General features: G+C 43.6%; 1 protein-coding gene across 3 annotated transcripts; it reads left to right on the top strand.

Annotated features, from left to right (window-relative positions):
- The first annotated feature begins 13,248 nt into the window (after positions 1-13,248).
- On the top strand, positions 13,249-108,442 carry KRAS (KRAS proto-oncogene, GTPase). 3 transcript variants are annotated; one of them, XM_054036934.1, is made up of 6 exons: positions 13,249-13,364; positions 70,887-71,008; positions 80,953-81,131; positions 88,591-88,750; positions 97,689-97,774; positions 104,822-104,940. In XM_054036934.1, the coding sequence occupies exons 1-6, from the start codon at positions 13,355-13,357 to the stop codon at positions 104,847-104,849; spliced, it is 585 nt and encodes a 194-aa protein (XP_053892909.1). In that variant the 5' UTR covers positions 13,249-13,354; the 3' UTR covers positions 104,850-104,940. The 3 variants fall into 3 exon arrangements, with proteins under 3 accessions (XP_053892909.1, XP_053892900.1, XP_053892917.1); XM_054036942.1 differs by lacking the exon at positions 13,249-13,364 and adding an exon at positions 63,268-63,368 and having other exon boundaries at positions 97,689-97,812; positions 104,822-104,911; XM_054036925.1 differs by lacking the exon at positions 97,689-97,774 and having other exon boundaries at positions 13,258-13,364; positions 104,822-108,442.
- Positions 108,443-108,879: the final 437 nt, after the last annotated feature.

Below are 108,879 nucleotides of genomic sequence, written 5' to 3'. Positions count from 1 at the left end.
ATAATTGCCAAGGTAGCCCAAGAGGGGTGGGAGGAGGAGGAAAGGAAAAGGACACACTGCAGTTTAAAACTTTAAAACTGTAACACTTATTGAAGGCCAACCTTCTGATGCTCGGGCAATCATCTGGGGCGGAGTGACTGGGTGGCCGGAGGCCCCCCCACCGTGTTCTTGGGCATCTGGGTGAGGAGGCAATGGGACTTGGGGAGGAGGGCTGTTGGTTACACAGGGGCTGTAGTGGCAGTCTCTGCTCCTGCTGCCTTTCCTGCAGCTCAACTATACGCTGGGGCATATCAGTTTGATGCTCCAGGAGCCGGAGCATCGACTCTTGCCTTCTGTCTGCAAGCTGACGCCCACCTATCATCTTCAGCCCGCCACTTGCTCTGTTCATCCCGCGATTCAGCCCGCCACCTCTCCTCTCATTCATATTGTGCTTTTCTGTAGTCTCACATTGACTGCCTCCACGCATTTTGCTGTGCTCTTTCAGTATGGGAGGACATCTGGAGTTCCGTGAACATATCATCCCGAGTCCACCGTTTTCTCCTTCTAATCTTTGCTAGCCTCTGTGAAGGAGAAACATTTGCAGCTGGTGGAGGACAAGGGAGAGGAGGTTAAAAAAGACACATTTTAGAGAACAATGGGTACACTCTTTCACATTAAATTTTGCTGTTCACATTACACAGCACATGTGCTTTTGTTACAAGGTCGCATTTTTCCTCTTATATTGAGGGCCTGCCAGTTTGTTGTGAGAGATCACTCACGCGGTGCCAGGCAACAGAATTCGGCTTGCAGGCAGCCATGGTAAGCCACAGTCTTTTGGCTTTTTTAACCTTCATAACGTGTGGGAATGGTTTCAAACAGCAACGCCCTCATTTCCCATACCAAGGATCCATTGGGTTGGCCATTTAAAATGGGTTTGCAATGTAAAAGGAGGGGCTGGGGTTTCCGGGTTAACATGCAGCACAAACCCAACTACCCCCCCCCCACACACACACACCCAGTTCTGTGGGATGATCACTTCAACCCCTCCCCCCCACACCGTGTGGCTAACAGCAGGGAACATTTCTGTTCAGCCGAGCAGGAATGGGCACCTCTGAATGTCCCCTTAATAAAATCACCCCATTTCAATCAGGTGACCGTGAATGATATCACTCTCCTGAGGATAACAAAGAGAGATAAGGAATGGATGTTGTCTGCATGCCAGCAAACACCGGGACCATACGCTGCCATGCTTTGTTATGCAATGATTCCAGACTACGTGCTACTGGCCTGGCGTGGTAAAGTGTCCTACCATGGCGGACGGGATAAGGCAGCCCTCCCCAGAAACCTTTTGCAAAGGCTTTGAGAGTACATGAAGTAGAGCTTTCTAGAGATGTCCCTGGAGGATTTCCGCTCCATCCCCATACACGTTAACAGACTTTTCCAGTAGCTGTACTGGCCGCGATTGCCAGGGCAAATTAATCATTAATCATTAAACACACTTGCTTTTAAACCATGTGTAATATTTACAAGGTACACTCACCAGAGGTCCCTTGTGTGCCCTCAGAGTCTGGGAGCACGCCTTGGGTGAGTTCGGGGGTTACTGGTTCCAGGTCCAGGGTGATAAACATATCCTGGCTGTTGGGGAAACCGGTTTCTCCGCTTCCTTGCTGTGAGCTATCTTCACTGTCTTCATCATCATCATCTTCCATGTACCCCGAACCCGCTTCCCTGTTGCGTGTTTCTCCATTGACGGAGTCAAAGCACACGGTTGGGGTAGTGGTGGCTGCACCCCCTAGAATGGCATGCAGCTCCGCGTAGAAGCGGCATGTTTGCGGCTCTGCCCCAGACCTTCCGTTTGCCTCTCTGGCTTTGTGGTAGGCTTGCCTTAGCTCCTTAATTTTCATGCGGCACTGCTGTGCGTCCCTGTTATGGCCTCTGTCCTTCATGGCCTTTGAGACTTTTTCTAATATTTTGCCATTTCGTTTACTGCTACGGAGTTCAGCTAGCACTGATTCGTCTCCCCATATGGCGAGCAGATCCCGTACCTCCCGTTCTGTCCATGCTGGAGCTCTTTTGCGATCCTGGGACTCCATCCTGGTTACCTGTGCTGATGAGCTCTGCGTGGTCACCTGTGCTCTCCATGCTGGGCAAACAGGAAATGAAATTCAAACGTTCGCGGGGCTTTTCTTGTCTACCTGGTCAGTGCATCTGAGTTGAGAGTGCTGTCCAGAGCGGTCACAATGAAACACTGTGGGATAGCTCCCGGAGGCCAATAACGTCGAATTCCATCCACCCTACCCCAAATCCGACCCGCAAAGGCCGATTTTAGCACTAATCCCCTCGTCGGAGGTGGAGTAAAGAAACCGGTTTAAAGGGCCCTTTAAGTCAAAAAAAAGGGCTTCGTCGTGTGGACATGTCCAGGCTTAATTCGATTTAACGCTGCTAAAGTCGATCTAAACTCGTAGTGTAGACCAGGCCTAAGTGGCTGAAAGTCTATGGCCTGTGTCAGACAACAGGTCAGACTAGATCATCTAATGGTCCCTTCTGGCCTCAAAAATCTATGAAAAATTCCCCCAAGTGCAGGAGTATTATGGGAAAATTCCAAGTAGGTCCATTATCCTTTGATTACTTAAACTCCCCCTACGGCTATAAGCAGATGTAATATTCCTCACTTTCTGTCCTAAATTCATGTGCAGAGTTTCTTGAATAGCTGCATTTTATTTTCTTGGGGCCTTTCTAAAAAAGAGATCCTCTAGCTATTGGGCTTGATGCAGGAAGCACTAAGAGAAATGCTCTATTCTGCGTTATGTCATGGTCCCTTCCAGCCTTTAAATCTGTGAATCTATGATTCCAGTGGTCTTCTCAATGTGTGCGCAATGTGCCTCAGGTAGCACGTGACCAGGATTCATCACCAAATTTGGTCCAGTGGCTGGATCATTAGCTTGCTCAGGCCAGGTACTGACGGGGAGCGCAACATCAATGCAAAGCCATGCCCCCGATTCCAGTGGTGAGCAAGATAATCCCATGGCCCAGATTCTGCCACTCTTATGCATGTTGGATAATCTCTTACTCGGTGAATCACATGGGCCTATTGAAATCAATGGGGCTATTTGCAGAGCAAGGTCTTACTTAATGTAAGCAGGGGTACCAGAATTTGGCCCTATCTATTTTTTATTTCCCACTAGTAACAAAATCTATAGTTCCAGTTGGGTTACACTGCCAATTTTAACCTCACATTTTTGGGGGTTCTAACTTTCTGACTCATGTTCTGTTTTGGATTGAGATTTGCCTGCTTGGGCTCAGCACAAAAGTTCATTTCGGGTAGAAGGAAATTTAAGAAAATTCAGTTCAGGTGGTTTGGGTTTTTTTTTCTTGAACCCTTGTGGTGAAGCAGAGAAATCATCCACCAGCACTGAAGGGGTTAAAGAGAGCCTTTGGGCCCAGCTAGCCCCACCCTGTAATACTTGCAGTCAGTGCCAGGACTGGAGGGGAGAGAAAAGATCTGGCTAGATGAGCATGGAAGCTGTGGCGGAAGCCCTCTTTAGCCGGTCAAAGGTGGATTGAGTCTCAGGAGACCAGACAAATCAGACTCCCAGAGAAGCACCATCATAGGGGCTACCAGGTGGGAAAACCCCTTGATAAAATGCTAGTAAAAGTTGGCAAAATCAAGTAATCATTCTACTCATCACACATCCCTCAGGAGTGCCCACTTGGCGATGGCAGGTAACTTATGTGGCGCCACTGTCAGCCCTTCAGGGAAAATGATGTACCTCAGGAACTCAGTTGTGCTCTGGTCAAATTTACACTTCTCCAATGTAGCATAAAGGTGGTTCTAGGAGCCTCTCCAAGACACGGCACACATGCTGGTTGTGGAGGACCTGGTCCTCAGAGAAGATGAGGATATTGTCGAGGTAGATCAGGATGAACTGATCCAACATGTCTCTAAAAGTATCACTGATGAAATGTTGCAACATCACAGTGGCATTATACAATCTGAAGAGCATTATCAAATACTCAGAGTGCCCTATCAGGTATGGATAGCAGTCTTCCACTCATCACATTCCTGAATATGGACTACATTATAAGCACCATGGAGGCCCAGCTTGATAAAGATCTTATCAGCATGAAGTCTCTCAAAGAGCTCAGTGATGAGTGGCAGAGGGTATTGATTCGAGATGTTTACCTTATTCGAGGCTCGATAGTCTATGCAGGGGTGCAGGAAACTGTCTTTTTTTTTTGGTCACAAAGAAAATTGGAGCTCCTGCCAGAGACATGGATGGGCAGATGAACATTTCCAGATTCTCTTGGAGGTATTCTTGAACTGCCTGCAGCTCAAGCTCTGGTAGGGATTAGATATGTCCGAAACAAACCTTGGCTCCTGGCTGGCGGTCAATGGGGTATTGTAGCAGTGATGTGGCAGCAATATATCATCCTTCTTATTGACCACCTCTGCCAGATCCCTTTACTTCATTGGTACAGCCTGAGCTACTGGGGGAACTGCGGATGCTGACAGAGGTTCGCCTGATCTGATCCCCGCTGTTCCAGAATTCCCCGGGTGCTGGGGTTCCTCGGGTTTAAACTACTGATGGCCTCTGGCATGGAACTGGGTTTGGGGAGACAAGACTGACAACAAAATGATGAGCAAAACCAGGCTTTGCCCTCCCCCAGTGAACATGCAGATCATGTGTAGCAAGCCAGGAGATGCCAAGAATGACCAGAAAAGGTGGGGAGCGAACCAGGCCTAACTGCAGGGTTTCGCAATGGCTCTGACAGTTGTGACTTCCAAGGGTGCTGTCTCTCATGTCACTGGGCCCGATGAGAGGAGGGACCCGTCAATGGAGTCCACAAAATCAGGAATGGCGCTGTGTCGGAATCCCATGTGCCCGGGTAAACTTCAAGTCCATAAAGTTACTAGAGGTGCCAGAATTGATCAGCACTTCTAGACTGACCTTCTGCATGCAGGCTGTGCAGATAAAGCAGAACATGGAGAGGGGCCAGTGGTTGGACTCCACAAGAGGTCCTGTGGAGAGGTGCAGGCTCTGCATGCCAAAATGAAGGGAGGAAAATCTACCCATCCCAGACCTTTCTCTCATGGCTGGAGCATTGCCCAATTGAGGTGTAGGTCGGGCCTTCCACAGCAGGGCTGCCTAGAGGATTCAGGGGGCCTGGGGCAGAGCAATTTTGGGGGCCCCTTCCATAAAAAGAAGTAGCAATACTATAGAATACTATATTCTCGTGGAGGCCCCTGCACGGCCCGGGGCCTGGGGCAAATTGCCCCACTTGCCCCCCCTCTGGGCAGCCCTGTTCCACAGGCAGGACAAAGCAAAATGCTCAGGTTGTCCATAATACAGACAGAGACCCCTGCCTGGCGTCGAGCCTTCTCTCCTTTGGCATTCCAGCTCATGTCAACCTGCATGGGTTTGAGCTGCGGTGTGGGGGCAGGACATTTATTGGTTGGGGCTGTCAAAACTAGCATGGTTTGGCGTGTCACCCTCCTTTCTTGGCAGCATTCAGATAGGTGGCTGTCAAGTTTAATGTACAGATTGATAAAAGTATCCAGGCTAGCCGGGGGCTTTTCCTGAGCCAGCTAATCCTTAATGTGATCATTAAGTCTGTGCCGAAAATGATGGCACAGAGCGACTTCATTCCAGTCTGAGTCCACTACGAGGTGCTGGAAGACAGCATCCTTCCCTCAGGGTATGTCTACACGACAATTGAAAACCTGTGGCTGGCCTGGGCCAGCTGACTTGGACTCATGGGGCTTGGGCTGAGGCTGTTTAATTGTGGTATAGACGTACAGGCTTGGGCTGGAGCCCAGGTCCTAGGACTTTGTAAGATAGGAGGGTCCCAGTGTTCAGGCTGCAGCCTGAGCTGGAATGTCTATGTCACAATTACACAGCCCCACAGGCCAAGCCCCACAAGCCTGAGTCAGCTGGCACAGGCCAGCCACAGGTGTCTATTTGCAGTGTAGACATACACTTAGGGTCTGGAGCACAGCATGTACAGTCTGAGTCACCAATGTAGCTTGGACAAATTATTGAAAACAGATCAAGAGGGGGCTGGACTTTTCAAGAACATAAAAATGGCCATATTGGGTCAGACCAATGGTCCATCTAGCCAAGTGTCCTATCTTTGACAGTGGCCAGTGCCAGGTGCTTCAGAGGGACTGAACAGAACAGGGCAATTATCAAGTGATCTATCCTCTGTCATCCAGCCCAGCTTTTGGCAGTTGGCGGTTTAGGGACATCCAGGGCATGAGGTTGTGTCCCTGACCATTTTGGCTAATAGCTATTGATGGACCTAACCTCCATGAACTTATCTAATTCTTTTCTGAACCCAGTTATATTTTTGGCCTTCACAACATTCCCTGGCAACAAGTTCCACGGGTTGACTGTGTGTTGTGTCAAGAAGTACTTACTTATGTTTGTTTTAAACCTGCTGCCTATTAATTTCATTGGGTGACCCCCTAGTTCTTGTGATATGTGAAGAGATAAATAACACTGCCTTATTCACTTTCTCCTCACCAGTCATGATTTTATAGACATCTATCATACACCCTGTTACTCTTCTCTTTTCTAAGCTGTACAGTCCCTGTCTTTTTAATTTCTCCTCATATGGAAGCTGTTCCACACCTATACTCATTTTTGTTGCCCTTCTCTGTACCTTTTCCACTTCTAATATGCCTTTTTTGAGCTGGGGCAATCAGAACTGCATGCAGTATACAAGGTGTGGGTGTACTATGGGTTTATATGGTGACATTATATGTTTTATTAGCTATCCCTTTCCTAATGGTTCCTAACATTCTGTTAGCTTTTTTGACTCCCACTGCACATTGAGCAGATGTTTTCAGAGAATTATCCATGATAATGATGCTAAGATCTCTTTCAGGAATGGGAACAGCTAATTTAGAGCCTGTCATTTTGTATGCATAGTTGGACTTCATAGACGAGCAAAATGTTATCAGTTCAGCTGATGGTGTTAACAAAAATACAGAGAGACACAGAGGCACGTAATAGCTTGTAATTATTATCTGAGGGCTGGGTGGAGTGCTTATTGTAGAAGGAGCAGCTGAGAGCACGCATATGTGGATTGGAAAAGCTGACACTATAGAATGCCTTTCTATATTAGAGAAAATGACTTTAGTTTACTCTGATTCACCTTAATTTCCCAGCAGGTGCACAGCTGTACAACCTGCAAACTTCCAGGATTAGCAATCCTAGGTTTGCAATCAAGGACCACAGGGCAACAACAAGAGTAGAGAGAGAGGCAAATGCATTTTAAAGGTACATTTATTGAATTATTAATGTTTATATATTTCCATATTGTTTATCACTACACTAGCTGCAACAAGCACTCCGCCTACAAATATTTTAAACCCACAAATTACATTTGCCACACACATAAATGGTGTAAAATTTGAAAATATTGGTACTATAATTGTTGCCAAGAAACATTAATAGGCCACCTGTTAGGTGAGACACAAAGCAACTATAAAAAAGCAACAAATTAACTGAATGCTGGAGAAAAGAAACAAGCCTGGAACCTATCCCTCAGGCTCGGTCTGTATGGTACATACATACACACCAAAACATGCTCAACTGTAGAATTGACAGTCCAAACACTACACCTTTGATTCACCAAGATACCTTAAGAGGCCAACATGAGAGCAATCTATGGAAGACGCTTGTTGATGCTCAATTTGTGGTATGCAAGCAGCACCTGGCTCTTCACAGCCTTGCTGTGATGGGGCATGCTTGCCCCACACTGATTCTGCAGGGGTTAACTCCACCCTATAGGCCGAAGAGGCCATGCCCCCTCAGCCCTGCTGGGCATGCTCCGGCTGGAAACCAGGTATAAAAGGGAGCAGCTCAGCTCAGTCAGCGCTGACTGCGGAGGAGGGAGGATTCATGTCACAGGCTCCAGCTAGGGAGCTGCTGAAGCCCCAGACCGTGAAAGCCAGAGGCGCCACGTCCCAGGCAGATGCTGAAGGAGGGTTGGAACTGCTGGGAGCTGCACAGGCTGAGGAGCCCAGAGACACCCAGACCACCGCATCAGGGAACAGGATAGGAAGTAGCCCAAGGGGACTAGTCATTGTGCTGGGTGGCATCAGTGTGTTTTGGTTGGATCCCCATTGACTCAGTGTTGAGCATGCTTGCTGCTGCTAGGACCATAGGCTGGGACCCCCTATCCCAGCTCCCACCCATCCCTAGGTGGCAGCTCATTTCCCTGAATATGGCCATTGGGGGGCCCCCCAGCCCTGCTAAGGAGGGCAGCCATATTTGACTCTGGCCGTTGGGCCACGTGGCCTTCAGGGAGAGGGCAGCCATATTTGACTCTGGCCGTTGGGCCACGTGGCCCTCAGGGAGAGGGCAGCCATATTTGACTTTGTCCTCTAGGCTGCACTATCCCAAGACAAAGGGTGATCATGCAGACTTAGCTGTGGGGCTATAACAACCCTTACCCCACCCAAAAAGGGGATGGGGCGCACTTGCCCCATGACACTTGCACATAGCTCCTTCTCGGGTTTGAGAGAGGCCTGGCGCACCATCCTAAGTACAGTGCATTGGTGGCCCTTGGGGAAAATGCCAATACAGAATGTAACCAAAGACATGCAGGCTCCATGGGAGGCAGCGATGTTGACAGAAGCAGCCTTCTCAAAATGTGACAGATGTCAAATGTCTGGTGTTTTACTGAGCCCTAAATAATACTGCTTGGATTGTAGCCTTTACCAAGCTGCTTTGATGGTTGTATTTCCTAATAAATGGTATTTGTATCCTTGTATTCCACAAGTGTGATCCTGGTGTGGCTGATTGGAGCTACTACCTTCAACTGACCACTTAGCTCTTGTAACTCATCATGAAGGGCCTGGATTGACAGACAATAAGCAGTCACTTTCTCATCCTCTACTTCCAGATCATCTACAGTAGCAAAATGTTCATACTGGGAGAAATTCCCATCAGTGCAGGAGGCCCACGCAAGACCTGTTCTCAGCTTAAATTCCACTTTAAGCTTATTTTGAGGCTTAAATGGTGCATATACTTTGTGCAGGGTACAGGAATTAATTGTACTCTTCCTGTATAGGCAACAGAGGCTAGTAAGGGGTAGACATTTTTGGTTAGTCAAAGGCAGCACACCTCTAGAGAGAGACTTGAAACTGGGATGTACAAAGGGTTTGTTGGGTATGGTACCTGTTGCCAAGCTAGTGTTTGGACAATAAGCTGTTTGGCAGAGGTATCCCATAGCCAGTATTGGGTCTGTCAGATAGGAATTCGCAATTAAAAAGTTTCTAAAAACTTTTTCTGAAGATGACATTTGTGTTTTCTAGGTGGCTTTGTGAATATACCATTGGGATGATGCAAAAATTTCCTGAGTATACTAAGCAACCACAAGCATTTCAAAGCTTTTTGCAGACCTGTATTAGTATTTCAGGCAGGTGAAATTGCAGATGGTTTACCTACTGCAGCCTCTCAGCGCTTGTCTTCACTACCGCACTAAATCCGAGCTGCTGCGATTGATGCATCAGCGCCAATTTAGCAGGTTTGGTGAAGACTCGATAAATCAATGGGAGAGCACTCTCCCCTTGACTTCATTAATGCATCTCAAGAGAGGCAGAAGCTATGTTGACGGGAGAGAGTCTCCCGCTGCCGTAGCGCGGTGTTACGTCGATGTAAGTTACGTCACCCAGGGGAGTGGTGTTTTACATCCCTGAGCAACATAACTTATGTCGATTTAAGCGGTAATGTAGACAAGGCCTCAGTTTCCAGCACATGCTCTGCCTCTATCATCTGGAAATTTGCAGCATTGGAACTTGCCTCCAGAAGTTACTTCATCCACAGTTTTGTTGTCCCCTGCTTCTCCCAAAAAAGGGTTTTGTTGCTTTGGAAGAATGCACTGATGCTAAATGGACGTGTAAGCACCAGGTTTTTGCCAATGTGGAGGTCAAGGTTGCTGCTTTAAAAGAAAACCTCTGAACTGTGAGTGACGCAGGCTGGAGATGACTCGGAAGTGAGAATGACAATGTCAAACTATCTGCTGCTCCAGTTAAATACAAGACTACCTTGAACAGAAAAATAGAGGATGGGGGTTGAAACTATTAAGAACAGTATGACTACCAGGAGGTGTAGCTTAAACAGTACGCTACTGTTTCACCATCCAGGTTAAAGCGCATACGTATTAATGTATCCAGGCACTACAAGGTTTTTCTTTTGAACCTTTCAAATGAAGGCAAGTGTACAATTACAAGGTGGTCCGAAGTGGTGGTGTTTGTATTCATGCTAGTGCACCAGGATGGTTATTGCGGTATTATGTCAGTTTAACTTGTACTGGGGGAGTAGGGGGTTTGATACTGTATCCTATTTTTATCCTTTGCTCCCAGCAGTTAGACAAAGTTTGAGGCCTTGCAGGATTGTTTCCATTTGGATGAGAAGTCAGTCAGTTATATTCTTGGTGCAACCTTATCTATTTGCAAAAAATTAACACAAAGGCCTGTTTCCCTGAACACAGCATAACCAAGTGACAGCATGCAGTTTCTTTGCTTAGAAATGCCCAAGTGTGCTCCTGCAGCAAGCTTTGTGTGCAAGACACTCCATCTCTGCTAATGCTCAAAACTCCTCCTCCTCCTCCTCCTGGCTTTCTGCTGCCTCCCACCCACACAGCCTACAGCCAATCTCCTAGCCCTCTATCTGCAACCAAGGAACCCCGCCTCAGCCCCCAGGGCTTAGCTCTCACCTGTCATGCAGCCTATTGCCTTGGCAGGCCCCACATTGTCTGCAGTTGTTTTTGCTACATAAGGGGGCTTGATTTCTCCTTCTATGCAGCCTGAAAGAGTACTTGGAACATCCATTGGGTTTTCTGAGGTCTGTGATTGTCTTTAGATCCAAGACTCAGCTGATGCAACCGTTCGCACCTTCCAGCATTGCAATATATTTAAATCAATGTGTTTGTCTTTAGGGTCATTTATTCTTTATTATCTATTTTAATTATGATAAAGCTTAGGATAGACACTGGATGAAACTGATTAGTTAATAAATAAATGCATTCAGTGACTGAGGTAGCAGTATGGATGCATGAATTAGGCCTTGTCTCCATTTGGAAATAGCTCCAATTCAGCAGTTGTTGGATGGTAATTGAAGCATCTGCACCAGTGCTGACTCCTTAGAGTAAATAACCAGACACACAGGAATGTATACTAATTAAGATGACATTTAGTCCTTTTTTTCAAGTGGGGTAATCCCTCATTAGCTCCCCCAGCGCAAAACCCAGCTTGCAATTGTCTACACTTAGCTGCATCTGTGGTGACTCCTAATGTTCAACTTGGCTCTTCCTGTGTGTGAACCAGGTCTAAGATGGTGTAGGAAGCTGAGGCAATTCAGTCATTCTCTCTTCCTATCTACCCTGCTGCAGCCCTACGATGGAGGACAAATTGGGACCCTAAAAATGTAAGACTGACTACTCAGGGTTAATTTTTTAGAGTGCCAGGTTTTGAGTCAGAGTTGTGTCTGGTTAACACCAGTGAGGGTTCCTCAGTGAGAATGTGACATTCTAAAATGTTCAAAACTGTACGTAAATTAATTGGACTACTTTGGCATACCAGAGAGAGTGGAAAATAGTATAGACGCTCCAGAAGCAATGTCGGGTTGGACAGAACTTGGCTAAGAGCATGGTATAAATATTTAAAGATCATAGACCTGATTCTCCATTGCCCTGCACCCTGGGTAGTCATTTATACCTGTGCAAAGTAAGTATAAAATGCCACCAGTCTGATTTTAGTAGCAGTTGACACCCACTTTATGCGAGAGTGAATGACTGCACAATGGAGAATCAGGCTCGTATAACTTTGCCATTCCATAAAGCTAATCGTGATAAAAGGTCTTACCACCTGATTGATTGTATGGCTCACTAAGAGGTTTCAATAATACCTACAGCATTCTTGGAGAAGATGGGAGATCACGTGTAACATCCTTGTATGCAGAGACTAATGAGTTAAACTCAAATCCAGGAATGTTTTAATACAATTGGATTTAGACTAGAATGCATCACGCACATGCAGGAGTGTTTTTTCCATGTAAACCCACACTTGTCCTGATAGAAATGCAAAGCAGACTTATAACTTAAACAAATTCAAGGCTGTAGGACAGAATTTTACAATTCCTGTGGCTGGTGGTTATTCTTGGGTAAAATTGGCTGAAGTGTTTTGAATTTTGATGAAATATTTGGGAAGGAAGGGGTGAGAAAGTTGACATTTACGTAAAATTAGTTTTCCCTTTTTGACCAGCTCTTTATTGGGAATTGAGCAAAATACCTTTGACCTCTAGTTTGCTGGGTCAAGTTAAGCGTATGACAGTAAAGATGAAAATTATTACCATTTAATGACCATTTAGTGGGTGTGTGAATGAGTTTGAGACCCTTGCTCCACTCCTGGGAGACAAGTGTTTGTAAAATAAACTACCAAAAAATTGCACTGATAAGTAACTTTGTTGGCAGCTTCAGCAGAGATGCCAAGAAATGAATGGGCTTGGAGACTGCCTGAGAGACCCTGTAACCCTCTGAGAAAATCCCTCCCAGAAAAGGTTAAAGCACTTCAGGGAGGGGAGTGTGTGGGAAGTTGTCCTGCTGCTGTCCATGCTGTACCGACGGCTTCAGTCTCCAGGGCTGTTAACCCAGTACCTTTCACAAACCCAACGTCCACACACACAACTATAACTTTAAAGCTGTAATAACTTACCACCACCAATCATTAACTTCATGGTATTCCTAGTGTTTGCAACAGGACCTCACTGGCAGGAAGGGAGTGTTTACATTTAGTTAAATGTTCACATCAAAATTAGACACCTCATCCCAAGACATTTTAAAGGAAACAGGCAGCCAGACTTGTATTGTTTTCTAATCGGTCATAATTTTAATGTTTTCAGGGATGAGTAAGAAATCCTCTCACAGGTAGGGGGCACTCTGCCACTAAAATTCAAAGTCCTTTCAAAAGTTGTGAGAGAGCATAATTGTACTAGTTACTAATCAGTCATTTTGAACAATCTGATGCTGATTTTTGGCTTGCACTGTTTTTTGGAGAAGTTATTTAATGCCAAAAATAGGGCAATGTCAGATCTCTAGGCATTTACGAAGTCCAATTTACTGAGATCATTATTTCTGGCTTACCTAGCATATGAGTAGCCTCTGATGAATAGATACTATTTCTTCAGGATATAAAGCCAGAAATAATAATTTGCTGTTGCAGACTGAAAATTTGGGATGTTAAAGTCTGCTCTGGGCTCCTTTTTCCTCACCATTTCCCCATACCAATACTGAAACAAAGATTCAAAAAGAATTCTATGCAAAGGAAGATTTTAACTTTTGGAGTTTATCACAAGAATACAGCCTTATGCTCAATGGTGAGTACAATTTCTTTTTCTGGGCATGCAAATAAAACGGTTCCCCAACACAGAGCCATTAAGCGTCACTTCTGATTAGCATTAAAACCTGTCTGTTTATTTCATTTGCATCTCCCTCACATCCCCTCTGAGAACAACCCATTCGACAGCTTGTCAAGTTGCCGTGGTTGCAGTTAAATTATTGCTTCCAAGCATATAAACTCTAGCAAGATCTCTCCATTATAATCCTAGATAATGTACTGACTTATAGTAATGGCCAACATTTTAATCTCTATATAAGATAACTGGAAAAGAACTATTGAAAATATTCTTCCCCACCCAGGTCTCACGCATTCACTTAGGGGTTTTTCCACTGCTTTTGGCCCGAATGTATAACCATATGTGGGCTTATGATTTGGGTTCACGATTTGTCCTACAGAAAGCTGATCAGCGCAGTTCTGTATGGCCTTATTTTAAAACCCTTTGAAGTTTTGCAAAAATGTATTTAAAACATTCTTGGAAAGAGTTACAATAGGGTCATTGGATGTATTTTCTGTATTTCCTCACTTCAGTCTTTATTGTACGAAAGCAAATGTATTGAGACTTTGGCTCTCACTGCTTATTCATCCCCTGAAGTAGTAATTCCCATAAGGAGCTCACAATCAAATTTTTACAAATCTGTTGTAAGGCTTGACCTTGCATTCCCTGTGTATACCAAACTCTCACTTTTGTTAGCTGAGTTTGGGGTACTCTGTAAAAGCAGAGTCAGGCCCATTCTGTAAACAAATGAAAGGATAATTGCTGAGTGTGTGGCCAGATCCAGCCTGAAACAATACATTGACAGCCACTCCCAGCAACAAAAGTGAAGGAAAACAAAAAAGAAGAGATGGTAGCAGCAGCTCTTTCTAACTGAATCTGCTGTGTGCGCACAGATGTGTATTTATATAAACTGGCCGGCTATCTTCCTCACACTTCAGAACAAAAGCAGGACAGCTAATATTTTTAAAATAAGCTGTTTTCAATTAGAGCAGGCTATACAAGTCAAAAAGTGCAAAAATATAGTTTACAGTAGCTTGCATTTTCAGGCCAGATCCTCTGCTGGCATAAATCAGTGTAGCTCCACTGAAGTCCAGTGGGCGTTGGACCAGGACCTTTCCCCCATTCTATAGCAGAATATACAAATTTTCTAATGGTTGACATTGCTATTCTATTTGACTGTTCTTTGCCATCATGACCCTACACCAGGGGCGGGCAAACTTTTTGGCCTGAGGGCCACATTGGGTTTAAGAAATTGTATGGAGGGCCGGTTAGGGGAGGCTGTGCCTCCCCAAACAGCCAGGCGTGGCCTGGCCCCACCCCCCCCGCTTCTTGTCCTTGATGGCCCCCTCCGGACTCCTGCCCCATCCAACCCCCCTGTTCCCTGTCCCCTGACTGCCTCCCGCCCCCGATTCAACCCCCCTCTCCTTCCTGACTGCCCCCCCGGGACCCCTGCCCCCATTCAACCCCTGTTCCCTGCCCTCTGACCACCCCAACCCACACCCCCACCCCTTGACTACCATCCCGAACTCCCCTGCCCTCTATCCAACCCGCCTGCCCCCTTACCGCACTGCCTGGAGCACCAATGGCTGGCGGTGCTACAGCCACACTGCCCGGCTGGAGCCAGCAACGCCACAGTGCAGCACAGAACACTGGGTCAGGGCCCAGCTCTGCAGCTGCACTGCCCCAGGAGCTCGCAGCCCTATCGCCCAGAGCATTGCGCCGGTGGTGCAATGAGCTGAGGCTGCAGGAAAGGGGGAACAGCAGGGGAGGGCTGGGATCTAGCCTGCCAGGCCAGGCGCTCAGGGTCCGAGCAGGAGGGTCCCGTGAGCCAGATGTGGTCCGCGGGCCGTAGTTTGCCCACCTCTGCCCTACACTAAGGCAGTACTGCCAACCCCCAGAATTCAGAAATTGTGAGTCAGGCCACAAAAAGTCATGAATGGATTAAAATTAATCTTACTTTGCTTTCTGTGTGTATTAAAGTTCATGTCTTCCAGTATTTCTCAACAGCTATGCAAGCTAGGAATTTATTATTTTTTTTAAGTGAAAGCTGAGATTTTCATAATTTCATGATTTTTAGGATTTGGGACTTTATTAAAAACACCAAACAGTGCAAGACTCCTGTGTGTTGGTGACACTCTTGAAGAATTTCATTCCTCGTGTACATCATGTGACGGTTATATGCTTGAGCCTGATTGTCCCCTCAATCCTCCAGTCAGCACTGGGAGTAGATGGAAACTGGACAGATTACAGCTGGATCATCTTTTATGTAGCCTTATCCTCTGGAGGTCCTAGGAGAAACTATGGCCAGCGGGAAAATCCTGGCTAGTACAATTCCAAGGGAATTCTAGGGATGTGGAGGGTCCAGAGACGAGAGCAGCTGTAGAAGCCCTAGGCCTCTGAATGAATAGCCGCATCCTTGGGAATCTGTCAAGTGTGGGGGCAGGCCTAGTGGCTTATTCTGCAGGGATAGGGATCATGCACTCCCTTACAACAGGGAAGGAACTCTGCAAGAGGATTCTCTCAGAGATTTCCCCCTCCAGAGGCACACCTGGGGAGAGATGATCCAGGCTGTTGTAAGGAACCAGGATAACAGTGTTACTACTAGAGCTGGTCAATATTGGAATTTCTGCCCCATGGGAAATTCCAAGATTTTAAAATTCAGTCTCACTTCAGGATGAAACAAAATTGAAATTTCAGAATTTTTCATGAATCAAAATATTTTGAAAATACTTCTAGACCTTATTGAAATGGCTTAATAGGGCTGAAATGTTTTGTTTTGATAAGGTTTTGACTCAGACCTGTCCTTTTAATTTGTATTCCATTATATTACAACAAAAGTCAAAATGATAATGTCCAAAGAAAACATTTTAGTGGGAAATTAGCAAAATCTCTATGTTCACAGGAAATGTTTCAATTTAATCCAATCAGCATTCTGTTGGGAAAGTGTTCAATCAGGTCTAGTAAATGCTCTTACACCAATTTTTGGAGAGATTATTAGACTTGGAAATATTAGATTTTTATCAGTAAATGTCAATTTCATTATTCACACACAACCCAGTGAAAAAAATATTTCCATTGATAAGAATCAAAATTTATAGTTAGGCAAAGTAAGGGAAAATGCTTTCTGAAAACTTCATTAAAGTTTGATTTAAGGCAAAAAATGTTGGCATTTGATGTTGATAGTTTGTATTTCAACAGTCACAAAGCTTTGAATCAAGTCTAGTGTTGTTAAATAAGTATCACCTCCCCCCCACTTCCTGCAGCTGTGAAAATGTAAATCAATTTTTAAAAGGGCTTAAAAATAAACTATTTGCCCTCAATTATAAAAAAGATTAAAATTGAATTCTGCCACGCCTAACTCTAATTAAAGTAGGATGTTTCTTAACCCCTTGCTGTAGTAGCAGGGCTGGTCACAAGGACACTAATTGTTTTAACATTATCTGAAAGGAATATTTACCAAGTGGGGAGTGAGGCGCTCAGAGAATTCACTTTCTTCTCTACTAAACTGTCTGCTTATCATCTGGCATTAAATATGCAGTAGTTTCCAGGTTGGGGATCTATTTCTTGCCTTCAACTATCAAACTCCCCTGTATCTGTCTGTGGTTTGCATTGTCATTTACTGAACATATTACAACACTCTATTGACGTCCACAGTTTGGAAATCTTTGTTTGTCTTTCCCACCCCACCCCTGAGGAATTCCAAAAATACATCACTGAGCATGTGTGAAGTCAAGTCATTCATTACAGCGATGATGGACCTGACTCTCACGAAGTCTGGTGCTGGAGCTGAGCTCTCCAAAAGTTTTCAGATCTTGCAGATTTGGTTCTGGTCTGCTACAGAGACAAGTGCAGAGCTGCTCTAGTTCCCCCCTTAATGGAGAAATGGGCATTTACCCCAGTCGAGGATCTGGCCCTAAGTTTGGCCCCTAACTTCTCCAGAGAAGGGGGTGGGTGGGTAAAAGGGAGTGTTTGCAACTTGGGTTCAGGTTCAGGCTCCCTTTCTCAGTGGTTTGGGTTTTTAACTCGCTGTCTCCCTCTCCTTCATGCCTTTCACCCCGTGTTTGTGTACTCGTGCACTGCTGAGTGCAGCAGGCAAAGGCGCACACGCATTCTTTTGGCTGAGTCCAGGTCCACCCGCACTTGCAAAACTGGCTGTTGCCGGGACCCAACCGGGAAAAAATGGCTCCCTGTAACTACAGGGTTCCACAGTTCAAACGCGGCCCGGCCCCTGCAGCGGAGTCACACGCGCGGCCGCTGCCGCGAACCCGGGCACTGGGCGCTCTACCGGCTGCGGCTGCTACGGCAGCCAGGGCGGCGGCTCCAGCTGTGCGGCTGGGGGAGGGGGAGGAAGAAGGGGGGAAGGTTCTATCGCCGCCCAGTTGTGCGAGGTCTGTATGCAAAGCAGCCGGGAAGTGGCGACCAATCAGGAGCGGGCCTCCGCCGTAGTATTTATAGACCGTATTTAAAGAGCCCTTGGGAGTCTCCGCTTTGCTCAGCTGGGCGGTGGCGGTGGCACAGCCGGAGCGCTCTGACAGGCACACGTGCTGCTGGGCTGGTGCAGCTGGGGGAGGGGTGGTGCGGTTACTGCCTTTGGTCTGAACCCTGGCTCTTCCCACCCACGCCAAAGTGCTGGGAGAAAGAAGCAATTCCAAGGCTGCTCCTGTAACCATTTCCTCGCTGGAAACCACAGCGTGGGCAGTAAAAAAAAAAAAAAAAAAAAAAAACACCCTTTAAATCTTCCAAAAGAAATGCACGTAAAATCTAACCCTAGACTGCTTCCCCTGGGGTTTTTCCAGCCTCTTTGAAACAGGATTCGGGGTGGGGTGGTAGCACCGGCTGCCACTTATTTACTGACACAACTCTTTTGTCAACATGTTACTTAGCGTCTGTCAGACGCTGCCGATGTGCTCAGTGGTGTACAAAACTCCGAGGATGATGGAGATCCTTCCTACGGAGTTTAAAATCTACGGGTTTAAATTCCCTCTGCACCCATAACGCTTCCCAATTGAAGTAGGATCCAATCATGAAAGGCGTTGTATATTCCAGCCCTTTGCCTACAAATAAAGAAGCGATACAAATTTCCCTGAGTGAGCAGAGGAAGATGATTTTAGAGCATTGTGCTTTTTTTGTAATGGCCGTAAACCAGCCCTTCTGATTGAGAAGGGTTATATCTGCAGGCTTGGTACAAGAAGTAGGTATTAAGAATATTTGAATGAGGAGGGGTGACGGTCATCATTAGCACAGGGGAGGGACAAGAGATTCAGGTGAAAGGGGAAATCTTTTGAATGAAACTGCTGGATGATTAGATTAAATCCCATCAGTAGAGTTGGCAACGTCATGATGACACATATTTGTGCAGTGAAACTTTAAAAGCACACATTGGCCAGAGGAGTCAGCACAGTGAATAAACCAGACTTGAAGTTGCTAGTGCTGCTGCCAAGAACTAATGTGTCATGCTTTATTACATAGTTTTAAATAAGAAACTGTTGCACAGTTGTACAATTCCTGATTTGGGGAAGTGCACAAAAAGAAGTCCAGGCTGCAAACTAAGATACATGGGGCCTAACTGTAGGCACCCAGAAGGGAAATATCTTGGCCATAACCCCTCCCCTCCCCCCCGCATGTTATTAATTCTTTACCTTTCTCTCTGGAGAATGTACCTTTCTCACAGGAATTAGAAGAGGTAGTGGCTCTGGCACTCACATATTGCTAGAGAAATCACTAATGCAAAATTGTATGACAACAATTTTAATTCACTGTGAGCCCAATCCCGTGAGTTGCTCTGCCACTGGCTTCGGTGAGAACTGGGAGTGATTTGCACCGGTGCGGACGTGCTCTGCACTTTGCAGGATCAGGCCCCAGCATCCTCCTCCTGACGGGCATGACTACTTGCAGTTGCCTTTGACATCCATGATCAGGCATTAAAGGCTGATTCTCCATTGCCTTCCCCTTGTGTAGTCACTGACACATGTGCAAAATAGCTGGGAAATGCTACCTTTTCACATGCCTGCTCAAATTGTAAGAGAGTGGAGAATCAGGCCCTAAACCTTCATTTTACGGTAAACTGATGTTCAGTTGGAGGAATGTTAATTTCTCCTGTGAACCTGAGTTTCTTCTCATGGAGTATACTTCTTAAAGTAGTGGAAAATAATTCTAATAGTAACAAAGGGTGCATGATTTCTGAATCCAATAGCAGGCCATTAGGACCACTGCATTTCATACAGTATGTTGTGTTTTGTCAGTAAGGATCAGACCCAGCTCCCATTAAAGTCAATAGCAAAATTCTCTTCGACCTCTTTGGATGCAGTATTGTCCCTGAACACTTCGCAATAAATAAAGTAACCTTTATGGATGGTTGAACTACAATGAATAATCACTAGAAATTTGTTATTTTAATAGACGTTGTAGCAGCATGTACAAGTGATTTTAAAATATTTAATGGATGATGCCATAACCAGTGGTGAGCTGGAGCTGGTTCGCACCGGTTCGCAAGAACCGGTTGTTAAATTTAGAAGCTGGTGTAAAACCGGTTGTAAAGGGGCCGGCGGGTGGGCAAACTCCGGTCCATGGGCCACAACCGGCCTGCAGGACCAACCTGTCCGGCCCGCCTGAGCTCCCAGCTGGGGAGGCTCCCCCGCTTCCTCCCCCTCTCACAGAGCCTCAGTGCGCCGCACCCAGGGCCGGCTCCAGGCACCAGCTTGGCAAGCTGGTGCTTGGGGCGGCCACTCCGGACAGGGGCGGTAGGTCCAGCTAATCGGCGGCAATTCGGCGGACGGTCCCTCACTCCTGCTAGGAGCGAAGGACCTACCACCGAATTTCTGCCGCAGATCGTGATCACTTTTTTTTTTTTTTGTGGCTGCTTGGGGCGGCCAAAACCCTGGAGCTGGCCCTGGCCGTTGGGCAGCTCTGCAGCTCCTGCCACTTTGAGCAGCGCATGGTAAGGGGGCCGGGCCAGGGCTGGGAGGAGGGGTTGGATAAGGGGCAGGGAGCAGTTGGAGGGGGTGGAGGTTCTAGGGGGCGGTCAGGGGATGGGGAACAGGGGGGTTGGGTAGGTGTGGGAATTCTGGGGGTCTATCGGGGTCGTGGTGGATGGGGTCGGGGCAGTCAGGGGACAGGGAACAGGGTGAGTTGGGTAGGGGGTGAGGTCCTGGGGAGCAGTTAGGATGGGGGTCTCAGGAGGGGGTAGTCAGGGGACAAGGAGTGGGGGAGGTTGATGGGTTACGGATTCTGAGGGGGCAGTCAGGGCAGGAAGTGGGTTGGGGTCGGATGGATGTGTGGGGGAGAGACAGGCACGTGGGGCTTGTACTCAGTGCGTGGTTCCCTACTGGGTCTTCGGCAGCACTTCGGCGGTGGAGGTCTTCACTCGCTCTGGGTGAAGGACCCGCCGCCAAAATGCAACCGAAAACCCGGAGTCAGTGAAGACCCCACCGCCGAAGTGCCATCGAGGACCCTGTAGGGAACTGGTTATTAGGATTTTGGGAGCTCATCACTGGCCATAACAGCCTGTTGCCATACAAAGCATGGTAAGAACTGTGGTACAGTAGAGTGCAAACCAGGGCTTCTCTCCCTCCCAGGCTTGCGGCGTCAAACAGCTGATTGGAGCTGCAAGCCTGGGAGGCGGGAGAAGTGGAGCAGCAACGGGGTGCTCGGGGAGGAGGCAGAGCAGAGGTGAGCTAGGGTGGGGAGCTGCCGTATGGCTCCCTGGGACGGGGGGGGGGCACCTCAGGGCGGAGGCCGGGGGAGGGGAGCTGCTTGGGCGGGGTGGGGGGTGCCTCAGGGCGGAGGGCGGGTGGGGAGTTGCCACAGGGCTCGGGGAGGGGGCGGAGCAGTGGTGAGCTGGGGTGGGGAGCTGCTGCACGGCTCCCCGGGCGGGGGTGAGGAGGGGAGCTTCTGTGGGGTGGGGCATCTCAGGGCAGAAGGGGGTGGGGACCTGCCACGGGGGGGCGCCTCAGGGCAGAGGGGGGTGGGGAGCTGCCGCGGGGGGGGCACCTCAGGGCGGGGAACTGCTGCAGGGTTCGGGGAGGGGGGAGGGTGCAAGGTGGAAGTTTCGCCTAGGGCTTGAAACATCCTTGCACCGGCCCTGACTAGGAGGGTGGTGAAGCACTGGAATGGGTTACCTAGGGAGGTAGTGGAATCTCCACCCTTAGAGGTTTTTAAGGCCTGGCTTGACAAAGGCCTGGCTGGGATGTTTTAGCTGGGGATTGGTCCTGCTTTGAGCAGGAGGTTGGACTATAGGACCTCCTGAGGTCTCTTCCAACCCTAATCTTCTATGATTCTATGTGTTCCTTCTGGGAAGTCTCCATTGTAAACAATTCCTGAGATAGTCCCTGGGACTGTGGATTCCCTTTAATGGGGCCATTAGCACTGTCTAGCTTCTTCATTGTTGGAGCTGTGGGTGTTTCCAACCAGGGCTGCCCAGAGGGGGGAGCAAGTGGGGCAATTTGCCCCGGGCCCCACAGGGGCCCCCACGAGAAGGTCGGAGGCTCCCCCCGCCTCCGCCTTCGCCTTCCTCCATTCCCCGGCACCTCAGCGCGCCGCGTCCAGGAGTGGCCCTGGACAGCGCTGCAGCAGCGTGGCTCGGGCAGGGCCTGAGGTCCTTCCACTCGGAGCCGTGTGGTAAGGGAGCGGGGCTGCGAGCTCCAGCGGGCTGAGCGGCAGAAGCTCCTGGACGCAGCTCGCTGAGGCTCTGAGGAAGGTGGGGGTAAGCGACATGGTAAGCCCCTCTGAGCCAGGCACCCCCCAATCCCATCTCCCCACAGCCCTGACCCCCACTTCCAAGCCCAACCCCTCTGAGCCGGGCACCTCCTGACCCAGAGCCCAGCTCCCCACCCAGCCCTGGGCAACAGTAGCGCCACCCCAGGCAGCGACAGCCCATTGGCACCAACCATCACCCAGCAACAGCCCATTATGTTATTGCAAATGTATACATACCATTAAAGCATTTAATGTTTTTAAATAATGTATTTTGTGTATTTTCAAATAATTAAAAATTAATTTTTGAATGTATTTCACTAGTTATTTTTTACATTTCCAAATACATGTTACTATAGTATTGCAACTTTTTTTATGGAAGGGGCCCCTGAAATTGCTTTGCCCCAGGCCCCCTGAATCTTCTGGGTGGCCCTGTTTCCAACTTCACAACATATTTCAGTAACCCACACATAGCAAAACTTCATAACTTCACATACAATGACAGCACATACAATCCAACAGGATATTAATGTTCAACAGATCAAGACTTTTACAATGATACCTCACAAGGCACACTTCATACAAAACATATCCTAATTATATGACAGTGGTGAATATGGGGGTGCTTTGGGGCACAGAATGTCACAGCTAGGTCGATGGAAGAATTAGTTGGAGGCATTGTTCTTCATTCTGCCTAGTAATCTGTGCATTGAGAAATCCTTTTTGCCTGCCACTCAATAAGTGAGTGTTGAAGTCACTGTGAAAAATGTCAGGTTTCAGAGTAGCAGCCGTGTTAGTCTGTATCCGCAAAAAGAAGAACAGGAGTACTTGTGGCACCTTAGAGACTAACAAATTTATTAGAGCATAAGCTTTCGTGGACTACAGCCCACTTCTTCGGATGCATATATCATATATGTGAAAAATGTCATACCCTGAATGCAGTAACCAGATAAATCTAATTTTTAAGTGTAGACCAGGCCTCAGGCTAAGTCTACGCTACAGACCTATATCGGTATAACAACGTTGCTTAGGAGTGTAAAAGATCCATATCCCTGAGCGACGTACTGTAGTTATACCGATCTAACTCCTATGTAGATGGTGTTACTGCCTCTTGGGGAGGTGGATTAACTACACTGATGGGAGACGCTCTCCTGTTAATGTAGGAGCATCTTCACTAAAGAGCTACAGCAGTGCAGCAGCTGCATGGGTGCTGCTGTAGCACTGTACGTGAAGACAAGCCCTCAGTCTTTTCAAACCTGTACAGCTGCTTGAACATTGGCTGAAGGACTGATGTCACATTCATCAGCAGAAAGATGATTTTGGCTGCAGAAACATTGTTCATGAAATCAGAGTTCTACTGTAGATAGTTTATTGGTACTTGTAGATCGCGTTTTATCATTCAGTGAAAATGCTCATTTTGAAATGAAAGTGGTGCTGGCTATAATATTACCCCCTATACTGCTTTTTTTTTTTTAAGGGTAAGATCAGCTCCTCATCTTGTATAAATCAGCATAGATCCATTGATTTCATTAGAGCAACACTAATATACACCAGCCGGCACAGTTGGATTTGGCCCATTTGTTTCAACATTTTGAGCTATAATATTTTAAAGTTAAAACATATAGCTTGTTAAAGTCTGCTACAATGGAGATAATTAGTGCTGTATGTAAAATGATCCAGTGATAATATTTTTAATCTGCATAGTATTTTTTAAAAATCTTTGTGTGTGTGTGTGTTTTATATATATATGGCCCTGATCCCACAAAGTGCAGAGCACCTCCTCACTGGTGCAAATCACTGCTCGTTCTCACCGAAGCCAGTGGGAGTTGAAGGACCAACTCACGGGATTGGGCCCACAGTGAATTAAAATGGTTGTAGCACAATTTCACATTAGTGATTTCTTTGGCGACATATGAGAGCCAGAGCCACTACCTCTTCTAATTCCTGTGAAAAAGGTACATTCTCCAGAGAGAAAGGTAAAGAAATATATATATATATATTCAAAATAGCAAAGCCACCTTTGGAACTGCTTGCAAGTCTAGATTATTTTAAACTGCAAATCTAAGAATGAGAAATGTCACGACAAAAGAAGTTTTGTTGGTTTGAGACAATTAGAAGAGTGACAAAAAATTTGACTTACTGTTGCCCTGTACATTGTGACCTCACCTGCTGGTTGCCCTTGGGTTAGTTACTTCCTCACTTTGTGCTTCAATTTCTGCATCTGTAAAATGGGGTAATGATACTATCCCCCTCTGTAACGTGCTTTCAGATCTATTGATGAAAAGTGCTAACGAGCGAGGTATGATTTATACCAGTGGAAAGTGGCTGTAAAATATTACCAGATTAGAATGACAGTCAGGGGCACCAGAATGGGAGAGCCAGGGGGCCATGGCCCCATCACTTTTAAAAGAGGGCTATGCCCTCCCACTTTTTACAGGTCATAAGGGCAAGTGACAGGCACAGAGGGTGGAGAGAAGCAAGCAGGGACAGGGTCTCAGGGTGTGTGTGTGGGTCCTTTGGGAGAGGGACTGTGTGTGTGTGGGCCCTCGGGAAGAAGGGGTGGCACGGGGGGGCGAGGCCACGGTTCGGGCGCCTATGGCCCCCCCACTTTTAGGAAGCTTCCGTCACCCCGATGACAGCATTGTGCAGTCACTTTGCACCACCAGTATAAATGACTACACAAGGTGCAGGGCTGGGTAATAGTGAATTGAGCCCAATCTTCCAAGTCCTTTCCTACATGATTCATCCTGTCTACAATATAGCTACTCATCTGAGTGAGTGCTGACAGAAATGAGCCCAGAAATGAACAGGACTAGATCTAGATCTCTATAGTAACAATGCTTTCTGACAGAATATTTGACACAGATCCTGCAGTCCTATTGAAGTCAATGGGAATTTTCCCTGTCTGAAAAATTGGGCTTTAGATTCACAGGTGCTGGAATCAGATTTTACAGTTTGGTTCAATGGCTCTCAGCACCCCCACTATAAATATTGTTCCAGCACCTATGCTTATATTTCTAAAATGTATATATCCTCTCATTTGTACATTCATTCCATTCTCCTGTGTTTTCTCTCTTCTCCCCACCTCCCCATTGTCAAGCACAAACTGCATAGCTATTGAAAATGTCTTTGCTCTTGTTTTGAATAAAACTACCACATCACTCACTTGGCAAGACAGTTTGATTACACTGCTAATGGAAATACAGGGAAGGGGGGCAGGGGCTGGGGGGGCATAATAGACAGTCTGATGTGCTTCCCTCTGTCTTTCATTAGGACATGCCTTAGATAATTGAAAAATCTATTTTGAGTGCTGTCTGGATGACTTCAAACAACACCAAACATCCTCTGTTAGCTCTTGATAAGTAATTTTCTTAGGCTATGGGGTGGTATTGTCAGCACACAGATTCACTTAACTCCTGTTTTACTGGAGCACTATATTAGTTTTCAGTATGAAATAGAAATGGATCAGAAGGGGGTGGGGAATGTTACAAGCAAACCAGTAAATGAAAGGAGTGCAAATTTCTCAGCCTTATTGTGCGTGCAAGCCCATTGCAATCAATGGAAAGACTGACACTGATTTTAATGAGCTTTAGATCAAGCCTTTAAAGAAGTTGTATGCACAGATATTGTGATGGGTCAGTGCATTTTACATGAGCATGTAAAATGGGGTTGCATCCCTGTTTTCTCATTTGTTAAAGGTATCAGCTATGATCATCCCAAGGCAAGGAGGAATAAATCGGAGCTGTATTCTTCTAGATGTGTTGTTTTATTCAGTCCTATTAGCATCTACTTGAATGGGAATAACAATGGCAATTCAGTTTTAGAACTCTGATTTTTATTATTCTTTGCAGTTTCATCATATATGAGTCTCGTGACATTGCACAGAGACCCGCTGTAACATTTAAGTGGATGAAATTGTGCAGATAGGTAATCACGTAGCTTCTTTATATGCTGATTTCTCTTTAAGAAAAACAACATAGAGTGAAATTTCTCTCAAGTGACCACCATAAGCACCAGCAAATATCATGCACCTAGTACTTGTTGTGGTTTTTAATATAATACAAATCAGACACCCCACCCCCCACCCCGCCAAAATGAACTGCTTTACAAAGTTAAAGTAACAAGAGCCTGGTGATATATGAAAATATCTCTTTTCTTCAAGAGATTAAATGAGATTATTATTACTTGTATTATCGTAGAGACTAGGAGCCCTAGTCATGGTACAGGACCTCATTGTGCTAGGCACTGTACAAACAGAACAAAAAGATGGTCCCTGCCCCAAGGAGCTTACAGGCTATGTCCACACTAGGATCATTTTACCAACACAAAAATACCAGTACTCTGTACTGGCAAAATGCTCCTAGCTTGGATACAGTTATACCAGCAAAGTTGAGCTTTCTACCTGTGTAGTAAAACCACAACCCTGTAGCTGGATCTAGGCTACAGGCTTTTGCCAGCACTGTTATCACGACTCTTTGCATCCCTGACCAACACAGCTGTGATGGCTGAAGTCTGTAGTGTTGTAAATGCGGCCAGAGTCAAGGAAGCAGAGAGACTTAGGCTGGCTGTTCCTGATGCAGCTGTTGATAAGAAGGCTTTTGCAGAGAAGAGAGAAAGACAAGGAGCCAAATTTACAACTAATGCATGAGGTGGTGTAAGTTAGATTTGCATGTTTAGGCAAAAAAACACACCCCTGAGAGATATAAGTTTTGCCTGCGTAAGTGGTAGTGTGCACTTGTTGGGGATGGTTTAATTATGCCGATGGGAGAGCTCTCTCACATCTGCATAGGGCAGCTACACGAGAGAGCTTACAGCAATGCTGCTGCGCTGTAAGCCCTCTAGTGTAGACATAGCCTTAAAGTTTTGCTGCTAACTGTACCGGTGTAGTTAAAGTGGTACATCCCCTCTAGTGTGGATGCAGTTATACTAGTATAAAAGTGCTTATACTGCTTTGGGAACTAGCATAAGCTATACCAGTATAATTACATCCACACGAGGGCTTATACTGGTATAATCTTATCATTAAAAATCATATGCCTAACTAGCTTAGTTATACCATTATAATTTTCTAATGCAAACTAGGCCTTAGGGCATGTCTATATAATGGAGACTATACCCGCATAGCTATGCTGGCACAGCCCTATAATGTAGACACAGCCTATACCGACAGAAGGGGTTTTTCTGATGGTGTAGGAACACCACCTCTCCGAACGACATTAGCTACTTTGATGGAAGTGCTCTTCCATGGACCTAGCTGCATCTGTGCTTGGGGGTTGGGCAACATAACTACCTTGGTCAGGGGTGTGTGGATTTTTCATACCCCTAAGTAACTATGTACTAGGTAACAATATCCCTGATGAGGCCATAGCACACCTGGTGGCTGAGCTTTGTGACTTTGTCCTCACCCACAACCATTTCAGATTTGGGGACAACTTATACCTTCAAGTCAGTGGCACTACTATGGGTACCCACATGGTCCGATGCATCTGAAGAAGTGAAGTTTTTTTACCCACGAAAGCTTATGCCCAAATAAATCTGTAAGTCTTTAAGGTGCTACCGGACTCCTTGTTGGTTTTGTGGATACAGACAAACACGGCTACCCCCTGATACATGGCCCCATAGTATGCCAACATTTTTATGGGTGACTTAGAACAACACTTCCTCAGCTCTTGTTCCCTAAAACCCCTCCTCTACTTGCACTACATTGATGACATCATCATATGGACGCACAGGAAGGAGGCCCTTGAAGAATTCCAGCTGGATTTCAACAATTTCCCCCACCATCAACCTCAGTCTGCACCAGTCCACACAAGAGATCCACTTCCTGGACATTACAGTGCAAATAAGTGATGGTCACATAAACACCACCCTATACAGGAAACCTACCGACCACTATACTTACCTACATGCCTCCAGCTTCCATCCAGGACACATCATATGATCCATTGTCTACAGCCAAGCTCTAAGATACAACCAAATTTGCTCCGATCACTCAGACAGAGACAAACAGCCACAAGATCTTTATCAAGCATTCTTAAAACTACAATACTCACATGGGGAAGTGAGGAAACAGATTAACAGAGCGAGACAGGTACCCAGAAATCACCTACTACAGGACAGGCCCAACAAGGAAAATAACAGAACACCACTGGCCATCATGTACAGCCCCCAGCTAAAACCTCTCCAGCACATCATCAGCGATCTACAACCTATCCTGGAAAATGATCCCTCACTCTCACAGACCTTGGGAGGCAGGCCAGTCCTCGCTTACAGATAGCCCCCCAACTTGAAGCAAATACTCACCAGCAACTATATACCACATCACAGAAATACTAACCCAGGAACTAATCCCTGTAACAAACCTCGTTGCCTACTCTGTCCCCATATCTACTCTAGTGATACCATCAGAGGACCCAACCACACGAGCCACACCATCAGGGACTTATTCACCTGCACATCTACTAATGTGATATATGCCATCATGTGCCAGCAATGCCTCTCTGCCATGTATATTGGCCAAACCGGACAGTCTCTACATAAAAGAATAAATGGACACAAATCAGACATCAGGAATGGTAACATACAAAAGCCAGTAGGAGAACATGTCAATCTCTCTGGACATTCTATAACAGATTTAAAAGTAGCCATACTTCAACAAAAAAACTTCAAAAACAGACTTCAAAGAGAAACATCAGAACTTTTATAATTCATTTGCAAATTTAACACCATTAATTTGGGCTTGAATAGGGACTGGGAGTGTCTGGCTCACTACAAAAGTAACTTCCCCTCTCTTGGTATTGACACCTCCTCATCAATTATTCGGAGTGGACCACATCCACCTTGATTTAATTGGCCCTGTCAACACCAGTTCTCCACTTGTAAGGTAACTCCCTTCTCTTCATGTATTCTAATGTCTGACCTGTAATTTCACTCCATGCATCCGAAGAAGTGAGGTTTTTTACCCACGAAAGCTTATGCCCAAATAAATCTGTTAATCTTTAAGGTGCCACCGGACTCCGCATTGTTTTTATGTAACAGTGTACACTAGGCCTGAGTCTCTACCAGTATTTCATGAATAGGGCTTGTCTAAACCCAAAAGTTGTATCTCTTTTAACTATACCAGTATAGTTAAAGCAATGCTACCTGCTTAATCTGGACACAGTTATATTGGTATAAAGGTGCTTTATTACCAATGTAGCTATTCCTGTATAGGAAAGGGAACAAGCTGTACTGGTCTAAGGCACCTTTGTAAGGCAACTGCATCTACTCTGGGGATTGTACTGGTATAACCATTGTACTGGTAAAACATCAGACCACCTAACCAAAATAGTTATACTGGAATAAAATCTATCTAGAGAAGTCCTTGGAGTAGCCCCGGCCACCAACACTACTTTAACTTACATGTTCTTTAATCTTCTGTTACCTCAGTGTGCAAGTTGCACCAATTTACATTCCTTTACACATCATTAGAGTCAATGTAAGTAGGTGAAAGGGCATCTGAGTGTAAAGAAGCCAGAGTGTAAGGAAGTCTACTTTACATCAGTGAATTTGGTGCACGGCCTGTGTAGAGCAAATTTTGGGCAGGATTCTGACAAGGAGAGAGCCAGTGGAGATTCCTGAGAAAGGATGGGGATGGTTGTGCTTCTCGCTAATGGGTGAACAAATTGTAATAGAATCAGGTATACTTAAAGAGGCAATATAAAAATTAGATTTGCTGTTGGAGATAGTCCTTAGTGTGGTTTTCATGATAGGCTTTCAAAACAATTAAGTTAGTTATGAATCCAGTGTGTTGGGTGCTACATTTTTGTCACTGGGAACCATACTCCTCCCATTTGCGTCAATTGGGAGACTTTTCTTAGTCTTTCACTGTGAATCTGTGGACTATAATTATTCCTTTATGAGAGCTTGAATTCTAGAAATAAATTCAGGCTGTGTAGAGGGAAGGTTTGCAGTCTAAGCATTGCGTGTAAGGATACAAGACCTCACTAAAGACAATTGCTTAGTGATTAGTAAAGTGACCTCAGGTTAATGTGCACTTTGCTATCTTTTCAATATGTGCGGCTGATTAGAAGGGAAAAATAAATCTAGTATTGGAACTAGTATTTTGCTGGAACTGAATCATGATTTCTGTGCATAACTTCTTAACTATTAATTTTGTGAGTGAATGCTCTTTGCTTAGTTGAAGCAATCAAGATGTGATTTTAAATAGAATGTAAATCTGTGTTTCTGCCACATAAGTTAATTCCAAGATATGGTTTATCTATCTCTTTAGTTTAGTTTTCTTAAAAATAATGATCATATTTTGCATGTATATAGGACCCTTCATCCAATGATCTCACAACACTTTATAAATATAGGATCCTATTGTGCAAACACTTACTCATGTGAGTAGTCCAAAAATGGTCCCCCTTGCATAAGTAAGACTACTCATATAAATAGGGGTCTGCAGGATCAAGCCCATACACTAGTTAATCCTGTCATTGCCATTCTGAACTAAATACATAATAATATTGCACTTGTTTTTCAGATATGAAAACTGGGGAAAATATTGGCCAAAAGTGGCTCCCATCATGGGTGTTTAAGTTTTTGGGTAGCTAACTTGGAAAATGGGTGACTCGAAGTTTGTTGCCCAAAAATTGAGGCACTCAAAATTAGATAGCACTTTTGAAAATGGTCCTATATGATTTCCCCAAAGTCTCCCAGCACCTCAATGGCAGAGAGCCAGGCAGTGGCTAGAATTCAGAAGTACTGATTCTTTGTCCTCCTTCTACATTGGTTCTACAACCCTGCCTACACTCCCCCAGTGTGAAATATCGTATTTCAAACACTGGGATGAAATTTGCCAGTAAATTGTGTTCAAGTCCATTATAACAAACTATAAAATCTAGTTTTGCAAATTGTATTTCCCCTCACGTTGTATTTCTTTAAGACTAGGTAGCTCATTCAGTGCGGGATTCTGATAGATACTCAACCTGAGTAAGTAGCTCTGAATAGCCACATTGATTCTACTTGTGGACTAAGATACTACTCAGCAAGGACATGGATGGCAGAATCTGGCCCTCAGTGAACAAATATTAGTATTGGTAGTTAGAAGAGACTTTTCACTGAGAAAATAATAATGAGTTTACCCAAGTAAAAATAAGTTTTCCATCTGCATTTTCAGTGAAAGTAAACAACAAAAGCTCTCCCAAATAAACAAACTGCAGTGCTGTTGTTTAATGTGTTCTTTAATGTTAGGGCTCATTTATTTTACAGTTAAAGAAAACCTATTAGATAGGTTAGGGTGGATGCTACCACACTGTGAACTATAATCACTTGCACTCCTTTGCTAATGGTCTCAGCATTTCCTGGGTTCTTGTTGCTATCAATAAAAGAAAGCAATAGTTCTGGATTTCTCGAGAATAGGGAATCTCATTGGTTAAAGTATCAAAATGTATTTTGAATTCCTGGATATAGGGTGGTTTTCATGCCAGATCCTTAGTTGATCTAGATTAGCTGGAGTGGCGTTATGCTAATTTACACAAGCTGAGAAACTGGCTCTTTGGGTTGTAGACTTCTCAGACCTATGGAAAGAGTAGGAAGCAGCAAATTCCTTCCATTTGTGAGACTGGTTTTTATTCTGACACCTTAAAACAGAATGACAGTTGCCAAATGAAAAGCTGCCTGAACCTGCTTACTTGAATAGTTCCGTTGACAAACCATGTAAGTAAAAGTTGCAAGAACAGGTCCTTGCTTCCTCATATAAGACTTACTAAACCTCTTTTCTCATTGGTTTTCAGTCCTCTACATTCAGGCTAGAACGTATTAGAGGCCTGCGGTGCCTGGATAGTGATAGTCCCAAGACTAAACCACAGAATTGGTTTTGGATATTTAGTGTCAGTGTGTCATACTCGTGATCATTTTCATAGACCATCACTGTTGCTGACAAAAGGTGTTTTTTTGTTTTTGAATTGCTCATTTGTGAAGTAAGTGGAACTGCACCAGGGATGAATTTGGCCCAGGGCTTACAATATACCCTATCAGTGACAGCAAAACAATAATAATCAGAATTACTGTTTAATCTGGAGAGAAGCTGTTAAATCTCAGAGGAAATTAGCTTTTGCAAAGCAGGGAGAACATGTCTATGTGTGGGGTGGAGGAAGGGATGATACACGAAGAAAGAATATCTTGTTTTACTGAAATATTGTTTCTCTAGCACAATGACTGAGCTGTGATTATCAAGGTGTTATTTCTGTTCACTGACTGGATGAAGTGTGTGCAAGCACTTCTAACATGAATACTTGCACATTCAATTCTGAAATTCATTTTCTGCAAATACTTGATGTATACAACTGTGAAATTTGCTCAACATCGCAGATATCTGCAGAAAGCAAACACAAAAAGGGTGTGAAAATGGACAAAGAAAATTCATTTAACAACTTGAATGAATAGATTTAAAAAATGCATTATCCGTTCAACTCTAATGGCCACTAGGTACAATATATGTTCCACTCTATATGCATTCGAAGAAGTGGGCAGTAGCCCACGAAAGCTTATGCTCTAATAAATTTGTTAGTCTCTAAGGTGCCACAAGTACTCCTGTTCTTTTTGTAGGTACCCTGGAGCTCTCATATGCGTGAACAGAACATTCTAAGCCCATCAATCCCTGATTTTTATTCAGAGAAATAAAGTGTGGAAACAAAATCACAGACTACATGATATAAGTAAAGGCAGATACTCACTGGTATATTAGATACTTCATTTTAACACTACAAATTTCAAATTGAATTAAGCTGTTTCTGTAATGTAGTCCTCATTGAACAATGAAGTAGTGAGAAAATAATGCAAAGAGCTAACCATTCCTGTCATTATGACACCTCTCTCCTGAGTCTTATTCCTTAGCCTGTTGCTGATTTACTGTGTTGTCTTGGGCAAATGATTCAAATTTCTGTGCCTCAGTTTCCCCAGCTGCGAAATGGAGACCATTCACCAGACAAGTGTGTTTTTAGCTTTAATTAAGCAATTTTGCAAAATGATTTGAGATCCATCTATGAAAGCTGCAACCTATAAAAGTGCAAATTGTTCTTCTTCTATGGGTTGTTCTCCAGTAGCACTTCTCAGAGTCAGAAGGTAACCCTAATGTCCTAGCCAACGTACACTTCCTCAGAGACATGTACAGCATAGAATGTAAGCTATTGCTGAGAACACATCTGCTGTGATGCTTTCTTGCACAGTCATACCCACTAGCATCTAGCTCAGTGGTTCCCAAAGTTGGGTTCCCAGACTTCTGGGGGTCCTCTGGGTTTTGCTGGGGTCCATCCCTTGAGCTGGGGTGGGAATTAACCAGAACATCATTTCGGCATTTTTGCTGCATGGAGGATTCCATTTTGTTATCAAAATCGCATCCTTTGCACACCATGACATTGCACGTACCATGTGTGAGAGCTCATGCTGGCAGGGGCATTCCCACGCTGGTGGTACTTCCTCATTCAGGAAGACACCCTCCCTGTGAGGGTTTAGAAGAACTTTTTCTGCCACAGATGTCATGAAATTTATGTATAAAAAATTAAAGCGATCTGGGACATTTAGTCAGATTCTAAAGGGTCCTTGGCAGAAAAAAGTTTGGGAACCACTGATCTAGCTCATTATGATACAACACTCTGGGATATCTAGAGTATGAAAGGCACCATGTACTTCCTGTATGTTATAGTGATGAGTTACAAGTGGATATTGGCTCATATGCCTATATGACAGGAACAGTTCAACTTGGTTTGAAAACAGGAGATGAGCCAAAACTACAACCCCAGGACTCGTGAATGTTTGAATTCCAAACCTGGATTTTGCAGATTGCTTTGGCCAATATTATAAAAATACAGACAAACGTATTCATCTCAACATCCCAAAACCTAGGTGTGTTTGAAATTCAGCTTCAATTCGGATGTGAGCACATCACTTGTCACCACCTGCTCATCCTTTATTTTGGAACACTTTTTCAATAACTATATCAGACCTTTATATAGCATCTTTCAGCCCAAAAGGTATCCCAAAGTTTAACTACTTTGGAATTATCCATAGCCTAAGCACACAACCCATACAACTCCTATTGAAGCCAGTGGCACTCTCTGCAGAGCACTTGTAGAATTGGGCCCCATGTCTATTGTATATCAGTGAAAGGGGCTCAGGATTAATTAGTTCTACTTACACAGTAATTATTCCACTGAACATTTTATTGGATTTCTCTTAAAGAAAAGTCGTATTAAGGAAACATTGTTTTTTAATTGACCAAACTATATAAAGTCTGTTGTCTATTGTAGCTTTCGAGAATGGCTATGGTGCTTTATGAGCACTCTTTCATCTCTCATATTATCTTGTGGTTTCGTGGAAGGCAGGATCTACATTTTTAATTATGCCAGATTTTTATCTGACGTTTTTTCATGTGTTAGTTTTAAACAGAGACAGCAGCAGAGTACAGAATGTGGTAAGGGAGAGAACATCTAAAAGTTCTCCCACAGGTATTTCAAAGTCTCCCTTGCACTCTGTGGCATCATCTCCCAGGGATTATTCTGGGGGATGGGAGAATGCCTTTGAAAGCTTTATTAGTAATAGTTTAGATGGCTACAAATGGAACAGAGGTTTGACTCTGGGTTAGAAGCGTTTACTCCATGAGTACTGAAACTACAGACAAAGGGATAGATTCTCTCTCCCCACTCCAGGGTTGGCACCCATCCGGTGTTCACCTGGACAGTCTGGGTGCCATTTGACAAGCCCTGATGTCTGTTTTTTTGGTCTGGGGGGTGGGGGGAGGAAGAGAAGGGGTGGGGCCTGGGGAAGAGATGGAGAAGGGGCGGGGCCTCGAGGGAAAAGCCGGAGCAGGGGCGGGGCCTTGGGGAGCAGGAGCAGGGCCCTGGGGGGAAGAGGCAGAACAAGGGAGCAGGGCCTTGGGCCTGGTTACCAGCCATTGAAAGGTGGCAACAGTACCCCACCCCCCGACTGCCGTGACCACTATGTGGCACTGTAGCAGTGTAAAGGGGACATTGAGAGGGAAGAAGGGCTCTCTGGGGAATTCCCCCAGTGCAAGAAAGCAGTGTAAGGCTTATATAGCCACACTGCCTCCTGCACAGCCCCTGACAGGAGGGGGTAGATGGGTGGCAGAGGGACATAGTGGGTGTGGCTGTGCTACTTTGCGGGATAACCCCTTTGGCAGCTCTAATTTATGCTGGGGGCTGTGCCAGTCCCTAGCGCAACCAGGAATTAGGGAGGCACAAACATGGCCCAAACTTAGGGAGGTGCTGAGAAACTCAGTACAAAATCTGACCAAAAGTTGCATGGCTCCAGTTGTACATCAGGATAACTCCCCTGAAATCATTACAGAACAATTAGTATTTTGTGTCAAGCGCCCGTGTTCTCAACACTGCACAAAACAAAGAGAGAGGCCTTGCTTACACTAGAAAGGCTTTGCAGGTATACACAACACAAAAGAGTTCTTTTGCCAGTGTAACTTACACCAGTTCCCAGAACAACTTAAGCTACACCAGAAACAGCACTTTTTTGCTCACTTAACTGCATCACACTGAGGCTTTTGCTGGCACAGCTATGTCAGATAGAGGTGTGATTTCCCCCCTCCCCTGCACACTCCTAACTGTTATATGCTATGCTGGCAAAACTTTTAAGTGTAGACCAGGCCAGAGACACCGCCCTTTACAATGAGCTTGTATTGTAAATAGACAATGCAGTGGAAATATATGGGAGCTAATTTTCACTCATGCAAAATACAATTGTACACCTAATTTGCACACACAATTGCCCACTCAGATGGCTGCATAGCTGGCCATTTGTGTGTGTGAAATAGCCAAGCTGCATGCCCAGATTAAGGCTCTGTCTACCCTTAAACCACTACAGTGGCACTGCTGCAGCTGCGCCTCTGTAGCCCTTCAATGTAGCCACTCACTGCAGCGATCAGTTAATCCACCTCCCCGAGAGGCAGTGGCTAGGTTAACGGAAGAATTATTCTGTTTATCTAGCACTGTCTGCACTAGGGTTTTGGTCGGCTTAACTAAATTGCCCAAGGGTGTGGATTTTTCACACTCCTGAGTGATATAGCTGGGGTTGACCTAACTTTTTAGTATAGATCTGGTCTAAGAGTACAACTGGGGTAAATGCAGCAGATCCTCTGGCATGAGAACTGGGGCAGTTTCACTGCACAAGTGGGTACAGAATGTCAGAAGGCTGTGCAGTGAGCACACACCTCCTGAATGGTCTAGGGCAGATCTACACTACAGAATTACTTCGGTATAACGACGTCGCTCAGGGGTGTGAATAATCCGCACCCCTGGGTGACGTAGTTATTCTGACCTAAGTGCCAGTGTAGACAGCACTATCTCGGCAGGAGAGCTTCTCCCACCAATATAGCTACAACCTCTCGTGGAGGTGGATTAACTAGGCTGACAGGAGAGCTCTCTCCCGTCGGTGTAGAGCGTCTTCATTAAAGTGCTACAGTGGCGCAGCTGGATTGGTGCAGCTGCACTGACGCAGCATTTTAAGTGTAGACCTGCCCTTAGAGTCTATCTGTGTGAAGGTTTCCCTTGCAGCCAGATACAATGAATTGGCTATTAGGGCCATAGGATCCAACGTTTTGTCTTTTTTCTCCTGTCCCATAAAAGGGACCCATTAGGCTATGGAACAGGGGCGGCCAAACCGTGGCTCCCGAGCTGCATGCAGCTCTTTTACAGTTAAGATGCAGCTCACAGAGCCCAGCACGCTCCTCCCCACCATTCTCCCCCTACCAGATGGGGGGCAGGGAGCTTGGGGCTTCTGCCCTGCGATGGGGTGGTGGGACTTCAGCCCTGTGGGAGGCACCTGCCGGGGCTCAGGGCTTCAGCAGGAGCAGGGCTTCAGCCCCGAGCCCCAGCAGGCTCCTCCTGTGGGACTGAAGCCCCGAGCCCCAGTAGGCATGCCCTGGGGGGCTAAAGTCCTGGCAGGCGCCTCCTGCGGGTCTGAAGCCCCTATCTCCACCACCCTGCCACAGGACAGAAGCCCCAGGTCCCAGCAGGCACGCCCCGTGGGGCTGAAGTCCTGATACCTCCCTCCCCGAAGGGCAGAAGCACTGAGCCCCACTACCACACCGCAGGGCAGAAGGGCAGGCGCGCCTGGTTCTTCAACTTCTGAAGATTATCATAAGTGGCTCGGAGGGTCAGTAAGTTTGGTACCCCTGCTATAGAGGCTACTTCAGCAGCTAATATTAGAGTAGCCTCCACAGATCTGCTCCCTGTTTTTGAGGCAGATTCCTCCCCACTCCTTCTCCGGAGATTCCCAGCACCCAGCCAAGTTACTTGACATGTTTATTGTATATATGACATTGGCTCCATGAGAGAGGAGGAGGATTGTTGCACGACATGCAAGATGGCAGTACGAAAGGAGGAGAGCAGGATTCTGTAGAGCAGGAAGTCCATGTGGTCTTTGGATACATTCAGCAGCATGGAAACAGAAGCAGAGGCAGTGGGTGTTATGTGAGAGCCCGAGATGGGGGAGCCAGTGGGATGCATAGTGCGGTGAGAGTGGGACCAAAAATCTGAAAAATAAAGAAGAGAAAGAAGGAAGGAAATTTTGGTGAGTAGGAATTCTTTAGGATATCATCATCACAGGGCACAGTCAGATCATCCCCTGGTCTGCCAGGAGGGACAATCTTTCGCTCCAGCGCTGCAATTTGTAGCACATGGAGCGACTGCCTGACCACCACCCAGGCCTATTGAAGTCATTGCCAGCTTGCCTGCATGCTATAGATTGCAGGATGAGGGCCATAGCTGGCAAAAATTATTTTTGCATTGCCACCCCTGAAACATAACACCTCAAAGTTTGGCAGGCTCTCTGTTTTACTAAGGCCATGTCTACACTACAGGGACTATAATGGCATAGCTATGGCACCCTAGTTAGTGAAGTTATGCTGCTGTAGCGCTATACATGAAGACATGCCCTTAATCAGAACAGTCACTTAATTAGGTTGTCTCCCAGGGAATAGATTAAGCCTAATAATTATAATAATGAGTCTTGCTTAACTGGAAGAGTATCAGTATAAATTCCATTTAATAGAAATGCATTTGGTGGATGTTGAAGAGTTAAGTGTTGCTTAACCAGGTGTGGATTAGGTATTAAATCTGCAGATCCCTCTTTTAATAAAGAAATTGCTGTATAAAGTTTAAAGAAAAAGACATAAAGAAGGAATGTGAGACTCTATATTGCTTTTGTGCTTGTATTTTTACCAAGTAGAGCATTCTTTTTCAACTTTTAAAATAATGACAAAACACCATTCAAACTGAATAGATTCTATTGCATATTTTTTATGGGAGGGAGTGTTATCTAGAGGTTACAGCAGAGAATGTGGGAACTGAGAGACCTGGGATATATTTGCAGCTCTGCTACTAACTTGGTATGTGAATTTAGGCAACCTATTTAAATCCTGTGCCTCTGTTTCCCCATCTTTAAAATTGGGATGATAATATTCCCTTCATAAAATACACTTCTCAGCCAAAGATCACAAAGCATTATGAAAATGCAAAATATTATGCCTAAACTTGAATGTGTAGCACTGATTCTCTCTTGTGACAACATATCAGTATGGCTGCATAGCTCTTATAACTCTCTCCAGTCAGCTGGTCTAGCGTCAGCCAGGTAGGGTCAAACCTCAGCCCAATATTCCAACCAAGCCTGCAGGATAGGAAAACAGACTGGCAGTGGTTAAAATGCAGGAGAACCTTTGCAGCTGCGGTCCAGCTGCCAGTTATATAAAGGAGGGGAGTAGGGATGTTTCAAGACTGAGAGGGGCAGGCTTGATAGCTCAGTTTGTACTCTAGAAATAAGAAAACTCTATGTTTGCACCCTGAAAAAGCCCATTATGGACAGAATGAGCGTCTGGATGTGAACCTATGTTGCTGGCTGTCATGCCCATCCGCCTCTGATACACCTCAGAAGCTCTGGCTTTGGAAACTCTGAGCCAAATCATGCAGTCTTTACTCAGACTAAATTTTCATTGCCTCTGGTGGGAGTTTTGCTCAGTGAGGATTGTTGGATTTGCTCCATAAAGCTCTATTTTGGGTATTGGTCCTTGTGGGTGTGTAGCGGGGTAGTGACCCTGCTCATGCCCTGAAGGGCTTAAAACAGCCCTGGGAGAGGGCTGGGGCAGTAAAAGCTAGGCTGATTGGGGGGAAAGCAGCCTCAGGTGAGGCCATAGCCCAATCAGGCCACAGCTGGCCCTATAAGAGGGCTGAGGGCCAGCGGCTGTAGAGGACACACTCTCTCTCTCGCCTCTTAGGAGAGAGCAGGACCTGGCTGCCTGGGAAGCTGAGGAGGGTACCTAGGGTGGAGCAGTGCTGGGGAAGGGCAGAGGGAGCTGGGGAGCTCTAGCCTAGAAAAGTCCCAGGCTGCAGGCCTAGTTAAGAGCCCACAAAGGGTACTAGCAGGGTACCTGAAGTGGAGTAGTGCTGGGGAAGGGCAGAGGGAGCTGGGGAGCTCTGGCCTAGCAAAGCCCTAACTGCAGGCCAAGTTAAGGGCCCACAAGGGTACTAGGGCTACAGGAGGGCGGCCCAGGACTAGGCAGAGGCAGCTGGTCCAACCCCCTCTTGCCAATGATGAGTGGTTTACAAACTGCCGTCTGCCACAGGGAGCGGGGGCTAGATGGTGACAGGCAGTAGCCACTGAGGCAAGGTGGGGATAGAGGGTTCCCTGCGGAGGGGAGACCCAGAGACTGTGGGGGTACTGCAGAGGGCAGAACCCTGAGGGAAAGGGCACCAGGGTCTGGGAAGGACACAGGGCCACCGGCAGGCAAGACATCAGCTGGCAGAGGGTGCTCCGGAGCGGAGAAAAGAGCTAATTCCCTGGATAACCAGCAGGAGGCGTCGTGCCAGAGAGTCGTTGCCCTGCCATAGGGTGGTAGAGGGAAGCTTAATTGTTTTTTATACAGGGTAGCAGCAGCATAATTTTAAAAAATTGCTACAGAAATTAAATCAGTACCCATTTTACTGTCAAATTTTGTTCCTTAAGAGACCCACAGGGCTGACAGACTTTCTTTAATGTGACATTTACATTCTTGCATCTCTACCAAAAGATCTGAAGACAGATAGTGTTCACTGTAACTATGAGTCAGCATTAGTGAATAAAGTTTATGACTCTAGCACCTGTTTGATGTCTGGTTTGGTATCAGGTACAGTTGACGGTGGAACATAAAAGAAAGATAAACATGAATCTGTTCCTCCCTCCGAGCTATTTGCTTTTTCTATTAAACTATAATAAATAAAAAAAGCTGTTGTCAAGGGTGCTTACAAAGACAGAGCCAGTGAAGGAATAGCCTTGTGGGGATGTTTCAGGTCTCTTGCTGCTTATGTAGGATGTTTGCTTTGAGAGGTGTGGTCTAGCGGTCTGAGGATAGGACTGGAAACCAGTTATTCTGACATTGACTTTCTGTGGCTGTGAGGCTTTCCTTTTTCATTTCTGTTAAATGGGAATAATTCTACTTACTTATCTACCTTATGGGGGACTTGTGAATATGAATTAATTAGTTAACTAACACTAGTAAAGCACCCTACAGATGAAAAGCACTTTTAAGTCCTAAGTATTTTTGTCATTAAGGTACCAGTGAAAAGATCATCAAAAACTAGACTAATAATCACAGAAGTAAAAAGCAGAGTGAGGAGCTTGCCTTGCATCTGGCATAGGGCAGTTTCCAGACCCAAGGACAGGATAAGTCAAGGCACCACTGGATACCCCAAAATGGGGAGGGTGCCAGGTGTTTAACTATAGATGCATCATATTGTTGCAGATTTACACTGGCAGATTTTAAGTGTACACCTTAGCAAACAATTTATCTTTCTGCCCCCTCTCCCCCCCCCCCTTCTCAGGATATAGAAGCATATCAGAAGTAGTGTGCTTTGCCCTGGAGGGGAATGGAGAAGGTGGAAAGTGCCTCAGGTTGTTAGAGCCCCACCAGTTGAATAACACAGTAACAAGGTCCAGAAGGTGTCCTGGCCACACTTTAGCTGTCTGGGCAAAACCTAGAGAACCCATCCTTTCCAAGAGGATGAGCTACTTCCTGCATAAATGGTGAAGTCTACTTGTAAAATTGCCATAGACGTCACCATTTTTAGAACTAAATGCAAAATTTGTTTCAACTTATTGAGGGAAAGCTAAATTCCTCCACCCCCACACACATAGACAAACAACACTCACCACCCACCAACATGCAAACAAACCTATAAGCTACGCCTAACTATTTCTCCTCCAGGCTGCCAAAGAAGAAAGGGAGATTGTTATTTAACTTCTATTTTTAAATACTTGGGAGGTACTTGCCTACTACAGTTCAGGGGACTATATAAGTACTGAGAGAGAATCTGTGATAACTCCTACAGCAGCACTGACACTAGCTTAAACAGCTCGATTATGAAATCCTCCACCTAAATGGTGATAATTAGCAGAACAGTAGCTTCTGGTCCATGCTGATGCTCACATAAACATCCTTGCACTTAGTCACCTTGTTAATTACAAGCAGGATGAAATGATCATAGCTACCCTCCCCCCTCTTTGTTTTGCATGAAGTCAAACCCATCAATAATAACCTACAAACTTGCACAGTCATCATCCATGTTAGTCTACTATATTTTGGGCTGCGGTTTAGTGTAATGATGAAGTGGTTTCTTTTAATAGAAACTTTTAAAAGTCTGCCACTCTGAGTGGGAGGTGAAAACATCTGACACTCTTTGCAAAAAGATATATTCTCAGCAGTGTTAATCTGCTGAAATCATTTGTAAGGTGTCTCCACCAAAGTCAATTTATTGTTAGAGGAGCAATTTTCTGTACAACTTTATTTTTGCTTGATGAGCCAACATCAATCCCATCCCAAGAGAGGAAAGAACCCAGGGAAATATAATGCCACTTACACTGCCACACTTCATATAACAGAGTTTCACCTCCCCTACCCCCAGGCTAGATGCTGCAAATGCAGGCAGGTGCTATGCAAGCTTCCCCACACAACTCTCAGTTCAGGCTTGCGACATACAGGGTTGTTCATAAACTTCTTGTAGATAGACCTGGCCAGCTGACCTCAAGTGTTTGGTGGGTTTTTTTATGTGGACAAATGGGGAATAGGATGAGCCACCAGTTGCCTTTTCGCTTGTGACCTAAATCAAGATTTGAACCAAGAATGACACAGTTTCAAAGCTGGTGCTGGACAGGTGGCTTAGAAGCCTAATCATCAGGTGTGAAACATCAAAAGTCAAATTCAGAGGTGAGTGTTAGGGGGTCAAAACTGGTATAACATATACCTTCTTCTGGTCCCTCAGCCACCAACTCAGTCAGCCTTTTAGGGCTAAGTCCCCGGGTTCAGCTGAGCTGCACTCAGCAGAGGACGTGAGGCAAGGGGAAGACGATTCTAAGGCTATGTCTACATTACCATGGTAAGTCGACCTAAGTTACACTACTCCTGCTATGTGAATAATGTACCTGGAGTGGACATAACTTAGGTAGACTTACTGCGGTGTCTACACTGAGCTGGGTCGACGGGAGACGTTTTCCCACCAATTTACCTTACTCCTTTTGTTCCCGGTGGAGTACCAGAGTTGACCGGAGAGCGCTCTGCTGTTGATTTAGCAGGTCTTCACTAGACCCACTAAATTGACCCCCTGGTGCATCGATTGCAGCAGCATCATGCGTAGACATGGCCTAAGCTACCTTTCTGCTCCCTTGATCCTTTGACTGACCAGGGGCCTAAAGGCTGCTCTATAATGTACCAGCTAAAATGGTCCCCTCGGGATTGTTTTGTCAGCTAGGGGTTGCTGGAGCACAGTGAGCAATCAATAGCCAGCCTAAGAACACCCCCTATTTCTGTGGGGGAGCAGGTGGCATAAGACTGTGACTATGCCAGTTTTACACCAAATGTATATTCCTTTTATGTCAGAGGACTCCCCTGATGCCCTTTTAGGGCAACTCTTTGTCACCTTTGTGCTGCTGGAACATTAATGATCTGGAGGATGGCGTGGACTGCACTCTCAGCAAGTTTGCAGATGACACTAAACTGGGAGGAGTGGTAGATACGCTGGAGGGTAGGGACAGGATACGGAGGGACCTAGACAAATTAGAGCATTGGGCCAAAAGAAACCTGATGAGGTTCAACAAGGACAAGTGCAGAGTCCTGCACTTAGGACGGAAGAATCCCATGCACTGTTACAGACTAGGGACTGAATGGCTAGGAAGCAGTTCTGCAGAAAAGGACCTAGGGGTTACAGTGGACGAGAAGCTGGATATGAGTCAACAGTGTGCCCTTGTTGCCAAGAAGGCTAACGGCATTTTGGGCTGTATAAGTAGAGGCATTGCCAGCAGATCGAGGGACGTGATTGTTCCCCTCTATTTGACATTGGTGAGGCCTCATCTGGAGTACTGTGTCCAGTTTTGGGCCCGACACTACAAGAAAGATGTGGAAAAATTGGAAAGAGTCCAGCGGAGGGCAACAAAACTGATTAGGAGGCTCCAGCACATGACTTATGAGGGGAGGCTGAGGGAACTGGGATTGTTTAGTCTGCAGAAGAGAAGAATGAGGGGGGATTTGATAGCTGCTTTCAACTACCTGAAAGGGGGTTCCAAAGAAGATGGATCTAGACTGTTCTCAGTGGTACCTGATGACAGAACAAGGAGTAATGGTCTCAAGTTGCAGTTGGGGAGGTTTAGGTTGGATATTAGGAAAAACTTTTTCAGTAGGAGGGTGGTGAAGCACTGGAATGGGTTACCTAGGGAGGTGGTGGAATCTCCTTCCTTAGAGGTTTTTAAGGTCAGGCTTGACAAAGCCCTGACTGGGATGATTTAGTTGGGAATTGGTCCTGCTTTGAGCAGGGGATTGGACTAGATAACCTCCTGAGGTCCCTTCCAACCCTGATATTCTATGATTCTAAAGCAAAGGGGATGAACCTAAGATCCAGGGGATGGCACTTGGACTTGCATCTACTTAAGGTATGTGTATCTTGCATCTTCTTACACATCACTCTTGCATTTGTCACACTGAGTCTAAGGGAGTATAAGATGGTGTAACTGACCTGAGGATGTAACCATAAAAGGGAGGTACCAGGAAAAGATAACAGGAAGATGTAAGTTAAAGTAAGAGGTGGCCTACTTTAATTTACACCTACTTATACCCTCCTGTTTGCTTTTCCTGCTCCGTACATCTTCTGACCTCTCAGAATGTAAATCACACCAGCTGAGATTCAGTTAGATCCACCTCTGAATTTGGCCCCTAGACTCTGTGGAACCACCAATTCAAACCCTAGAAGGATTGACTTGGCCCTTTATATTTCCAAGGTAGGCAAACTGAGTCCATGTACTTTGCATGGAACTGATTTGGATGAAATCTTAACACTAACATTCTGTGAGAGGTGAAAAATTTCATGGCAATTTTGGTTTGTCTCTGAGTTCTAAGCCAAAATGTCCCCTCTCCATGCTATTATATGGCATGCTGTGTGCTGTTTGGTTGATCGCCTCTCAAAACTAGCTGCATTTCATTGGTTCTGTTTGTGTATGATTGTGTTAACAAATGCTTTAGGTTGGAAGGTGCTATATGCACATATTGGCCAGATCTTCAGCTAATACAAACTGATGTAGTTCCTTTGCTTTCAATGGAGCTATGCCAATTGATATGAGCTGAGGATATGGCCATAAAAGATTAGTATTAAAATTCACATTCCCTAGATTTCAATGTTTAAGGATTATTACATAAATCAGTTATTCTTGAATGTGAAAGAGGCCTGTGAACATAGGTGCTGGAACCAGGAGTGCAGGGAGTGCTACTGCACCCCCTGGCTTGAAGTGGTTTCCATTATACACAGGGTTTACAGTTTGGTTCAGTGGCTCATAATGCCCCCACTATAAATATTGTTCCAGCACCCCTGCCTGTGAACAATTTAAAGAGGGAGGGGACCTGCAGATCTCAAATTTCTTTCTCTGTCTGTCAGAATGGAAGCAGATTTCTTTTTTTAAAATATGAATAGAAAAAATTGGCCCAAACCAATCTTTCTCTCTCCTTATTTTCTTTTTAATCCTGAAAACTTAGTTATTAACACTTTTTTTCTCTTTTTAAAAATATTGCTAAAAATATTCTCCTGGTGGTAGGGCTTTGACTGCCAAGTTTCAAGTCTGCAAGCATATTTTACAGCCAAGTTACAAATCCATGAAAAATAGATTTATTGTCTAAGTATAAAATAACTTGGCCCTCTCTGGTGCCAAGATCCACAAGATTCTTCTATGTCTCAGGAGGAAACATATTTTTTCCCCTTAGTGAATGCAGTCTATAAAAACTAGGTATAAATATGCAGATACAAAGGCCTCTTAAGAATGCGTTAGAACTCAGACCATTAAAAGACAAGACACTTTAACAACAACAACATTAAAAGTAACAATTTTAATTGATTTTGTTTCCAAAAATCTTCCATGCCCTAAATCAATGGTGGGCAACCTGTGGCCCACGGGCTGCACGTGGCCCATCAGGGTAATCCGCTTCCCGCAGCTCTCATTGGCTGGGAATGGCAAACTGCAGCCACTGGGAGCTGCAGGCGGCTGTGCAAATGTAAACAAATGGTCTGGCGGCCTGCCAGTGGATTACCCTGATGGGCTGCATGTGGCCCGTGGGCCACAGGTTGCCCACCACTGCCCTAAATGAAATAATGAAGGCTAATTGATGGCATTGCCAAATCACTCAGTGGACTCATAACGAGTAGTTGCAGCAGGCATCTGGCTGTTGCTCAGTTGTGTCCCTGTAGCTACTTTACTGTGGATGAAATCCTGACCCCATTGAAGTCAATGAGAGTTTTGCTGTTAAAAATCAGTGGGGCTAGGATTTCAGCCTATAGGTTTGTCACTCTCACCTGGCAATGATACATAGATGGTGGAGACCCCCTCGGAGCACCAGAAGCTGGTCCTGGCTGGTATCACCAAAATTGGAGACCTTGTGGACTACAGCCAATAGGGTTGGGCGGACCCCATGGCACTTGCCCAGTGCATGGGAAGCCCCAACCTTTGTGTCTCCCACTGTATGCTCCAAGAGGCAAAGGACACTCTTCCCCCTACCTCTCTTGCATACCTGAGCAAATCCTGCAGAAGGGTGCTCCCTACCTGGCTCATCCTCTGGAGCTCAACATCAGGGCCCCCACACATAAGCTCCCCTAGTCATCCCCAGCGCATCGTTTGAGTAGGCTGCTCAATCTCCAGATGATCTATCTCTAGACTGTATTCAGAGACCTTATCTAAGCACTTGTGTGTCATACTGTGCATTTTCTTGCCCTTTTGTCCCACTCTGACACCAAGTGACAGGATGTCCTTCCACATAGCAAGGGTGAGGATTCCCAGTGGGCAGGGCTGGCGCTTCCACTAGGCGACCCTAGGCGGTTGCCTAGGGCGGCAGGATTTGGGGTAGGCATTTTGCCGCCCTCGGCGGAAATTCGGTGGTGGGGGTCCTTCCGCTCCACGTCTTTGGGGCATTTCGGCGGCAGGTCCCGGAGAGAGTGAAGGACCCACCGCCGAATGCTCAGAGGAGGAGCGCTGCCGCCTAGGGCGGCAAAAACCCTGGCGCCGCTCCTGCCAGTCGGTCAGCCTCTAATCCATCTTGGTTCCACATCCCACTGGGGACATATATTGGTGGCTCCTCCATGGGGCTGTGAGCATGGGCATGTGGCTGGTGCAATTCTCAGACACCCTTGACACTTGCCCCTTCAGCAAGAAGGAGATCATTGCTCCAGTGTTCTGGGCAACAGGCCCTGTTCTGGATCCTCCAGAACCTCTAGCACTTTCCCCCACATCTACTCATCTACGCACCCTATCCATGACTCCATAAAATCAAGAGACCTCATTCTCAGTCTCTTCCTAGCATTGACCATAATGGCCACCTACCAATCCAGGAAGAGGAAGCTTACACAGCGGTTCTCTGTAACTGTGAGGAATATTTCTGCATTCAGATTATCTCACATATCCAGGCAGAGTTCTTCTGGGCAGCATCCGCTGACTCCTCAGGCTCTTTTGTGGAGCAGAGGGCATTGTCTGAGGTTTTGTGCTCAATTGCCCATTCGCTGTCCTTGTTTTAAACCCTTGGAATCACATTTCCGTTTCTGGGTTTTGCTTTGTGCTCCATGCCATTCCTTTGTTTTCTGGACTCTTTCCCCTTTCTTGATTGAGGGTGTGGGCTTTTGGCCAAAGTGGGTTTAGGTCCACCCTCCCAGAATTTAAATAGGGTCAGCTAACAAAAAACACAAGGTGTATTAGTTGGTCACCAGCTATTTGGGGGAGGGGGGTTGTAAAACTAGCATGCATTCCCCAACATTTTCCTCTGAAAAGATCCCCCAAATCTTGCATTTTAAAAATAGTTAAAAATAGTTAATAATTTTATATATATATATATCTGCAAGCATAGTGTAGAGCTTTAAAATAAATTATAAGTCATCAAAGAGACAAGATAGGTGAGGTAATGTCTTTTATTGGATCAACTTCTGTTGGTGAGATAGACAAGCTTTCAAGCCACACAGAGCTCTGTGTGGCTCAAAACCTTGTCTCTCTTGCCAACAGAAGTTGGGCCAATAAAAGACATTACCTCACCCACCTTGTCTCAGTAATATCCTGGGACTGACATGGCTCAAACTACAGGGCATAAAAGTCATCAAGTCATTTTGTTGTCATCATTCACACCCAATTTGTAAAAGGACAATAGTGACAAAACAATTCACACTAGTATGAAGACAATAATATGAAAGAACAAATGGCCTTAAATAACGAAGCTAACATATTAATTAATATATTAGTTATATAGCCCGTTTCAAGCCAAAGGATTCCACGGCCACTTATAAACTCTATGTGCTGGGTAATTGCTTCACCCACAACTAAGATATAACCTTTGGAACGGAGTGCATTTATTTAACAGTACACAACACCACTACACAACTGTTTAGGATATGTAGCAATATTTTATCCAGTTGAAAAATGGCAGGGGGACTTTAGGAAGGCAGAATGCAATTATCAGTTGGAGTTTAGCCAGGAGTTTGAGATTAACATCCTTATACATTTGGGGGGATGGAGGGGGAGAGAAGTGTTTTTCTTCAGAAAGGGCAGGAGGATTGCACCCATAGAAAGGGAGTCTACTTTCAACTGTGGGCCCAAAATCCTGTATCTGAGTGCTCAAATCTTCACTTAACCTCTTAATATTGGTACTTGGTCACTCATTGAGGATCCCTCCTATGTGGGATTTGGGCACCTGTTATTATTTATAAATTATCTGTTATTACCATATGGCATAGGAGCCCTAGTCATTAACCACCTATATTTGATGTCCAGATTTGAAAACTGGACATTGTGTACCAGATTTCTAAATGCTGAACTCCATTTTTATGCCCACAATTTGGAGCCAGAGTTTCCCAGATCTCTGGAGTGTTGATTTGGGCCCCTCTTTAATTCCCAAAATAGAGTCTTAATTGATCCAAACGTCCACATTTTCTTCAGATTTTCTCATCACTACAAATTTACCACTGAAAGGAATATGCTTTGAAAAGACAATAGCTGCCTCTCTTAAGGGGAAGAGGAGGGGGGAAATTCCTGATGTGACTCCATAAAATACTAAACAAAATATTTCAAGTATTCATGAGATCTAGTTCTTGAAGCTCTGCTAAAGAAAAGTCACATTCTTACCCAGCTCCCACATAGCTAACACTCTACTTTGCAAAGCAAATCTTTGTAGCTCACACATTCAGTCAAGGGTTTAAGTGCCTCAGCCAAGACCTGGGTCTAAAAGATTGAGCATTTAATATTTAAACTTCCCCTTTTCCTCTTGTAGCAGAGCTTTTGTGAATGAGGAAAAAAAGTATATGCTTGTTGTCCTCTTTAAGTGTCTTATGTCCCTGAACAAATCTATTAGGTTACTACCTTCCTTTTATTTCAGATCTTTCATTAAGACCCACTTCTGCCATGAAATGTAGAAGAAACCAGCAAAAGAATAATGGCTAGACTGAGATGCATTTGAGAAAAGTGGTAGACTGGCAATTAAAGAAAGTCAATATTGGTTTATTTAGGTCATTACCAATGAGTTCCGGGTTCTGCAGTTCAGTGCATCTGGGTGCATTGCTGTGCACATGCATGGTAAATTGCAGGACTGAGGCTTAAACAAATAAAATAGTAAATGTATTGGGCCTGATACAAACCCCATTAAAATCAATGGGAAGACTCACATTGGCTGGGGCCTAAATCTCTCTCTCTCTTTGCTGCGCTTTGTACAGTGCTTATCTTCTTAGATTCTTTGGGGCAGGGACCATATCTTCTGTGTTTGTACAGTAGAGTGGTTCTCAACCTGCGGCACATGGGCTGCTTGCATCCCAGTCACACACAGCTGTGGCCCATGTGCGATCCTCAGGGCCATATAGATAGTATATATATTGTGTGGATGCGGCCTACATAACACACAGAGAGCTGTATATGCAGCCCACTATGGTAAATAGGTTGATAATCACCAGTACAGTGTCTACCACAATTGGCCTATGGGCACTGGAGTAATATGAATATTAAATAATATTTTACTATCTGGTTATCACTTATTATCTGAATCTAATAAAGTGGCTACTAAACCAGCCAGCCTATATCCAGTTTCTCCTTAAAACAAAGAAACTAAAAACAGAATCTGTTCACGTGACTGAAAAGTCCCTTTAAACTGTGTTGGTATCATTAGCTGAATAGGATTTTTTCTGATAATATTTTTAATAGAACTTAATTATACCCCTTGACCATGTTTATACCTTTATTTACAATAAATTATTTTCATTTTCAATTTTCTTAATTACATATATTCTTCAAAATTGAATTTGATGCCACAAGTTAGATTTTTTCCCCCCAATGATCTTTGAGATCTTAATTCAATTGGATTGAAGTTTTAAAGAAGAGAGAGACCGTAGCCACAAAGTTCAGATGCCAATGCGGAGCTGAACTTTCCCAAAGTTCAATTCACCTAATATCACTCCCCAGTGTTCTTCTAAGTCTTCCTTTTAACAGAAAAATGAACCTTAGACAAAACCCCAGATCCAAACATCTCTGACCTTACCCAAAGCTCCCACATATCCCAAAGTTCAGAGGTGTTTGGATCTGGGGTTTTGTCTAAAGCTGAGTCATATCACTGTTAAAACAAAGGCTTTGAAGAACACCTGGAAGTGATATAAGATGATATTGGGTCCTTGAGGTAGGAGAACAAAACAAAACAAAACAAAATCAGGAAAAAAATCTGGAGACAAAAGAAAAAAAAATCTGCCAAAGCAAGACAGCAGTTTTTAAATTTTCTTTAAGACTCTGTGGCAGCAAGAAATTTACATCTCAAGGAAAACTATTAAGAAAAACAGCAAGCTAAGCTCATTCCCTGTTGCCTTCTTGCCATTGACTGTAAACTCTCATAACCTGTGTGAAATCATGAGGTCTTCTAACTACCAGTGAGAATAGTGAAGGTGATATTGAAAGAAAGTAATGGCAGACTTGAACCCTATAAAAGAACAACCCTGGTATTAGTATATTTTTACCAGGAAGCAAATGTTAGGTAAGTGAATTTAATAGCAATGTTTTTATTTCTTTTATAGGAAAGTTGAGAGAAAAGGCAAGAGAGAAGGCAAGAGCAAATTGCTTTGCCCATTTCCCACCCAGAAAGAACTTTTAGTTCTTAATTTCACAACCACAAGGCCTAAATAAACATTAGTAGTCTCTACTAATTATGTATGTGAGGGTGCTCAAAGTACAGCCTGGAGGCTAAATATGTCCCATGGTGTCCTAAACTCTGCATTCCGTGATCATTCTCTCCCTGTAATTGTAGTATGAGGACAGGGGAATCAAGGGCAGGTTTTTATTTTTGAAGAACAACCACCATTTCTATATCCACCCTTTACTATCACCCATTCATGGATCTCAAAGAGCTCTATCAACAGTGATGTGCTGTTAGAATTTCATGAGGGGTTCCCTCACTTCTTTTCCCTTGACAGCAGTACATGTGATATTCCTCAGATAAGGTACTCTTCTTCACCAAAAGCAATCATGTATCCAATATTTTCTTCTTTCCTGTTTCCCCCGCCCATCCATCAATCCAATAGTTTCCCCTCCCACCAAAATCCATCAACTCCATGCTCTTCCCCAACCAAATCTATCACCATCCGCCTTCCATATATTAAAAATCTTTCTGCTTTACATCTGCCCCCTCCCTAGCTGCTTTATGAAGTATCTGTCTAGTTGGCTCCCCACCCCCCAACAGCTGTTCTTCACAGCACCAGTATTGGAAGCAGACACATGTCCTGTGGTCTCTGCTGGTGGCAGTGGCAAACTCATTGAAAAAGTGGCTCTTACAGCACTTGGTCTCTCCTTTAACGTCTTAGACCCTTACACAATCAGGAATGAGACCAAGCCATGTCATAGAGATGGATTTACTAGCATTAAAGGGTGAGCTTCTTTTGGGAATATAATCTCAACCAGAAGCTATGGGCTTGACACTGAAATGACTAATGAGGTTCTTTGGTCTGCGTTATGTAAGAGATCGGACTAAACGATCACAAATCTATTAATGTTGTTTGAGCTCTCTCCAATGTTCAGACTGCTCATGCCTGTCAGTAGCTTTCAGCATTATTGATCACAGAGTGCTGCTAACCCCACATACAAGACCGAATGGGAATGCATGGCATAACACTCAGTGGACCTCCTTTCAAACAGATCCTGAAGAATGGAGGTGAGCAGCAGCTCCTCGTCCTCAAACTCTCTCATGTGTTCCACAAGAGTCAATCCTGTCCATTCTCCTTTCTAGCATATATATGAAAGCCCCGAGAGAGGCTGTGCAATGCCACAGACTAAATTGCAACCCATATTCTGACAATAAACATTTTCACAATCCCTTTTCAGTTGGCATGAGCAATGCCTTCATACACATGACACAATGCTTTCAAACGATAACAACCTGATGCAAAAAACAATTCATCCCAGTAAAGAGGGAAGTGATTCTCACAGGAAGAGCGGAACACTTAAGGACCTAGCCAAGACCCTGACCATATCCTTTTCAAAAGTGCACATCCTACTGGAATCCTCTCTGCTCCATGAAAACCAAATGCCAGAAGCCATAGACATCCTCTTCCAGATGGAGAAAGTGAAGGACAGATAATTTAAAGGACTTGCCTAAAGTCAAATGATAAAGTCTATGGCAGAACTAAAAATAGAACCCAGATTTCCTGACTCTTAGGCTTGCATCTTAATTACAAGGCCATACATCTCATCATCTTTCTATTTACCTATTAAGGACAGATGCACATACAAGTAAATGCTATGGGAATGTGCATCATTTCTGATGCAAAGGATACACGAATTAGAGGGGCCCCTCATGCTATCAACCAATTGTCATTGCAGCCCATGGTTTTCCAGGGTTCAGATGCCTTTGAAGATATAGAAAGTTATGGGAAGATCAACACAAATTATAATAATAATAATAATGATCATCAATCCAATGAACAGATTTGGAGGCCACCAAAGCTATGTAATTGGAGATGGACATTTATGTGGGAAAAAAATGTAAGGACCTATGAAATTAACATTTCTTTGGCTAAAAATGAATTAGCTGGATTTTTATTTTACTAAGGTTTTTGGCTGACCAAATATTTGTTTGTGAACTGATTCCTAATTCTAATTATTCAAGAACTGTACTTGCATCTGTATATCCCAACAAAGTTGTTCATCTCTTGGTAAACTGTTCATCTCTGCATTTACAGCATTTCCTCGAAAATATCTGTCCCTGTAAATAGCAGGTTTTACAGGAGTAGCTGTACAAAATATGATGGGTAAGAAAAGTAACTGCAAAAGAAATTTAATTTTTCCCTCTCATTCAGCTCCGGATGCTATAGACAAGAAGTAATAGAGAATAACTATCAGGGCCAGGATCTGCTCCCATTTAATCTGGTGTCAATCCAGAGTAGCTCCATTGACCTTAAAGCCGTCATTCCAGTTTACATAAATGTAACTGAAAGTAGCCCTCAGACTCTGAAATAACATACTGCATGAAAGTGATAGGAAATCATAGGGATTGCTTAGTATGCTATCTTATATCTATGGAGGTTCTTGACTGCATTGATACAGGTGCACAAATGTCATTAGCAAAATGTAGTTTATTGAGATGTGTAATGTTACTGATCACAATGCCTTTTCAAATATAGTTTTCTGTTTGCATACCTTGTCCCTCCATCATCCCCTGTATCTACAGATGTTGGAAGAGGCACTTCTTTACAGCCTAGTCAAGAGGATAAATATGGTGAGGTCCTCTTACGTGCTAATTATTTCAGTGAATACTATCTAAGAATAAATGTTCTATGTGCCAAGTGAAATTAAAGAAATACAGTGGAAATCTTTGTATGATAGATATTAGAGATGGGAAAAATCTATTAGATTATCTCATTCATTCTCCTTCCCTGATGGCAGGATCGTCCTTTCAATACAGTATCCTGTCTAGTTTCAAATGAGTTATACAATAAGACCTGAGTATCAGATAAAGGAATAAACATATTTAGAGGGATAAGTATGCAGAAATAGACTATCCCTTTTCAACAGCTAAAAGGAGGAATCTGTTAAATTAATACAACGTTGGGGCCAAATCCTTCTTGCTTTGCTCATATGAGCAGTTCCACTGGACTTGATTTCCCCCTTTCATTTCCATTGGTATAAATAAGGAGTAACTCCACTGAAGTCATTGGCATTTCCTGAGTGCAAAATTGGCGTAGATGAGAGAAGACTCAAGGCCAGTGGAACTACATGGGCAGCATTTGGCCCCATGTGTATTCAACTAAAATATATTTGCCCTTTTGCATGTGGTAGCAGACTTTGATGTTGTGTAGGACAGTTTCCTACTGATGCTGAGTCGGATATTTTCTTCATATAATTTGTTTCCTTGAGCAGGAATAGTAACAGACTGCACAGTCAGTCCACAATCTTTTGCTGAAACTTCAGATAAGACACCACTGCCTTATACCAAGAAACAGGTGACTTGGGCTTCTGTCTCTCTCTTCAGGACTTTTACAAACTCAAACAAATCATGCTGTTTAAACACATTTTGTGCCTCTTTCTGTCCCCCAGTACCTGGCATTTTACACATAGGAAATCCCTAGTCCAAGCCTTCTGTCTGACCAAATGGTCTGGAAAAGCAGCCTAGCCAATTAACCCTTCTTTTTGTGCCACGGATCAGTGATACAATGGAAATTCAGAAGCTGTAAGAACCCAGACAGAGAACAGAGCTTTAACCCATACAGTGCCTGTAACAATTTTCTGAGTGTAGTTACTGCATGGCATCTTTAACTCTTTCTATGGAAAATTTCATCCTAAGTGCTTATATATCAATGCCTCATAGGGTACTTAGCCATTAGTTCCTTTCACTATACCTGTATATTTTCTAAAACCCTTTAAAAAGGCTTTAAAAAAATTAAAGTGTTACAAAATATTATCCACTCCTGTTCTGTTGCATATTATGTCAGCAGCTATCTGACAATCCATATTGCATGCCAGTGACTTATATATGTAATTCCTAGAGAGCGATGAAACCCTCATGAAGGGTCTTGGTGCTTCGTACTAAACAATATGTAATGAAATATTTAACAAATGAATAATGCAATCCATAAAAAACATATTGAGGAGGTTGGGGAAAAATGAAGCTACTGAATGTTGAGGAAAAGACAATCTGATTCATCGCTGTATGACCAGTTTTATACTAGTGCAATAAATCAGCAAACAAACAAACAAACAAAAACAACAGTAATGCCATGATGAATGAAAGTATGCAATGTTGTTATAGCCATGCTGGTCCCAGGATATTAGAGAGAGAAGGTGGGTGAGGTAATATCTTTTATTGGACCAACTTCTGTTGGTGAGAGACAAGCTTTTGAGCTTACACAGAGCTCAGCTCAAGAGCTTGTCTCTCTCGTCAACAAAAGTTGGTCCATTAAAAAATATTAGCTCACCCACCTTGTCTTTATGATGAATCAAAGTGAAAGAAGCAGATCCCCATATGGTGTAAATCAGCATAGCTCCATTAGCTTGAATGGATATATAACATGAATTTGTTCCATTGTTTTCAATGGAGGTATGCAATTTTACATCAGCTGAAAATCTGGCTCAGTTTCTAAAATGAGGGCAGTTCTTTGACTTTTCCCTCTTCCCTTTAGAAATAAATCACTGTTGCATGTTTTCAATTTTCCTGTAAGTTTTCTATCCAATGGCATAAACTCTCCAAAATAAGCAAATGTGTTTCCTTGCTTGAAACTGTATATCAGGATCTATTAACTACCACTGCAATTGCAAATGATCCAAAAAATCACTCAGTTGAGAGCAAACAAAAGTTTTTTTATTTTTAAACCCTCGCAGTTGATACTTGTTATAACTAAACTATGCTTTTGCCTTGACTCTTTCACATTCTTGCAAAAATTCTAGGTTAAAATCTCCTTTCAGTTACACTAGTGCAAATACAGAGGGACTCTACTGAAGTCAATGGGACAGAATCTGCTCTCAAGTATACTAATGCAAATCTGGAGTATATGAAGCTATTGCATATTACTATACATGAAGCTATTACATACACATTACTGTATATGAAGCTATTCTCCACAAATTCTGTCCTCAGAATTTCACTCGTATACCTTGATAACTGTGAATTGCATCAGAACAATGTAGGAATTGCAGTCTTGATTACTAGTGACTCTCTCTGCAGCATAAAGTGAAATGCTAGTGTAGGGAAAACAATGTTTTAGTTAAGAAGTGCATTCCAACAAACAATTGTGAATTATGCCTTCTTAATAATTTATTTTTTATTATTTTATTTTTTGTATTGTAGTAGCATCTAAATGCCTCAGCCAACGCTCCCTTCTGCTGATTGCCATAAAAACCTGTATTAAGACATAGGACCAGATACTCAGATGCTGTACATCAGCATAGCTCCCCTGAAGTAAATGGAACTATTTGATTTACATCTGCTAGAGATCTGGCCCACAGTCCTTCCTTTAAGGAACTTTCAATCTAACCAAAGGCAAGATGAAACACTTACACTTGACGGATGTGAGTGTAACAAACACCTCAAATGTTCTGAACAGCATTTTAGTTTACACTATTTTGAATACGGATGGCTCCAATTCTAAACTCTCCAGAATTGGGGGGTGGGGTGGGGTGGGGTGGGTGTTTGGAATCTGGATGCATAACTGCACTTCCCATCTGTGTAAAATGCTGCTATTCTGATTTGGTAGTGTAGTAAACTCACATTGCATTTCCATATAATGGTGTAAATGAATACACAGGGCACAGGGCAACAGAGAATATGGCCCAGTGTACTTTGCAACATTCCAATGGAACAATTTAGCGGGCCAAATTTTGTCCTTTGTTGCAGCTGTGCAAACACATGGAAATCACTGAGGTGTCATGAATGTAACTGAGAGCAGAATTTACATTCGTCTTTAGAGCAGTGACAGCGCAGCACTTTTACTAGAAAAGGCTGTATAAAACAAAACCAGACCAGTCCTTTTTTTCCCGTTTGCCTTGAAAAGCCTGCTTGGGGTTAATGCAGCTTAATGCTGAACAAGCATCATGCACTCTGTAGCTATGTCTGTACAAAGGGCTTGCTCTTGAAAGTAGAGCTGGTCGGAAATGATCTGACAGAACATTTTCCATTGGTAATGCAGATTTGTTGAAACTGAAACATTCTGCGGGAACATGGTTAAAACTTTCGATAAAACTTTCAATGGAAACCGGGCAGGTTGCTGGGGAGTCTCTTCAGCACCTCACCTAGCAGGGAGCTTAGGTGCTGGACCCCTCAAAGCCAAATCAACATGGGTCCTCAGCAGCCTGCCAGATGGGCTGCTGTGGAGTCTGGTCTTCTCAGCTCCATGGCACCTGCCAGGTGGGCTGCCACACTCCCAACCTTCCTGGGATCTCCTGTTAGCTAAGTCCCCAAGCTCCCCAGCTTCTTGGGTGGCTCGTTCCCTGGCCTGGCCCACACCCCAGCTGGCCAGCTTCCAGCCTTCTCAGCGGCTTGCTAGGTGGGTTGCTATGGAGCATGGGCTCCCAGAATTCCAGGCTCCTAGGGAGCATATTTCATTCTGGAAGCACCAAAACATTCCTGCTGTGGGAACATTTTGGTGTCTCTGAAACAAAGTATTGTGGAATTTCAGTTCTGCAAAAAATTTTGAGGTTTTGGCATTTTGTCCCAAGTTGGGCTGAAAACTTTTCCAAAACCTCAAGATGTTTTTTGTTGAGCTGAAATTCAGTTTCCTAGCCATCTCTGCTTGATAGATCCTCAGCAGAAGCAACATATTTAATTTGCGGGGTGAATAGTGGGCGCACAGCACCTCTCAGGATCAGGCTATAAATGTTTTCCGAAGTACTTAGAGTATTTTGATATTTTTTTAAGTAAAAAAGCCTGCAGTAAAGAAAAAGCAAGAGAGTAACCATTTTGAAAAGAGAAAATTTCCTTCTTTTCTCTGTATGCAGTATTTTAATCATTTTCTTTCCTTACATGTGTTTCTTATTGTGTCAGAATGATGTACAGTTTTACCAAACTCCAGTGAACTGAAACTCCTGGTTATAACAGATTGGTTATGTCCCCAGGAGTTGTTCTGATATGCAGGGATCTGAGTGCAGGTCTGTAACATCTGAAAGAGAGCAGGCAATACTAACATGTAAACTAAGGGCCTAATCCTAGTCACATTGACTTTATGTGGAGCAGGAGCAGGACCCAGTTTACCTCAGGGGCTAAAGATCATGTTTTTGATTCAGAACAAGAGGCAAAACCCACTTTGCTTACTCTAAAGACACATCTTCACTGCAGAATTAATTTGGGCTCTTACTCGGGAGTTGCCCCTAACCTGACTCCCATCCACACACAAAACTCTCTCATGTGAGCGTGGCGGTGATTTCAACCTGGACCAACTGGCTTGTCTGTAGTTGCATGCTAAAGACCAACTGAAGCTTTCACTTGGGCTAGTAACCTATTAATTTTGCTGTGAGGACACAGGCTAAACCACTCAAGTGCTGATAGTCCTCCAGTGCCTTCCCACAATTCCTCCCCCCTAGGCCCAGAAGGATAGACAAAGTCTTCTACAATTTACTGGGAAAGAATCATAGGGCAATTTAATTTATTGCAGCATAAAGAACCATGGGGATACGCCCCAGAAATTGAAACAACGCTCAGGGATGAGCGTAGTACCAGTGAGAACACAGTAACACCTCTATGGCTGTGCAGTGTGGCTGATCACACCGAGGCTAGGCTAATCCATGTGCCCATCACCCAAGTTAACTCTGCAGTGAAGACATACCCTGTCCTCCCTCCACTCCAGCGTCTCTGGGGAGGTGACCGCCTCACACTTTTTGAGCATCCTCTTCAGCACATTCCAGGGCTGGAAAATTAGAGCCTTATCTGGGGAAGTACTAAACATATGCAGTTCTTCTGGTACTCCCTGGAGTTGCAGGTGCTCAGCACCTCTCAAAATCAGACTTTGGAGTGCAGCCTTGCTGTAGTTAGTCAGTGCAACAGAGTCTGCTGTCTTTTCTTCTCTGTTTTCTGGGGTAGGAGAGAGAGACTGCAATTGGATGGTCCATTTCTAGCTCATCGAAGGGCCATTTTTTCCGAAGGTTTCAGAAATCCTTCACTAGTTTCAAAAAAATGCCTATAGTTACAGATTTGTGTCTGCATTACTGAACGTAATTGATTATGGGTGCCATATTGTGGATATAAATGACAGAATTTAGGCATCCAACGAAACGATTTGCAGAGATAAATTAGATAGTTAAACAATGGATTTTCCAAAGGTTTTGGGCCTGATCCAAAAGACTCCCATTAATTTCAATGGGCTTTGGATCTTTCCCTATGCACACAAACAATGTATACTGTACAACTTGAAACATATGCTTTTTTAGAAGTTAAATTGGGTTTTTCTTTCAACTGTTTTAATTTTAATTTAGGTATATGTGCTGACAATATAATTAGAGGGATGCCATATTAATTAATGCTGGGCTGGCAAATTGGGATAGCAAAGTCACCCAACCTTCTAAAGAGTACTTTGCAGCCAAAGCATATGTCCCTCCCTGCCTGCCCCATCCGTTAGATCCCATTTCTAGGTAGAGAAACCGACTATTAAAGAGAGAGAGAGAGAGAGAGAAAGAGAACGCCAGTGGTTGACTAAAAATCAAACCATTTAGAAGCACTAGCAAAATTCAGAATTGTAAAATGTTGCCTTCAAATTAAGTCTGATGTTTTTGCAGAAAATGTTAACCGTGTTTCACTGGAACCTATGTACAGTGAAGATTTTTGAAATAAAATTTAAACAGAACTTCACTATGGGCTGAAGTCTGTTCTTGATACATGTTAGCATGAAGCTGATAGAAGCTGCGTGTACACACCCATGAGCAGAATTTGGCCTTCTCATTGGAGGTTCACTGTAAGCAGAATTGAAATTTGCACATTACAATATATTGAAAAAATTTGGAATTTTCTATTTCAATATAAGATTTTTGCTATATCTGATTTCACTGTATTCTGCTGTATGAAGTTTGTTACCATACTTGTCATTTAGGACCTGTCTAGACTAGAGTTTTTGATTGTATTGTATCAAGAGTTAATTGATTCCCAATGATGTGTTAAGTAGAAATTGCCAGTTAACTTATGTTTACATTAGCATTTATAATCAACACAATAGTACGGTCTAGACAACGCCTTAGTTTTTTAAAGGAGCTCTTGTGTAAATGGCCTTATCCACATTCTGCATCTTGGAGGTGTCTGTAGGAACTTCTTTAAAATGTTTAAAATGTACTTAGAAGGGGAGATGGGTAGGGAATGCATGCAGATAACCTCCTAAAACCCTTCACAAGGGTTTGCTGTGAGTTGTGCGTGTATATGTGTATGTCATTTTCCTCACCAGTATTTTTTTAAATGACGGTGTTCAGTCTTTGGGCTGCATGAATCCACTCCCTTTTCTTGGGCTAAGTCTTCATGGTCTCACACTGGCATTTATTCTGCATTCTCTTTGCAGAGGAGTGAGTGCCGGTACAAGGCGATGGAGAAGCACACTCCTGTCTCAGCCCCAAAACAGATGTCAGCCAGGGAAAAACTATTGTACATTTTTGGGCTGTAGCTGCTTTAAAACTCTTCCCCAGCTGGTTGACATTCAGCTGGTGAAAAACTCTGCTCTTCAGTTTTGAATGTCATGAGCTTTACTGCCCAATACTTAGGACTAGATGAGTCTGGGAAGGGGGCAATCCTGAGTGACAGTTCAATGCCTGCATGAGGGTCCAGTGGTTCTGACCATCATGGAAATACCCTGTCAGAAAAAGATACCATAGCCATGGTGTTGATTCTCAGAAGATTTTAATGTTTCTGCATGTGAACCTTCAAAATTCAGTAGTTGTGGAGGCAATTCTAGGCTGTATGCAAGTCATTAAAAAATCCTTTGAATCAGGACTGAAATTATGATTAGGACAAATATAGAGTTGCCTTTGAATTGGTAAAAATATTGTAATTAGATGTCTATTTGATTCCAGGAGAACTGAATTGTTTCTGATTGTTTTGTAAAGTTGAAAGTGCATCTCACTTGCCTGTGTTCAGAACTTCCTCTACAAATTATAGTCAAACACCATCAATCAAAATGTATTTTGATAACTCTTGTAAACTCTGGCAAAATCCAGCTTTTTTGTTGCTTTTGCACTGCAAAAGCTTACTTCTAATCAATCCAATTAATGAGTAGGTGCATAACACATCTCAATTCATGTATTTATTTTGATTTCAATATTTTTTAAAAAAACTACTCAGAATTATAGATGCTTGTGATATTTTTAAGAAGGGATGTAAAATAAAAAAATAACCACCCAGCAATATATTTAAACCGACATACAACAAAAATCAGGAAAACATATTTCCCACCTTCTCCAGAATCCATCCCTCACAAAACAAAACAAATTATCCTTCCACAAATGCCTGAGCAAATAGATGGGCTTTGAATTTAACTAACACAGCAAACCCTGAAGGCCAGCAAACTCAGGCCATTTGGTGTCAAGGTAGGGAAATAATTCCAAAGTCAAGAAGTCCACTTTTGCTTCTCCCTGAGGATTCTTTTCTGATCTCAGCTATGGATATGTGGCATAGGTAGAGAAGGAGACTTTCGAGCAGCCTAGCCCCAAACCACCTATGAATAGTCAGATCAACAAGTTGTATATATTCACTGCTAGAAAGGGATCAGGTTACTAACTTCTAAACCACTAGTAGAGGAGTGACAGAAATAATCTATAAGAGCACCCCAACTACATTCCTCTCACAGTTTTGAGTGATACACGCCCCACCACTTTACACTGGCCCCTAGAGTGGAATCCTTACACAAAGGTCCTGAGTTTGCTCCCATAGAAGTCCAGAAGACTTTTGCCATTGACTTCAATGAGAACAGATCAGGCCACAAGAATATGAACAAAGCAACTGGTCTGGACTTTCCTATGCAATGGAGGATGGCATTTTCACATTATAGTTCAGAAACATGCACTCTTCTGCTTTCTGCCAGAGCCTTAACATCAGGGAATAGCATTCAACAGCTAGCTACATGAGCAATTTGGCAGCAAAACCAACTTGCATCAGTTGACCATGGGAACACAGCTTCTAAATTAGATGGCACAGTCCCAAAGTGTCAATGTCTTAGAGGACCAAATGGGTGCAGCTCAGCAGAATCCTTCTTGGATGAACATTACTGTGAAAGAAGCTTGAACATCTTACAGTACTTCTGTCATCTATGATTAGGGAGAGCAAAGCTCTAATCTGTTAAAAGTCTTGAATACTAGGTTTGTAGATACAATATTTGCCTTCTTGGCCTGCCAGCTCAGAAAGTGGGCTGGGCGACCGCTTCCCGCAGCTCCCATTGGCCAGGAAAGGCGAACCGCAGCCACTGGGAGTTGCAAGTGGCCGTACCTGCGGACGCTCAGGTACACAAAGCGTCTCATGGCCCGCCAGGGGCTTACCCTGAACAAGCCGCGAACCAAGTTTGGGAACCCCTCATATAGATTTAAAAGTTGACATCATTCACTATATAGTAAAGGTCTATACATTCACCTGGTACAATAGACATCTACAGTTCTAGGATATTAAGTTTTTGGCCTTTTTGTTAGAGAAATAGACTTCATCCTGTAATTGTTAACTTGACTCAAAAATTTGATTCGTGTTTATTAACTTTTGCAATGAACATCCTGTGTAACTAGAAGAGGTGTTTCACTTAGTTTTTAAATGAATGAAACCAACAAACTTTAAGTGGCATCAATTATTTTAAGTTTGACAGTAATACTTTGGAGGGGGTGTGTTTTTGTCTCCCCTTCTATTTTCTGCCAGTATCTCTGCTTTCCTTCCCCCACACAGCCTTTTTCAAATTTAACTAGAAAGCTTCCCAAATATACTTGACTAACAACCAAATGTGTGGTTGTTTTTTTAAAGAAATAAAACCCAAACAAACCATAGAACTGATTAAACCACTTTCCTCAAAGACATTACTTTTTGGAGATATCTTTTGCCATGGGGTACTGTGTGGTTTATTAATATGTAGATAGTATGGACTAGCTCATACATTTGTGTATTGCCCGGCAGGAATGGGATCTGTGTATGGTGAACTATGCATATAGTGGGCCCAATATGTATATGTGTGAAATACTCAGTGCGGATTTGTAATTCTGTAGGTCTGAGTGTCTTGGGCTCTGTGTATAGGTGTCTGGCTCTGTGTGATTTTCTATTTCAAGTGTCTTTCATAGATGGGTTTGGAAATTTCGATGAACTTTTTTTGCTTTTCATTCTCTTTCTGTTCTGGTTTGTGTTCTGGCTGGCCAAGCTTGAGTGGAGCAGCCAAAACTTTTGAAAATTTTAAATATTGACAGAAAGTCTTCATAGCAAGCCAGCCCTCCCCCAGTGCAGCCTTCCCGGCTCGGGGTGGGGCTGTTGTGGATCTACAGGGCTGGGTTGCTCTGTGTGTCCCTGTAGGGCTGGGGCTGTAGCTCTGTCTGTGGCTCCTTCTGCCTCAGGCTGGTGGCAGAATTGTGGGACACTGCGGATCTGTCTCTGTCTGTCAGTCTGTGGGTGGGGCGCTCCTTCCTCCCCCTCCCGGCGGCGGAGCGCGGAGCGCGTCGAGCGGATCCATTCGCTCGGCGCTCGGCTCGGCAGCCCCAGCAGCCCCAGCCCCGTCCCCCGCCATTTCAGCCCGGCGCGGAGAGGCAGAGGGACGCGAGCGGCCGCCGCGGGGACAAGCAGCCGCCCCGCAGCCCGGACAGCGCCAGGCAAGTGTGGGGACCCGGGGGGAGCGGCCGGGCAGACCGTGTGGAGCCGGGACCCCGGATCCTCCAGCGGGACCCGGCGGCGGAGAGACCCGCCAGCGCCGCCGCCCTGCCCGGCCAGCGCCCCCGCCGCCGCCTGGGGGGGAGCGGGGCACCCAGACCCGAGGGGCCCGGCCGGAGCCTCCGCCCGCAGCGAAACGCCGCAGCCGCCTGCCCCCCCCCCCCCCCGTGCCTCCAGCGCCCTGCTTACCTGTGCCCCTGTCTGCCCCCTGTATCCCCACCTGCCCCCAGCGCCCTGCTTACCTGTGCCCCCGTCTGCCCCCTGTATCCCCACCTGCCCCCAGCGCCCTGCTTACCTGTGCCCCTGTCTGCCCCCTGTATCCCCATCTGCCCCCAGCGCCCTGCTTACCTGTGCCCCTGTCTGCCCCCTGTATCCCCATCTGCCCCCAGCGCCCTGCTTACCTGTGCCCCTGTCTGCCCCCTGTATCCCCATCTGCCCCCAGCGCCCTGCTTACCTGTGCCCCCGTCTGCCCCCTGTATTCCCATCTGCCTCCAGCGCCCTGCTTACCTGTGCCCCTGTCTGCCCCCTGTATCCCCATCTGCCCCCAGCGCCCTGCTTACCTGTGCCCCTGTCTGCCCCCTGTATTCCCATCTGCCCCCAGCGCCCTGCTTACCTGTGCCCCCGTCTGCCCCCTGTATTCTCATCTGCCCCCAGCGCCCTGCTTACCTGTGCCCCTGTCTGCCCCCTGTATCCCCATCTGCCCCCAGCGCCCTGCTTACCTGTGCCCCCGTCTGTCCCCTGTATTCCCATCTGCCCCCAGTGCCCTGCTTACCTGTGCCCCCGTCTGCCCCCTGTATCCCCATCTGCCCCCAGTGCCCTGCTTACCTGTGCCCCCGTCTGCCCCCTGTATCCCCATCTGCCCCCAGCGCCCTGCTTACCTGTGCCCCCGTCTGCCCCCTGTATTCCCATCTGCCCCCAGCGCCCTGCTTACCTGTGCCCCCGTCTGCCCCCTGTATTCCCATCTGCCTCCAGCGCCCTGCTTACCTGTGCCCCCGTCTGCCCCCTGTATTCCCATCTGCCCCCAGCGCCCTGCTTACCTGTGCCCCCGTCTGCCCCCTGTATTCCCATCTGCCTCCAGCGCCCTGCTTACCTGTGCCCCGACAGCCCCGTCCCCCCAAGTGCCCCCTGTATCCCCACCTGCCCCCAGCGCCCTGTTTACCTGTGCCCCTGTCAGCCCTGTCCCCCCGAGTACCCCCTGTATCCCCACCTGCCCCCCGTGCCTCCAGCGCCCTGCTTACCTGTGCCCCCGTCTGCCCCCTGTATTCCCATCTGCCCCCAGCGCCCTGCTTACCTGTGCCCCTGTCTGCCCCCTGTATTCCCATCTGCCCCCAGCGCCCTGCTTACCTGTGCCCCCGTCTGCCCCCTGTATTCCCATCTGCCCCCAGCGCCCTGCTTACCTGTGCCCCCGTCTGCCCCCTGTATTCCCATCTGCCCCCAGCGCCCTGCTTACCTGTGCCCCTGTCTGCCCCCTGTATCCCCATCTGCCCCCAGCGCCCTGCTTACCTGTGCCCCCATCTGTCCCCTGTATTCCCATCTGCCCCCAGTGCCCTGCTTACCTGTGCCCCGTCTGCCCCCTGTATCCCCATCTGCCCCCAGTGCCCTGCTTACCTGTGCCCCCGTCTGCCCCCTGTATCCCCATCTGCCCCCAGCGCCCTGCTTACCTGTGCCCCCGTCTGCCCCCTGTATTCCCATCTGCCCCCAGCGCCCTGCTTACCTGTGCCCCCGTCTGCCCCCTGTATTCCCATCTGCCTCCAGCGCCCTGCTTACCTGTGCCCCCGTCTGCCCCCTGTATTCCCATCTGCCCCCAGCGCCCTGCTTACCTGTGCCCCCGTCTGTCCCCTGTATTGCCATCTGCCCCCAGCGCCCTGCTTACCTGTGCCCCGACAGCCCCGTCCCCCCAAGTGCCCCCTGTATCCCCACCTGCCCCCAGCGCCCTGTTTACCTGTGCCCCTGTCAGCCCTGTCCCCCCGAGTACCCCCTGTATTCCCACCTGCCCCCCGTGCCTCCAGCGCCCTGCTTACCTGTGCCCCCGTCTGCCCCCTGTATCCCCATCTGCCCCCAACGCCCTGCTTACCTGTGCCCCCGTCTGCCCCCTGTATCCCCATCTGCCCCCAGCGCCCTGCTTACCTGTGCCCCAACAGCCCCGTCCCCCCAAGTGCCCCCTGTATCCCCATCTGCCCCCAGCGCCCTGCTTACCTGTGCCCCCGACAGCCCCGTCCCCCCAAGTGCCCCCTGTATCCCCATCTGCCCCCAGCGCCCTGCTTACCTGTGCCCCCGACAGCCCCATCCCCCCCGAGTGCCCCCTGTATCCCCACCTGCCTCCAGCGCCCTGCTTACCTGTGCCCCGACAGCCCCGTCCCCCCAAGTGCCCCCTGTATCCCCACCTGCCCCCCGGGCCGCCTGCACCCTGCTTACCTGTGCTCCTGTCTGCCCCCTGTATCCCCACCTGCCCCCAGCGCCCTGCTTACCTGTGCCCCCGTCTGCCCCCCGTGCCCCTGTCTGCCCCCTGTATCCTCACCTGCCCCCCGGGCCACCTGCGCCCTGCTTACCTGTGCCCCTGACAGCCCCGTCCCCCCGAGTGCCCCCTGTATCTCCACCTGCCCCCAGCACCCTGCTTACCTGTGCCCTGACAGTCCCGTCCCCCCAAGTGTCCCCTGTATCCCCACCTGCCCTGCTTACCTGTGCCCCCGACGGCCCTGTCCCCCCGAGTGCCCCCTGTATCTCCACCTGCCCTGCTTACCTGTGCCCCTGACAGCCCCGTCCCTCCGAGTGCCCCCTGTATCCCCACCTGCCCCCAGCGCCCTTCTTACCTGTGCCCCCGACAGCCCCGTTCCCCCGAGTGCCCCCTGTATCCCCACCTGCTCCCAGCACCCTGCTTACCTGTGCCCTCGACAGCCCCCTGTATCCCCACCTGCCCCTGTGTGCCCCCAGCGCCCTGCTTACCTGTGCCCCCGTGAGCCCGCTGCCCATCTGTATTCCCCCCCATGTGCCCCATGCCCCCTCTGTGCTGCCAGCTTACCTGTGCCCCCGACTGCTGCTCCCCACCTGTATCCGCACCTGCCCTCTGTGTGCCAGCAGGTTACCTGTGCTCCTGACAGCCCCTCCCCACCTATATCACTACCTACCCCCTGCCCACCTGTATCCCCACCTGCCCCCCATGTGCCACCAGCTTACCTGTGCCCCTGACAGACCCAGTCCCCTTGTTTGTTCCCTGTCTGCCTGTATCCCCACCTACCCCCAGCGCCCTGCTTACCTGTGCCCCCACAGGCTCTGCCCCCTGTGTGCTCCCTGCTGCCCCCGTGTGTCCTCTGCCCACCTGTATCTGCACCAACCTTTCGTGTGGCCCTAGTGCCCTGCTTATCTGTGCTCCTGACAGCTCCCTGCCCACCTGTATCCCCACCTTCCCCCAGTGGCCTGCTTACCTGTGCCCATGACAGGCCCCACCCCTCCTGTGTTCTCCCTGCTCACTTGTATCCCCTGCTGTCCCTGTGTGTCCTCTGCCTCCTGTGTGCCCCTAATGCCCTGCTTACTTGTGCCCCTGACAGCCCCTGCCCACCTGGCTCCCTTGTGTGCCCTCTTCTCTCCGTATGCCCCTAGTGCGTGGCTTACCTGCCCCCGCATGTACTCCCTGCCCCCCGTGTGCCTCCTGTTTCCTGACAGCTCCTGCCCTTATGTACTCACTGCCCACCCTTGTGCCCCCAACACCCTGCTTACCTATGCCAATGACAGTCCCTGCCCCCTGTATCCCCTTCCCCCTCATGTGCTGCCAGCTTATCTGTGCCCCTGACATCCCCCCATGAGCCTCCTGCACACTTGTACCTTCTGCCCCCTGTGAACCCCCAACAGCTCCTGTCCCTGTGTACCCCCTGCCCACCTGTACCCCCCTGTGCTTCCTGCCCGCAGGTTGGCCCTAGCTGCCTGCATACCTGTGCCCCTGTCAACCCCTACCCCGTGTATCTCCAGCCCTCATGCACACCTGTGCCCCCCATAGACCCACAGCACACCTATACCCCCCAATAGCTTCCATGTTCCCAACAGCTTGTGCCCCCAGCCCACCTATATTCCCTACAACTAGGGTTGCCAAGCCTCCAGTATTGTCCTGGAGTCTCCAGGAATTCTTTAATTAAAGATTGTCTTGTGATGAAACCTCCAGGAATACATCCAACCAGGCAACGGTACCTAAAGTCCTTGCTTCCTCCACCTTTCTACACCCCCATGTGACCCCAGCTGCCTCTGCCCACTACACCCCCAACAGTCCCTGCTCCCCATGTGTCCCCAAGGCCCATAACCCCGTATCCCCTGCCTTCCACTGCCCCCACACCACTATAACCTCCAAGAGTTTCTACTCTGTATGCCCCTAGCCTCACCTGCCTCCTACACCTCCATGCCATTCCCAAGAGCCCCATCACTCTCTATATCCCAGCCTCCCCTGTTTCCTACACCCTCTAGACCAGGGGTAGGCAGCACGCGAGCTGATTTTCAGTGGCACTCACACTGCCCGGGTCTGGGGGGCTCTGCATTTTAATTTAATTTTAAATGAAGCTTATTAAATGTTTTAAAAACCTTATTTACTTTACATCCAACAATAGTTTAGTTATATATTATAGACTTCCAGAAAGAGACCTTCTAAAAACATTAAAATGTATTACTGGCACGCGAAACCTTAAATTAGAGTGAATAAATGAAGACCCGGCACATCACTTCTGAAAGGTTGCCAACCTCTGCTCTAGACCACAATGCTCTCTATACCCCCTGGGTACTCCAACCTCCTCTGCATCCTATACTACATGGGAATCCCTACCCCCTGTGTACCCCAACTTCTCCTGACCCCTATACCCGATACCCTCTGAGAGCCTCTACCCCATCTATATCCTTATCCTCCTCTGACTCTACATCCCCATGCCTTCCTGAGAGCCCCAGCCAGGGGCGGCGAGTTACATGGGACTGTGGTGCCCATGCTCCAGGAATATTCAGAGCCCCGGGGACCTGGCTTCACCAATGTTTGGTGCTGGGTCTTTTCCCCCGGCCCTGTGTGCCTCCCCCACAGCATCTCCCGGTCCCACCTGCCGCCCCTGAGTGATTTAAAAGGGCTGGGGACCTCTGGCTGCCCCCCACCTAGGAGCCACTGCCAGAGGGTGTGCAGGTCTCTTTTGGGAGCCGCCTGAGGTAAGCGCTGCACCCCTGCCCCAGCCCAGAGCCCGCACCCAAACTCCTTCCCAGAGTCCGACCCCCGTCCCTCCTGCACCCAAACTCCCTTCCAAATCTCAAACCCCCTCCTATACCCAAACGCCCTCCAAGCCCGCATTTCTCCTGCACCCCAATCCACTGCCCCAGCCCAGAGCCCGCACCCTTCCCGCACCCAAACTCTCTCCCAGAGAACTCCCTCCCAGAGCTTTAGGTAGGTGTGTGTGTGGGGGGGGGGGTGGGGGGGCGGGACTTGGACCGGTTCTGGGCACCACAAAAAATTGTACAAACCTACCTCCCCTGGCCCCAGCACCTCTGTATATCCCCTGAGAGCTCCTACACCCATCCATATCTTTAGCTTCCTGCTCCCCTACAGCCCTCTATTCTGCTCTAGGGCTTCTAGACCGGGGTGGGCAAACTTTTTGGCCCGAGGGTCCATCTGGGTATGGAAATTGTATGGCGGGCCATGAATGCTCATGGTTCCCGGCCAATGGGAGCTGTGGGGGCAGCGCTTGGGGCAGGGGTAGCATGTGGAGCCCTCTGGCTGCCACTACACATAGGAGCCAAGGGGGGACATGCTGCTGCTTCTGGGAGCCACACGGAGCCCCGGCACGTGCAGAGCAGGGCAAGCCCCCGACCCTACTCCCCAGCTAGAGCTCAAGAGCCGGATTAAAACATCTGAAGGGCCGAATGCAGCCTCTGGGCTGTAGTTTGCCCACCCCTGTTCTAGACCCTTGATCCACACTCCTCTACACACCCAAGAGCCAATACACCCTGCCCCTTCTCTACTCCTGGCCCCCCACTCTATACCATACTGAGCTTCCCCTATACCCCAGCACCTCTTTATACCTCCCTCTCCAGCTTCCAACACCTCTTTACCCTGAACCTCCTTGCCTCCCCCACTCTCCCCAGCTTCTTTCTATAGCCCCCTCTGTGCTTTCGTTGGCTTCCCCAAAACGCCCTCTTCTTTGTCCCCCTCCTTTCTCTGCCTCCTCCCTGTCTCTCTCTGCCCCATGGTTGTGTCTCCTGACTTTCCTCTGTCCCACCCCCCCTTCAGGCAGATAATGATTTTGCTGCTACTGAGAGGAGGAGGAGGTGCTGCTAGAAGGACAGGTGGCCAACGCCTTCCACCTCTTGAGCGTGAGCCTAACACCAGCCCACACGACTGGATCCCAACAATATTATGCTGTCAAATTCCACCCCTCCCCCACAAAATAATCACCGTACGCACAAATAAATAGTGGGATTCCCAGCCCTGAGTGTAAGGAACGTAAAGAGCCAGAGGAGCAAAGATGTTACAGAAAGTTTTGGCTGTCGTGCTTTTCTGTCCTGTTCTGTCACTTTCCTCGTGACAGGCTTTGCATCTCATTCAAGAATTTACTTGCTACTATATCATTATTTATATAACAGAATTGGCTATAATGGGCAAAGACTGTATTCTAGTAATTTATGACAACCATACAATAGTATATCATTGGATGTCCCATATATAATAATAGTATACTACTCTTGCCTGGAAAAAAAAATCTGAAGGTGAATCTGAAGGGTGAACCCTGGTGTTCAGTTTTTTTGATAGTAAAATGTTTTAAAGGGTTGTGTTCATATTTTAATATTAAAACTTTATATAGTTTGCTGCTCTCTTGGTAGTATTTAGCCACTTTGTAACTTCCCAGTGAATCAGTTGTGACCCTCCATTTTTAATAATCAATTTCATTCTGTGGCTTTGGCCTTTTGAATGGTTCATGGATTATTTTATATTATTTCAGTCATAACTCCTGATATCCAACAACTTGCTATGTCACTGTTCAAAATGGAGAGGTCTTGATGATAGCAGCTTTGCTCTGCAGTTTTTTTTAAATGCATGTTTCTGATCTAACAATGTTTACACCAATTTAGTCTTTAAGATTTGGGGGAACAGTGTCCTAAATCTCTGAAATTTTCTGAAAAGAACTGATCAGAATATCAAATAAAATATTGCATATTATAACCTATAAAAATGATTTTTTCCAACTTTCCCGAGTAATGGTTTTCACAATTAAAGTTCTTAGTTTCAGTTTGTGTTCAGTAACTTGTGGCACAATATCTGCACCAAATCTTTTACGACTTTTGACACTCAAAAATAGCATCGCCTTTCCAAAAGCTTTTTTGTTTGTGCGCACTAGTAAGAGAATGGTTTTCCCTTTCTTTAAACACCTCAGTAAAGGAACTGGGGGATGACTTAACATGTAATTGAAACCTGACTCTCTCATGCTTAATCTTGACTTCTTTGTTACCAGGTCTGCTGAAAATGACGGAATATAAACTTGTTGTTGTCGGAGCTGGTGGTGTAGGCAAGAGTGCCTTGACAATACAGCTAATTCAGAATCATTTTGTGGATGAATATGATCCTACAATAGAGGTAAACAATTTAATTTTAATAATGTGACAAGTTCTTTTGACATGAGAGAGGCAGATTGCTTTCTCTTAAATGCTGATGTTGATTTTGTGCCTTATATTGCTATATTTTTCTATGAATGTCTTTTCTATAACCTTTTGATTTGTATTTTGTTTAAATGATGCTATAATAGTGACCAATATTTATAGCTTGATTTAAAGAAATTTTAGATATCCAGCAGATATTCAAAGTTCTATTCTAAGCTCAATGGACTGTCATTCCACAGCGGTGTTACAAAATCACCTGAAGATTGGTTCTGGGTACTAGATCTCATTTAGGAGAGACCAGTAAACTAGGGGGTGTGTGTGTGTGAAATTGAGTGAGAGAAGTGCACAAAATTAGCATAGCATTTGAGACTTTTCTCATCTTTCTTATGAAAGAAACTTACCTCTGAAGTTGCAAGTCTCATTACTTGAATTGATAATTAAATCGTCACATGCGTCTACAAAATCAGTGGATTGTTTAGATGCCCAGGACTTAAAATAACAGGGAAGTTCTACATTAAAAGTTGTGGTGTGTGGCCAGAACTGCATGGGGAAGTTTACAATGCCTACCACTACTATCTATCAAGAATAGTGTTAGTACTTCTAGGAACACCAAATTCATTCAGACTGTTAACGTGTAACGTTCCCCAGAAAAGATGTAAACTTCCTAGAAGATTTGACTAATGGAATTTCTTTGTATTATAGGAAGCTTGCAAACTAGTTGCACAGAGTTACCTCAACATTATCCCATCCCATCTCCTAGAACTGGAAGGGACCTTGAAAGGTCATCAAGTCCAGCCCCCTGCCTTCACTAGCAGGACCAAGTACTGATTTTGCCCCAGATCCCCAAGTGGCCCCCTCAAGGATTGAACTCACAACCCTGGGTTTAGCAGGCCAATGCTCAAACCACTGAGATGTTGTAGTCCACATTTGTGGAAATCATTGGTGTAATGTTTTGAAGAAAACAACTGCAGTTTTTACCTCCATAAACATCTTTTCACTTATCACAATAGCATTCCTCTAAAGATTACTTTGATAAGTACTTGTCTGAATGGATATCCTCGGTACTGTTTTTGTCTGTTAGTTTGTAAGACTTTTAGGACAGAGACCTGACAAACAGATTACATGGTCACAGCACCATAAAATAAAAATAAATCATATAGCTGAGGTTGTAGGCAGGGAATCATTTAGAATGGCAAGTGGCACCCCAAGGAAAGTTCTTACAATTGGATCTTACACTTCTACTTTCCTGCAACTGGATCTGCAAGGGCAGAGCCCCATTCTAATGAATGGGCTGCTTAAATGTGCTGTTTGCACAGATCCATTTGTGGGTTCAGGGCCTAAGTCAAAGAGCTATAGCCATAAAGATATTAGGTGTTTGTAAACACACAGTGAGAAAGAACATAGGTTATAAATTTGCCTTGCTTTAGTACAGGGGTGGGCAAACTTTTTGGCCTGAGGGCCACATCTGGGTATGGAAATTGTATGGCGGGCCATGAATGCTCATGAAACTGGGGGTGTGGCGTGGGAGGGGGTGAGGGCTCTGGGGTTGGGGTGTGGGCTCTGGGGTGGGGCCAGAAATGAGGATTTCAAGGTGTGGGAGGGGGCTCTGGGCCAATGGGAGCTGCGGGGGCAGCGTGCGGAGCCCCCTGGCTGCCCCTATGTGTAGGAGCCGAAGAAGGGACATGCCGCTGTTTCCAGGAGCTGCACAGAATGGGGCAAGCCCCCGACCCCTCTCCCCGGCTGGAGGTCGAAGGTCAGATTAAAACGTCTGGAGGGCCGGATGCGGCCCCCGGGCCGTAGATTGCCCATCCTTGCTTTAGTATATGATACTCGCACAGTGACAATAGCATTATTTTTTACTGTTATGGTATCATTGTCGTCTCATTGCCACTTTGTATTAATGTTGTTGCTGTAACATTCATTGATTACTCTTCCAAGGAGAAGCAAATATTATATTTGTAAAAAAGTTAAATGTTTGTTTCCATAAGTACTCAGACGTTTGAAATTATTAGTGTGGCTAAAGGAGGTATCCACAACACCTGTAGCATTTCTGTATTGTGAAAGATGATGGGGGGGGGGGGGAGGGGGAGGGAGAAGGGGAAAATATTTATTGCCTGTCAGCAGCAACATTATAAATAAGTATCTCTGTAAAGTTTCAGAGTAGCAGCCGTGTTAGTCTGTTTCCGCAAAAAGAACAGGAGTACTTGTGGCACCTTAGAGACTTCTCAATTGTTTGGCCTCTTACAGTTGGTATGGCTACTTCCACCTTTTCATGTTCTCTGTATGTATAAATGTTTTCTTTCTGTGTGTTCCATTATATGCATCTGATGAAGTGGGCTGTAGCCCACGAAAGCTTATGCTCAAATAAAATTGGTACCACAAGTTCTCCTGTTCTTTTATCTCTGTAAAATTACTTTTCAATAGCATACGTAAGTATTTTTGTTCTTAGAATGTATGATCTATGTGGAAGTCCTCAGGCCCACATAAAATCCACTTCAGGCTGGTCTACTTTCACACTTGTACCTAAACAACTAAAACTGTTTTAGGGAACAGATTTCGTTAAATCAGTGTAAGTGTGTATGTAGACCAACACTTCTAAATATGGGCTAATATGTTGAAGCAGTTTGGTTAGTGCCCTCTACTGGTCAAATATTTTATCTTGTATCCAGAATGTATTGTGGCTCATTCATTTTCTGACATTTTAATAAAATGTTTGTTTTTTCAAATGTTTTTTAGAAAAAGACCAGCCATCCAAGTAGGCTATCCCCGAAATACCCAATTGAAGCTTGAAAGTTGTTCAGGGTGGGATTTCCAAAATCATCTATGTGACTTAGGAACTCAAGAAGTCTGAACTGCTTTCAAAAATTTTACCCTGTGTTTCTAAATCACTTAGGCATTCTTGAAAATTCCATCCTAATTAAATAACATTTTAGAACGGCTCATATTAACTTGTATAGAGGGCCCTTTCATAAACGTATAAATAGAGAATTTTTTTAGCAAGTGTCTAGCATAGACAACGATCAGTTAAGTGATTCCCCCCCCCCCCCTTAAATTACATATAGTACACAAATGTGGACAATCTCAGCATTATCGCTGAGAACGGTGGAAGTGTTTGCCATTAGCACAATTCAGATTGACTTTTGTGAAAAACCAGTGATAACAAATTAAGTAATTAGTGTAATGGAAATAAAGCTTTTTGATGTAAATTACAGAATCTAGTTCTCAGGAAAGAATTACAAACTGACTTCTGGAGTGATTCCTAGCATAGCAGTAACTAGTGGGGTTTTTTTTGTTTTGTAAGTTATGACTGCTACTCTGGGTTTCCCTTTCTTACTTGAGTGATGTATTTTTGTGCTGGGTCCTGGAGCATCACTGTTGTCTATTTCCCCTTCATTTGTGTGTTTTCTCTAATCCAGAGTGGCACTATTTGGCCTTCTCTAAATTCCACTCTGTCTCTCCCTGAGAGAGCGAGCACGTAACTCAGCTTTCATTACAGGTTGGAGTGTGCACAGTAAAAGGGCACTTTCTGGTTTTGCTATGGTGTTTTGGGGGCAATGGTACTAGTACAACAGACTAGGAGTGGAATTTTCTTTTAGAACACATAGAAGCAGTCATTTGAACTGCTACATACAAGAGAATATCTTAACTTGCATATGAACCTGTTGTGCCTTTTCTATGATGCATTTTAAATTCTTTTTTAAGAACTTTGTAATTTTTTCAGAAATGGTAATACTTACAATACAATACTTATCTATGCTGGATACATATAGACTGCTAGTACACACAATGTCTAGGCACTCACAAAACTTAATGATCTAAGATTTTTTTCATAAAAGTAAAATTAATATGTTGCTATAAATAAGATTTCATATTTATAATTTGACATTTTATCTATGGGCAATTCTTCTTCCCTTCCTCAAATATTTACAGATGGGGGAGAGAGAGATTCCAAACTTTAAACTATCCTCTAGAATCATCTCTGTCCTTGTTCCCTCTGCCACCTCAAATCCTGTTTCTTGTCATGGTAGATGGGTTTTCCTTTCATTTTTGGGACTTGGGGAGCAAGGACTTTTGCATTTAGTTTTCTTGTCTGTTGCTGAAGGGCTTAGCGCCTTCAAGCACTTCTTGTTTCTATGGTAAGCAAGATGCTGTGCTACACTATAGTGTAGTATCCTGCTGGAGAGGGAGAGAATTAATTTCCCATAAGGCCCAAGTCTATAGTACACTGCTCAATGGGAGGAGTGGAGAGTGTGCCTTTTAGATGTGAGAGCGGTTTTCAGAGTTGTCCCTGAAGAGTTGATCAGGACAGGAGCTTAGGGTACCCATTCACCAGACTGGGCTCCTTTTCCCCATGCCTTCTTCACATGGAGTATATACGTAGGTGTGCTGTACATTGGGGAGAGAAGGCAGTCTTATGCTACTCACTTGCCACCGATCTCCAAGGGGCTAGGCATGGACTGGAAAGTTAAAAGTTCCCTTTGGGCTCCGAGTGAAATAGTTGTTTGGCCCTACAGGTGTCTTCTGTTTTGAAGGAGGATAAGGGTTTGATCCTAAGCCTATTGAAGTTGATTGGTGGGGGAGGGAACTCACATTGACTTTAATGGTCTGCGGATGAGGCCCTGAGAGCGGTGGGTTTCCTATGCTTGTACATGAAATTGGAAACTGATCAGATTTGAATAAACTTTTTTTCAAACTTTCTACAGAAATCTAGTCAATATTGAAAGAGTTCTTATAGGAAGAATACTATTGGTGTAAAAGTTTTATGATGCAGGTGTATGGAATTCGGAAATCTTAATGTAACAGATGAAGTAGAAAACTCTAGCTGAACTATATGTCCGTATAACTGACATTTCTAGCTGTCAGTGCCTTCATTAGAAACCCCCTATTTCAGGGTCTATAAAGTTTACATTAAAATAATAGTGGGTTTTTTTTAAACTGGAAAAAAAAATGGCTGAGCTATTTTCCTTGACATTCATTACTTAATTAAGAGTGGTGGTGTAGCTATGTTGGTCCCAGAATATAAGAAACACCAGCTTTGCAAGGGAGTATCTCTTTTTGTTTTTTGTGTTTTTGTTTTTAATTGAACCAACTTCTGTTGGTGCAAGGTACAAGCTTTTGAACTACAGAGTTCTTCAGGTCTGGAAAGTTTCTTTCCCTTGACCTGAAGAAGAATTCTCTGTAGTTCAGAATCTTGTACTTTCCACCAGAATTTGGTCCAATAAAAGATGTTACCTTATCTACCTTCTCTTTAAAATAAGAGTGTGTTTTTTCTTTTTGTATAGCTCAGCTATGCAGTTTTTGCCTCCTTTGGAGAGGTAGGGAGATATGAAGGACTGACACATGCACATTTGCTCATCACGAATGATGTTTTCTCATGGTTTCTCAAGTAAAAGTCCAAATGAATACAGAAAGAACTAAGGATTTTTTTTCTTTCGATATGATCAGTAAAGTGCCAAAGGTGGGGCTGGTGCTTTATCATTAGCTTGGTGATAAAACTAACGGCAAAACATGACAGCTCTGCCTTTCAGTTTAATGGGAACTGAACATTGGATTCTGGATGTCTTTTTAACATTCCACAATAGGAAAAAAGTGTTAACCTTAACTTTAAATTTCTTGGGGCTTGTAGGTTTGTTGCAACTTTATCAATATTTAAACAATATTTATGTATTTTTTTTAAAGTACATGTACTACTACTTACTTTGGCACTTAACGTTGCACTTAAGCAAAATAAATATTTCCAAAGTGATGAGAGGTGAACTTTATCTTAAAGGGACACACAGTTAACTTAAAATAATGCAAGCACAAATGTGACTTTATGTGGTATCGTTACAAATATCTTCTAGGATCAAGATAAGTAAGAGATGAGACTTTTTTCACCCCAGTTTGTTTACTTTGTGTATTTGGCACTTTGTGACTGTGTAGAATATTTACCTTACCTTATACAAACAGTCATTTCCCTCTCGTTTGTGTTGGTTGTTCACACAGCAACAGGGAAGAGGGAAAAAACACTTGAAAATGGGAAAACATACGTAAGACTGTAAAAGTTGGTGGGGGCACCAGGAGCAGGTGTAATACCTGAAACTAATTTAAATTATTAGAAATTAAATTACTTGTTAAAAGTTGGCTAGATTTCAAGCTGTCTGTATCCCTTGTAACTAGAACTGAGGCTCTCTGTTACTTTTCCCCCCTCATTCACAACAAGAGCTCAATACAGCACAATAGCTTAAGCTTTCAATTTTGGCTAGTATTAACAAGAACAGAGTGATATTTTATTAACTGGAAAATAAAAGGATCTGAAAGGTGATGTGGGTATTTCTTCCTGAATCATTGTACCCATGACACATTTAGATTTCTGAGAAAAGTATTGTTTTCACTTTCCATGGATATATCATGCCTCCGTTTTAGTATTCTCTAGTGCTAGATAATGCTGTATGCATATAATACTGTATTTACAGAAACATAGCAGTTTGTATACAAAAGTAATGTGCTCACTTATACGATCACTGAACCTTTAATAAACTCAGAAGGTAAGGTCCCCTGGGAAGGAAATCTAAGTTCAGGAGAGCTGGCAGTTTCTCAAGGAGACTAGTAAAGGCACAGCAGCAAACTATCCCATTGCAATGGAAAAATAGGAAGAGTAGTAAGAAACCAATATGGCTCCATTAGGAGCTCTTTAATGGTCTGAAAATCAAAAAGAAATACTACAAAAAGTGGAAACATGGATAAATTGCTAAGAGAGTACAAAAGTATAGCACAAGCATGCAGGGACAAAATAAAAAAGGCTAAGAACAAAATGAATGACACCTAGCAAGTGTCATAAAAGGTAACAAGAGGAGGTTCTATATATACATTTAAGAGAGAGACAAAGGAAAGTGTAAGTCCTCTACTTAGTGGGGAAGGAGAGCTAATAACTGATGATGTCAAGAAGGTGGAGGTGTTTAATGCCTATTTTGCTTCAGTCTTCACTAAAAGGGTTAATGGTGACCAGATACTCAGGACAATTAATATTAACAACAAGGGGGAAGGAACACAGGACAAAATAGGGAAAGAAGATGTTAAATTATATTTACATAAGTTAGATGTATTCAGGTTAGCAAGGTCTGATGAAATTCATGGTAGGGTACTTCAGGAACTAGCTGAAGCAATCTCAGAATCCTTAGCAATTATCTTCAAGAACTCATGGAGGTGGGTGAGGTCCAGGAGGACTGGAGAAGGGCAAACATGGCACCTATCTTTTAAAAGGGGACCAAAGAGGATCTGGGGAATTCTAGACCTGTCAGCCTAATTTGAATAACTGGAAAGATACTAGAGCAAATTATTAAACGCTCAATTTGTAAGCACCTACAGGATAATAGAGATATAAGGAATAGCCAGTATGGATTTGTCAGAACAAATCATGCCAAACCAATCAAATTTCACAAGGTTATTGGCCTAGCCTGAGGATGGGGCGGAAACAGACATGGTATATCTTGATTTTTTTTTTTTTTTTTTTGGTAAGGCTTTTGACAGTCACACATGCCAGTTTCACATGCAAACTACAGAAATGTGGTCTAGATGAAGTTACTCCAAGATGGGAGCACAATTGGTTGAGACAGTATTCAGAGTAGTTATCAATGGTTCTCTGTCAAACTGAAAGGGGGTATCTATTTGGGTGAGCCCTGGGTCCAGTACTAGTCAATATTTTCATTAATGACTTGAATAATGCAATGGGAAGTATGCTTATAAAATTTGCATATGATACCAAACTGATAGCGGTTGCAAACACTTTGGAAGATAGGATTAAATTCAAAATCAGAGTATTGGTCTGAAATCAACAAAATGAAATTCAAGAAAAACAAGTGCAAAGTACTACACATAGGAAGGAAAAATCAATTATGTAACTACAATATGGGAATAACTATCTAGGTGATGGCACTGCTGACAAGAATCTAGGGATTATAGTGAATAACAAATTGAATATGAATCAGTGTGATGCAGGTGTGAACAAGGCTAATATTCTGAGGTATATTAACAGGAATATCATATGCAAGACACAGGAGGTAATTGTCCTATTCTACTCAGCACTGGTGAGGTCTCAGCTGGAGTAGTGTGTCCAGTTCTGGGCGCCACACTTTAGGAAAGATGTGGATAAATTGGAGAGAGTCTGGAGGAGAGCTACAAAAATGATAAAATGTTTAGAAAACGTGACTTTTGTGGAAGGGTTTAAAAAAACCTGAGCATCTTTAGCCTTGACAAAAGAAAACTGCTGGAGGACCTGATGATAATCTTCAGGTATGTTAAGCTCTGTTATAAAGAGGATGGTGCTCAGCTGTTCTTCATGTCCACTGAAGGTAAGACAAGAAGTGATGGGCATAATCTACAGCAAAGGATAGTATCCCTGCTATAAGGGTAGTTAAATTCTGGAATAGGTTTCCAAGGGAGGCTGTGGAACCCCCCATCACTGAAGGTTTTTAAGAACAAGTTGGACAAACACCTGTAATGGATAGCCTAGGTTTACTTGGTCCTGACTTAGCACAGGGGGCTGGACTTGATGAACTCTCAAGGTACCTTCCAGCCCTACTTTACTATGATTCTATGAAACTGTATGAGACCTAGCATCAAAAACAAATAGCTGTTAGTATATTCCAGCATTTAGCTGTTACTTTCCAATCCCTGAATTCTGCTTGAGTCTTGTGTGCAGACATCAGGTACTGTAAGTCCAGACTCTGGAAACTTTGAGTCAACCATGCTGAAGTAGTTCTTTCTTACACGTCATAGTAATTGTCAGAGTTTATATCCAAGTCACATTTTGTAACTGTTTCTTTATATTGCAGAAATGTAAAACTATGCAGTGACGCTATGGCTACACTACAGTTTAAGTCAACACAAGTTATGTCACTCAAGGATGTGAATTAGCCATCCCCCGAGCAACGTAACTTATGCCAACTTAAGTGCTGTTGTGGAGAGCGCCACGTCAGTGGAAGAGCTTCTCCTACCGACATAGCTACCGCTGCTTGCAGTGGCTGGAGTAACTAAGTCAATGGGAGAGCTCTCTCCTGTCGGCTTAGAGCAGCTCCACTAGAGAGTTTACAGTGGCTCAGCTATACTGATGCATCTGCGCTGCTGTAAGCTCCCTAGTGTAGCCATAGGTTAAGTTTTTCAAAGTTTAGTAACAAAATGTCTTCAAATTACTGGTTATTCTAATTTTCATGTTTCAGGCTGCTTAGTGGTAGAAAATAAACTTATTGCCCGCAACACTAAATGTTAGGCTCTTGCATTCATTCTTAAATCTATTCTTCCTCTTTCATTGGTGTAAATTTAGGAATTGCAAATGTGTTTGTAAACTGTTTATTTACATCTGGCTAGTTTGTGTACTGTTTTCAGTGTTGGACATGGTTCATGGATGTTTCCTGAAAATATCCATGGTGTGAAGATGAAACGCCTGATTTAATTGTTCATGAAGTGACTAGACTTAAGGTAAATTAGACCCAGAAAAACCATGGGTTGCATATTTCTGGAACCCTGGTATTGATGAAAATGCAACCACTGAACTTCTGATCTGGGACTGTATCCAAATTACAGTTTTCTATAGGGCAAAGAAAAGAGGACTGCCACTTGCATCTGATGTTCTTTAGAAAACATTATACTTCATATGTTTAAGATTATGGAGGCAGAGTCTAGCAGCTGGAGCAGGGGAATTAAAATCTACATTTCTGGGTCTATTCTTCACTTTGCTGTTGGCTTGCTGTATAACCTTGATCATGTAATTTATCTTCTCTGTGCCTCAGTTTGCCCATCTCTAAAAAAAGGGTGGCTAATACCTGAATCAGGGATGTGGAGTCTTGCTTAATTTTGAAAAGAATTTTAAGGTCATTTGTTAAGTGGAGTTATAAGTCAAAGTCTGCCATGTTTAAATTAAAGATTTTTTTTTTCTCTTCTCAGGATTCCTACAGGAAACAAGTAGTAATTGATGGAGAAACCTGTCTCTTGGATATTCTTGATACAGCAGGTCAAGAAGAGTACAGTGCAATGAGGGACCAATACATGAGAACAGGGGAGGGCTTCCTATGTGTATTTGCCATAAATAATACAAAATCATTTGAAGATATTCACCATTATAGGTAAGCTTTTTTTTTTTTTTTAAGTTATATTATAATCTTGGTGACTCTCAAAAGAGAGAGAGAAGCTTGCTTGCACTCCCTCATACCAAAAGATGGGTTTGTTTCCTACAGTTTAGTTAGTTGTGGAATAATAATATATTACTCCTGGGGAATTCTGCACCAAAACATTAAAAATTCTGTATATTTTATTTGTCAAAATAACATAATATAATCATGCCAGTTTCAGTTATTTTGGTAATTTACTTCAAAATACCTGTCATCAAGTATGTCTGTAACAATACAGACAAAAAAAAGATTCTGGTATTATTATTATTATTATTATTATTTTTTTTTTTTTGACAAATAGATTCCTGACTAGGCATATTGAAACAGAACTTTGAGTAATTCATTTAAACTATAATACAGAAACGTATTTCCCACACCCTTCAGAAGCAGTGCAAAGTCTTGGGGGAGTCAAGGGTAACGGAGTAACTGAGGGAGAGGGAAGGAGCCTGGAGTGAACGTGGAGGGTTGTTGGGTGCGGGTGGGAGAAGTATAGAACAAGTTGGTTTTTTTTAGGGGAGGGATTGTTAGGGAGTTGGGGAGCCTCCCCCATGCAGACCCTGGCTGATCCAAAGTCTTTCCCATTCAATCAGGTACATCTGTCCCTGCACCTGCCCACCCCCAGGTCTCTGCAGCCCCATCCCCATGTGGTCTTGCACCCCCACTCCCATTCAACCCCCTCAGTGCTGTCACTCCACTAGCTTCTGAGCTTGTGCCCCAGCAGCCTCATGTGTTCCACTCTCTGTCCTAACCGCTCCGTGGGCAGGATGCTGTGATAAACTTCTACTCCTGGGGGAATTCTGAAATTTTTTCCACACAGAAATATTTTCTGCCTGAGAAGTGCTGCAGTTCTATCTTTTTCCCACCAGAGGTCGCTGTGGTGCCAGAACAGCCAGTTGTGTTCATGCTCCTGGCTCTTCTGGCTCCACAGTGGCCTCTGGTGGGCAAAAGGCAGAACTGCAGCACTTCTGGGGCAGAATGTATTTTCTGTGTGGTTAAAAAAAAAAATTCTGCACCATACATGAGTTCTGCACATGTACAGTGGTTAGGGTGACCAGATGAGAAACGTGAAATATCGGGATGCGGGGTGCGGGCAGAGCAAAAAAACCAAAAAACAAAAACGAGCCAGCAGCGGAGGGAAAAAAATAAACAAAAGCAAAAGAACCCAGAGCCGCCGGAGCATAGGAAAAATTGGTGGGGGCTGAGCACCCACCGGCAGCTCCACGACCCTCTCCCCCCACACCAGTTCGCCTCCGCTCCACCTCCTGCTTCTTCCCCCTCCCTCCAGCACTTGCACTGCCATACAGCTGATTAGCGTAAGTCTGGGATGGTGGGAGGGAGGAGAGGAATGCGGCGTGCTTGGGAAAGAGGCGGGGCCAGGGCAGGGATTTGGAGAGGGATCCAGTGGGGGAGGGAAGGGGCGGAGTCGGGGTGCGGGAGCGTGAGCCCTTCCGCCTGTGCGCCTGAGAGCAAAATATCGGGACAATTCGCGTAAATATCGGGACGTCTGGTCACCCTAACAGTGGTGCAGAATTCCCCCCGGAGTAAATATGATAAGCAGGGTTTCAAAGCTGCTATTGCAGTTAATAGGCCATTAAATGTATACTAATCAATCCTTTAGTTACTTAGCCAGAATATTTCCAATTTGCCACTTACGCTTGGAGCATTACACAGGGTTTTGAGTAGGTAGAAGGGAGATGGCTGAAGCCTCCTGGAAGGTCAAGAAGTTGGGCAATTTTGAAAGGTAAATAAAATGTAAAATAAATATGGAAATGAGGAGATTTCAACGTTAACATCCTATTGAGGTGAATGGAGGTGATTTGTATCTCTCGGGCAAATCCTGCCCATTCTGAGGCTATAGCAGGCATTCTTGGAATTAAAGTAGAGTAGTTGTGCTCTGTGTGTGAAGTATGAAAAGATATGGCGATCCATGGTGTGAACCAAAAAACCCATCTCCGTGGGGCCCTTATCTGTCACTATATAGCACAGGAGCGGGCAAACTTTTTGGCCTGAGGGCCACATTGGGTTTTGGAAATTGTATGGAGGGCCGGTTAGGGGAGGGAGTCGTGGCCTGGCCCCCACCTCCTATCTCTACCCCCCCCCCCCATTCCCTGACGGCTCTCCCGGTACCCCTGCCCCATCCACACACACCCTGCTCCCTGTCCCCTGACTGCTCCCAGACCCCCGCTGCCCCATCCAACCCCTCCTCTCATTCCTGACAGCCCCCCCCCCCCAACCCTTGCCCCATCCAACCGCGCCTTCTCCCTGTCCCCTGATTGCCCCCTGCCGCCCCATCCAACCCTCCCCCTTCCTGACTGCCTGCCCCCCCCCCCCGGATCCCTGTCCCCATTCAACCCCCTGTTCCCCCCCCAACCCTATCCACACCCCTGCCCCCTGACCACCCTCCTGAACTCCCCTTCCCTCTATCCAACCCACCCTGTTCCGTGCCCCCTTCCCGCACTGCCTGGAGCACCGGTGGCTGGTGGCGCTACAGCTGCGCCACCCGGCTGGAGCTGGGCCGCGCCACCGCCACTCAGCACAGAGACCGGTCAGGCCCGGCTCTGCAGCTGCGCTGCCCCCGGAGCTCACAGTCCCGCTGCCAAGAGCATTGTGCAAGCGGCAGAGTGAGCAAGCTGAGGCTGTGAGGGAGGGGGGACCGGGGGCTAGCCTCCTGGGCCAGGAGCTCTGGGGCTGGGCAGGACAGTCCCGCAGGCTGGCTGTGGCCTGTGGGCCATAGTTTGCCCACACCTGGTATAGCAGGATGTATGGATGGAGCCTGGGGGTCTGTTTAGGTTTTTCAAATCAGACACCAAATTTTATGTATACTTTGAAAACCTTGGCCCTAGTTATCTATTATGACTTAATATGATATGTATTATGACTTTCCTGATTATAGTGGCTATTTATGTATTAAAAACCTTTAAAAAGTTGCCCATGTCATAAATATATTACAAAATATAAAGAACAACTTTTCCAATAGTGACACAAACAAAGATCCATACTGCTAATATAAGGATAATTAAAATAAACACAAATTAGGGTAACTATTGGTCTGTACCCTGAAGAAAAAGATTAACAGATTTGGACTTTGGACCAAGGGAAGGGGAGCGGAGCACACTTCCAAATTCAGGACCACTTCCAGAGAATACCCGGTGAGGCGCTCCCTCCCATTTATAGTGAGGATCTTCAGCTCTCTTGCCTCCATCTTCCATTGATCTTAACTTTGGGAATTTGGCATCAGAGAGTGGCAGTCTCAACCAGTGTTCCCTTTAATTTTTCCTACGCATGTACGGAATGAATTTTATGTGTACCGCTATGGAGGTGATCACCTCCATATTGGTGCATATAACAAAATTCATGTGGTGGGGGTGGGACCGAGAGGTTTGGAGTGTGTGTGTGTGGGGGGGAGGGCTCAGGGCTGGGGCAGAGGATTGGGGTGCAGGGGGAAAGGAGGTGAGGGCTCCGAGGTGGGGCCGAGGATGAGGGGCTCAGGGCTGGGGCAGAGGGTTGCGGTGTGTGTGTGTGTGTGTGTGGGGGGGTGTGAGGGCTCCAGCTGGGGGTTCAGGCTCTGGGGTGGGACCAGAGAGGAGAGGTTTGGGGTGCAGGCTGCCCAGGGGTTACAGTGGGGGGAGAGGATTCCCCCCAGTCTCTCTCCCCCTGCAGCAGCACCTGGGCTGGGGGAGAGGGGCGCTTTTCCCCTGGGAATGGCAGATCCGTGCCAGGGCTGAGTTGGAGCCAGGGGAGGGGCACCTTTCCCTCTGCAAGTCCAGGGCAGGTCTGTGTTGGGGTTGGGGGAGGGGCGCCTCTCCCCGCCATGGCCCGGAGCCCCTGTGTGGAGCTTAATAGGCAGCTGCGCGGCCACGCAGCTTAGAGGTCTCAATTTATTAAGTCTCAAACCTTTTGTGACTTAATAAATTATCACCACCTGGAATTCAACCTAGGAACATATTGGAAGCCAATGCAGATCCCAGAGCGCTAGAGTAATGTGCTCCCAATGTGAAACACAGCCATGACATTCTAAGTTCACCTCTTGTACTAGATTCATTTTAAGAATTGTCTCTGTTTAGTCCCACATACAGTGCATTAAGCAACCTAATCTTGTGGTTTGTATAACTAGCAAGCCCACATTGGGGGAGAGGGGAGGCAAGGCACATGAGAAAAATATAGGGCTGTCAAATGATTAATTTTTTTAATCATGATTAATCGCGCTGTTAACAATAAAATACCATTTATTTTAAATATTTTTGGATGTTTACTACATTTTCAAATATAGTAATTTCTGTTACAACAGAGAATACAAAGTGTACAGTGCTTACTTTATATTTATTTTTGATTACAAATATTTGCACTGTAAAAAACAAAAAAAAATTTTAAATTCATCTCATACAAATACTGTAGTGCAATCTCTTTATCATGAAAGTTGAACTTACAAATGTAGAATTATTTAAAAAAAAAGTGCATTCAAAAATAAAACAATGTAAAACTTTAGAGCCTACAAATCCACTCAATCCTACTTTTTGTTCAGCCAACCACTCAGACAAACAAGGCTGGTTACAATTTGCAGGAGATAATGCTGCCTGCTTCTCACTTTCAGGTGACATTGTGAACAAGAACAGGCGTTCGCATGGCACTGTTGTAGCTGTTGTTGTAACATATTTACCTGCTAGATGCGCTAAAGATTCATGTATCCCTTCATGCTTCAACCACCAGTCCAGAGGACTTCCTGTGTGGTTATAGCAAACTTATTTTTATTCTTGCTTTAACAGAAAAAGGAACATAGCTTTCCGTATTTTGAGTTATATGGTATGGCTTTTAAACCCTTCTTACAGAGATAATGCAGAGAGCACAACTGTAATTATGTAAGAAGGCTTCTTGTTATACAACCTCTCCCCGCAGAACATTAAGGGTTGAATTCTTCTGTTCACACATCAGTGAATGAGCTTGTGATCTGAGATTGAAGGTTCACAGAACTAAATACCTGGAAAGATAAGAAACCATAGCTATGTTAATTAAGGAGTAAACTTCCAGACTGTCTGGGTGGGAAACAAATTAAATTAGTGATTGGCATTATCTGTGGAGATTCTTTCAGCAACATCATTGTCTTGCCAAATAGTTTTAATCCAGTATTTGAAAGATGCATTCTAACTAGTATTTGAAAGAGGGATCCCCTTACTAAAGAAAGTCTCAGAGAAAAGTAAATCAGTGATTTGAAGAGAAAGATCTTAAAATCGCCCCCTAGCATAGATGTCAGCAGTATTGATTTTAATACATGCCAGCTATTGTGGGTTTTTAATAGTATTTTATTGGTTAAAAAAGCTGAGATAGTATGTGCAAAAGGATGTCAGGCAGTATAATCAATCAGCAAAAATGCTGTACAATAAAACATTGATCATAAACAATTCTTGAGAACCTTGCATGTTTTCTAAATGTGGGAAGACAGTAAATTGAGACACTAATGTTGTGTCTACACTTATGGCGGTATGTAGAGTACAGACCGCATGCACAGCTAGTACAGGTATAAATAGCAGTATAGATGGTGGGGCATTGCTTAGATGAGTGGAGTACACACATGCCAGAACATTAGGGTCTGTACCCTGTACGGTTCTCTACGTGCCCAAGCAATGTGTCCCATGTCTGCATTGCTATTGTTAGTGTAGTGTCCTGCTGCTGGAGCCTTTTCCTGCCACAGTGAAAGGCTTAGGCAGCGGGGAAAGATTCTGGTGGTGGTGAATGCTGCGCTGCGCCGGGGCGTCAGGAAAGTCTCAGCGAGGGGGTGGCACTGTAGAGAGAGGCTCTGGTAGGGTTACCATATTTTAATTTAAAAAAAGGAGGACACTCCACGGGGCCCTGGCCCCGCCCCAACTCTGCCCCTTCCCCAGTCCTGCCCCTGCCCCTTCCCCAAAGTCCCTGCCCCAAATCTGCCCCCTCCCCTGAACGCTCCACCCCCTGCTCCTCCCCCTCCCCTGCTTCCTGCGAATCAAATGTTCGCGGGAAGCCTGAAACAGGGAGGCAGCAGGTAAGCTGGGGCTGGGGCAGGGCGCGGCATGGCCCAGTCCGGCCCCCCGGGCTGAGCGGCTCCCTCCGGCGGCTGGCCGGCCCAGGCCAAGAGGCTCTGGCCCCAGCATCTCCTGCTTGGCCTGGGCCCTGGGGTGCCGGCCCCTGGCCGAGCACCGCCGGCCCCAGTGGCCCCGGCCCCCGGCTGAGCACCGCCGGGCCCTCCCTCCCTATTTTCCTGGGCATTTCTGGCTTTTTGGGATTTCCTCCCGGACGGGGATTTGAGGCCCAAAAAGCCGGACATGTCTGGGAAAATCCGGACGTATGGTAACCCTAGCTCTGGTGGGTGTGGTGTGGTGCGAGGCAGCACGGAAAGTTTTGGCAGGGGAGTGGGTGGGTGTCACTTGCAGGGTGGAGGGAAAAGGCTCTGCCTGGGCAATGGGGAAAGGCTCTGGCAGGGAGGGTGGGGTGGACGCTTTGCCCAGGGCTGTAGGGCAGGGCTCCCCGTGCCTCTCCCCACCAGACCCTTTAACTGCCACATGTATCTAAACGTCAGCATGGACGCAGCCTGCTTTTCACTGCAGTGTGTAGTTACGTGTACCCTACATGCCACTGCAAGTGTAGGCGAGCTCTTAGAAGAGGAGCAAATCAACTGTGCCTCTGATGCTAGCCTTGGAAACAAATTACTTGCTCACGTTGCCTGGCCAAGAAGAGGAGTGGGAAGGAGGGGACAGTTTTCTCATAAACTTTGCCATTGCTCACAAAAGCAATCACACCTCATTTACAGTTAAGAACCCTAGTAAATAAGATCTTGCAGCATATTTGGAGATCTTTTCCTACCAAATAATCAAGTTTTGATTCTGCTGTTTTGTTAATCTCTTCAGGTAGAGAGCTCAAATATTGTAAAATTAAGATAGACTTTTATGACTTTGCTATTGCACTACTCCACCAGACAGGAGTAGGAGTTTTGGCTAAATGGGACAAAGTCCCTGGGGAATAAAACAAGAACACTATCTGAGCCTGATTCTCATCCACACAGAGGCCCTTTATGTTGCTCTGGCAATGTGAAAGGACTCTAAAGTGGGGATAAAAGTAAAGCAGGTGTAGTGTAAATGGAATCAGGACTCATGTAATTTTAGCTCTTGGAGTCCCACCGCTATCAATAACCATGTGACCAATATTTATGCTCTTTTTTTTTAGTTGAAATGCTAAATCTGGGGGGAAAGGCAGTAGTATCTCCTAGTTTAACCGTTATTGAAAAGTTTCAAATAATGTACACATCAAATAAAAGGAAACTATGATGTAGTGTTGACCCATTTGGAAATAATAGAAATGTCTAACTGCATTTTGTTTCCTCCCCTAAAATTCTACTGTATTAACACTACTAAAAGTATTGAAATGAAATCTTTCCATTTTATTTTAGGGAACAAATAAAAAGAGTTAAAGATTCTGAAGATGTCCCCATGGTGCTAGTAGGAAACAAATGTGACTTACCTTCCAGAACAGTAGATACAAAACAAGCTCAGGACTTAGCACGAAGTTATGGAATTCCTTTCATTGAAACATCAGCAAAAACAAGACAGGTAAAGTTCAAAACAAAGACACACAAGCAGAATTTCAAGAACTGAATCGTGAAAGTACCAGAGCATTCAAAACTCCAGCAACTGCCAAATTTTGGTGTTAATGCATATTTCTCTAGAGGAAAATTTGTGGTGTTTTGTCATTCTGTGGACCCCCAGACAACTGGTACTCGTTCACTGATCAATGATGCATTTCAATAGTTCAGACTTAAAGAATGAGACCCGGGCCTCTGTTGCATTCAGCTACTAAACAATAGCATATTTCTTCAAGTTTTACTTGATTTTAATAGTTTGAGAGTGTGTTTCACTTAAAAAAAAAAAAAAAAAAAAAAAAAAAAAAGACGGTGTGAAGGACATGAATCACTTTCTTAGTGAAGGTGTTCAGCAGTCAGACAATTAACCAGAGTTCTGGAGTTCTGAGCTCTTGTTCTTGGCTAGCAAAAAAGTGTAATTTATGCTTAGAATCAGAATAGGGCTATTGAAGGAAAGAAGCTGTCTCAAAGGGGAATGTTGTTGCACACTGCCCAGGTGGTGGATTCATCCCTACACCAGTGGGTAGAACTCCTTAGAAATCCATGTATAAATTATGTATTTTACACATCCACAGAATGTCTGGATTAATCAAATTATGCTATTTTGCCACTACTACCCAGTTTTCTGACCATCTTTAACCTAATGGACTAACTCATGCAACTTCTAAATAGAGAGTAAAATTCATTGAGAAGAAAATTCAGGAGTTCTAAATTTGGATGTGCAGTAATATTTGGAGCATAAACCTATGTCAAGGAAGATTCCAAAGTCGTCAAAACTTTAGGACTAGAGGGTAAACTAGAAGAAGTGTCTTAAGTAAGCCAAGTGGCATACAAACTGGCTGAATAAATATAGAGGTTACAATATTCCTGTCTGGGAGGTCCTGCGTGTGTCTCATTAACAAGACACTAGGTAGGACAAAAATGAAAAAATTAGGAAACAAATACTGCTGTGGACTATTAATTCTGTACTATCATTTAGTGTTGTAATTTTTTGTTTTACTTTCTTAAACAATGATCTTTGTTACAGAAATCTACCTCCCCTTTCCTTTTCCAAGATAGCTTTTATAGAACCCATTGCTAACAAGTTTGAAATTACTTCTTAGGAATACATTTCAAAACAGAAACATAATTAACGTACCTAGCCTTTGATTTCTTTTTGTGCTTACCCGCTTTTCTTTTCATGCTTGCCTGATACAAAATTGCTTGTTCAATCACCATTCAAAAATCTGTGCAGTTTTATCTTTGCTTACAATTCAGTTTAAGAATTGTCACAAATCTATTTGATATTTGATATTTGATTTTTTTACCTCTTAATAGGAGACTTTTAAAGAGCTTATGCCCAACTTTCATGTAGATTTTAAAAGACCGTATACTAGCCTGATTAAATACAGATGAAATTATGCTCTAATAAATTTGTTAGTCTCTAAGGTGCCACAAGTACTCCTGTTCTTTTTGCTTTTCCATTGTCACATTTGAAAATCTTGGTCAGATACTACTAATTTTTGGGTGCTTAAATTTTGAGTATCCATGTGAGATGTTTTAAAGAGGCCCTGAGCATACATCCTTGGGGAAATAAAGCCTCTTTAAAGGTGTCTTAAATTTGAAACACAGAAATTTAGGATCCAAAATAACTAGTCACTCTTGAAAATCTTGCCTTCTAGGAATTGAATCATTAGATCTTTATTTTTGGTAAATCAACAATATTATTATAGATTAAGTACCTTCTTATGGAACCACAATGATGTAGTCTCAAACACAGAAAATGTTGTCAAAAGGGAATTGGATGAAGAACATTGTCTTTAATTTTACCAAGATGCTACCTTTAATGTTTTAATGAGTGTGTGTGTGTGTGTGAGAGAGAGAGAGAGAAATTCTCTCTCAAAATAACTCTTTAAATGAGGGGTGTCAAACATATATAGCCTGTGGGCCACATCTAGCCCACATGAAATATTCAGACTGTGTAGAAGTTAAGCTTTCATTTAAGAGAGATTTTTAGTCCTCGTGGTTGCAAAGACTGCCTTTCAAACATGAACAGACTAAGTGATGCAGTGATGTGTTTTGGAGGCTGCAGAAAGCCTGAAACAATGAGGTAGAAATTTCCCACCCCTCTGTTAATCTCATTGGTGCATTTGCTCTAAAGGTCAATGATGACACTTCAACATTAACTATTTAATTGCTGACTATTTTAGCAGATAGAATGAGGGAAGAGGTTGAATGTGAAGCCCCAGGGGAGCTGGGAGTTTCTGAAGGGAAAAAATATAGAGTGGAGCAGAGAGGGGAGAGACAAAGGGCTTGTCCATACACAGTTTTTGTTGCAGCTGCAGGTATAAACCTTTATGGTGATCTAACATTGTCCATACTAGGGGGTTGCATTAATTCTCCACTTCAGTTTTTGGTGCTAGTTTAGTTTAAATCAGCACATATACTATATAGAGAAGGCCAGAGAGATTTTTGAAAGGAGGGTAAGGATGAGCAGGAATAAGAATGGTCATAAAGGTGTGTATATTTTTTCAAAGTGATATTGAATGTGACAACAAGGTACTTAACAAAAAACTGAAGATTTAGTTACTCCAGAAAGGTCACATTCTCCATTTTTGTGCCAACTTCACATTAAAATCAGCAGGAGTTTTGCAGTGGGATTGACGCCATAATTTATATCCCTGTTCATGGACCATAATTAAAAAAAAATAAATAAAAAAATAAAAATTGGCCTTCTGCATCAAATAAGTCTGATATCCATAAATAACATAACATCTTGCCCTCTGTATTTCGTTTTCTGTGTGTTTGACTTAACTCGTAGAATCAATTCAGCCTTGGCATATGAGGAAGCCGCTCCTAGTGAAATCAAAAGGAGTTGCACCTCTTTAAACTAGGGATGATTTTTGTTTTTAAGGCTAGATTTTGCAACCATTGCAAGTACTTTTTTACCTTTTATAGGAGATGCACAAAGAGTAACTTCAGGACTGAGCCCAAAATGTGTTTGAACCTAGGGTTGTACGTTTTCCTTCTGTGTTACTTAATTTCTCTTCCAACTCCCATCATAGTATTTGATTAAAAGGAGAGTGTGGGTGAGGGTGTATCTGTGGGTGAGAATTCCTTGAATTGTAACACTAGCCACAAAAGGCTTGATTTATTGTGGAGAATGCATATTTAGACAGATTTTGAAAACGTTTTATTTAAGAGTTGATATAAATGACTAATTACTCGTTTTTTTTTTTATTTTAACTGTCTGTTGTATGAACACATAAGTCCCACATAGGTGAACCCCAGCTCATACTGGGAGTTCTAGTGAAGTAAGTGGTGGTCCATTTACAGGACTCCACTTGTGCACTTCTCACTGTCAGGTTAGGGCTGTAGAAATAAAAAAACTTTAAATATAAAAAATTGTTACTTGAACCAGCCTGCCATTTGCAGGTATCATGTCAAAGATCTATGTAAAATAATGGTACCTTATCTATGTATAGTATGCAGCTATTATATTTTATTATGAGGGACTGGTAGCATGACCTATTAAGGTTGCCCCACACTTCCCTTAAGGCCCTGTTTTCAGTTGCTTGTAATTTTTTCCAACTTCAACTATTCAGTTAAAATTTTCCATGCCTGGTGTCTGTCTCAGGTTGGTGTTTTTGGGGGGGAAATTTCAGCCAAAGTAGTTCAGATATTTCTGAGAATAAAAAGCTAGGGCAAAATACATTGTTTTGCTCATGTTTTAAAAAAAAAAAAAAAAAAATCTAGTGAGCATATATTTGTAACCCCCATGCTTTGGAGCAGGGACTTGAAATTTGGGAGATGGTGGCCTTTGTGTCAGTAAAAAGCAACAGAGGGTCCTGTGGCACCTTTGAGACTAACAGAAGTATTGGGAGCATAAGCTTTCGTGGGTAAGAACCTCACTTGCATCTGAAGAAGTGAGGTTCTTACCCACGAAAGCTTATGCTCCCAATACTTCTGTTAGTCTCAAAGGTGCCACAGGACCCTCGGTCTGAATCTGTAAAAAGCAACAAACACGGCTACCCCTCTGATACTTTGTGTCAGTGATATTCCTGGAATGGCACCTAAGATTCCTGAGTCGTGCCATTCCTTTGCTGTCAGCACATATCTGTGAAATCCCCTGGCAAAAGGGGTATCTCATTCCCCTCTAGTGCTGGTCCACAAAGATGATATTGTACTACTGCTAAGTGGCAGAGGTCTGTGTGATGGATCTAAAGGTTCCATCTCTGCCTATGACCCATATAGGTGCCAGGGTATACATGCCATTTGTTTTTTTTTTTTAGTTTGCTTTTTTAAAATAACCTTGGAAATCACACAAAACAAAACATCCGAACACTATTAAAAGAACATGATTAAGGTTGCAAAGGCAAACACTCATACGTTAGGAACCTTAATTTGTCCCCCTTGTGTATATGGATTTTGAGACAATCTTTAATTACATGATCATGTATTATATTTTTCCCAAAGGCCCCATGCCTTACTCAGTGCACAGGATGGATGGTGGTCACTTAATGAGTAGCTGTTTAATATTTTGTTTTATCTGCATTGTTAAATTTGTGGCCCTGGGCCTTATTTGCTGTACATGTCTGAAGACAGAATTATTCATTTTCTCATGGGCTTCTTATGGCACTCATCACTATACCATTTGAGTGCTTCACAAATATTTATGAATTTTACAATACACCTGTAAGATGAGGGTGCATTATTTATTACCATATTACAGATGAGCAGCTGTGGCCTAGAGAGATTAAGATCAAAAATACTCACTAATTCTGAGTGTTCAGTTTGCAGGGTGGGTGATTTAAATTAGTGATTCAAATCACCAATTTTAACCATGATTTAAATCCACAAACAGGAAACCAATTAAATAGTTTCTTTTAATCTTGATTTGCATTTGTTCTCTCTGGTTATTTTTCTAAAGAAAGGTTCATGGTCATCTATTGGTAACCATTAAAACATGTTGATATACAACTACATAGAGCCTTTACACTAAATTTTTTCTTTTTGTTATCCAGGAGGATACACTGTATCAATATGTATTTATTTAAGCATTTATATAGCTTAACTGACACTCAAATTCTCAATTTTTACATTTTTTATTATGTTGGAAAATGGTGAATGATTAATTATTTTACTTGTGTTTTGTGTCAAGATCTACTTGGATGGACATTTAAAAAAAATAATTAAATAAAACTACCTTAAATGTGCTGGATACATAAACTTTTTCTTATTAAAGTATTTTGCATTTAAAATTGATTTATTAAACAAAGGAGGTATTATATGTAGTTAATGAATTGAACTGATTGTTTTCAGACATGTCCTTCAAGATTTTAGAATTAGTAGTGCTCACATCCTATCATACGTTGTTTTATTCATACATTGGAAGAGGGAAAACAAGCTTTGTTGCTCTTTCAACTCCCAGTTGATGTTTTTAACTTTGAATGAACTAGTAATTGAACTGAATAACTCACATGAGGAAAATAGTCTCTCTGCACCTACAGAAGAGGCTACTGCTGTCAGAAGCTAACTTAGACTTAAGCAAACTCTGATTCCAAGTGCTTAGCCAGTGACTTCCATCAATCCATTGGTTTTACTTTCTTTAAAACTTGACAGCAAACATGTACTGTCTTGATATTTTTTGTTTAGTTAAATGATTTTATTAAGTGAAGGCCTTAACCTACGTTGTCAATTTCAAATTTAATTTTAAATCTATTTTTTAAAAATAAACTTGTATTTATTTTAAATTAAAAATATCCAGTTTAAATAAAAATCCAATTTTTAGGTTTTTTTTAAACTGATTTTTATTCACCCTGCACTAGATGTTCTTTTAAAGTATTATTTGCAAAAGGACAATATATGAATATACTGTAGGCATTCTGGCCTATGTTCAAATAGCCTTTTATTTTTGTAAATAGTCACATTTTAAATTAGTCATCTGGCTATGTATGAGGAGTCTTCAACAGCATCTCAAATACACTATGCTGCAAGGTCTTGTGTGTCATGGGCCTTTAATGTGTTTAAAGTAGACCAGTACTCTACAGACATATGAACTTCTCCATTAAAGAGCATGTGATATATTTAATTTTGTAATTGCTTAAAGAAAAGTGTTGACATACTGAAAAGGGCTATTCTTTTTACTTTCTGGTGGTGCCACTATGACCTTGAATTACCATCAATTTATTAACTTTATGAAGTGAGCCTAAAAGAGAAACAGTAATGCAAAAGTTTTTTTTAAAAAGTATTACAGTTGCTTTTTTAAACATATCACTGTGGTGACTGACTCTTTTTAAAAATTGTCCCTTGTGTAGATTGTCACACTAGTTAAATATCTCTTGTTAAAAGATGTTCTTTCTAGTATGACTCCTGTTAACTAGAGTCCTAATGTTACGTTCTTGGTGGTGGTCGTAGCAACTTCTTTTCTCTCTGTGTGTTTCTCTGCATCGCTAACGCAAAATCACACCTCCTGTTATTGGTGATGGGGACATTGGCATTATGAAGTCAAATGAAGGCGCATTGTCTTATTTCTGATATCACAGCTACAGAATCAAATTTCATATTTCTTCTGCAAAACAGTAAACCCTAAGTATCTTGATTTCTGCACAGCGTGTGCTCTGGCACGCTGCAGCTGATCACTATTTATTCTCTCTGTGTGAATAAGATCCCCCCCACCTCCCAGGAAAACATCAAAATATGAGCTTTACTTGGCTTACATTTTTTGTAAATGTTCTTCTACAAACTACTAGATTTTTAAATATAAGAATCGTCAGGCCATCAGTATTTTGTGGATATGAATTTAAGCTCCCCGTCTTCTGAAGAGGGTAGATTTTATTTCTTGAGCTTAATTTTATTTTATTTATCCATAAACAAACAAACAAAAGTACAGTGTGTTTCATCTTCAGAAATGGCTGCTGTTCAGGGAAACCTTCAGATAGCAAACTCTGACTTTTGAATGATTAATTTTAAATATGATCTCCTGTGGCATCGTATATAGCAAAGTAGAGTTAATAGCAATATCAGTAAATATTAGATGATTTATTTTTGTTTCCTGGGATTCTCTGCTGATCTCAGTTGCACAGTGCATAGATATGCTTTTAGACAATTTAATAATTCTTACATAAAGGTTTAAAACTATAATTATAAAAATTATTGGGGCAGACTGTGTGCATTAGCCAAGGTAGATTGAAGTTGAGGTAAACTGGTATAATGTGTTCTTCTCAACTCAAGTTAAATCTGTTTACGGAAAGCAGAGGCTCCAGTCCTTGGAGCTGGAAGAGCTGTGCTCAGCGCAGGACCTGAGAGGTAGGTAGAGCTGCAGCTGATTGGCTCTGCCAAATTTAAAGGCTCACCCAAAAAGGTTGGCTCCAGGAGAGGGTAAACAAAAAGGTGGCTTACCTGTTTGTTTACCCAGTCCTGGGGCCAGACATTTTGGGCTCCAATGCAACTTAAAACAGTCCCGTAGATTTCGGTGGGCCTTTAAGTTTGGCAGAGCCAATCACCTGCAGTTCTCTGAAATAGCCATTTGCCAATTTTTGGTTGATTAATTAATTAATGGAGATATCCCATCTCCTAGAACTGGAAGGGACCTTGAAGGTCATCGAGTCCAGCCCCCTGCCTTCACTAGCAGGACCAAGTACTGATTTTGCCCCAGATCCCTAAGTGGCCCCCTCAAGGATTGAACTCACAACCTTGGGTTCAGCAGGCCAATGCGCAAACCACTGAGCTATCCCTCCACACCTTTCTGTCTTTCAACTGGTTAGTTATCTCAGGTTTTCTCCCAGTTTTTCTTTTATTGCTGAAGAGATGGCATATTCTCACAATGTCCTAAACACAGAGCTGAGAGAGAGAGAGTGGGTGGGTGCTATAGAGTTGTCTATTGTGGCTGTGCTACTCAGATTGCCCTCATGATAGGGGATTCCTTTTCTGGCTGATGTGGCCAGCTTTACAGTCTCTGCACCACCATGTTGCAAAGGTACCATAGCAATTGCCTGGATCTGGCTCAGACAGTGTAGACTAAAGCCACTTTTTGTGGTAACTTCTGAACTTTTCATCCTACAATCTGTAACAAAACTTACTATTTCTCTACTTTGGAGAAATAACTTACGAGCGATAATATGCATGTTATTTCTGGTGTGGTGTAAATTGTTGACTCATTATTTTAGAAACGAACATTTAATTCAAGGGAGACTCTATGTATTTCATCCAAATATATTCTTCTGATAAAATTAGGGCTAACAGTACTTGTACCTTGGCTGGCAAATGAGTTCCATTTTTAAAAAACAAACAAAAAACGCACCAAACCCCTCCCCATAACAACCAACCTGTGGTCACTTTAAAAATTGAACAATACAGCATTGAGTTAAATACTGCCCATATGAGTAGATGTTTCTTTGTATCTGTTCTTGAAATATGTAGCATAACCTTCCCTGATGTAAAGCGCTCATGTAGAGATCTACATGAGGGCAAATCTTGCTGCTTTAAAGAAGAGTAGACAGTAGCTTACGCACCCACTTGACCAAAGATAAGTTATCAAGCCAAACTTATCTCTCTCTAAAGATGTTTTTAAAAATGCATAAATGACAAATGTTTTCCCTAGCAAAATTGGGTACAGAAATAAGTCTTAAAACCAACCTTTAAAACAAGACAGGGATAACTCCAGTAGAGAGCATCAATTAAAAAACATGGAGCCACGGAATCTATCTGTGACAGTATAGACATGGTGCTCCTCCTTTCCTCTGATAGGCAGGCTCTTGCTTTCTGTCTGCAGACTCAATATGAACACAGCCCTTAGAATTACTTGTGCTCCATATACCTACATTTCTCAAGTAAAGCTCATACTTTCAGTGTTTTTTCTGTGATGGCTGTCCCAGTACATCATCTCTGTCAATAAAGCAGATTTTAAGGAGTTGTGTTTTACAATGCAGAGAGTGGAGGATGCTTTTTATACATTGGTGCGAGAGATTCGACAGTACAGAGTGAAAAAAATCAGCAAAGAAGAAAAGACTCCAGGGTGCGTGAAAATTAAAAAATGTCTTGTAATGTAACAGGGTAAGTTTTGTAATAGGGTAAGTTTTGCAAATTAATTTTGGGCAGAAAAACTGATAATCAGTTTCACGTAAATCAGATATCTTATGGCTTCTCAGTAGTAATTATATAATTTCAAAATATTAAGTACAAAATTAATCAAACTTCTATTTTCCTTTATTAACATTTAGTTTTGAGCTTTGGTTTCCTAGCAATAGAGTATTTTTTAAACAATAACTTAGCAGCTATTAGTCTGTCCTGTTTTGTGATTTTTGACAAATGGATAGGAGGAGATCCATACTCTGAGTGACCTTGGGCAAACTACTTAATCTCTGTGCTTCAGTTGTCTGTAAAATGGGTATCATGATATGTGCCAACTTCATGGGGAGTGTTCTGAGGAAAAATTTGTACATTCCACAGTAGTGAAGGCCAGGGATAGATCTTCAAATTGCTGATTCTCTGGGTAGGTCTATACTTACCTCCGGGTCCAGAGGTAAGCAATCGATCTTCTGGGATCGATTTATCACGTCTTGTCTAGATGCGATAAATCGATTCTGGATCGATCCCGGAAGTGCTCGCCGTCGACGCCGGTACTCCTGCTCCGCGAGTGAAAGCTGTGAAAGCTAAGGAAAAAGAGAAACTCCACCTCAACTGTGGCTCTTGGCAGTTGTGCTTTGCCATTGGGATCATGAGCATTTTATCTTATCCGAGGAGGGAAAAAATTCCACTATCTCATTAGAGTGAGTTAGTGGTTGAAGTGATTTCTATGAAAGAAAAACCAAGCTGCATAGAGGTTCTCTCCAAAATATTGGCATAATGAGATAGTGGCTGAGGGTAGTTCCTCTGGCTGTGACTGACAAAGCCAGCCCATCCAGTTCATATACAGGGGAAAGAAGTCCTCCCTTGAATAGCCGCGGACTTAGGTGGAAGTAGTACTTGAAGACTTCCTGAGGAAAGGGATGTCACTGAGTTCCCCAGTTCCTTTTCCTCTGGCCTGTGAAGTGTTTGAATTTAAATCTTACTGGGGGACTTTGAACTCCTCCCAGGAGTTCCTATAAAGGCTTTGAGAGAGGTTCCCAAAGGGTCAATACTGGTCTCTTAGTAAAAGTCTCTTCATTGCTTGGCACTGTCCTTTCCCAAACTTCTATAAATTCTTTGAGTCACTGTTCAGAGAAGGGAGAAGTATCTTATGACTTAGTGTCTGAGTTGACCCCCAGCACTTGCTAAGGAATAAAGTCTTTAAAGAGGATTGAAAATAACATGGTTGTGTGGTTTTATTCATTTTGTTCAGGATTCCCTTCTAGTCCATCCATCAGTCTAGCAGATCATGCAGAGCACCTTCATCACTGCTCACACCCAGATTTTTGCTAAATCTGCACAGGCCATATATGCTCCCAGAAGATTTGAGGGATAAATGACTCTCCTCACCTAGACTGGATTCTGCAGTTATGCCTTGCTCAAAAAAGATATGTCATTTATGGAGTATATTGGCTTAAAGGTTTTCTTTGTATTGAATTTGGAGTTTACTGCTAGAAAGTTCCACACAGACTTGTTTCCAGATGAGTTATTTGCTGGCTGTTGGCATTACAATATGAGGTTTTCTATTCTTCCCTTCTCAGGAAAGTTTTAGAAATATTGATAAAGATGTACCACTGCAGCGCGTCTGGTGAAGACGCGCTCTGCCAATGGGAGAGTACTCTCCCATCAGCATAAAAAACTTGCGTCCACAAGTGGCAGAAGCTATGTCGGCGGGAGAAGTTCTTATATCAGTGTAACTTACGCCATTCGGGAGGGGGTGGAATAGTCACACCTTTGAGCGACATAAATTTTGCTGACATAGGCTTAGTCCCTTTAGCTGAGAATAGCCTGAATGCTGTTCCTCAGGAGTCCCTTAGATATTCCACTAATGTCATCTTCTCCTCCCTAATGGCTCACTGGGCATTATGGATTTGGCCATGATGTGGGACAATAGCTTATCTGAGCTCTGTACGATAGCTGTTCACTTCAAACTGGATAGACTTTCCCCCCCCTTTTTAAGAGAAACGCATTCAGTTGTATTTCCCTAAGCCTTTTCTTCAAGGAAAAGTAGTCACACCTTTGCACTTAGGATACAGGAGAGAGAGAGACGCTGGAGATTACTTCCTAAGTATAAGCTTAGTTCTGGTATTTTGGAAAGGGGCAGCTTTCTTTTGTGCATGTACCTGGAAGTAGACCCAAGCCTTCCTTCTCACCCCTAAGCAAAGATTTTGGGCTGTGTTGACCTTTTCTCTCTGTGGACTTGCTTGGGAAAGAGAGGCTGGAATCTCGTTTTCTTTGTGTCCTTCCCACTGAGAATCTCCTCAGACTCTTGGATCCATTTCTATGCGTCTTGAGGGTATCCTTTCTCTCTTCACTTGCTTCCCAGAATAGTAGTCTTCCCCCAGATCAGGAGAAACCTTTTGACAAATTTCTGGACACCTGGTTCCATCCTCCCTGATGCTTAGTCAGAATATAAATTGCCTGAGAGGCAAGCCTGTTTGGTTTGAGGAGCTCCAGGGAAACATGATCATTAAGTGAAAATAAGTTCCACATATATGCCCTGAGGTGTGATCAGTCATGTTAGCAATCTTAGCATTTAGAAGGCTAATCTGGAGAAAACGTGCTCATAAAGTCTGATGGCACATCACTAGCTGAATACCTGAATCATCAGGGTGGCACAAATAACCCACCCTGCTAAGGAGTCTGCCCTTTCTTAGGGTATGTCTACACGTCAAAAAAGCTCCCTCCCTCCCCCGGCAGAGAGTCTCCGAGCCTGGCTCTACAGACTCTTGCTATGTCACTAGAAATAGCTATGTTGACATTTGGGCTCAGCCTTTCTAAGGGTGGTGGGTTTCAGCCTGCACAGCTGTTTTTAGTGCTGTAGCCAAAGCCCTGAGAGCCCAGAACTGTAGACCCAGACTGAGACTTGCTGCTGAGTGTGGGGGTTATGTTTTGTTTTTTGCTGTATAGACATACCTTTATTCTCCTCTCAGTAAGACTCCACTTGTTCTGGGACAGCTTAATTGTACAGCAGACCGGCTAAGCAGATCCAAGGAGAATGGTCCCCAAAGACTGAAGCCTTTCAGCAGATATCCAGAACCTTGGGAAAACTCACAATAGAACTGTTTGCAACTAAATGCAATATCAAGTGCTTTCTTTCTTGTCAGCCAACCAAGCCCAGCAATGTTGGTCCAGAATACATTTGTTATTTCATTAAACTTGTCCTGGTGTATGTATTTCCCCCTCTTGGTCATCATGGGACACTTTTTTTTTTTTTTTTTTTTAAGATTTAAAAAAAATCATGATGGTTCTGGATTAGCTAGCTTGTGGAAGCTTGGTATGCCTACCTGCTGATACTCTCCTGAAGGATAAAATTCCTTTGGTGTTATGCCATAAAGCAGGAGACACCTACGTGCATTTGGCTGACTTTGCCTGTGACAGATGAACAAAATGTTTTAACTAATGTAAAAACTACAAAAGATACCTTACTTGAAAATGTTAGTCAGTAGCATTATTTTACAGTTGATTACCTATCTGAGCATAAAGTTAACTGTAAATTAGGCAGTGAGATGACACAGTGATGGTCTTATTAAAAATGCAAATATAGAAGCTATGTTTCAACTTAATCTTTTAAGGGGTTCATTAATTGTTTTCAGACTGTAAACAAAGTTATTTTATGGCCTTCCCACCCAACTCCAAAAGTGTGCAAATTTGCAAGCCAAAAATGATGATTGTGTGGTAATTGTGTCCCCCTCCCATGTTGGAAGTACACTACAATTAGACCCTTCTTTCTGTACTACAAGCTGATTTATGTCCTCTGATTTAAAAAAAAAAAAAAAAAAAAAAAAAAAAAAAAAAGCTTGTGATAGAATCCAGTTGATAGGAAAAAGGATCATTTTGACATAGAGCTACTTAACAGTTCAACTACTTTAAGTCTTAAACAATGTCTAAATATTGTCATTTTCTTAGTATGAATGCAGGATAGAAGCTGACTTATGATCCTACGCTGGGCTTCTCTGATTGTGAATTAAGCTGTCTCCCTTCTGGAGCATGGCCAGTAGGAAGCCTGCCAGACACTGACTGTTTTTAATTTTAAAATATGACTTAAGCTGAATAGAGCACTAAATGAATTTTCTCACGGCTGAACTGAATAAGGTGACTGCTGCTTAGTTGTATATCTATCAAAAACACTTCTAGACTATCCTCTTATTGTTTTAACCATACACTGTTGTATTTTGCATATATACTTTTTAGACCAGGGTCCTGGATGATGCTGCGTGGCAGAATTCTAACAGATCGCTGAATTTCTGTACAAATCCTTTCCAGTGTTGAAATCTTTAGAGATGATTTTTTTGTAATACTTCTTTAAAGTCAATGTTTCATTAAAACACAGTAAGCTAAATAAAGTAAAACTATATACTGAAGGTGACTGAAGAAAAGGCAACAATATCTAATGCCACCTCTAAAAGACAGGTTAGGGAGAGAATTCCAAAACCCAGTACACAGAGAGATTTCAGTAGGAGGCCATAGAGACTGTGTGATTTGTGGAAATAGTTGCACACTCCCATATGCAATATTCTGTTAGCCAAACTTAGTACTATCAAATGATTTGGGGCTCCTCCTTAGCTGTTCTTGTGACATTGTCAAGTGTATCCATGTTGCATATGTAGAACCTGAAATTTCTCACACATTAAAGGGTAGACGTATGTGCAAATTTTAATTCATAAGTTTTGTCAGCACATTTGAGGAGGTCTGCTTAGAAAGTGGCTTAGTGTCACTGACTCTTTATTCGAGGAGTATTGAGTAAAGCAGGACATTGGATAACTTTCCCATTCAACTCTAGGACAGTGTGCTGCAACCCAAATTTTGAAATAATGTTCCTTATCTACAGGTAACCAAAGTAAGTGTCTGGGGTTAAATGAAAGGTAAAATAAGGCCTCAAGTTAATTTTGAATTTAAGGTTCTTTATTTTATTTTCACCTTTAAAAGATTCTTGAAATGAGTCTTGATACAATGTACCTAATTATCAGCCAGTAGGTGCATTAAAGAGCATTTATAGCAGAACCAAAACCAGTAGAATGCAAATATTCTCTGAACCGTTTAAGATTTGATCTGCAAAACAAAGGATTCAATACTGTAAGCTGAAATGCCATACTTAAGTCTCCCCCTAGTGTACAGGTTTTGTAATACACACTATGTAAAATTATCCTGTTTTGTAATACCTGCAGTAGGCACGGTAGAATGAATGTCAGCCTTAACTGTGAATCTCCTTACTTTCTTTGAGGTTAAGGTCCTTAATATTGTTTGAATATCACTTTTTATGGGTTAATTTCTGTGCATTTATTTTAACAATAGCTTAAAAGAAAGTGGGTGGAATCTTTTTGTGGAAGTTTCAGTGTTCTGTTACACCTTGCATTTAGCACTTTTCATCTGAGACTCTTAGACCATTCTACAAATGTTAATGACTTCCTCTGTGAGGAAGATGGTATTCCTTACGTTTTACTGATGGGGAAACTGAGGAACTGAGTGGTCATCTTGCTTAGGCTCATGGGTGCAGTTTGTGGCAAAACGGCATGTAGCGCTCTTGATGCCAATCTTGTACTCTAACCATGAGACTTTGGCCCTTTGCAGCGAACTGTAATACATTTTTTTGCTCTGTTGGATAATGGAGACTTAATACTGCAGTATGTATGTTTTAAAATTGCATATCCAGTTACAGCACCACTGTATCTTATCTAGATACAGGTTATTTCCCTAGATATAGGTTATTATGGATTCATATTGTGCCATTATTCTGACTATCTTTCAGAGTTGTAAGTCAGATACTAACATTTGACCGAGTTTTACAGCAGAACAGTACTAATTCTCACTAATTAATGAGATTGTTTGATTTCTAATTTTTAAAAAAGTGAACAAACATTTAAAAAAACAGGGTACTGCACGACACAATATACACTTTATTTTGACCATTACAGTTTATTTTGAATTTCGAATAGTTCATGGTGTACTAGTAAATGTACTTAAGTATGCTGAAACATTATTAGAGCACTCTGCTGTGAAAACCCTGAGAGGTAGGGAGAAATGGCCAATGTTTGTGTGAACTGGTAAAGTACAGACTGGCTAGGATTTTATTCTAGTTAACGATCCTCTCATAGAAGTATGCAGGGACTGAAGCTGTTTTGATGTATTGTAAATGCACATTTGTTTGAAGGAACTATTTGCTTTTAGATATAGATCTCTTTAAATGGCGTATCCTTCAAACTTTCTCTATAGCTAAATCTACTCAAACATATACACTACTATATTTGAATAAAACTGTGTAATTAAGCACAGTTACTATTTTTAAGGGGCCCAGTCTACTCCTATTGGTATCAATGAGAGGGCTTTTAGCTGTTACCCTTTTTAGCTGTTGTGGGTGGAGGAACTTACAGTGTGTATGTTGCCCTTTATTTGCGGCTTGCACTTTAGGATGTAAGGGTCTGTAGCTGATGATAAAGAACTTCTTTCAGCTCCAGTGGTAGTAGTCTTTGTTTTTACCTGTAGGGCTCAATTTCGGGACCTACTTCTGCAGGTGTGTGGCTTATTACTCTGGTATAGCAGTATTTTATGTCCACTTTGTACATGTGAAATTCATAAAGAACAATGCAGTGGAGAACTGGGCCTCACTTTCTTGTGTAGCAAATGAAAATGTGTATATTAAAAAAACCACACTAACCTGGCAACTTCCAAAAATGAAAAGGTTTCCAAAATCAATGAAGATTGTTGAATGACAATGTATGTGCTTGTTGTTATATTTATAGAACCCAAACACTAAAAGCACAGAAATTAATAATTAAATAAATCGACACTGTTTATTTAAAAAAAAGCATACTTCATTACAACACCCAATATACATGTTCTTACTAAACTGCAACATTAATGAGAACCTGCAGTGTTCAGATGAAAACAAACACTATCCAAATGAGTACATAAATCATGTTAATTTGGTCTTATAGCCACATATGTTTCTTTTCAGGGTGTCGATGATGCCTTCTACACGTTAGTTCGAGAAATCCGAAAACATAAAGAGAAAATGACTAAAGATGGTAAAAAGAAGAAAAAGAAGACAAAGACAAAGTGTATAATTATGTAAATACAATTTATCCTTTATTCTTAAGGCATACTTAAGAAAGTGATTTTTTGTACATTACACTAAATTATTAGCATTTGATTTAGCATTACTTAATTTTCTTTCTGCTTCATGAACCTGAATGCTTGTTTTAAATGACAGTGGAAGCTTTATTCCTCTTAAGTGCCAGTATTCCTTGAATGTTGGTTCTTGAACTAGCAATGCCCGTGGAAGAAAAAAAAAAAAAAAAAAACCCTGAGAATTTTCTTAGGATTTTTTGGTGCATGCAAAGCTGCTAACTTCCTATTTTTCTTACCAATTGTGAACTTTAGTTCTGTGTGCAAACAAAATAATGAAAGTGCTCCACAGGCTCTTATATCGTTACTGTGGTTTTTTATCTGGTTGAATAAAAGGACTAGTTAGCATAAGAAATTTTTATTTCCGACTTGTTTTCTTTTATTCTAGACTGACTGCAATATTGAGAGACCAGAAGCCTTTATAGTCTTCCTATAGATTCTGCTTCTAGGCATCTAGTCTTGTAGCATTTCAGATCAACTTCAATGAATGTAAAGATATAACTTTCACAAAGTTTTTCACTGCAATTTGTCATGGTCACTCCTTAAATACTATATTTTTTCTATAAAAAAAGAAAAATTAAAAAAAGACAATAGTGCACATCTGGCAATGGAAAAAGTAAAAGTTCTAATTAAATTGATTTGCTATTGTAATGCTTTGCTTAAGACTTTCACTAACTTTTTGTGTCAGGAGACCCAGGGTTAAATCCTGGTTCCACTGAAGTAACTGACAAACTTCAAAGTAGTTTCAGTAGGGTCAGGATTTCACCCTCAGTGTCACTTCTAAGAAATACTGGAAAGCCTTAACAAATGAGTAATTCAGACACTTACAAAAGTTAATTCATATGTTGATTCAGAGTTTAATCCTAAAAATTAGGTCAGGACCTCTACCTTTATAGATGTCAGAATCATTTTTTCAAGAGTGGCATTAAATATTTCCAAATGCCCATTTTGTGTATAATAGGGGAGGCATTTTAAAGTCCAGTAACCTCTTTAGATTCAGTAATGGAACTTGAATTCAGCTGCTTCATACAGATTAGTTGGAAATCCACTATGCCATAAATATGGGGATGATGGAGAATTTGCACAAACATTCAGTAGGCATAGCTGATATTATGGTTTCCAGAGCTAATGTTGTTTTGTGTTCTGCTGTGATTCTTGTGAAATACTAATTTTGTTTCACAGATTATATGGTTGTTTAGTGGAATAAAATGTCAAGATTGTTACACATCGAAACCAGGTTTTCAGTGTTGTTGTTCCCAGAGTGATTTTTTTCTTGTGATTTTTTTTCTGATTGGAGTTAATCCATTATTTTGAAGAAGCTTTCATTTGCAGTATAGCAATAGTTTGGTTAATCTGCATCGAACTGAGAGCCAGATATCTCATGTTGCCAACTCTTGTGATTTTCATCGTGAGTTTAGTAAATTTGATGTTTTTTTTAAGGCCCCACTCCTGGAGTTGAGTTGAGTTTACATGAGAATCTCAGCTTGCTTTTCTAATGTTTCTAGCCCTCATAGTTGCAGGGAAGAGCTTGAAAATGTGACTCAACTGTATGCTAAATGATTGAACAGCAGAAGGCAAATAATACACAACGTGTATTGGTCTTTAAAACCTTGTGATTTGTTGGGGCATGATTCATGAATTTTCAGTGGTCATGATAGGCAAAACTGCTATTCCCAAGTTATCCTGAAACTTTTAAACAGAGTTTGCACACTTAGTTTTTCACAGAATAGGATTTTCATGGAGCAGCGTAACTTAAAACGCATGTACAATATCAAAGGTACAACTACATGTGCAAAATGACCTCTTATTTCTACACGGGGAGCAGTAGTAGCCATATTTGAAGGAGAGCTGCAATGGTGGCTAGGGGTGTAGTAAACATACTACCTGTATTTCTGCATGACCCTTACATTTTGTGTGGCTGGGAAAGCATTTCTGAATTTTTTAAAAAATTCTTTCCCAAGCTGCAGGGTATACTTCATACATATGGCCAAAAAGGGAAAAAAAAAAAATACTGAAAGATAGTGGTGAGAGAACATAATGTTACATCCTAATTTAGGACCAATAGGAAGCGGGAACAAATCCCGGTACATGTTGTAAACATCTAATGTTTTATTTGCAACTTCTAAGTTTAAAACATCTTGAGGTTGAGATTTTGTTGGTTAATTGCATATTTTTAGACACTACTATCAACATATTGGAAGAACGTAGCAGAAGTGGATAGTGTAACTTGAACAAACAAGAAATAGAATCTTAAGACTTATGACTTTTTGTAACTGTGTCACACTGCATGCAAATTTAGGGCTCGTTTAGACAGTTTTTATCAATTTAACTAAATTGGTAGAAAAACTGATTTAGCTAAAATTGGTGCAGCTTTCAAATGTGGATGCAATTATCAGTATAAAAGTATCTATACCAAGATAGCTTATTTTAATAAATTTAATCTGTAAACTACCAATTCATTTGAATAGATATTAAAACTGTTTAGACCAGCCTTTATGATCTAACTTTCACAAAATATGCTCATCCTTGCCACTGTTGTGCAGTTTTGTCTTAATATTTGTAGAGACTTGGTGAGGCATGTTGAATTGCAGCTTGCACAAGTTGATCTAATAATTATTCTGCCTTTCCCTATTTGAAATGCTTTCCAAGAACATATCCAGATTGCTATCTTTTTCTGATAGTAACTATTAAATGAACATGTGAAGTCACTTACTACATTAATACATTAGATTTCCAATGCCTGATAGTAGCTTTATGTAACTTTTGGTAAACACCTTTTAAAAAAAAAAGGTCATCAGTTAACTTAAAACTGAAATTTTATTCCTTCGATTTTTTTTAACCTATACAGTTGTCCTAAAATCTTGTTTGGCTGAGATTATGTAAAAAAAATTCACCATATAAAATGCTATTACTGTAATAGTTCCTACATAAACTTCCATTCTTTTGTCAGTACTATCAAGCAATACAACTATTTCCTTTTAAGGCCATCAAGCTGTAGCTCTTTTTGTAAAGTCTGCATAAAGCTACATAGGCAGTAATCTTTCCTAACATTTCCTAATAATTCCACTGTCTTGTGTTTTCATGTTGAAAATACTTCTGCTTTTTCCTCTTGAGTGCCAACTTCTTACTAGAACAATTTCTTAATGTAATATGTTTACCTGGAATGTATTTTAACTATTTTTGTATAGTGTAAACTGAAACATGCACATTTTGTACATTGTGCTTTTTTTTGATGTGGAATATATGCAGTGTGATCCAGTTTTCCCATCATTTGGTTGCGTGACCTAGGAATATTGGTCATACCAGACATTAAATTAAAAGAATGACCACTGTTTAAACTTTTTAATGTTTTATAGGAGCATGTGCTGTGAGGTGATCTGAAATTTGTCATTTTTTTGTCAAATTGTACTGCTCCTATTTATTGTAATGTAATAAAAATAGTTATTGTGAACTTTTGTTGATATTTAATTTGTTGCTCCTTCCAATAAATGTAATGCTAATCTTTATAATTAGTTAAGTACCCCATGAACTTCATTTATTTGGCAGCCCCTCTTAATTTCTCTTGCTGTTTTGATTACCAACCACACTGCCATCATCTTTGCCCATCAACTTTTGTGCAAACCACCTACCCCCCTATTTACAGTCATATACTCCCTCTTTTTACAGGAGGACTCTTTCCTTTGTGAAAGCTGTCATGAATAAATTTGGGCAAAACGTTCTAGGACACTGGTCCAAGTCTTTGTTGTTCATGTAGTACTATAACACCCTATTTTCAGTTGCTTGTAACTTTGCCAAACTTGAATAGTTTGGGCTGAAATTTTCCATGCTGGGTGTCTGGTGCTGCTGCTTATTAACTTTAACCAAAATGGTTCAGCTGTTTGAGAATGA

Source organism: Malaclemys terrapin, chromosome 1 (assembly GCF_027887155.1).
Source record: "Malaclemys terrapin pileata isolate rMalTer1 chromosome 1, rMalTer1.hap1, whole genome shotgun sequence".
NCBI lineage: Eukaryota > Metazoa > Chordata > Testudines > Emydidae > Malaclemys > Malaclemys terrapin.
The sequence above is the reverse complement of the archived record's forward strand: the minus strand, read 5'-3'. Positions and strand labels throughout refer to the sequence as shown.

Bases quoted from the DNA above. Each gene is read 5' to 3' on its own strand.
- KRAS (XM_054036925.1), top strand. The intron at 81,132-88,590 runs GTAAGCTTTTTT...ATTTTATTTTAG, and splicing joins GAAGATATTCACCATTATAG to GGAACAAATAAAAAGAGTTA. The intron at 88,751-104,821 runs GTAAAGTTCAAA...GTTTCTTTTCAG, and splicing joins CATCAGCAAAAACAAGACAG to GGTGTCGATGATGCCTTCTA.